General features: G+C 39.9%; 13 protein-coding genes across 20 annotated transcripts in view; 6 read left to right on the forward strand and 7 right to left on the reverse strand.

Annotated features, from left to right (window-relative positions):
• LOC124379865 (complement C3-like) overlaps nt 1-2,167 on the reverse strand; it is a 17,581-nt gene extending 15,414 nt beyond the window's left edge. The window contains exons 1-5 of one of the 2 annotated variants that reach the window (XR_006924541.1): nt 1,977-2,167; nt 1,722-1,769; nt 1,535-1,564; nt 1,188-1,380; nt 39-204 (exon numbers count right to left, since the gene is read on the reverse strand). Coding sequence is in view for 1 of the 2 variants with exons in the window: in XM_046840474.1 (XP_046696430.1) it covers nt 39-204; nt 1,188-1,380; nt 1,535-1,564; nt 1,722-1,769; nt 1,977-2,071 (532 nt within the window). In the remaining variant the exon portion in view is untranslated. The remainder of the gene's footprint in view (nt 1-38; nt 205-1,187; nt 1,381-1,534; nt 1,565-1,721; nt 1,770-1,976) is intronic. The other variant, XM_046840474.1, reaches the window with a different exon arrangement.
• Nucleotides 2,168-4,463: 2,296 nt separating this feature from the next.
• Nucleotides 4,464-9,165, reverse strand: yju2b (YJU2 splicing factor homolog B). 5 transcript variants are annotated; one of them, XM_046840007.1, is made up of 10 exons: nt 9,060-9,165; nt 6,519-6,561; nt 6,370-6,423; nt 6,138-6,220; nt 5,969-6,024; nt 5,812-5,872; nt 5,566-5,708; nt 5,301-5,473; nt 5,081-5,219; nt 4,464-4,976 (listed from the first exon to the last, which is right to left on the reverse strand). In XM_046840007.1, the coding sequence occupies exons 2-10, from the start codon at nt 6,519-6,521 to the stop codon at nt 4,750-4,752; spliced, it is 939 nt and encodes a 312-aa protein (XP_046695963.1). In that variant the 5' UTR covers nt 6,522-6,561; nt 9,060-9,165; the 3' UTR covers nt 4,464-4,749. The 5 variants fall into 5 exon arrangements, with proteins under 5 accessions (XP_046695963.1, XP_046695965.1, XP_046695962.1 ...); XM_046840009.1 differs by lacking the exon at nt 9,060-9,165 and adding an exon at nt 8,573-8,590; XM_046840006.1 differs by lacking the exon at nt 9,060-9,165 and adding an exon at nt 6,927-7,040.
• A 10,972-nt stretch (nt 9,166-20,137) lies between these two features.
• On the forward strand, nt 20,138-20,596 carry LOC124379813 (persephin-like; the record flags this gene model as incomplete). The annotated part of the gene is made up of 1 exon (XM_046840392.1): nt 20,138-20,596. A coding segment is annotated over one exon (459 nt), but the record flags the coding sequence as incomplete, so codon positions are not given.
• wdr83 (WD repeat domain containing 83) lies at nt 20,455-23,834 on the reverse strand. 2 transcript variants are annotated; one of them, XM_046839995.1, is made up of 10 exons: nt 23,517-23,832; nt 22,827-22,947; nt 22,620-22,725; nt 22,486-22,534; nt 22,285-22,411; nt 22,138-22,205; nt 21,921-22,029; nt 21,706-21,820; nt 21,392-21,544; nt 20,455-20,592 (listed from the first exon to the last, which is right to left on the reverse strand). In XM_046839995.1, the coding sequence occupies exons 1-9, from the start codon at nt 23,617-23,619 to the stop codon at nt 21,398-21,400; spliced, it is 945 nt and encodes a 314-aa protein (XP_046695951.1). In that variant the 5' UTR covers nt 23,620-23,832; the 3' UTR covers nt 20,455-20,592; nt 21,392-21,397. The 2 variants fall into 2 exon arrangements, with proteins under 2 accessions (XP_046695951.1, XP_046695949.1); XM_046839993.1 differs by lacking the exon at nt 20,455-20,592 and adding an exon at nt 21,018-21,183 and having other exon boundaries at nt 23,517-23,834.
• Nucleotides 23,835-24,624: 790 nt separating this feature from the next.
• sde2 (SDE2 telomere maintenance homolog (S. pombe)) lies at nt 24,625-27,226 on the reverse strand. 2 transcript variants are annotated; one of them, XM_046840498.1, is made up of 7 exons: nt 27,066-27,226; nt 26,555-26,672; nt 26,366-26,477; nt 26,096-26,265; nt 25,868-25,973; nt 25,095-25,725; nt 24,625-24,973 (listed from the first exon to the last, which is right to left on the reverse strand). In XM_046840498.1, the coding sequence occupies exons 1-7, from the start codon at nt 27,165-27,167 to the stop codon at nt 24,755-24,757; spliced, it is 1,458 nt and encodes a 485-aa protein (XP_046696454.1). In that variant the 5' UTR covers nt 27,168-27,226; the 3' UTR covers nt 24,625-24,754. The 2 variants fall into 2 exon arrangements, with proteins under 2 accessions (XP_046696454.1, XP_046696453.1); XM_046840497.1 differs by having other exon boundaries at nt 25,068-25,725.
• A 986-nt stretch (nt 27,227-28,212) lies between these two features.
• mrps28 (mitochondrial ribosomal protein S28) lies at nt 28,213-29,433 on the forward strand. The gene is made up of 2 exons (XM_046840501.1): nt 28,213-28,480; nt 28,960-29,433. Exons 1-2 carry the CDS (start codon nt 28,274-28,276, stop codon nt 29,320-29,322), a joined length of 570 nt encoding a protein of 189 aa, XP_046696457.1. The 5' UTR covers nt 28,213-28,273; the 3' UTR covers nt 29,323-29,433.
• A 1,212-nt stretch (nt 29,434-30,645) lies between these two features.
• capn1b (calpain 1, (mu/I) large subunit b) lies at nt 30,646-49,223 on the reverse strand. The gene is given in 24 exon segments (XM_046840496.1): nt 30,646-31,297; nt 31,407-31,465; nt 31,597-31,710; nt 32,051-32,129; nt 32,242-32,310; nt 32,421-32,485; nt 32,570-32,627; nt 32,726-32,791; nt 32,863-32,902; nt 33,057-33,083; nt 33,085-33,266; nt 33,718-33,729; nt 33,815-33,984; nt 34,070-34,230; nt 34,334-34,408; nt 34,603-34,688; nt 34,781-34,864; nt 35,182-35,350; nt 35,426-35,559; nt 36,126-36,244; nt 40,248-40,317; nt 44,215-44,461; nt 46,772-46,797; nt 49,061-49,223. Coding segments are annotated over 22 exon segments (2,112 nt in total). The 5' UTR covers nt 44,461; nt 46,772-46,797; nt 49,061-49,223; the 3' UTR covers nt 30,646-31,270.
• Nucleotides 49,224-49,692: 469 nt separating this feature from the next.
• On the reverse strand, nt 49,693-90,417 carry LOC124379814 (calpain-2 catalytic subunit-like). The gene is made up of 33 exons (XM_046840393.1): nt 90,247-90,417; nt 89,729-89,798; nt 89,316-89,434; nt 70,267-70,400; nt 69,973-70,141; nt 69,533-69,613; nt 68,664-68,749; nt 68,420-68,494; nt 67,903-68,063; nt 67,132-67,287; nt 66,974-66,987; nt 66,066-66,253; nt 62,182-62,548; nt 61,503-61,572; nt 58,970-59,088; nt 58,644-58,777; nt 57,652-57,820; nt 57,447-57,530; nt 57,248-57,333; nt 56,999-57,067; nt 56,684-56,844; nt 56,335-56,504; nt 55,903-55,914; nt 55,505-55,716; nt 54,604-54,640; nt 54,402-54,467; nt 54,135-54,192; nt 53,991-54,055; nt 53,738-53,806; nt 53,227-53,305; nt 52,995-53,111; nt 51,810-51,868; nt 49,693-50,878 (listed from the first exon to the last, which is right to left on the reverse strand). The coding sequence occupies exons 1-33, from the start codon at nt 90,415-90,417 to the stop codon at nt 50,855-50,857; spliced, it is 3,651 nt and encodes a 1,216-aa protein (XP_046696349.1). The 3' UTR covers nt 49,693-50,854.
• Nucleotides 81,286-88,583, reverse strand: LOC124379882 (calpain-1 catalytic subunit-like). The gene is made up of 9 exons (XM_046840499.1): nt 88,473-88,583; nt 88,177-88,344; nt 87,964-88,044; nt 87,115-87,200; nt 86,950-87,024; nt 84,951-85,111; nt 84,102-84,259; nt 82,338-82,349; nt 81,286-81,530 (listed from the first exon to the last, which is right to left on the reverse strand). The coding sequence occupies exons 2-9, from the start codon at nt 88,222-88,224 to the stop codon at nt 81,339-81,341; spliced, it is 813 nt and encodes a 270-aa protein (XP_046696455.1). The 5' UTR covers nt 88,225-88,344; nt 88,473-88,583; the 3' UTR covers nt 81,286-81,338.
• Nucleotides 90,418-95,167: 4,750 nt separating the features above from the next.
• On the forward strand, nt 95,168-107,492 carry capn8 (calpain 8). Its single transcript, XM_046840874.1, is given in 22 exon segments — nt 95,168-95,459; nt 95,462-95,487; nt 96,126-96,195; nt 97,065-97,183; nt 98,649-98,782; nt 101,017-101,185; nt 101,864-101,947; nt 102,663-102,748; nt 102,868-102,942; nt 103,136-103,296; nt 103,775-103,944; nt 104,143-104,154; nt 104,292-104,503; nt 104,815-104,851; nt 104,944-105,009; nt 105,092-105,149; nt 105,242-105,306; nt 105,476-105,544; nt 105,884-105,962; nt 106,088-106,204; nt 106,385-106,443; nt 107,272-107,492. Coding segments are annotated over 22 exon segments (2,100 nt in total). The 5' UTR covers nt 95,168-95,251; the 3' UTR covers nt 107,296-107,492.
• Nucleotides 107,493-121,358: 13,866 nt separating this feature from the next.
• Nucleotides 121,359-124,647, forward strand: LOC124379679 (B-cell receptor CD22-like). Its single transcript, XM_046840150.1, has 8 exons — nt 121,359-121,653; nt 121,738-121,962; nt 122,244-122,579; nt 122,666-122,884; nt 122,985-123,254; nt 123,991-124,033; nt 124,120-124,337; nt 124,490-124,647. Exons 1-6 carry the CDS (start codon nt 121,548-121,550, stop codon nt 124,008-124,010), a joined length of 1,176 nt encoding a protein of 391 aa, XP_046696106.1. The 5' UTR covers nt 121,359-121,547; the 3' UTR covers nt 124,011-124,033; nt 124,120-124,337; nt 124,490-124,647.
• A 3,336-nt stretch (nt 124,648-127,983) lies between these two features.
• LOC124379816 (sialoadhesin-like) overlaps nt 127,984-142,004 on the forward strand; it is a 26,647-nt gene continuing 12,626 nt past the window's right edge. The window contains exons 1-10 of the mRNA XM_046840394.1: nt 127,984-128,032; nt 128,507-128,836; nt 128,925-129,149; nt 129,399-129,740; nt 129,828-130,046; nt 130,147-130,416; nt 140,111-140,446; nt 140,538-140,762; nt 141,279-141,620; nt 141,708-141,926. Coding sequence (XP_046696350.1) covers nt 127,984-128,032; nt 128,507-128,836; nt 128,925-129,149; nt 129,399-129,740; nt 129,828-130,046; nt 130,147-130,416; nt 140,111-140,446; nt 140,538-140,762; nt 141,279-141,620; nt 141,708-141,926 — 2,557 coding nt within the window. The remainder of the gene's footprint in view (nt 128,033-128,506; nt 128,837-128,924; nt 129,150-129,398; nt 129,741-129,827; nt 130,047-130,146; nt 130,417-140,110; nt 140,447-140,537; nt 140,763-141,278; nt 141,621-141,707; nt 141,927-142,004) is intronic.
• LOC124379678 lies at nt 132,313-135,802 on the forward strand. The gene is made up of 5 exons (XM_046840149.1): nt 132,313-133,249; nt 133,785-134,114; nt 134,203-134,427; nt 134,624-134,965; nt 135,051-135,802. Exons 1-5 carry the CDS (start codon nt 133,201-133,203, stop codon nt 135,281-135,283), a joined length of 1,179 nt encoding a protein of 392 aa, XP_046696105.1. The 5' UTR covers nt 132,313-133,200; the 3' UTR covers nt 135,284-135,802.

Consider the following 142,004-nt stretch of genomic DNA (forward strand, 5'->3'; position numbering starts at 1 on the left):
TGAGAGACAGGCTTTCACTTATGTCTTACAGTACTTACCTGTGTCTCCTGGGTTGTAGATGGTCTTGTCGGTTTGGATGAAGATGTACCCAGACCGATAAGACACTTGACTGACGTACTCAAGCTCTTGGAATCTTCCAAACAAGGCACGCAGCACAACATATTTGCTGACTCTTGTTTCTTGCTGCAGGGCTCTTGGAGGTATCTGACAAGCATGTTCAAAACAAATGATCAACAAACATCTGCTTTTCTGGCTGTATTGAACTCATAAGGTCTTTTCTAGCCTAGGGCTAAACTCATTAAACCAGTCATTATTACACTTGTTCATTACTAGTTTGGGTATTCGATTTTATTACTCGGGTCCAGCACATCTCATTGATAACGTTGAATGGTGCAGTTCTTCTATATTCTCTTGTGAGCCTCAAAAAAAAAGCAGCAACAGGGTTTCATGAGCACCTACATGTGTAATGAAACATGGAGGTGAAAGATTGACTTTTTTCCAGAACCAGTTGGAAAGTTCACCCCGATTAATGGATTGTCCCATTTCTTCTGGAGAGGCATCTGTAACTTCAGCATGCAAGCAAGTTCTTCCTAGCTGAATGAGGAAGCATTAAGCTACTAGAACAGGAAGTTCATCACCCAAACACTTTAATGGCCATGAATGCCTTTATGGTGGAGTTTTGTGTGATTTTTTTTTCGATGGCAAGGAGACGTACCCCAGTTTGACCTGGTAGTCTTTAACAGGATCCTGACTCCTATGTAAGAGAACTCAGCATTTCAATTTTTTTGATTCCCTTCTAATGAGGGATTTGTCCAGGTCGAGTCCATGTACAGATTCTGCCAGATTTCCAGCAAAACACAATCTTCATTAAAAACTCTTCCTATTTTTTGGAAACTCTAGATACTTTCCATTACATATTTAGGTCTTGCCTATTTTGGATCTTGTCATTCATGTTTGTTAACAGTTTGTTGGTTTTGTATTTCTACTAGAAAAACAAATACAGAGCAACTGACGTGGGTAAAGACGATGCTTTCTGATCAGCACACCACCATCTTAACTATTAGGCTACCGCTTCCCCCTTAGATCATTTATACTGGCAGATTTAAACCAGGTTTTATTCTTGTGGCACGTTTCTCGTTTTGTTCACACCATTTGTTTCTCTGATCATAAAAAACATTCGAAATTACCTTTATGGTTTTGAGGACGCTGTAGTTATTATCAACGTTCAGGGTGACCGTTCCCTGCAACAGCATTACAGACCTCTGTGGATAATCGTACACCAAGAGAGTAACGACGACTGGCTCAGAAAGTCCAAACGCCTCCAGCAGGATATTTTCTTCATTTCCCACTTGTAGCTTAGATGGAGCAACAACAACAAACCTGTTTAAACCCAAAACGTGAGGATTGGATGGCAGATCTTCCTGCTTTTTGGAAATTTCCACAACTCTCGCTAAAGTTTGTTAATGCTAAAATGGGCCTTTTAATGAAATAACTAATTTGAATGATCGATAGTGTTGACAGGGCGATTACTTACTTTGGGTCGCGTTCAAAGTCCGACAACCGTCTGCAAACAGAGCACACAAATGTTCACTGATTCAAATATGAGCTGGGTATCAAGCAGTGTTTGCTGTACTGTGGATTCTTGCCAAAGCATTTAAGACTCACCATTTTACGGATTATAGAATACAAATTATTCAGAACATCAAGCTTTCAGGACTTACGGTACTTGAGGAACATATGGGTAAATATAGTCAGGAAAAGGAGGATGTCTATCATGTGGAAAAATCAAAACAACAACAATAATAATAATTAACACAAACACACAATGTCCTACAAAAAGATTCCTGTACCTGTGATGGAAAAATATAAGCAGCAAATTAAACACCATATTCAACACTCGAAGGACAAAGTCAAACTTGTAGGGATTTATTCATAAAAGTGTTGGGGTTTTTTGTTTTTTTTTAATAAATACTCACCCCTCAATACTGGTGCTGACCTGAGCAAAAACACACACAAACACAATCCAGAAGAACAGCATTAAAAAACACATCCTTACAGACAGGAGATGCATCCTGTACTACAGCAACATCGGACAACGCAAACGCAGGTGTAGGTGCGCTCTCCTCTTCGACCATCCTACATGGGTCTTGCACAATTCCCCTGCGTTTAAGGACAATCAACAAATACGAACATCTAAAGTCAGGTAACATCTGTATAAACAGGTTGATAAGGCGTCAACATTGTTCCCTGAACAAGTCATCCCACTTCCTTTCCAGTCTTTTTCGCACTGCCATTCTTAGAAAAAATGGTCAATTCAAATCCACACATTTATTTTTTTTTTTAACACTCCCAACTTAGCTAGTAAAAATAAGTTTTACTTACCAACATATCCTTTAATTTGAACAGTACACACAACACAACGAGATCCTGGTCAATGTCTGGATGCAAACAAAATTAAAAACAAATCTTTTTTTTTTCTTGTGGAAAACTTCCCAAGGATGTCCCCATTTCTCCTTCAACATTAAAGAAATAAAGGTCAATTAGAAATGTCTCCAAGTGCACTCACCAAACCCATCAACTCTCCTCTCAAGAGGACCGCTTCAGAAAAGGAAAATCAAGAGCTACCTCTGCTGCAGCGGATAAGTTTATAAAAATTTCCAGCCACAAAAAAAACACAGTTTTCCACAAATGCTTCAGAGTTCAAGTGGCCAACATATTTTAACAATCACTGTTCGGAGAAGACTGCGAGTCAGACCTTCATGTTTAAACTGCAGCAAATATGCCATTACTTCCTAAGAACAAGCAGAGGAGACTTGCTTGGGCTAAGAAACTAAGTAATGGGCATTAGATTGGTGGAAATCTCTCCTTTAATCTGATGAGCCCAAGAGTGTCTTTGTTTGAGATACAGAGGGTGTAGGGAAAGTACCTGGATGTGTAGTTCCCACTATGAAGCATGGAGGAGGTAGCATGATGTGGGGATGCTTTACCAGGGACACTGTTAGTCAAAATTAAAGGCTAGAACAGCATTTTGCAGCAACATGCTATTCCATCATTTTCATGTTTTTCATCAAAGCAAAATAAATCTAAAAATAAATAAATAAATAAAAACACAACACACATTCTGGGTTATTGAACAATGCTTAGTTTACTACACAATTCCAGGTGTTCTCTTACAGTTTGGACATCTTTAGCATTAAATGTACAATGTTCAAAATAATAATAATAAAAAAGAAATACAGAAAGAGAAGTCTTTAGTGTCCATCCACAGCAGGAAAGTGTAGAAGCTTGAAGGTTGAAGAGAATTTGGTTTAGAATAAATTTACAGACTCAATACTAGGATTGTAAGCCTATTCTGATTTGGTGTAAAAAAATCAACCATTTTGGATAATTGTCAAAAAGATTAATTGTTTAAACCTGGGCAAAAATCAGACTTTCACTTTGCTATGAAATATATTCAAAAGCACTCTAACTTCGGATGGAATTTTTTCTTTCAAAATCCGGTTTTCAGAAACCTCTGGCCTGGAATTTGCCACCGACAACAGCATTTACAATTGACACAGAATGGTGCGTAAAACAAAAAACATCCGGTAGGCCGCAGCCCGATAAGTTCGAAACGCCTCCATTGACCAAAACAGGTGCTTGTTCTAAATGTGGCGAGCAGAAAAGCATCTCGGAATGCATGAAAACTTCGAGGAAGATGTGCTATGACAGAGGAATGCCACCCCGTGTTTTACTTTCTCTATATGTGAACCCGAATGACCACATGTGGCACGAACGAACTTATCCTTAATGCTGCTGCTGTTGACCGCTCCAAAGTTCAGCATCTCTGTGCAAACAAAGAGAACACGTTTACCGGAAGATCTCGATAAACACTGGTGCCGGTTTATTATTACCCTCTAGAACAAATCGGGCAGGTTTCGATTAACTGCGTGAGGTTATGAATTATGAATTATTATGGATGATCGTGTGCACACCGACCAGGCATAACGTTATGAGCGGTGAAGTGAATAGCACTCTCACACTAAGTGGGATATATTAGGCAGCAAATTAGTCTAGACGTCTGGGTCAGAGCGTCTATAAAACTGCAGCTTTTGCGGGCTGTTTCCGGTCTGGAACAGTGGTGAACCGGCGACAGGGTCATTGCCGAGGCCGAGGTCATTGATGCACGTGTGGAACGAAGGCTTGCCCGTGTGGTCCGATCCAACAGACGAGCTCCTGTAGCTCAAACTGCTGAAGAAGTTCATGCTGTTGATGTTTGACGGGTCACAACTGTTTTGCCAGCAAAAGGGGACCGACACAATATTAGGCAGGTGGTCATCATGTAACGCCTGGTTGGTGCATACTGCAAGCAATGAAGGTTGCCAGTAATATAACTTGTACATAACTACACGTATAATAATTTATGCAATGGTGACGTGTCCATTTTCTGTCTCCACTTCACAAAAACATATGAAACTGATCAATGATTTCTTTATTAAATTTATTTCTTTATGTAGCGTCTGCACTTTTAGCGATTTCAGTCCGTTCCTGAATCCGAGTCACTGTAATCAGCCACTAGTGACTTTCTAGAGCAGGACTCGGTCCTACTGTGTCCTTCAAACCCACGATGCACATCTGGCTTCCCAGAATTCTCCTCTGTGCTTGGTCTGTCATCTGGCTTGACCGGTCTCTCCTCTAAGCCCCCTACGCGAGACGAATCGGCGGAATCTAATGCGGTGACATCAGGGCAGGAAACGGACATGTGGGACGTCAGGTTGTTGTTCTCCACGGCAGCACCGCCCCATCTGACCTCCGGCGGACCAGAGTTCTGTTCGGGGTGGCGTTCAGGGCTTTAGCAGCGGCGGCGTCTCGGCCCTTCTGGCCCAGTTTGTTCAGGAGGTTTCCCACAGCGTTCCCTGGAGGAGAGGATGAAGACAGAGAAAACCAGGAGCGAGAGAATATCTGCTGCCTCTTGGTAAGCTGCCTGTCCTCGTATGCTGAGGGAGAAAAAGAGAATGTCACAAAAAATTTGAGAATTGCAAAAGCTAATCAAAAAACAATACATAAATAAAAAGAAAAAGAAGGAAAATTTAGCAGTTACAGCCAGGGGTCTGGAAGGTGAGTAGCGAGGCGAGCCTTTTGTCCTCTTCCTTCTCCGGAACCAAAGGTATCGACAGACCCAAGCGCTTCCTCGTGGCGTTGTCCTTCTCCTCCTCCTCGCGCATGACCTTTTTCTCAACCTACATCGCAAACGCATTCATCGATCACATCGAAGCCTCTTTAAAAATACAAGAATCTTTGCGATCCTTTCCGTTCCATACCCTAAACTTCCTGCGGAGGGCACTGTTGATCTCAAAGTCGTCTTTCCAGCCGGCCTGGTGGTCCTGCAGCTCGGAGAGAGACGGAATGGCGGCGCGCAGCTTCTCTTTGTCTTTTCCGCCGTGATCCAGCTTGTACATGGCATCGGTCTCGAGCTTTTCCTTCTCCATCCGTTCTGAGAAATGAAGAAGGAACAGGACAGGGGTGTAAAATACAAGTAGCATGACCAGTAATCATACATCGTACACTGTGAACGGTGTGGTGTACCAGTGGTGAGTATTTGTTCGTTTTCCGCCATGTTCCATCGTTCCTCTTTGCGGCTCGCGCCGCTCACGATGACGTAATCGCACGTGGCCGGATCCGTCTGCATCTCGATGTAATTCACGCACAGGTGGCACTTCATTCTAAATCTACAGTTCAACAAACATTTATAGATAAGACCACGTGCATCACTAAATCAATGAACATGAATCAGCTTTCATCTCAGTACAACGGAAAAGGCGTTCAAAAGACCTGTATATCGGCGTGGTGTAGTAATTCCCCACTTTCTTCTTTTCTGCGTTGTATCGGACCCCTAAAAAGCGAAGCATACGGAGTTATTATAGAACCCGTTCAAGCACACTTGTGCAATATGAAGACGGTTATATTATGCAGGATTCAGCAGACGTACCCATGCCTATGTGATTCTTACAGCCATCGCACCAGATGTTGTAGGGCATTTCGAACCTGCACGTGATAAGAGGATCAGTTTCAGTGAGTGGAACAAATTCACAAGAAATGAGCGCAATCTCTGTGCGAGAGTGTGTGTGTGTGTGTGTGTGTGTGTGTGTGTGTGTTACCTGATGATAAGGATTCCCTGCGAGAGCTTGCGGGCTCTTTCGCGCAGAGGATGCGTGTTCCAGTAGCCATTGATGGAGCGATGCTGCGGACCGAAAGGGAGACAGTTTGCATGGTTGCCATTGCGACATCACAAATCCGCATTTATTCACACGATTTTAAACACTGCATTTCTCGATAGTTGCACAAATGTGTGTGTGTGTGTACACGATTCACTGTGACACCACTCCTTACCTTAGCTGGGTCAAAATCTGGAGGGTAATATTTGTTCACTCCTTTTCGTTCCCCCTAAAATAAAGGACACAAGTATTAAGTACGAGCGACTGTCATGTACAAAATCACATATTATACTTCTATATGCCACATAGTCCAAAGTCACTCACCATGATTGCAGCTCAGTCAACTCACATTCACTGCCAAGGAGACCTGAAAAGAGAGTAAAAGAAAAATATGCCACAATCAAATGCGTGCTATTTATTACACATTTTTCTGCAAGGCACTAAAACCAAAACACAAGAAATGCGTCAATAATACTTTCGCTTCCCCCGTTAAATCCCGCCTCCTCTGCTTTTATTGGCTCATCAGGAATCAGCTATCGAATCAGTGGCCTCTATCGCGCCACCGGCGTCCAATCAAAACGCATAGCAATAGCATAGCATAGCTAACAGCGCATTCACCGGAACCTTTTCGCCTACAGGTTCTACACTAACGGCTTCTTTGCGTCCGTGTGTATTTCAGCACAAGTCTCATAATGTACAAGCGCAAATAAACGTTGATTAAACGATATTTACCACCGTCTAGAGCCGTGAATCAGCTCAGTCTCGTCACGAAATTATGCTAAAAAGCAGCTGCGACTTCTTCTATGAATTGAGGAAGTGGCCATTAAATATTAAAACGCGTTTGCGCCAACTACTGGACTGGAGGGTTCAGTACAGGAGTAAAAGAAAAAAAAAGAAAAAAAGAAAAATGTTTATATTACTTCACCCTGTGCATCTTGTAGATCAGTACAAATTTACTGTCCTCTAAAAATAACTTCACATTAGAGGTAAATATTGTGTCAATATTTTGTGTGAGCACTATTGTTATGTAGCAAAGCCTTAATCCTCCTGGACATAGAATTCACCAGAGCTGCACAGGTTGTTGCTGGGATCCACTTCTACTCATCCATAATGACATCGTGAAAGCTGCCAGATGTTAGACACATGGCGCTTCTCCACCTTCCGCTTGAGGATCCTCACAGGTGCTCAATAAGGTTCGGGCCTGGAGACATATTTGGCCACTCCATCACTTTCACCTTTCTCAGCAAAGCAATTCTTATCTTGGCTGTGTGTTTTTAAGATCATTATTATGATGGAAATCTGCTGCTTCAGTTGAAGGGTGGGCATCATGCTTTGCTTCAGAATGTCACAGTACATGATGGAATCCCTCAATGAACAGCAGCTCCCCAGTACAGCAGCACTCACGCAGCCCCAGACCATGATGCTACCACCACCATGCTTGACAGTGGGGAAGACACAATTTTCTTGGTACTCCTCAAAAGTGTATAGACACACATGCTGAACACCACCTGAGCCAAACAAGTTTATCTTAGTCTCATCAGACCACAGGACATGGTTCCAGTAATCTATGATCTAGGACAGGTTGTTCTTCAGCAAACTGTTTGAGGGCTTTCCTGTGAGCCAGCTTCAAAAGAGGCTCATGCAAACCAACTTGTTGCAGTCCGGTGTATGGTCTGAGCACTGACAAGTGGAACCTCTGCAGCACACGTGTTTGTTTTTTAAAGCATCTTCTGCACCTGACGCACAGCACGAGGATTCGACTTCTTTGATGGACCCTTGCGAGGTCTGTTCCGAGTGGATACCAGCAAACTATTTGGAATAATAATAATGGCTGTATGTTGAGTTATTTTTCAGAGTACATTAAATCTGTACTGCAATAAAAGCTGCTAATTGACTACTTTAAAATAAATCCAGATTGTATTCCTATAGTATTACGTGTGTGTATATATATATATATATATATATATATATATATATATATATATATATATATACACACACACACATACACATACACATACACACACACACACACACACACACACACACACACACACACACACACACACACCCGTACTGAAATTCAAACAAACCCTGATTTTAAAAAACGAGGTACGTACTGAACCGTTCCATTACACCCCGAATTTATATACGTTTCATATTTTATATATGAGCCACATTAAGCGTTAGAGCCACTGAAATTAAAATAGCAAAAAAATACCAAGAAAACCGTGCGCAGTTTTCCTAACTTGCATGTACGCATTGAAAAGTGACCTTGCTTAAAACGATTTCATTATAGATCGCGATACAATGAAAATCTATGTAAAATTCCTCATACCTACGAAAAGAAATCAACGCGAACTCGGTATCGCACCTACCTTTATAGACTGTATAAGCTCCGCCCACTTCTGATCTGAAATTGCTGTGACGTACCTGTTTCGCGGGGGCGCTGCTGTAAAAATAATTATGGGTATAACTTCCACCGGAAGTAGCAGCTAGAGGTCTACTATAAAAACGTAATTTTTAAAAGTGCGATTTCACATTATCGATTATATCGCAAAACCGAAACAAAACACACCTCTTACAGAGTGCACGCACGCATTACGTAATGGTAAATAGGTTTAGACCAGTGCGCATGCGCATTTAGAGTGCGTGTTTTTCACTGCATGATTAAGTTTATTTAAATGCATTTAGAATGCATATGGGGGAAGAACATGTGTGCATTCATATCATTTTATATAGTTAATCAATATCACACGAAAAGTGCAGTTTATTCGACAAAAAAAAAACCCAGCATGATTAAAAATGTAATATTGATTTGATCCAAAAGTTCAATAAACAATACGTTAATATTAAGAGACTTACGTTTTAGACACTACATTGCCTGTTTTTGCTCTATTTCGCAAATATATATAATTCCGAACAAAACCAAAGCACTGTTTTGCGTCTCTTAAAAACATGATGGTGTTTCGTCCCTGAATGAATCACCCGTTTAAATGATTCGGTTCAATCGCAATGACTCACTTATTAACAGTGACTTGCTGCCACCTACTGGCGGTTTTAATTTCACATTTAAAGTCTTCTTTAAAAAAAAAAAAAAAAAAAGCTTAAATATCACTATTCAACGTTAATGTTGAAAATATCAAAACATTATTTATGCATTTGTAACTCCAGGTTAACACATTACATGTCCCTCTGAGCTGCATTAAACAGTGTAAATACATCTAAATGCCACATCAGATGCAGCTTCTGTTTCCTCTGAATTGCAGAGATGAATTTTGTTGATTCTGCTTTCATTTGCTTCGTGACAACCAAAATGTCTCATTATTCTAACTGACTGAATAAATGTAATAATTTGGCTCAAAATTCATTGCTCATTGCCTTACCGTCACAAGCAACTGAATCAACAAAGTCGCTAAAAATGGTACTTTATGCATATACCGTTTAAAAATAAAACACAGTAAAAAATTAAAAAAATTCAGTACCCATTTCCTACAAACTTCATTCGTATTCTCTTTCTCTCACAACTCACGCCACTATATTTCACATCGTATACACAGTTGCACCAAATTATATCCTGTATACTCTGGTGTATAATAAAATTCACCCGAGTTACTCTTTAACTGTAATGAAAACTACCTGCTGACCGATGGAAAGTCCAATCGAAGAGAGCTCATACACCCAAATCAAAACTGATTACCTCTGTATTATAGTATGATTTGTTCAACCACTTCAAACATCAATGGGACCTGATCACATGACCTAGGGAAAACACAAAAAAAGTCATTCTGGATGTCCAATGTTAACTGTCAATGTTGTTATTACCACTGGACAGATTTTGGGCCACCAGACTTTCAGCCATCTTGAAATCCACCTGGTCAATGTTTTGCCCAGATTTGGCAGTGCAACTAAAATGCTCCTTTGTTAACAGTGGACACGATTGATATTTTGATTTGATTTTTGATGATCACTTCCATGCCTATGGTGTGGTCTTTACACCCAGAGTTATAATCAAACATCTTCCACTGGTGCAACAATTGCATTCCCAGCAGGACTCCCTGTCCTGGAAATGTTAATACTTTTCCCTGCTGTAGCAGACCTGATTCAATATTAATCAACTAATTAACAGGACATGCTAGGGCTGGAAAATAGTGCAAAATGGGCGTGTCTCCAGCTACTGTTGTGTCTCAAGGGATCAAGCAGGCATGCTGGATATTCTCCATTATACTGCCAAGCATAGATACATGGCCCAGGACTCTTTAGGCAGTGTGGAATTTATTCCAGTAGCAGGACAGATGATTCTCATGATGTACACACACTGACCATAGGAATTCAATTAGCCAATCATGTGGTAGCAGCACAATGCATTAAATTGCAATTAATTTATTGGGGGCAAGCACAGCGTCAGCAAAGATTAATTGTCTATCTGTCTCTTCTGGGCATCCGTTGTCCTTAAATAAATACAATGCTACCGAATCGTCCTCCCATATCAAAGCTGTTGCAACAGTACAGGGAGTGCAGAATTATTAGGCAAATGAGTATTTTGACCACATCATCCTCGTTATGCATGTTGTCTTACTCCAAGCTGTATAGGCTGGAAAGCCTACTACCAATTAAGCATATTAGGTGATGTGCATCTCTGTAATGAGAAGGGGTGTGGTCTAATGACATCAACCCCCTATATCAGGTGTGCATAATTATTAGGCAACTTCCTTTCCTTTGGCAAAATGGGTCAAAAGAAGGACTTGACAGGCTCAGAAAAGTCAAAAATAGTGAGATATATTGCAGAGGGATGCAGCAGTCTTAAAATAGCCAAGCTTCTGAGCGTGATCATCGAACAATCAAGCGTTTCATTCAAAATAGTCGACAGGGTCGCAAGAAGCGTGTGGAAAAACCAAGGCGCAAAATAACTGCCCGTGAACTGAGAAAAGTCAAGCGTGCAGCTGCCAAGATGCCACTTGCCACCAGTTTGGCCATATTTCAGAGCTGCAACATCACTGAGTGCCCAAAAGCACAAGGTGTGCAATACTCAGAGACATGGCCAAGGTAAGAAAGGCAGAAAGTCGACCACCACTGAACAAGACACACAAGCTGAAACGTCAAGACTGGGCCAAGAAATATCTCAAGACTGATTTTTCTAAGGTTTTATGGACTGATGAAATGAGAGTGAGTCTTGATGGGCCAGATGGATGGGCCCGTGGCTGGATTGGTAAAGGGCAGAGAGCTCCAGTCCGACTCAGACGCCAGCAAGGTGGAGGTGGAGTACTGGTTTGGGCTGGTATCATCAAAGATGAGCTTGTGGGGCCTTTTCGGGTTGAGGATGGAGTCAAGCTGAACTCCCAGTCCTACTGCCAGTTTCTGGAAGACACCTTCTTCAAGCAGTGGTACAGGAAGAAGTCTGCATCCTTCAAGAAAAACATGATTTTCATGCAGGACAATGCTCCATCACACACGCCCAAGTACTCCACAGCGTGGCTGGCAAGAAAGGGTATAAAAGAAGAAAATCTAATGATATGGCCTCCTTGTTCACCTGATCTGAACCCCATTGAGAACCTGTGGTCCATCATCAAATGTGCGATTTACAAGGAGGAAAACAGTACACCTCTCTGAACAGTGTCTGGGAGGTTGTGGTTGCTGCTGCACGCAATGTTGATGGTGAACAGATCAAAACACTGACAGAATCCATGGATGGCAGGCTTTTGAGTGTCCTTGCAAAGAAAGGTGGCTATATTGGTCACTGATTTGTTTTGTTTGGTTTTGAATGTCAGAAATGTATATTTGTGAATGTTGAGATGTTATATTGGTTTCACTGGTAAAATAAATAATTGAAATGGGTATGAATTTGTTTTTGTTGTTGCCTAATAATTATGCACAGTAATAGTCACCTGCACACACAGATATCCCCCTAAAATAGCTAAAACTAAAAACTACTTCCAAAAATATTCAGCTTTGATATTAATGAGTTTTTTGTGTTCATTGAGAACATGGTTGTTGTTCAAATTAAATCCTCAAATAAAATTAATCCTCAAAAATACAACTTGCCTAATAATTCTGCACTCCCTGTATTCCAGGGGAAACCCTCCGGAAAGCAAGATTAGCATTTGGCTAGACGTCAGACATAAAATAGTAAAATTTGATTTCATCTAGTGCATATCCACGTACTGCAGATATGCTATGTCTACCAAGTGTGGAGAAAGATATTCACGTTTCGTTTTGCCCAGCAGTCTGATGGAATGCTTATGGAATTCGTCTCTTGAGACAACGCCAAAGGGTCAGACTGAGGTTTTTTGAGACTCTTCTATGGTGTAATTTCAGATATGGCACATTTTTTGTCTACTGCCTTAATGAAGAATTAAAAACACAATTTCTAGAGTGATTTTTCATCTGTAATCACATGCCAAAAAAAACAATCTGATAATATTGACGATAGAGATGAAAGACAAGGGATCAGAGGTGAAAAGTTACGAATTACATTTAGTAGTTCTTTGTGTACATCTACTTTTCAGAAATAGTAAAAAATCTGTAATTTTACTTTTACTTAAGTATATAAGTAAGATCTGGATCTTCCCACTTCTCCCAGGCCTGCCACTGGATAGTGTTCTCTTCGATTGGAGGCCACTGTGTGCAGCTGGGGACAGTTTCTCATCAATGCCCTGGGGTTCTATGAAATTCCGGAGAAAGAACGGGAGCTTTGAGGATGGATTGGACTGTAGTTAATGTCAACAGTCTCCTACACTGACTCAGGACTACGGTTTGCTTCTGATCACTATCACTGTACCCCGCAACATTTTTTATCTGTATCAAATGGACATTCGGTGCAACCCAGATGAGGATGGGGTTTCCCTCTTGAGTCTGGTTCCTCTCGAGGTTTCTTCTTTATGCCATCTCGGGGAGTTTTTCCATGCCACAGTCACCACCGTCTCGTTCATCAGGGACAAACTTACATATAAAGATCATCTTATTCATTCTTTATCACCACATTATCTGTGGAAAGCTGCTTTGAGACAATGTTCATTACAAATAAAAATAAATTGAATTATATTTCGTTTCAAGTATTGTACTTAACTACATTTTAAATCATATCTGTTACTGTTTGCACTGTAATTATTTCAAATGTGTTCCTTTCATTAAAAACAACACTTTTGAGATTCGAGAGTTGAAATTTATATCCCCTCATCCTTTTTGAACCACATTTGAATCCCCCACCCCATGCCTGAGTACATTTTATTCCGTCAATTACAAATGAGCTACTTTTACTTTATTTGAGTATTATTATTAACTTTACTTGCACTTAAGTAAAATTTCATTTCCCTTGGATAAAATATTTTATTACTCTCTCCACCTCTACAAAGGAGACAGTACTTAACTAGGTTATGTGGGTTAACAGATGTTTCCACAAGGTTGTAGGCTCAAACCCCATTCCGCAACATGGATCAAAGCTGAATAAATCACGTACACAATGCATGACTATTTAAAGACATTTCAGAACCAAAGTGCTAGAAGTTGAGCTCCTTTCTTGAGACTTGAACTGAAAACCATTCTTCCGAAAGTCCATTTGAACCACTGTAGAAGAAGAAGTGATGCTGGATGAAGTGATGGAAGGACGAGACGGAGGAGGGATAATGCGATCCGGTGGAGGAGGCCCGGCCGCTGTCCGCCGCTTCAGGTTTGCCGGGTCAAATTTACGGCGTAAACAGCAGCCGCGCGGCGAGCTTCGGATTCCGAACTAATTCCCACAAAATGCTTCCCATTTACGGCCCCTGCATTCCTGCCCAAGAGCAGACGAACCCTATATGGACCAGAAAGGAGACCTTCAACTTCCGGAATCAACCAGTCCCCACAAAAGCGTCTATAAACTTGCGCAATTTACAAATGGTACACAACGGAAATGGATGCTGATGTGCAAATTCTTTGGCTGTATTTTATTTAAAAAATCTGTCAAAATCGATCAAAGGTCTGGTTGGAATTTTTAAATTCCGCTAAGGCCAGTGTATCAAAGGGCATCCTGCATGAAAGCATTCACTTAAGGTCAACTTTGTGCGGTCAAACCACCTTCTTGCATGGTGTTGGAAGGTGGAAGGAAACTTGGGAACCTGTAGAAAACCCACACAGACACATGAACAATAACATGAGCACAGGATCAAACTTGTGGCCCCTGAGCCAAGATACCCTCCAGCACCAAACATTTGCAAAAGTAGTAAAAACAAATGCAATGTAGAACAGTGGTAGCTCAGTGATTAAAGCTCTGGGTTACTGATCAGTAGTTTGGGGGTTTAAGCAACAGTGCTGCCAAGCTGCCACTCTTGGGTCCTTGAACAAGGCCCTTAAACCTCTGTGCTTCCGGGGTGCTGGAACATGGCTGACCTCACGCTCTGACCGCGGCTTAATAATATCGCTGGGATATGCAGAGGAAGAATGTCGCTGTGCTGTAATGTACAAGTAAAAAGCCTCTTTACCCTTTAGGAAACAGTTTCAAACATATTATAGTTCCAAAAATTGCTCCCACCAGATGAATTAGGGGTTCTGCATGTTTGTCCTTGCACAGTTTGTTGTTTTTTTAACCTCACACGCTCTGGTCATTAACTGATGAGTAACACTGGATTGTTTTTTAATGTCATAAACTTCCAGACCAATTCCACCGTCCATAGTGAATAAAGGTACCTCTAGGAAGGTTCAGAGAACTATGGAACTTAGGCACCACAAAATCTGAAACTACTAAGCAATTGATGCTTGGTCAAATTTTTGGAAGGCCTCTCCAGTGTCAGTGACTTGCCACCAAATTTCAAAACCCATGGACTATGATGATGAATGATTAAAAATGAGGAAACATCTCTGTAAATATGTTCTCTCTTTTCAATGGTACACAGGCACTTGTGGCTTGCCGCATGCAGGACAGAAAAAGACGAAAGGCCAAACAGATGGACAGCTAACACAAGTGAAGAGAGGTGGAATAATCATTCATCTTTTCTTAATCCTTCCCTGGAGAGAGGGAGATAAAGGGGAAAAAAACATTCCTTCCGTGAGTTCCCGCAAGAAGAAAAGCCATGAGGAGGAGTACAGTCGAAGATACAGCAAGCCTTTTGGCATGGTCTTACACAGACACTGTGGAATTTTGGCCTGTCTGAGTGCAGAATGGCAAGAATCTCATATTAGTGTCATGCGGTGAAAAAATAGCTCACCATCACGCTATAAAACATGCAGTTAACAGAAGAGAAGCGGACTTAATATACAGCAGGTAGATTAAGAAACACTTGGCTAGATTCCTTTCTCTTTATGACTTTCACTTTGTTGACACGCACTCGAAAAGATTGTTGGCCCCCTTCGTTCTCCAAAAGTTAACTGATTGGTTTTTAATGTCTGGATTGAACTAAGCCAGATTTCATGATTTAACCAGATCCAGAAGCTAAAATCCAATTGGACAATTGGTGTCATAGTTTTCCACACACTGTCAGAGAAGAACATTCTCTCTTGCCTTGTTCTTCTGTGCTTTATTATTTCCATCAGGTCAAAGATAAGGTCTGTTGGAAGACATATGGCTTGAGTATACAGAAATAGACCTATGTGCAGTAGATATGGATTGAAACCCTATGTTTATTTCAATCCAAATAACTAAGTTAGACAAAAAGGGGGGGGTGCTGCAACCTGACTATGGGAAGTGCATTTCCGCTCCACCTGATAGACTAAAGGACCAAACATTTGTAAACATTTTGTGCTTTTTGAACAAATCGTTCCAAATTTAGTCTGCCTTTGCTGTAACTATGGCCTGATGTTGGGGAAGGATTCATAGGGTGCAGTCAGAATTCCAATTCAATAGTTGTTTGTTGGGAATTGTACATGGTACACAATCATTCCTTGCAATAATTCTCCTTGCATGGCTCAAGAAATGCTTAAACATGTGTGTGGAAACCCCAACACTGCTTATCACCAAGAGAACACAGTTCCATGCAATGAGGCACGGTGATGGTAGCATCACAGTGAGAGTAATATTTTGTGTAGATTAGACACTGCTTAAAGATGTGAATATCAAGATGGCCTAATTTATTTTGTAATCTTATTGTAATGGCACATGTCAAGGGGTGGGATATATTAGGCAGCAAGTGAATAGTCAGTTCTCGATGTTGGGCAGGGTTTGAGCAACTCTGACAAGAGATATTGTGTTGGTTTGATTATGTTCAGACAACAGCAGATCTTACAAGGTGTTCCGAGTATACGGTGGTTAGTACCTACTAAAACATGCCTGGTAAACCAGCAACAGGGTCATGGATGCACATGGGAAGCAAAGGCTAGCCAGTCTGGGTAATCTGGGAAAGAGAAGGAACTGGGATCCACTATGTGAAGAAGGAAAGCGATTCTCTGGTTAATGTTCTGATTGGAAGCTTTGGTCCTGGTTGCATGTGGATGTTATTTTGAAATACAGTTAACCCCCAATAATTTGCGGTTTGGAACTTGCGGGACCGAATGTTCAGAAACGTTAGGAATAACATTTTAAACTATGTATTATGTATATGGGTAAATACTGCAAACTATTATGTTTATAAAGTGACAATGTCTAGATGAATTCACTAAGGTACCTTTAGAAGCTGCGGGGGCGCATCCAAAATTTGCAGATTTTTGGAACTCTTAGAACGTAAGCCCCACGAGTTCTGGGGGGGACCACAGTATAGCACCTTCTTAAATAGTGTTGTAGACCAAGTATCCCCTTTTTCTGCAAAGGTATTTCCTAAAGTCAGTGGCCTCTTCCAGCAGGAAAATGTGCCCTGTCACACTGCATCAATTGTTCAGGAATGACTTGAGAAACAGCACAAAAAGTAAAAAATGTTGACTTGATCTCCAATCTTCCTAAATATCTATCTAATCGAGCATCTGTGGGATGTGCCTAGTCCATGAAGGCCCCAAACCTCAGGACAGGTCTGTTACGACATCTGGGTACCAGAAACTCCTGCACATTCATAGGACTTGACGGGTCAGAACTTTTTTGTTTTTGGAGACATAATGAGGACCTAGATTAGGTATTAGGTAGGCAGTTCTAAAGTTACGGCATATTAGTGTTTGCATTAAACAGTACACTACTTATTAAGGTTGTCTTTCAGAGATTGTAGATATTTTCTCTTCTACAACAAAACGTAATTTCTTCTAAACAAAAATTACCTGTTAGCTACTGCTCCAAGCCATAGTCCAGACAAGGAACAGCAAGCATGTGAACTGCAAACTAGCTCTGGGCTAACATCAGGACAACAGGAGTGGAAAGTAATTCTGACACTAATCCTGCAGGTGATGGATGGCTTTCCATTGTGTTGCATTATGTGTGGAAGTTTCCCTCGAAAGCTCAGGGTTTTTATTTATTTGTTATTTTTATAGCCTCCAGTCAAACTTTGGTTGAAGTCACCAAAAAAGCATTTTGCATTGTTCCAGTATATGTATGAATATCTGAGGCAAATTTTGAGGCCTACAAAGTGACATTATTATCGAAGCCCAGCTTTAGAACAGTAGTGGTTTATCAACACTATGGACTCCTTTTTTGGGTGGAAAGAAAAAAATTACTGATTTTATAGTTCCAGTAATGTAGTGAGAACGGGAACTTATTGCATATTTGCCGATCTGTTTGTCAAACATGTGGACGAAAGCTGAACTTTCGGGCATATTTGCTTCTCTGATTCTAGTCACTGAACTTTGTTGGTTGTGGCACATATTTTCCAAAGAGGAAAGAAGCAAGAAGTTGTTCGATGACTTAATAATTTTCCTTACTTGTGGAAACCTTTCCTGTCATCACCAAAGGATGCTTTAAAACCAGTCCAGATTAAATTCCAATTCTGATAGGAAGCTCATGAGTCACCATGTTTACTTGGTGGAAACTTAGTCCTACATCACTGCTGGCTACTTATACTTAAGTGTCTGCCACGAAAAGAAAATTGAAAAGAAAATACTGGAGAAAGATAATAAAGCTGTTTTGATGTAATGAAGTCGGAATGACCAACAGCCTTATCCAGAACTCCTTGCTCAAAACAAGTGTTGGATTTTCTTTTTCGGTGTCTGTACCATTGGTTGGATGGAAAGACCAAAAGGTCAACACTCTCGAGTTATCACAGAACTGAAAGGCAATAGGATAAGAGCACGAGAAATGTCCGCCATCCCCACGTTTTTTGGCGTCTTCCCCCTTGCGCATGACCTTATAAAGCGCAAGGAACATATGACCGTGCTGCAATCCTTCTGCCAGTCAGACACATTCCACGATTCCTTCGGCATTAGTCTCCTCAGAGCTACTTTAGGAATGTTGCAAAAAAGGGGGAAAAGGCACATTTCTGATAAAATCCCTAAATTTATGTTCGGATTTCAGAAGTCAGTCATCGTTCTCTGAATTTTTCCAGGAAGATATCTAGCCGTGGGTCTGCTGTGTTCTTTTTAATTATTATCCTTCAGTCTGTCTCGTCGCTGTGGATTTAACTTCCTCGTCCGCACCTCTTGATGCAACGGGTCACAAGCGCCGGTCAAGAACACCAACCGTCCTGTTGAGGTCAAGCCCTGGTGTGTGATTGGCCGACTGATTTAGATCCGCAGACGCCCGGCCCCGCTCTTCTGCAGCCTTGAGTGATTTAGCTGAAATGATTTATTTTCGCCTCCCATGCTTTCGGGGGCATCGGAAAACACCTGCGAATTGATATTTAAGCTATTTCGGTATATATATTATTTTTTCCGAGATCGGTTCGTCCAAGCACAGGTGAGAAGGGGTGGGGCCAAGCCGAGCCCCCATCTTCCAGAGACAAGCATATATGAAGCAGGCTCCGGTACGTTTCAGCATCATCCACTTTGTTCGCCTCAAACGCGACACAGAGATACAGAGGACGAGTGGAAAAGAGAGATGTGTTCTCTACTGAAGCTCACCATGCTACTGTTCTGCGTTCAAGTGGGAGAGGGACGGTGGCTGCACACACTACTGGGTAAGCCAAAAAAAACAAACAAACAAAAAGGTCATGACCTTACAACAAAAAAAAATAAGTTTTTTGTTTTTATTTGGTGGCAAAACTTTCTAGTGAGGCCAAATTTTAACATATCATTTACAAAACATCTTAGTTTTTTTCCGAATTGAATCATTTGAAAAAGTCTTCAAACTTACATATTTATTATGGGACATTTTCATACTTTTGAAAAATTATTTTATGCCTTTGCATAATGTTTTTAGACTGTATACATAGAAAATTTGTCAGGTTACATTTTTTCTTTGGAGTCATTTGACAGCAAAAGTTTTAATGGACCATTCAAATTCTTCCAGACTGAGAAATCAAATGTTTTAATGCCTTTATTGAAAGGATTCGGAATAGTAAAGGATTAGTGGTGCTCCCCAGCCCAATCTACAGGAACCGTACACATCCAGAGTGAGAAAGCCAGGCTCCAAAAATGACCCTGGATCTATTTTATTTATTTATTTTTTTACGTTTGCCTCATGAACACTTTTAAACGCTCTTCCTATTACCCAAAATAATCATGCAATACCACTTTTTTACTAATCTGAATCTGTACTTTTTTTGTGCAATACTACTCCATTTTCTTTATAAAGAAAATGTGCAATAACTTTTTATTTATTTATTTTTCACTTTTTAAAAATGTGCACCAAATACAATTTCCTTTCCGATTGTTTCAGCGTCGGAGATCCGAGAACAAGCCGCTTCCTCTGAATCGGGCCTCCCGGGAGAGACGGGGAGAGAAGAAGATAGAGAGGAGCAGGACGGAGCTGGGAGACGCTGGGGAGGAGGAGGAGGAGTGCTGAGGTCACGGCGCAGCGCAGAAGACCCATGTGGTCTACATACCATTCTGCTGCAGGTTCGAGATCATTTTATATCATGTCTGTTTAAAAAACGATGTACCAGAACACACATTTCGCATGATAAGGGCTGATGAGGTGTTAATACACACGACTCAGAAGATCTGTTGCACGTCAATGTTTATAAAACACACAATTCAAGTCTTTATTTCTTCGATTACAAGATGTTTTGGGGACTGGTTTTAAACTAAATCTGAAATTCAGGAAGCAGCATCCAAAAATCATTTTGTCCACCACTGTAACGGTTGTTCTCAGTGTTTTAGGAGTCAGGAGTGAGATATCTGTAGAGTCACAATTTCTTGAATCCACGCTCTTGTTGCAGGTGCGAGACCTCGGGCTCGGCTACGACTCGGACGAAATGGTTCTGTTTAAATACTGCGGTGGCACGTGCCCGCGTGTGCCGTCCAACCACGAGCTCACCCTCACTAATCTGCGCCTGAGCGGAGCTCTGCCCCACACCGAGACATGGCACCATGCGCCGTGCTGCCGCCCGACGCGCCACGAAGACATGGCCTTCCTGGACAACGCCCACCGCTGGCACAAGGTCGAGAAGCTCTCCGCCGCTGCCTGCTCCTGCATCGGCTGAGAAAAAAAACAAAAAAACTGAATCGCATGGGACATTTTATGTTTGAAGGTTTGGGGTGGGGAGAATCGCTCAGGCTGTAAACAGTGTTTAGGAACAGCAGGGACGCTGATCACGTATCCGAGCACGCTGCGTATCGAACGTGCGTCTTGCTTTCTCTTGATTTCGACATGGCTTCTTCCCGCTAGTGACGCTGAAATGTTCGGCTTCAGCTTGGACGGTGACACGCGGCTGAGGGATCGCGGGGGGTCCGAAACAAATGTCGGTTGAAAGCGAACTAATGATTATATTTATGTACTGTAAATTATTTATTTATTGTTGTTTTGGGGGATTTTTATATATATTTATTGTTAATCTTTGTTGTTCCTCTCCTCCCTGTGCTGTGTGTTCGTACAGTTCCAATAAAGATTTTATAATAGTTGCCTTCATGAAACCACATCATTCTTTTAATCATTTGACACATAATATATTTACAATATATACATTATATTGTGTAGTGTTTCATAATAATCCGTATTTCAGGCACTAGGTTGGTTCAGCGAGCTCATCTTCAGCTCTTCGTTCTTTAACATCTGGCAAACAGGAATGCGCTTTGGATGACATTAATAAAGAATAAGCGTCTTGTTTTTGCCAAGTGTTCGATGACATTTCTAGAACATTCCAGCTTTGTGAAACACCGAAATATTCTCTGGTTTATAAAATACTTCAAGGTGTAATTACATCACAGTCAAATACGAAAGGCACTGATCGTTTGAAAAGGCAGACGTTCTAGTGAAACCAGGTCACGTGAAGACTCACCGGCGTCTACTCGGCCGTGTCCGTTTCCTCCGGCTCCGCCCCCCAGATCTGGACACGTCCCTCCATGGCGGTCAGTAGGCGAGGCTCCGTGGGGTGAAAGGACAGCGACTGGACCACGGCCTTCCCGACGGGGAGCTTCAGCGCTAACGAGCCCTGATGAACAGACGCAAAAGAAATGAAAGAACCGCTTGATTAAATGCAGTGAGGAATTCGATAGGCTTTTGTTAAAACCGAAATCAATTAATACGGCAGCGTATGAGGAGTTCACCTCCCGTGGCGGTCTCAAAAGTTTGTGTTTGTGTGCCTTAACATACCTCTACCAGATCCCAGCAGTACACGTGGCCATCCTCGGAGCAGCTCAGCACGTGAGTGTCTTTCTCAGACAGGCAGCAGTCCAGCTTGTAGTCTTTATTCTTGTGTCCTGTGTATCTGTTGCACAAAATTTGAAAAAGTGAAATTGATACACACAACAGACATAATGACATAATAGTGTCCAGTGTGTCTAGATTTGTGTGTATATATGACTCACTCTCCCAGCAGCTCTCCTGTGCTTTTGTCCAGCAGACGCACACAGGCATCCAGACTGGAGCTCAGGGTGCACTGGCCATCCTGACTGAAACACACACATGTGATCGGACCTGCAACCACACACACACACACACACACACACACACACACACACACACACACACAATTAAAAAAGCTTCCCTAGAGTACATCCCAAGCCAAGTGATTCTAACACTCACTGTCCACGTAGTCGACGTGCAGCTGTCCCATCCGCAGATCGTAGCGTCTCACCCGGCCGTCCACGGACCTGACACACAGACGCGACCGTCAATCATTCGTGATTCGTACGAATGACCTGCCATTTCGAAAGACTGATCGGCTCTCACCCGGTCAGCAGCTCGTGCTCGATCACTTTCAGGCTGCTGATGCCGTCTCGCGCCTCGTCCAGAGTCTGAATCGGCTCCATCTTTCTGGACCGGGAATCCCAGCAGCGCACGGTGCCGTCGATGGAACCTGAAACACACCATTGAATATTAACTACAAAACGCAAGATACATTGACGGGATTGGCAGCAACGCCGGACTCACCCGAGAGCATCACAGTGGCCTCTTCGTTGAATCGCACGCAGTTCACCTTCTGCATGGAGAAAAACAGGAATATGATTTGAGTTGTGGATGTACCCACTCCAAAACGAACGTTGGCACTAAAAAGCAGCTCGTACCCCCGCGTGGCCACGGAGTTTGCGCGTGACTTGCCCGGTCGCTACGTCCCACAGGATCACCGTCTTATCCGCGCTGCACGAACACAGCTGGGCGTTATCATACGAGCTGTGAAGACAAAAAGAAAGAGAGGAAAGGACACAATGGTAACCCATAACGAACAATCCAGCGTTTTCGCAGACGCAAGAACGTCAGCGCGAGACTCTCACCCGTCGGCGTCCAGCACCTCGTAGCCGTGTCCGCTGTAGGTCTTCAGCAGGGTTCCTCGGGTCGCGCTCCACAGCTTCAGGCTCTTATCGCTGCCACACGACAGCACGTAGTTTCCATCAGCTGGAAAACACATTTCAGCTTTTATTACATGCCTCATTGCGTATGTCTGGTCTTTATTATACACTCAGGATTTTTTATATGGGTTTTTTAATATGGGTTTTATTGATTGATGCGATTTTATTCCGATCAAAGGCTTTTGTAATAATATTTTGATCCCCCACGTGTGAACATTTGTTCTATTATAATATAAATACTATCACTACTAATAATAAACAATAATTTATTATTTAAAATAACAACATTTCACCTTTAACAAATTGCTATTTTGTTTTAACAGCTAATTTATATATTAAATATTAGGGTTATTCAACAAAATTAATAATAAAATATTAAATAAATTCCTTAAAATAAATCAATACATTTGATTAATTCCTTACAGCCAGAATTATTATTATTATTAATTTTATTAGATATTTAATGGAATAAAAATCATTAGGTTTTTAATTTACATTTTTAATGGATATGTAAATAAAGCCGCTGATTATTATCATTCTCCTGACAATTCTGGCAATAAGTAGGTCTTTTGTTTTGTTATTTATTTCTCTTTTATTTATTTCTCTTTTATTTACCGTTAAATCGCACAGCTCGGACAGCGGCCTGTTGGCAGTCTACAGTCCGGAGGAGGTGCTGCGGGAGGCGGTCAGGCTGCGGCCGGGGCTCGGGGAACGCCATCACTCTCCCAGCTAAAGCTTTAGCCGCTCACACAACACTTTACTTTATTAAAAATTACTTTTATTCGCCTATATCGCTGCTTACAGGCGAAACTTAAAACAATAATAATAATTAAAAATAAACTAATATCCGCTTCGAAACTCAGCCCTGCACTTCACTCGCCGTCTACCGCCGGGTTTTAAAGCTTCTGGTTATGTCCCAAATCAATTATCATTATACCACAGAGTGTGCCTAACTACCACCGAACCGATTCTAGACTTTGTGCACTACTTAGTAGTAAAGCATTTAAATTCAGACCGAGCCTCTAATTCCGCTGCCGCTTTTCCCGAATTGGTGAACTGCCCGCGCTTCAGCGCCCCCTGTTGACTCGGAGGCTGCTGGTAGCTTGAATTTCAGAAACTAAAACGAATTAAAATAATACAAAATAAAATTAAATACGGATTTAATTGATGTGTAGACATGTTATAAAATAAATAAAGAATTTAGATAGATTTTCATCTAGAAAAATAGACATCTTCAATATTTAAGAGTTAAAACTTAATGAATTGAATGTGGCTGCTGCTAGTTTTATTCAGGGCCCAGAAAGAAACCCTTCATGTGAGAAAACTCGATTCATGATATTTTATTTTAAGCCTTTAAAATAATTGTTTGTGAAATTTACATGCTTTATTAAGTAAAAAAATAAATAATAATAAAATAAAAGTTAAAACTCATGAATCAAATAAACCGTGTCCAGGTTCAAAATGGCTGCCATTAGCACTTAGCATAATACTGACAAGAACAGATACAGAAAATGTGTCAAGTATACACTATAAAATCATGTTTTCATTTTTAAATACATTTTATGATCTAAAAACATAACAGGGGCAAAACAGAAATAGACCATTTGAGGGAAAAGAAAACTCTAGAAAGAGTGTAAGAGAAACAAAAGGAAGGAGGGAAAAAAAAGAAAAAAAAAAAAAAAAGGGGTGCGCATGTTGTTTAAAAGAAAACCAAAATCCAAAAAACTCTTCAAAACTTTTATTGGATGAAATTATAAAACGGCAAATTGAAACGAATTGTCAGCGAAATGACATTTGACAGCAACATTAAAAGAATTAAGAGAAAGAAAAGAAAAAAGTAGCTTTCGTCCTGGTTATTTCTTTTTGCCCTTGCTGGGTTTGGCTAAAAGCGCCGGGTCGATCTGATCGGCGCTGAGCCCTTTGACGGAGTAGAGTCGAGCAGCGCGCTCTTGCAGCGTTCCTCCGCATTTCATCCCTCGTTTCGTCAGCTGGACCTTCAGCCGCTCCAGACCGAGAGCTTCCAGCTCCTCCACGCCGCTCACAGACAGCAGGTCCAATAGAGCATCGGCTTCCTGAAAAAAAAAACACAATAAAGGGAAGGAGAGATGCGATGAGCACTGTAATGAAATGTGTTTTAAATATGAGATAATGAAGTTCTCTGCTCACCCCTGCCTGAGCTGGCTGTGCATCTACCTTCTCAATAATCTTGTCCTTCTCGACTTCGGGATTATCTCTGACATTCTGTTTCGTATCTGCTTTTACAACACGTTCCTCCTTCTCTCCTGCTCGCTCCTCCTTCTCTCCTGCTCGCTCCTCCATTTCTTCTGCTCGCTCCTCCTTCTCTCCTGCTCGCTCCTCCATTTCTTCTGCTCGCTCCTCCTTCTCTCCTGCTCGCTCCTCCATTTCTTCTGCTCGCTCCTCCTTCTCTCCTGCTCGCTCCTCCTTCTCTCCTGCTCGCTCCTCCTTCTCTCCTGCTCGCTCCTCCTTCTCTCCTGCTCGCTCCTCCATTTCTTCTGCTCGCTCCTCCTTCTCCCCTGCTCGCTCCTCCATTTCTTCTGCTCGCTCCTCCTTCTCTTCTGCAGGATGCGGAGAGCAGGATGCTGAGTTGGCGCTGGAACTGCTGCTGCTGCAGGGTCGGTCCTGAGACTCGTCTTTCTGCTGCTCCGTGGTTGCTGTTGGTGGAACTCTGGCTGGCTGAAAGCTGCACGAAGGACCAGCACCAGAGCAAGAGGACGAGGAGGATGAAGACGAAGAGGCTTTGGATTCACTCTCGTCGCTCTCTGCATCCGAACTGTCCATGTCCTCGAGGTCCTCAAGGCCGGTCCTGCGAGAAAATCGGGAACATTAAGATGTTAATTTCATGATTTTTTTATATACGAGATTAAAAAAAATATTTCAAGACCGGTTTTGTAACACGCCAACAGGTGGCAGCACAAGGCTGCAGGCACAGTGACACATTTTCTCACCAGAAGCATTTCTTCTTTGAAGAAGTGCATTCGATTTTCTTGGCCAGGCGTTTCCGGGGCACCTTATCGTCTGGCTGGACCATGCTGCTGGATGAAGCCTGCATGCCTAGGGAGAAGAAAAAAGGCTTTTTTTCTACAGAGATTTGGCCTAAATTATTTACACATTAATGAAGACTTAATTATCCCCCTTTTGACTAAATGTACAACATGGAGGAAGAAAAGAAAAACCTTTGAGAACAGAGTCCTCCAGCCGTTCGGAGAGATCGTGACACTGCCGCTCGTACTCGGCGTCTGTGAAGCGGTGCTTCGGCTCGGCCAGTTTTCTCTGAATCCTCTCCAAACGTCGCTGCTCCTTCTCCGCGTCGCGGTCGGCCTGCTTCTTTAACCACTCGGCCATTCTGTGCTCAAACACACACCGACCGTCAGTGAACAAATAACACACAGAGGTTTGAAGCAGAATTTGATTTGATTTAAATCGAATCTGCGGCCGAGCCTTACTCTTTTTCGTGATTGACATCCCGGAGTCTCCGCCCACTCAGATCCCTGCAAGCCTCTCGATTGGTGGTTTTCTCAATCTGAGCCCCGAGAGCTCGCAGCATGGAGCCGAAACCTAAAGATGCACACAGTCAATTTTTGAACGTTTAAACAAGGACTCCTACGTTCTACATGACCGACCGACCCACTGACCTCCTTTGCCCCCACGTAAACGAGGCTCGATGCGATAGACCGCTCCGGGTTGCAGTCTTTCATCACCTCCTGATATCCTGCCATTCTTCTTTATGTAGAAATCTACATCCGAGATGCCCTAAATACAAATGGGTTATATAAGAAAATTAATGCACAGAGCCCAGAAAGAAGAAAACACCACCACCATGAGATAAAAGTACTGCACTATTTCCTAATTACAGACATTTTTATTCTCTTCCAGCAATTTTGGGGTTTGTTTGGGTTTCTTCTCCTACGATATCAACCCCTTTAAATGGTATAACTCTTATTTTTAAGGTCGTGCCTATTCTTTTAGTGTATATGAAGAAGGAATCTTCGGTCATATCTATACATGTGTTAACTTCATTTCTCTAAAGAATCCCATAAGTTCTAATATGTAACTCGAACAGGCCCCACAGATACACAGCAGTCAGTCTCAGCGCTTAAAGATAAATAAAATGATATAAATTCACATTAACAATATAAAACTCACCTCTCCGGGCGTGAACAGTCTTATCAGGTCTCTGACAGTCGCATTGTCTTGGACAGGGAAGGGACTAAACCGCAAAGACGGAAAAACAACGAACACCTCCATGTTTACCGCGTCGTCCGTTTCGACTTCCTGAAGAAATCCGCCGTCGCGTTTGATGTCGTCACAAGCGCCAGGAGGAAAAAGGTGCGCATGCGCGCTACACTTTTTTTCCCATGTTTTTTTTTTTAAAGAACTATATAGAAATATAAATTAGAAATTAATTCAATTTCCACGCAGTGATTGTCTCCACAAACAACAACAAAAAACGTAAATTGTGCTTTTTAAATATTTATTTCTGCTTTTCTTATTGTTATTAAATTTTAGTTGTTTTCCGCAACACTTCTTTTTTTATATACTTTTTTCGATATTTTACTTGAATTTTTGCTGTGTAACTTAATTAATGTAAAATTCTATCTATCTATCTATCTATCTATCTATCTATCTATCTATCTATCTATCTTGACTCTATCATTTTTGCAGGATATTGTGTGTGTGTGTGTTATATATAAATAATAATAAAATAACCTTTTATATTTAACATGTTAAATAGTCACTACTTGATTCTCATACTGGCTTACATTCTTAAATGACTCAACTTGATGATAAACAAATAAATATATAAAAATGTATTTTTGAAACCATCCAGACTGATTAGTTTTATTTGTATTTGTTTGTTTAAAACATTTTGTAATGTAGTGCCCAGTTTGTAACTCGTCTAGTGTTGGCCATGACTGCACTAATAAGTTACATTGTTTTGTAAATTAGTTGTAAAATACTTAAATGTGAGTTGATTATTTGTAATAATTGAATAATACAGAAACAAATTAACAGAATAAAATAATGAAAAAGGTTTTCGGCGACGTAATTATACGTCACGACGGATACCCAGAGAGACCATTAACCTTCATATGAAATCGCGCTTTGTAAAATTTTTGTTAGTTGTAAAAGTATTATAAACCTGTTGTGTTACAGTTCTAAACATGTTTATATGATTATTAAATATTCATAAAGGAAAGTCTGTTGTCATATACGTTTCTTTTCCTCAGCGGAACTACACTGTTTCATTGCTCGTAATGACCAGATGCTAAGGCTGAAGCCTAAATCGCTGTGTATGCGCCCTATGAAGGGCACTACAGCTGTGAACGGATTGAGAGTGGTCCAGTGTGAACATGGCGTCTCTGTACAAGGTTGTGAGCGGCGCAGGGCGCAGAGGAGCGCGTTTCTTCCTGAAAGCTGAAGTTTCTCCGGGCGGTAGATTTTACAGCAGCGGTGATGGAGGAGCTTCAGCCGCCGGAGGAGCGGAGGAGAAACACAAAAGCGGATTTGCTGCTGCTTATGAACTTCATTCTGAACTGAAACAGCAGCAGGACACCAAGGTCTAATCTCAGGGGTCTGATCACATGTCTGTCTGTCTGTCTATCTGGTTTATTTCTTCTTGTCTATCTGTCTGTTTATTTATCTGTCTGTCTTTTTCATAAGTTTATTTCTTGTCTATCTATCTATCTATCTATCTATCTATCTATCTATCTATCTATCTATCTATCTATCCTTTTCTTCTCTTTTTTGGTCTTGTTTATCTATCCATCTCCTTCTTTTCTTGTCTCTCTTTTGTCTATCTTGTTTATCTATCTACATATCTATTTCTCTTTGTTCTTTTCTTCTGCCTGTCTTTTTTCTGTCTTGTTCATCCTTCTTTCTGATAGTTTGTATCTTTTCTGAAAAAGAAATGAAACAGAACGGTTGGTTGTGCTGAATGTACCGATCAGTCCGTAGCTAAAACAGGATAAAAGCGTACACAGCATCATTGACTGTTTTCCTGTAACAGCGCCCCCTCGTGTTTGGTTTTTCTTCACAGACTCACAGGGCACACAGAGACGGTAATCGCTCCCCTGATGACCCCCAGTCTTTTGCCTCGCTGCTGCGTCACTCTCCGTTGATCCAGATGGGTCCGGCCAAGGACAAAATCGTCCTCGGTAAAGTTTTCCACGTGGTCCAGGACGACCTGTACATCGATTTCGGAGGCAAGTTCCACTGCGTGTGCAAGCGGCCCCAGACGGACGGCGAGAAATACCGGCGTGGCAGCGTGGTCCGGCTCCGGCTGGAGGACCTCGAGCTCACCTCGCGCTTCCTGGGTGCAAACACGGACACCACGCTGCTCGAAGCCGACGCCACGCTACTCGGGCTGCTCGAGGGGAAAGAGGCCAAAGAGAAGGAGTAGCAGCTGTGGACGAGTAGCTACGGATCGTCGCTTTACGACCCTTCAATACTTTGCGTTTGTTCTGTGAACAGAAATGTGAATAAATTGTTCTTGAAATGTTGATCATGTAAACGATCGCATCGGGAATGTTTATTCATTTCGTTTTTATTAATGCCTCATCGTTTCTTTCTTCGATTCTTTCTTCACGTATCCCCCCTTGTTGGGAAGCTGGGGTCAGGGTTTAGGGTCAGCCATAGTACAGCATTCTGCAACAAAGAAGGATTGGGGCCTTGCTTGGGGCTCGAACCATGACCTTCCAATCAGTAACTTAAACTCTTAACCTCTAAAACTTTGCTTCTAAGATGTTTCTAAAACATTTAATGTAACCAAGGGGTTTTTAGTTCCTGCCTATGACTAATGATATCGTCATTAATGCAAACTATCACAACAAAAGCTAAACCGTAGATGGAACGTCGATCTTCTATAACAAACACTAAATTTAATTTCAGTAAATTCGTTTTGTAACACTTTGGTGGTCCAGACCAGAAGAGGAATGGAGAAAACCCATCAATGCTGCAGAATCATAAATGACCACTAGAGGCCACTATTTTCGATGAAAAAATCTCCTTTAAGAACAGCTTTACACTCTGTGCGTCCGTGCACTTCGTTTCTCCAGTCATTCAGCTGAAATACTTTTGTCGCGCCTCTTGGAAAAATAGTGAAGACGTTCTTCACTAGTTGGGCATTTACTTCTTGCGATCCAGTTCACCCCAGAGCAGTTCAAAAGGATTTAGGTGCGGTGACTGGGCAAGCCGTTCCATGATAGAGAACACTGCAGTTCAGATGGAATCGCATGGTGTTGAAGAATGGAATGGTTGCCATGTTAGTTGTGGATTTCTTTCACGTTCTAGAATAAGTCTCCAAATTTTCCTGCTCTAAAACAACCCTAAACTATTAAGATTCCACCTCCTGCTTGACTGTAGGGGTGAGGCAGTCTAACATCTCTTCTGTTCTGTTATCAAAGTTCTTAGGTGGGAGACAAAAATGTCGATTTGGACAATTTGTGTTCCTTTAGAAACAAAATGAACATGTGTGTCCCAAAGTCGATTCTAGATTTTCCACGCTTTTTTTTTTTTTACAGGAAACTATAAGATGTTAGAAAGTAAAAGTAAGGATTTTTAAACGATTTGAACAAATCACGACTTCGGAAAGAACTGAAACAAAACTAAAATTGGGAAAAAAAACCAAGACATTTTAAAAAGCAGTTATAGTTTATAATGGTCTAGGACACAGGCGGCCATTTTGGATTTGACTGACAGCATTAAAACAGCATGAAGAATAAAAAACCCTTTATCATCAGTTTATTGTTTAAGCAGCATTGTATGAGTAAATATCCTACAGTGAAATACTGTAACGTGATCTTTATTAAGGCTTCGTTTGGCTTGCACAAACACACCGATATCGTCTTGATAAACAGCCTATAGGATTATCATCCCTGGTTTTCTGATACATATTCAAAAGATTGTAACTGTAAAACTTCTGGCTATTTCTATCCAGCGACATAAATGCGTTTATACGTTACGATATACGATGTACTGGATCATCTCATGGATGTGTAGTGGTATGCGATTGTAATTTCAACCAAATGAAACATTTCCAAACAAGAGAAAAAAAATATTTATATATATATATTCTAGATTAAGAAAAGGCTACAAAATAAGGTTAGTGACATGCAAGATTCCTTTGCTTCTCTTCATTATACATGCAGCTGTTTGAGTGTGTGTGTGTGGAGTGCAACGTAAACCTAGGTAATGTAATTATAATTCGATTTTAGGTACTAAGCTGTTGCATAGTCAGGAACGTATTAAGGTGTCCGAGATGTATAGTTAGCGGTGAAGTGGTTAAGGCAGGATGGACCGTTTCTTCTGCGTCCCTGGGAACGGCCGACGGTCCAGAATTTTCCAGAGGCTCAGCCGCACATGGTCAGGTAAAGCCACTGCGAGCAACACAGACATGCGTTAATGTCTCAAAAGTGAGTTGAGTGACGAGACAACAGTGGTAAAAAGAAAGAATTTCTCTTCGGAAAATGTACACACGGAACCCACCTCAGGGAGATTAAGCTCCGCGACCCCGGAGCCCTCGTTATCCATCTGCATAAAGACTCCTGTTGAGGAGAGGAAATAACACACTCGTTGTTACGGTCAAGATTTGACTCTTTATTCTACGTTTTTGGAAGGACGTCTCTCACGTCAGCACTACTAAAACTACTTTAGAAATTAAAATTAAGTTACTCACTAAACATGGACTCGAGTTTGACCAGGCAGCAGATGAAGTTGTCGAAGTCGATCGTCTCTTGGTCTGCGTAACGCGCCACCAGAACCTGGTTCAGCTTGTTGTTCAGCTTAAAACCTGGAAATGGAGAAGTGGTAATAGATACCTGAGGAACCGAGGAACAACTCAGGAAGTTTGGGCAAAATACTCAGGTACAATTGAAACTCATTGTTCGTGCGATCTTTTATGTCCATCGCCAGTCCCCTACAAATGTCTACAATAGCTGTTTTCCTCGGTGTGGAATTGGAACTGTGTGCTATTCCGGTTAGCGTCCCTCCAGCCAATAAAAATGAGTTATTTAAATTTCAAGTATCAGTAAAACAAAATGCTGCCTGCTTGTTTTCAATCTCGCTGCTTTCAGACGTTTTTTTTTTGTTTTCTTTTTACAGAACCAAACACACGATCATCATCGCCTCACCCGCAGACTCCATAGCCAATCGCATCTCGTACGAGCTCATGGTTCCCGATTTGTCCAGGTCGAATTCCCGGAAGATTCCCTGCACAGAGAAGAGAAGTTCTGACGCTGCCATCGTATTGTTTTTTTTTCTTATCCGTTTACATGTACGATACACACAGGAATACATTCTTCTTTATCAAGCTGGGACTCACCAGCCACTTCCTGATCTTATTCCACAGGATCTGGAACTCCACGAGTCCCAGGCGTGCACTTCCGTCTTTCTGAGAAGCAGCTGAGTCAAGGTGTTCATTTTTTTAAACACAGAATCATGTATCAACACTTGACGAATACACTTAAGAATCTTTGGTAATAATAAGCGAAAGCCGGATACGTCCATGAGGGCCACCATACACCTGCATGATTCCATACTGAACCCGTCCGTCTTCAAATCGCGATCTGGGAAGAGGGGAAAAAAAAAACGTGTTACCAGTGATTCACAAACACAGAAATGCGTGAAAACAGGATTAAACCCAAGCTTACGTTTGGACACTACTCTGTTCAGGATGGTCCTCAGCTCATTCACCGATATCTCCATGTCCTACAGAGAGACGACGTGTCGCATTACCACGATCGAGCGCCACTCGTTTTTTTTTACGCTTTGCAGAATGAACAAAGACGGCAAAAAGGCGTTCTTACCTCGCCGGAAAGCTGAGCGAACATGTTCCGGAACGAGGAGTCGATATCGTCCTCGGTGATGTCCTCCTAAAACATGTCAAACGGACATAAACACAAGTCTTTGGCTTTAACAAGGACTCGGTGCGTCTTGTCCTTACCTCTTCACCCAGCGTGAACTCGACCTCGTCGTCCATCTCTCTGAAACGGAGAAAAGTACAAACTGTTACATTCTTATTTCAACGATCAATTAAATCATTGTTTCTGAGGTGAAACCTAATTCAAATGTTAATTGTTTAATGAATCCGTATGGTGAAAATACAAAAAAAAAACTAATATCTCAAAAGCCGCTCACTCGGTCTCGGATTGTTTCTCTGTGAACACGAAGAACGAAGTCGGCCTCTTTTCCCGGTTCGAATGTGGAAGGCACGACGAGGTACTCGCCGGGAGGCAGTCGGAGTCGCGTGCTCACCTCGCGCAGGTTGATGAAGGTCTCCGAACGAGCGCAGGACGAGTTGCGCAGGAAAAACTCCTTCTTTAGGTGAACGCTCTGGCAACCACGGTTCTGAGAAACGACAAACATTTGTTCGTGTGTCCATTAGCGACGTCGTAGCCCCGCCCACTTTTTTTTTTTTGGTATTAGTTAAGAGCAATAATATAATTTGACAACCAGTGCTCTATCCCAAAAAAAAGTCCAAAATCGTAAATAATGGCAACCGTATTATTCATATACAATTGACATAGAATGAAATAAAAAAAAAGAATAAAACAGACCAAAATAAGAAAAAATTGCAGAATAAAAAATTATGCAGTGGATTTGTTTTCAATTTACAAAAAAATAATTCAATCTTGATTATATACATATGAAATGGCAATAAAGTGCAAGAACACCAACAAGCTATGTATAAGTTGACGCATATTATATTACGTTAATGAGCTTGCTAGATTAAAGCACTCGTCAATTCAGTTTTGCCAAACCAAATGCAACTGGAATCCGAAACAGGCAAGTTGATTACCTCTTCTGGGACCTGCGAAAAAGAAAAAACAATCGCTTGTTAGCACGATGTCCTCATTTTTACAAATACTTCAACTTGTGTTCTTTCGACGACTGACCTCGTAGATGGCGAATCCGATCGTCTGCATGTCCTGGCCCTGTTTGCGGTAGCGCCGCCGGTCCTTTTGCATCAGTGCCACTAGGAAACTGCAAGCCACCTCGGGATCGTCAGGGTCATCGTCCTCCTCCAGGAGCGTGATCTTGTACTGTGGGTTTATCCAGAACGTGTCTGATGGACGGACAGGCAGAAATGACAACTTGTACACAGTCAGTAATATATAATGTTCACTAGATTATCAGTGTGTGCTGCGTACTGGGATGATTCCTGCAGCCCCCCGCCGTGCTGCCTCTTCTCCAGGTGCCCTCGAACTTGATAGTGTTCCAGAAGCTCAGGCTGTCGTCGCTCAGCGCGTCCGGCGTCAGGTTGCAGATCTCCAAGCGCGAGAACTGGCGCTTGAATTCCTGAAACGACATCCTGAGAGGACAGAAACAGAGATTCCGATTCAATTCTTCGTGTGGCTCATGCAAAAACTGACCGTAAACAGTCAAAACGACGCCCTGTCCCCTTTGGGACTCACCAGAACTCGCCGTCCTCTTTCTTGCAGTTCAGCTCCTCTCTATCAGACGGATCGATCTGGTCCCATTCGGATGAACTGCACCGAAAGAAGCATGGTGGTGTCAGCACGTTTCATTTTCACCATATAAAGACTTTGTGTGTTTGTTCCACATATCAGAAATCTGCTCATAAAATGTTTTTTATATACCAGAAATAATGTGTTCACTAATACAGAATAGCTACAGTTAGCAATCTCTACATCGCTAGACTGGTTCTGATTGGCCGACTCACTCGTCGCTCCACGCCCCTGTCCACTCGACCTGCCCCCATGGGTTCCGTATACGGATCAGCCTCTCTCTGTTACCACGGTAATCCACCTACAAACAAACACACACATATTTCTTCTCCTGCTTCTAGATCCTATGACTCCAGAGCTAGGTCAATACCACAGCGACGCATCCTGACTCACCTCTCGGAGTCCCGTCACGGAGTAGGCGTGACCTTTCACCAGCTTCTTGAAGGTCACCGCTTCCATGTCGAAAGCACTAGTGATCTATCGAACAAAAGACATTACTTCTTGTTAGGCAAAAAATGTACGAATTCTAATGTATGTGGTGAAATTATTGAAACCTCAGTGGGATATTTGAGGTGAAAGAAAACCACAGGCGGAAAAAAACAAAACATTTCATAATTACTAGGAACTCTGTTATTGCCTTTTGACCAACATCCCTTGGGTATTAAATAAAAGGTTATACACACAAAACCGCCCAAAACCATGTTTACCTCTGCCAGGAGGTTAAAACGTGACTCTAGACCAATGTTTTCCCCAAACATACATCCTGTAAATGGAGAAAGTAGAGACATACTCACGTCTATAGAGCAGCCGAGAAGCGACCCTCGCTCCAGGGCCTTGGTAATGATGCGGGGCAGATCTCTGGGCGCAGACTTCAGTTCATACATCTCGGACACGCCGCCTGTGAAATCCTCAAACCCTTCAGTGGTGGATCCTCCGGACAGAGCCTCGTACGAGCCGTTTAGCCTGAAATGCAAACAGAGTTGAGAAAGTGGCTGGCACACGGGTTTCTATACAATTAGGAGGTTTAGAGACGCTTACTTAGCATAGGCTTTCTCCAGGAGGGCGCTCCAAAACTCGGAGCCTTCCGCCGAGTGCACGAACAAGAGCTCGCCATCTTTGACGGGCAGCCGGTCATCAATGACGACGTCCACCCAGTCGCCGAACTGCCAGAACTGTGTGACACAGGCAGAAAATGTTGTAGCACTAATAATAATAATAAAAAATTATAACTCCTGACTCAGCACAATTCTTTTCAATTCAAATTTGAGAATTGTGATGATGTATGAGAACCCCTCCTGTGTTACATCAACATTAATACTAAGTGGTTTATTCGACATGTTTATGACAGTCATTCATGATTGTTTTGTGCCTGGAACAATTTCCTGGCAGATTGTTGCGTGTTATTTTCCACTTGGCCAATAAACAGGCTGTCAAAACAAGACCCACACCTTTTCTTCTGGCAGATGGCTGTGTAATTTACAAGGGTAATATACGGTTATTTGGACATAGCATGAATGTAACCGCTTTGATCTTATCGCTAATATTTTGGAAACGCCTCGCACTAGTCTTGGCCACCCTCAACCAGTGAGCCTCCAACAACCACCATGCAAAATATTGTGCCAAACTTTTATGCTTTTTAGTGTGTATTTTAGAAATTCAATTGTGACTCTGAGGTAAAAGTAAAGGTTTTTCATGATCTAAATAACAAACTAGAATCGTACTGTTGTACTGAATGTACCTGAAAGTGGAAAATCCCAACATAGTCATCCGTGAAGTTCTGGCCATGAGGAACCACCCGGAGTAAGAGCTTATCGTTGAGCGTGAGCGACGCAATCGCAGCCAAAAGCCAGCAGTCGCCTGAGGAAATGAAGTGAAAAGACAATTTGGTCATCAAAATCAATCAATCGAACCTAATTCCACAATTTCTATCGTCATTTTCTTGGGGAGGGGGCCATGGGAAAAACTGCCTTAAAAACACCTTCAACAAGCAGTAAAACAGAAGAAAACAAGCAAAGCTTTTACTTTATTTACATGTAACCTTTGAACCAACCAGATTCAGGCTGTTAACCCCAAAATTGTATTGCCACTCATATGGCACGGCATCTTTTGTACACGTTTCTGGCCGCAACCGTCAGAATGTTGACGCTTGTATCCTGGCTGGCTCACCATATTTACACGTGTACGCACTTTCAAGAGAGAAAAAAACAAACTAAATGTCTATTTCGTTCAATGATTTTAGTCAGTCTGTGTTTTCCTTTGTGGTGTCCTTCATTCAAAAAATTTTCTAGACTCTTCAGAACAGCGAGCAAAGCTGAAAGATGGCTTGGGTTACATGCATTTGTAGTGTTCCATACACTAGAGGGCAGCAATGGAACGCATACAAGGTGTTCGAAGGATGGCCACCAGTGTGGTTTTATTTTCTCAAAACATTCCTGCCTTTTTGGATTGCTCCAGCTTCACAAATACTGGCTAGCATTTTCAACTTACGTGGATGAATAACCAACAAGGAATTTCTGTGGGAATAACAATGGGGTAAAATGAAGCACTCTATAAAAAATGTCTGCGGGGGGCTGGAGTTAACTTTCAGTCTCAATGGTCTTTAAGATATTTGTTATACTTGGAGCCACAGGGATTTGACTAAAGTTCAGCAAGGTCCAACTCTGTAAAAAAAAAAAAAAAAGGCTAATTTTGACTAGCATCCATGAATAAAAACACTGACTGGCTGCAGTACAGGATCTGCAACAGAAGCTGTTCTTGTTCATGCTTTTTTTCGTTTGTTTGTTTTTTTAATACACACAAACGGCGATCTCTTCTGCTACAGTATTTTTCCATGCGCCCGGTCCGAGCGCATAAATTTCTTCGCCGGACTGTGATGCTCCAGTTGGCGACCCCCTCCCCCATTTCCCTGCTGGGACACGCGAAGGAAAAGTATAAGAATGCATGGGTGCTGTAAACTTGGCAGGCGCATCAAAGTGTTTACTAGATGTATGATCGCATTTACCCGAGAGTTTCGATCGGATCGTTACATCCCACTTATGCGATGGCTCCTGTCTGCTGGAAAGTTTCTCGGAATCGTTTGGATCGTTCACTAGACACAGAACGTTTCCAGTGAATCGCTGGTCTTTTCTGTTGTTTACAGTCAAATGCCCTAGTTCCAGTGCCTGACCATCAGGAGTGGGTACAGGTTCTCCTGAGATCCTATGATACGTATCTTTTAAAGAAATTTTATCTGCATGTATTTTGCTGTACATTGAATACGGTAGTACAGGAAATAAAATCAAGGAGGCGTGTCAAATAAATGTTAAGCTGGTCTGGGACATGGAAAAGAGATTCTAATTCAGAAACAACTGAAATGAAAATAATAATAATTAAACAATTGGAGAAAATCGGGGTAACGCTATGACATTAGTGAGAACAGGTCGTCCCATGAAAAATCTACTTAATCAAAGAGGCTGCAAAGAGGCCTTTGGCGATACTGGAGGAGCTGCGGGAACATCTGACAAGCTTTGGTGCATAGGACAACAATCACACGTCTTCGTCACATGTCTGGTCTACAGGGCATGGTGACTTAAAGGAAGCGTTTTCTCACAAAAAAAAAAAAACAAGCCAACTTATCACTTAAGGTCCAACCATACAGATGGAGAAACATGGTGGTGGTAGCATCATGCTTTGAATAGAAGGTTTATATATATATTTATATATAGATTTCTGTCACCAGTAGCTCAGTGACATGCGACACAAATAACGATATATATATATATATATATATATATATATATATATATATATATATATATATATATATATATATATATATATATCGTTATTTGTGTCGCATGTCACTGGAGCTACTGGTGACAGAAATCTGTTGCTGAACAGCCTGCAGTAACTCCGAGCACCAGTAGGGAGAGCAAATGAGAGGAGAATAAAATCGAGGAAGTGAGAGAGAGAGAGAGAGAGAGGACAATGCCTGGCACTAGCAATGAGTCCTAACCCATTTTCCGTACTGCCATCCTGTTTGCTCTCACATCACTCCCATCAAACACACACACACACACACACACACACACACACACACACACACACACAGTAATGTAATACACACACACACACTAATAAAACACATTCACATTCATGAAACACACTCCCACGAAATACAAACACGTAAAGACACACACAGGAATGAAACCCGTACTCTTTCACACACAGTAATGAAACACACACTCGCACAAACCTTCATGCAACACATATAAAAAATAAGCACGAATTTATGACAGCTTAACAAAATCATTCTCCGCCCTGTCCAAGCTCTCTGAAAACACACACACACACACACACACACACACACAAAATGGCACGCAGCCAAACCTCCAAGCGCTCTTTTCTGCAACCACTCTGTCTGTGACTCATCGCTCAGGCAGCGAGCTCAGCACACCACACGCCCAGGAAACACACACTCGTACTCTCTTACACTCTCACACACATACACACACCAAACACACTCGAGTTTACACTTTTCTTTTTTTTTTAACAACAGTCTGCAGGTCAAAATCTTTTTTTCTGACCATCATAAAGCCCCTCTGGCCTTTTACACACAGTTTACACAACTGGCACGACACACAGGGGCTTTTCCTGAGTTCCATGACCGTTGGCACACCACCCACATTCAATTTTGCCCTATGATATTCAGCCAAACCCTAAATTACGCAAGGGCGAAGCTGAGATTGCCCGGAAGGATCCCTTCATGCCGTTAACAAGGACAACGCACAAAGGATCGATCGTTTAGTAATCAGCATAAGCTGAAACTTGTGAGCCAATAAGAAAGGAGTAGGCAGGACTCGGACTACTCTCCTACAGGAGTCTCCTCGAGCTCCCGTCCGGTTGTGTGTTTTAAGGAGACGGATGGTTCGTGTCACAACAGGTCGAGTAAAAGACGAAGAAAAGGAAATATGGAAAGATGTGGAAAATCACAGAGGAAAACCCGTGAAGCAGGATAAATACGCCAAGGCCTTGTGTAAATGCCATCCTTCCGAAAAGGGCTTTATGTTTTATTACAGAAGAATTCAGATCACCTATTACATTTAGACTCACTGCACTGTCGTCTTGCTGCTGGTTTGTCTATCACACAAATAAAACAATTATAGCTACTTTGCCTAGCTGCAACTGACACTTTGACTTCTAGTTATAATACTAATACAACTACTACTACTGCTATTAACAATAAAACAACTACTACTATTTCTAATACCATCACCACCACTACTAATAATACTAATAATTAAACTACTGCTATTAATAACTACAAATACTACTTCTACTGTTTCTAGTAATAATATTAACACATCTACTAGCACTACTACTAATATAAACACTACTAGTTCTACTATTAACGCTACTCCTTCTGACCGGTGTCTTGCTGGTTTGTCACGATCACACAAATAAAAAGCTGAACTACCAACAGTGACAGGGTTTTTTATTTTGGAATAAAGTGCTGTTTTTTTCTCTCTGCCTGTCAGGACCGGGTCCACCCGAGATAGAATGTTTTTACCTTGTTCTTGGTCAGCAAACATCCGGCACGCACTAAATATAAATGTGGGACTATCAGTACACAGGCTGTCCGGGGTGTGTTTCATAGGAATTTTTTCAAACACTCAGTGCCAAAAAAGAAAACCCTAATTAACCTCTCGTCTTGCTGTGGATTTGATTCTTAAGGACCTTTGAGGACAGACGGCGAAATCCTGCCTTGTAGGATTAACCGTGTCGCCCAGAGCATGACAGACAGACAGACAGACAGATAGACATTTCACATTTTTCAATACATTTTCATTATATATCTCTAAATAAAAACTAAAAAACTCACCCAGAGCTCCTTGGCAGATATCAGTCCTAGTGGCTCCACCCACAATAAACTGAGGATCAGTAGTCAGCTCCTGAAATAAAACCAGAAACAAAACTGAACATATTTTGTTTTGTAAAGTTATATTTAGACACTCCAACCCATGTGAAGGACATCTTCATGGAGCTAGGCTTTGTGCACAGGGGTTTTGTCATGCTGGTTCTAGCGAAGGGAAAATTTCATTCTAGCACCCCCCCAAAGTCCTATACAATTGTGTGCCTCCAAATTTGTGCAAACAGTTTGGGAAAGAACCAAATATATATGGCTGGAAAAGCCGGGTGTCCCAATACTTTTGACAAACGATGTATCGTTTTAGGAGCGACCAGATTAACAGATTACAGATTAACATTTTAGCGAAAGCTACTAGTCACTGGAATCCTCTACCAGAAGACATAAGGATGTGTTCATTTATTGACGTTTAAATTCAAACTAAAATTGGATTTAAAATCAACTCAACGCTAATACGGTTGTGGTTGAATTATTTTTTAATTATTTATTTATTTATATTTTGGCTCTGATAGGATGTGTATAAGTATTATTGTTAAGTATTATTCTATTGTATATGTTTGTTGGTTTCTATGTTTATTATTTTCTGTCAAGGGATCGCAGATGAAAACTAGTCATTGGCTAAATTCGGTACAATGCAAATTTTATAAAAATAATTAAAAAAAAGAAAAAAAAAAGAAAAACTTCAGATAGACTGAATGACAAACATTTGTAGTTGACTTAAGATGACATGATGTTTTGATAAGAGACAAGACGAGTATATAAACTAAAAGCAAAAGTACAGGAGGTGATTCCACCAAAAAGCGAATTACATCATTAAAAAAAATAAATAAATAAACTCTATATAGTTACATTGTTGTTACAAGTAAGTTAAAGATACAGCACCTATATCTTTCGTTTCTATGCAATATAGAATTTAACGGTATGAAGATTTATTTTGACCAAACAAATATATAAATGTCCCGATATTTGAAAAAAAGGAACGTGTCAACCTGTTGCAATACAATAGTCTGGATGGTATTAGAAGTGCTGATTTACAACGTTTTTGCACAAAGAGCAAAACAAGATCATACTAGCTTAAAAAAAAAAACACCCCAGCTAATATAACTAACACATCATTTATTTATGTAGCCAAGCTTTTAAGTGCAGCCTGAAGCTTCACCTATTACACATGCAGACATAATGTGTGTCTCTAAGCAAAGGCTTAACACACACACACACAACCTCAATTTTCATATGCTGTTCCGTATTTGAATACAATGTGTGTGTGTGTGTGTGTGTGTGTGTGTGTGTGTGTGTGTGTGTGCACACCACTCAAGGGCAGAGGAACCTCTGAGTGTTCCATAACAGCTCATTTTCCCTTGCTTATTTCCCCTTATGAGTCACAAATGTGGGGGGAAAAAAAACAAAAAGAAAAGATTGGAAAAGCGAGCGTGGCCTATACCCGAACATCAATCCACAACACAAAGCGAAAATCAAGAGTATGTAGCTGTCTGTCCGTAATTTTGTTTAATAAGTAGAGAGTTAAAACAGATGTTCAGGAGGAATGCGTGGGGGGGGTGTTTAAAAAATATTTGGTCTGCTTTAGAGTTTTTCTCGAGTCTGACAGGTTTTTCTCACCCGCGTTTAGAAAAGTAATCCGACATTTGTGAATCTTCTTCTTCTTCTTCTTCGGCTTCTCCCATTAGGGGGCGCCACAGAAGATCATCCGTCTCCATACCCCCTGTCCTGTACATCTCTTTCAAACCAACTACCTGCATGTCTTCCCTCACCACATCCATAAACCTCCTCCTTGGCCTTCCTCTTTTCCTCCTTCTTGGCGGCTCCATCCTCAGCATTCTCCTACCAATATACCCCATGTCCCTCCTCTGCACTTATTACTATTCAAATTTGGTGACTCGGCTTGGTGCTGTTCTTTGCTGAAGATCGGCTGCCCCACGAAAGCGGTTTCTACCTTTGGATTAACGGCACACAGCGTCTGGGGGCGTCCGTGTGTGGAGGGAAATAGAAAACTCGGTTTCGCAGGATTGAAAGTAGCACTGCAAAGGTGAAACTACGTTTTGAAAAAGCTTGGACTGTTGACTCACATGAATTCCAAGGGGTGCCAATAATTACACTGCATGCATTTCAAACGTATTTGGAACCGGGTTGTGTTTGTTTGAAAAAACAAAAGTCAAAAGGTAATATTAGTGGACGGCCCTAGAGCTATTGGTTTTAAAAGAGAGGTGTTGGAGGATCTCAGGGTTTTCCGAGATCCTCCTGCACTGCTCGACTGGTACCACCTTCTCTCAGAATGAAAGGTAAGTCTACTTCAAGGCTCAACCTGTTCTGGCACCGAGGTGGTGAAATAAACTTCCCCTAGATGTCCGAACAGCGGAGTCCAAGCGACGGTTTAAGACCGTCCTCTTCCTGAAACACTTGAACACTTTCCAAGTTTGCTTTGTTTAAAAACAAACAAAAAAAAACTCTCAGAGATTATGGGACGTCTGGGAGACACACCAAGCAAAAGTATTTCTAAAACCTGCCACACCTGAGACTCCTAAATGTTACTACAGTATAAAAAACAACAACAACCAGGCGTCGTTGACTGAACCGTTGTTGGGGGAGCTGCTCATCAGCATGTTGACCACAAGAAAAAAACCCTACAGTGGGACTTTTGCACTCTGTGTGCTCGAGTAAAGCCTGAGAGGAAATGTTTAAGCCAAGTGATGCATGCACACTAGATAACGTTATAGAAAACTATTTAACAACTCAAATATTTGGGAGCTATGGCAAATATTGATCATATCCAACTAGAACTTTCAATTCTTGAAACTTTTCACAGAACCCAGAGTGGTTTGAAGGCGTTAAACCAAACTGAAAAACATTGTGTTGCTTTATAAAAGCATAACAAATGCATAGTCTCCCCGAGTGCTATATATAACCTCAGGCCACAACACAACCACAACCTGTTCTAATTTCCCCCCCATTAATTTAACCCACAGTGGTGGGGACAATTCTCACATTCATTGTCATGATCCAATTTCAAGCTCATATTGGACAGCTGTCAGATTTGGCCGGAATGTCAAAAACAGTCTTGGACTAAATGGAATTGTGTCAGCGACCACAAGTTTCTCCAGGCCCTGTGACTCCAAAACAAACCCGCAATCATCATCCTACCACCCCCATGCTTCACGTAAGGGACGAAGCGTTTGCGGTGTTTAGGTTTCGCCGAACAATGGGTGATGACCAAACATCTCCAAGGAGTTTTCATTTTGAAAAAAACATTTCTGGTTCCTTTCTTTTGCAAGTCATCCCGTCACAGGCCACACGTGATGTAGTTGGTATTTTTTTTATATCTCTAATGTTTTGACTATTTGCTGTGAGGGTCAGCATTCTCTGTTGAGAAGATTGGCAACTGTCTGGAGAGATCTCAACAACCCTTTTAACTGTAGAAGGGCGAATCTTTGATCATTTGGAGATGGCCTTATAAACCCTCTCAGAATGATGAACAGCAGCAATTGCTTTTATAGGGTCATGTCTAATGTTTGTTCTTCTTGGAAAGATGGAGACACATACCAGAGTGCTCCAAGACACCGAACAACCAAACTGTTTAGTTTTACATTTTGTGACTACAAAATACGTGTTGTGGTGTTAGTTTGTTTATAGTCACACCACTGTTATTTAGGCCCTGCTAAGTTAAAACTCCGAACAGAAGAATGGTGTATTTTCTTTTTTCACATGACTCTCCTTTTGTACTTATGTTACAACAGTTATAAACATTCATTCCTTCTTTAGAATTTCAACTGATGGGTATATGAGAAAAGGGGGCATGTCTTTGAGCCTATACATGAACATGCCTAGTTTTCCTGTTTCCTCATCGATGATGATGATTATCCAGAGTTTTTTTGAGCTAGCTAGATACATAGTAGATAACGTGACTCACTGTGGGCCGCTTCCACTCGACTCCACGTGTTTTAGACGAGTGAGGCGCAAGTTCCTTGAATCCCAATGATGGTGGACGCGCCGGAAAACATGGATCCTCGAAGAGAATGCCGTTTTCCAAGCACTCCTGCTTCAGTGCCTCGTAGTCCTGGTTGAGGAAGGGCAGTGCCCGATCGTTGCTGCCTGCGCCCTCTGCACGCAGGCGATCGTAATGAATTCTCGCCGACATCCCTCCAAACACGTACATGCTACAAGGGGGACACAAGAGACACGTCTGAGTGTGTTTGTGTGTGTGTGTGTGTGTGTGTGTGTGTGTGTGTGTGTGTGTGTGTAAGATCTGACAGTAAGTGTGTATGTCAAAGGCAGTCAGTGCCTAAAGGCCTGTTAAGACCAAATCAATAAAGACAAACAACAACAAAAAAAAAATTCTTTTCTAAACTATTGGAACATAAAGAAAAGAAAAAAAAAAAATAAAATAAAAAAAGCATGCAATAAGTCCTATTTTGAGCATAAATGTATCACGGTGGTGTATAATTATATTTGTACACTTTTTACATAATTATTACATTACATTGTATTTTTTTTCCCTTTTTTGTCTTGAACCCCATACTGAATTGGGACATAATTAATAATATTATTAAACAGCTCATTTGGAAACTTGACGAACCAGAGACCAACCAAATTGCAATTCTTAAACTCACCTCCAACATTTTCTACTTTCTGATTTAATTGTATGTATATTTTTCCTACTAGAAAAAAATAAACGCATCTTAAAAACATTGTCACGACTGAAAACCCCTGAAAAGTTATACAGTAATTCAATTATCTGAGCAGCCAATCACATGTTTATAGTTTCCTGTGGTTGTCGGTGTGAACCCGATGCTTAGATTTGTAAAGAATGCAGTTGTAAAGAGTGCTTATTTGGATTACCGCAACCTTCCTGTCCGCTTGTTCCAATCTCATCAGCAAATCCTGCTTGTGGTTTTTGTTTTTTGCACCACTTTGTATGGTAGTTGCCTGACCAGCAATATGATTGGCTGATTGGATTATTATAGAATAAGCAGAGGAACATGAGTGAATGTAAACTTATTTTTCCATAAAAGGTGCCAATAATTTTCTACACTGACTGTAAGCTTATACAGGACAGCTGTAGCTGTTGTTGAAGTGATGTGAATACACCCACGGTTTGTTTTGGAACCACGTCGAAACCCCTCCTTGCACAGACATGAGGAACTTCCCATGAGATTTTGTTATTTATTTTTTTATTCCAAATCCTTTATGGCCATAACAACATCACTTGTATATGATAAGTCTGAATTATTATGATCTGTGCTGCTTTCGGTGTGAACAGGCCTGAGGCTGAGTGTGTAAGAGAGAGAGAGAGAGAGAGAGAGAGAGAGAGAGAGAGAGAGAGAGAGAGAGAGAGAGAGAGAGAGAGAAAACAATATAATGTAACTGTAAGACACAGAAAGTAAAAGTGAAATAGAAAAAACAGATTCGGTGGGACTGTGAGAGCATGTGTGTGTGTGTGTGTGTGTGTGTGTGTGTGTGTGTGTGTTAGTCAGAGAGACATACACAAAGATGTGCACAGGAAAAGTATGCAGTGTTAAAAAAAAAATCAGAGTGCATTTGTGGAAAAAAAACAGACTGGGTGGCTGAGACAGACAGCTTTGAACAATGTGTGCATGTGTGTGTGTGTGTGTGTGTGTGTGTGTGTGTGTGTGTGTGTCAACTGCTATTACAGGCATTCAGCACATACACAGCTATAATCATGCAAGCACAGCGTTTACATTCCTACACACATATACACACTCTCTCTCTCTCTCTCTCTCTCTCTCTCTCTCTCTAAAATGGCAGATGACAGAAAGCTTTTAACACACGGCGCTCGATAAAACAAAGCAGTAGAAGTGGATCGTGCACTTAAAGGACAGAAAAGCCAGCAAGATAATGCGATCCTTGAGTACACAACAACAACCATCTCATAGCATGAAGATAACTGCATCGTATTATGCCGATTATTTTGCATATTATTTCAAATATTATCTATCTAAACAAATGCCCACATGTGCAAACCTACTGGGATAATAAAATGAAAGATTAATCGATTTCCAATCAAGTTCCAAGAGCACATATTGTAATTCTATTTCACAGGCAGTAGAGGGAGCTCAAAGAAGCTATTTTTCTGTTTAGCTTACTCTCTAAAAATTAACGCAGAATTGAATGATACTCCGCGATAGTGTTTGAAAGATTTACACTCATTCCACTTCCAGTTCGCTAGAAAAGCCACCTAAGAATTCCATTAAAGGTTAGCTGAGGTTATTAAAAAAACTTTGTTGCTGAACTCTATTATTTTATCAACTTTTATTAAAGTGTTTTTTGTTTGGAAACGATACAGACTGGAGTCTCTTTACACCAAAAAAAAATTATAATTTTACATTGTACCTGCCAAGCTTGCTTTGAAAAGAGACGTAATATTCGGAAAAGATATATATATATATATATATATATATATATATATATATATATATATATATATATATATATATATACACGTGTACCTGCAGTTCCTCCTCGCTGCGGCAGGCTTAGAAGAAACAGAAGTTTAATTCATCACAGAGCGAATTTAAACAATAAAAAAAAATGAATAAAAAAACAAAAAAACACCACACAAAACATGAATAACCATAAAGAAATGGAAGAAGAATCATTTCAGTGAAGCAGCTGAAACATATAAATGAATGATGTACATGATTCAGATTGTGACTTATAAGTACTTAGCGTTGTGTGTGTTTTGAGGCACTGAGAGAAACCTCATACATGACATATCTATTGTTATAATGTTATATAATGACACGACCATTTTGCATTGTATTTTGCAAATCAGAGTCTCAAAAGTCTCAATTCACACGTTCTAGGTGGAATATTTCTAGAACTTTCTTTCAATTGCCTAAATATTGTATCGCAATTAAACCAAAAAATAATAATCTTTTGAGAAATTTGAGAATAATTGTATTTATTTATTGTTTTCTCCACATAGAGAAACATTTCCACTCAAACCAACCACAACATGTCTGAAATCTGAGCCTTTGTACAGATGCTTATGTTGCTAACCATTAGTAATGGAAATTTCTTAAACAAAAGACTTTTTTCCCCTCAAAAAACACATTCGGTTCGTCGGTAAAATCACAGATTTTTTATACATCACCACACAGTGTGTCTGTAGTCACAAAAACTAAACCTTTCCACACAGAAATATGTACTGTTGTGAATGGCGGCCATCTTGGATAACAGGAATTTTGCCTCTTTTCTTTTAGAAACGTTTGTATGTCATAGTTTCGTTGGATTTTTGTGTTTTTTTTACAGAATATATGTCACCTGAGGAACACTTTTAAGGTATTTGTCCCACTATTTGAATTTTGTGGACTATTTTTTTTAAAACATAAGCAGACTGCAATATACCACAAAGCACTTCGGCCCTGATCGATTCGTCTCTGCTTGAGTGAGTGAGTGAATCAGCAACTTCCAGTGTACACACACACACACACACACACACACACACACACACTTTAATGATAAGAGTTGCCTTCCTAGCGAATTTCTCCCCTCCCAGATATCTTCCAACCTACAGAAGATTTATTGCAGCTGATAAATCCTGGACAACACACAACCCCTTACAAAGGAATGCAACTTTTTCTTTAGAAATGATTCTTTTTTTGGGGGGAATAATTAACAGTCCTCAGCTTCCAATAAACCGCCGTGTTAAACATGAATTAAAGAGGTTTGATCGAGTTCTGTACAAGTGTCCAAACAGCTCTTAAGGTATCAAACGTGGGAACCTGTTCAATTTAGGTTTATCGCCATTCGTGGAAACTTTGGTTATCGCTTAAAGTAACAAAGCCTGCTGTAATCCCTAGTTAGAGATTAAAACCATCCACCAACAGACTGTTATTGTAGTTTTTTAATTTGCGTTCAAGTGGCGCTTGGAGACGGGTTCGTTCTCGTTAACGCTTACGTCACAGCCACGTAAACACGCAGGCCTTATACCTGCCTCCCTATTTACATTATAGGGGGAAAACAAAAACACTTGCACTGGAGACTCCTTCCATTAACGTAAAACGGCGGGCCGCTTTAGGCTCCTTGCATTTATCAAAAACAAGTTTGGTTTATGATCTTATAATACACGCGTTATAGACTCGCTCCTAAACCTACAGATTCCAATATTCATTTAATTTATATCAGTCAATCCTCTCAACCGGATCTACTTGTAGAGTTGATGAATAGACCCACACTTACTGACCGAGATTCAACAAGGCCGCAGGGGGGGGTCTACTCGACATTAGAGCTAAATTAGCTATGATTTTATTATATTATTATTATATTATTATTATTATAATACATTATGTTTGTTGCCAAACAAATGTTTAACAAATAAGTGTTGTTTTTGTTTTAACTGACGTGCGCACTGTCTTGCCGTTATTCGACTCGGCTTTTATACGCGATGCAAATGCACGTATCCCTCCGCCAACATTCGCGTGCAGCTCTATTTAGCGATTACACATCCGGGGATTTAAACCAGGCATATTTGGTCAAAATATTCGGCAGCATTGAATCATCCGGGTCCGAAACTAAATATTATAAGATCTGGGGGGAAATATAATAACTTATATATGTGGCAAAAAATATATATAAAAAGAAATGATATACACAACGTACATACATATAAAAAATACCTATTATTCAGCTATTACAATGTAAAAAAAAAAAAAAAACACATCCGGTGCAGCCCCATGGTCATCACAAAGTTAATAATGATAATAAAAACAGAAACCGGAAGCATGCAAACTTACCACTATTGGGTGCTCGGATTTGCCTGTGGCGACCAGCAACCAGCTGGTTACACGAATTTAAGTTAAAAGGGGGTGCGATGAAGTCATTTCTCTCTCACACACACACCCACAAACACACTCACACTCGCGCACACACACACAAAGCAGAATCAGTGTACTGCACTGCGCAGCCCCACCCTTTGGGGGCGTGGCCTCAGTGACTAATATAAAAAAAATCCGGTCCCAAACCGATTCTGTTCCCTATTTAGTGGACCAAAGGGAGGCAGACGTGGACGTTCGTGTGTGTGTGTGTGTGTGTGTGTGTGTGTGTGAGAGAGTGAGAGAGAGAGAGAGAGAGAGAGAGAGAGAAATCTAGGTACTATGTGTGTGTATGTATATTGTGTGTGTGTGTGTATATATATATATATATATATATATATAAAGAAATCCAACTTTAAATAAATCATTCTGAATGCATGTCACACATTGTTCTTTATTTAATGCAGATTTGTATTTTTTTTTGCAAATTATTCTTGTATCAGGTTTGAAGTCAAATAGTAAACACCGCACACGAATCGCATAAGAATTCCCGTTTTACTCCGTACGAATTCACCTGGTGCTCGATTTGAGAAATGACTGCAGCCCTCGAGAGGTAAACTTTCACAAGATGTTTAATGGTGAAGAAAATAACAAGCTGAAAACACATTGCTTTGTCAGTACATTGTGAAATCGTTATGGATACCACCACTGAAGGGGGGAAAAAAAAAAACACAACAAAAAAACCCCACCACTCTTAAGTGAAAACACAATGTTCAAACTATATCATGGGTTTACAAAAAAAAATCCCCTTAAGGTGTCGCTCCAAATTGTAGATAAAATTGTTTCATATGAATTTCCCCCCCGAAGTATACACCAAGAATCTATATGCATAAATATGCAATTTGTCAGTAGATAAATCTCCATCCCTTCCTCAAGACGCGAAAATGCGTTCCCGTACGTGTCCCCTGACCTGCGTTCAATTACACTATAACCGTAATAAAATAATAGAATTAATCAGAAAAAATAACCCCACCGTAACAAGTGCAACTCATTCACCAAAATAACATCTTTCTTCTAGTTAATCATTTGCATAAATTAGCATACGAGCCTGTGATTGGTGCAAGTCACTCAGGTTTGTTTTGTGACTTCACACGAACCTCCATGAAAAGTTTTTTTTTTTTTTTTTGTGAATTAAAACTTGGGTTAAAAAAGGCAGACCATAAAAACATCACAATCATGATTGTCTTCATAAACAAATAGATTTTAGAGTACAATAGTGTTTTTCTTTGCTGAATTGTTAGGTAAATACAGGCTGATAAATATATTTATATATATATATATATTTATATGTATACATACACACAGTATATACTGTATATATGAGCATGTATTTATTCCAACTTTTTTTTCTAATGGGTCTATCAAAAAAGAGCATGTAGCCTGTAATATCAACAGATAATGTTGTATAAACATGGCTTGTTATACCCGTAGGTACGGTCATTTTGCTAATCGGGAGCATGTTTCAAACCGAAATCTTTAATTAGCAATGTTTTTTTGGTTTAATGCACAATTAGAAACCCTACAACAGCATGCTAATTGCATGTATACTGTATTACAGCACCCATTTTTAAATCCTTCGGATAAAATTTACCTCAGAAACCAAAAAAGTAAAAAAAAAAAAAGTTTTACACACTGTCTGCCTTAAGAATCGTGTTTATATAACAGAAAACGGGTAGCAACAGGAGTCTTAGCTTGTCTGCAGTGCCCAGGAGCCGTTTAGATCATAGTTAAAAGGATCCACTGTGGAGAAAACAAACAAGAGAGAAAAGATCAAACCGATATGTTAATCAGACCATGAATATGTATATCTATAGTATACGGTGCCTGTGAAAAGTGTGGAAACATCTAGTCTTGTATTGTTCATGAGACACATACATGTTCATAAAACCGTTTCTAAGGAACACACAAGATAAAAGGTCAAAAGCAGACAGGAACTAGACAGTGAAAGACTGGAAGAAAGTTCTGCTTCCAGATAAGTCCAAATTTGACACTCACTTTTTTGTCTCTAGCAGAAGAACTTGTGTAAGACGGAGAACAGGAGAGAAGATGGTAGCAGACTTTCTTATCCCCAAACATGGAGGTGAAAACTTAATGGTTTGGGGTTGTTTTAGAGCAGAAAAGGGTGGAAACTTATTCCGGGTGAAAGGAATACTGAACCAACATGGCTACCATTCCATACTTCAACACCATGCAATTCCGTCTGGACTGCTGCTCATGAAACTGACCACCATACAACAAGACAATGACCCGAAGCGTACATCCAAGCTCTGTAAGCGTTATTCAGAGAGCAAACAGTCGGCTGGAGTTTTATACATTATTAAATGGCCTGCTCAGTCACTGCACCTGAATCGTATTAAACTGCTCTGGGATGAAGGTCAGAAAGAAATCTCTATCAAAAGGCCTTTAAAACAGGCATGGCAAAGTATTTTACTGTCCAACTGCACAGATACCAAGAGTGTGTAAAGTTATTTATGCTAAGGAAGGATTTATTAATGAAAATAAAGTGGAGCGTCTGTACATTTATAGATTTGTTTGGTCAAAGTAAATCTTCATAGTGTTAAATGACCAAGGAACATGCATGTGTCAGTCAAAAAACATTAAAGATTAGGTGTTTCCGAACTTCTGACAAACTCTAATAAGTATATGATATAAAAACATGAGGTAAACCTACATTTTGAAAGTCCAACTCTAAGAAACCGGTTTTGTGTGGATCCATCCTTTGGAAAACGCCTACACAGCAAAAAAAAAGAAAGAAAACAAATTAGTTCAACAAGAAAGGTTCATCCGAGTCATACGTAATCTTCTGTGGTGGCGTAACGTACAAATCAACTTGATAGCATTCCAGCTAGTTAGCAGAAAAAGTGTGATAATCGCTCATTAATTTCAGTGGCCATTATCTGCTGATCGGTACGTAAACAAGCTAGTTCCCCAAGATAACGGCATCAGAGCAAACTCACCCGACTTTTTATTCCCATAAGGAAGGAAATTTTGCTAATCGGTAGCATCTTTTTTGTACAATTAGCATGATGTGCTAGGATTTAGCACCGGCTAGTTCAGCTATTCTGCAGTGTTTCTACCGTTTCTTAGGCTCACCGTTTTTTTCAACTCTGTAGTGTGTGGTATTTTTTGGCATGTTATTCGAGCAATTTCACATATAGTTGGTGTCACTCCAGCTTGACACGTCGGCTGTTTATTATTGTTTTTACACGTGGACATTCTTCAGACTGGTTATAGAATTGCGCTCATTCTGTTAAGCTTTATAACAATTTTACTATCTATTAACGCTTTAATGGTAGTGGCATATTACGGTAGTTTGACCCCTTTGCATCAATCTTATGGTTTTGGCAGTGTAGCGTTTCCTAATTTGTGTTTCTAGTGAAGTTGCGTTGCTCATGCAGTGGGCAGTTTGGCTTATTCTTTGCAGCATGACCACTTCCTGGTGTGTGTTGTTGGTGGTATTTTCTTAAAGTTGACACAGTATTTGTGGTTTGTTTGTATGTGTGTGTTTGTTTTGTTTTTAGTGTATTCTTGTTGCCCTTGTAGACACTGTATTTCAGTATTTTATTGGTTGTACAGTTTTAAAAAATAAGGTCCTAAACGACAAAAAAACAGGGGAAATGGCCGACAATACTGTGTCTACAAGGGAAAAACACACACACACACCAAAAAAAGTTCAAAATACAATCTATATGTAATCAGTCGTGTCAGGACATGCTTAGGCTACTTAATTCCATTATATAGAATGCTACAGCATACGAAGGCTTTTGAACAAGGCCCCGCATAAGTGTGTGTTGGTGACGTGTCCGCATACATACAGCCAAACAGTGTGCATTGATTGATTTAGGACTACACTTACGGAACATCAGCTCCAGTCGCATGATGCAGCCGACAAAGTCATCGAAGTCAATGTTGAGGGTAGGGTCGGCGAAGCGGGCCACCAAGAGCTGGTAAATTGCATCGTTCAGAGTAAAGCCTAGCGAAAAAAACAAAAGAAATATAGTCAAAAACCATGTGATGGTGTATACTGGGAGGCGGTGGGCTGTCAAAGTTATGAGTGTGTATCAGATCAGGTGTTGTGACCGACTCACCAGCTTTTGCCAGCGCCCCACGAAACTCTGTTGTGCTTATATTCCCAGAGCCATCAAGGTCATTTTCCTTATAGATGTTCTACAACAACCACACAAACATACTAATAAGCGAATTGTCTTCAGGGTGCTGATATGTTTTCTGATCCTCTTTGGTATTTTAGGTGTTATTTATTAGTTTTCCCAAATTCATGGTATGTTTTCCATTCAGTCATAAGACTCACAAAAAAAGTGTCTTTCCAGTGGTTACAGATGTTTTACCATTTGTTACTGTTTTTTTCCGAAGATGTCTTACTGTAGCAGATATGTCCAGCTAGTTATATATTATATAAGTAGACAAGCTATTAAAGAATTAAATATTCTTTATGGAAAATAGAGCACTTTTTTTTTTTTAAATGTAATGAAATAACAGTATTGTTAAGAGAGGGCAGTCTGTTTACAACATATTGCCATAATACATTGACTATTAAGCCTAGATTTGTAGACTATACAAAAACTTATTCCGTGTTCCTACCATGTATCTTTGCACTTTCTTCCACAAAGTGGCAAACTCTCCCAGCCCGAGCTTCCCATTCCCAGTGTCCTGAATATCGAGGTCAAGGGCAAGAAATATCAGAAAATAGCCACCAACATACCAAAAGCTACATTTTGCTCAAATGTAACCTGGAGAACTTATTTTCCTACAAACATCCTCATTCACCACTTGGTTGGTCACAACATTACATTGGATATTAGCACAATACTGGGCGTGTTAAAGTAAAGGATACGTCCATGAGGTTGACAATGGTGCGACAGGTGTCCAGGGAAAAGCCGTCCGTCTTGATGTCGGTTCCTTGAAAATCAAAACACAGTCTTGTAAAGCGAAGTCAGTCTATATTATGATAATTAGGGGATAATAAAAGCATACGTACGTTTCGAGACAACTCTGTTCAGTATAGTTCGAAGCTCTGAAGCAGAGATCTCCATGTCCTGAGAAGACATGAGTGAATTTAGCAGCTAGCTATGACTAAACCATGGTGCAGCCGTTTATTATTAATATCTGAGCTACAAGAACTGAGAAAAAATAAATAACAATAAATATATATATATATATATATATATATATATATATATATATATATATATATATATATATATATATATATATATTGGAGAAACAGCTGAATCTCTGTACATACGGTTCCTGCCAGTTTCATGAACATGGCCCTGAAGGTTCCTTCCACTTCAGTGTCGGACACGGTTTCCTAAAAAGCAAGCAAGCACACATATTAGCTTTCAGTTATAAACCTAAAAAAAAATGCTGTAAATTGAGAAAAAAAAAAAATGATTCCATAATATTCCATAATATAAAATAAAAATGTATTCTAAAACACAACTCACGTCAATTAATTTCGCTTCGACGGGATCGTCACAACGCCTGCAAAAGAAAAAAAGAAATGCTGAGAGACCAAAAGATACAGTATAACTGAATAATTACTGAATAATAATGATTCTTCCATTTGTTTTCTTGTTCGTTCATTCATTCAATTCCATTTAGTCACCAATTCGTTGTTTCTTCTATTCAGAATTTCATTTCACTTTCATGCCTTTGTTTTTTTTTCTACTTTTTCAGTCCTTCAATCATGCTTCCTTTTTTTGTGACTTTCGTTTCCCCCTTTTTATTTCCAATTCCTTCTGTATTTCTTCTGTTTTCTTTTTGTTCTATTTCATCATTAATTACTTCTTTTCATGAATCCACCGTTTCTTTCATTAGTTTTTCATCGATTCTTTCTTTGTTTAGTCATTCACCCTCCCCTTTTTTAATCCAGTCTTTAATTCTTTTCCCCAAAGCATTTTAGTTCCCAGTCAATCATTCATCCCTTCATTTATTCATTCAATAATCTTAATGAACTCTTTCACCCGTTTGTTTTAGTCGTTAAAGTTCTTTCTTTCTTTCATTCTCTTGATTTTTATTCTTTTTTCAATCCATTTCATTGTTTTATTCCTCAATTCTATTAATAAAGTCTTTTATTCATTTCACGCGTTCTTTTGCTACCAATCATTCATTTGTTCATACTTCCTTTATCCGTCCGTCTGTCCATTTTTAAAATTTGGTAGGCGTGGCCAAATCACGCATACTGAAATTGCCTGGCCATTTAGAAAACTTCTTCAAATCGGAATTTAAATGAATAAAATACATAAAAATGGCAATAAAGTTCTAAATCAAAGCCAATGCTCTGACCTTCACTTTTCATAATATAAGACGGCGATGTGCGAAAGAAAAATTGAAACGTGTTTTTACTGTGTTTCCGTCTGCTTTTCAGAGAAGACGCGTAGACAGAAGTCGCCGTCCTTGTTGGGCTCGAAGGTGGAGGGCACGACGAGGTATTCGCCGGGGGGCAGCTTGAACCGCGTGCAGACCTCGCGCAGGTTGATGAAGGTCTCGGACCGAGCTTTCTGCGCGTGTGTCAGGAAAAAGTTCTTGTCCAGGTGCAGGTTAGTCTGGCCATAGAACTGGTAGAAGAACGGAGCAAACCATAAGGGGCGGGGAATGCACATTATGCAAAAAAAATAAAATAAAAAAATATTCTACTAGTAGTTATTTTTATAGATTTATAAGTAATTACATAGTAATGAGTTATATAATATTATAGTTATATAGTAATTATTATCTAATTATTAAGTAATTAGTGCTGTTACCTGAGGAGGAACCTGTGGAGAAGCAGAACATAAACAGCGTGTCAATAAAATATTTTGTGTATCTCTTTTTTTTTTAACCATTCAATCATGTTTTGCTTTCAGATATTCATATTCGCTTGTATTCAATTATTTACAAATACACAAATGATCCTTATCACAATGCACACCAACACACAGCGGGGGTCTTCCCAAACAACAGAAACGTGCCTGTTGAGCAATCATATGATGAATCATTTCTATTCTCCAAGAATACTGTGGAGCAGTTTTCAAAATAAACTAAACCCACAATGTCAGTGTTCTACAATCAATGCTGATTGGGCCTGAGGCAACACCATGCCTGATTCAGTGCTCACAATGAAATTCTATAGTATTATACCAAATAATCTAGGGTGTTAACCAAAATATAATCAGAAACGTAAATCCCCTTTTGACCTCGTAGATGGCGTAGCCGATGGTGTGCATGTCCTCTCCCTGCTTTCTCAGGCGGCGCCGGTTCTTCTGGATCAGCCCCACCACCAGGCTGCAGCCCTTCTCGTTGTCAGTCGGATCGTCATCCTCTTCGTTCACCTTGATGACGAACTGCGGGTTCATCCAGAACGTATCTGCAGAAGTGGGCGTGGAATAACAAGCAGCTCAGGGTTGGCGTGAATGTATTAATCTCTGTGTCCTATTCTTCTGTATGTTCTTTCACAACCAAGACACGCCTCAAATCCTGTCCAGCATACAACAGCAGACAAGAGAGTCCACGTGAGCTCTTCGAATTTGCTGAAATTGCACTTACGGGCATTGTTCCTGCATCCTCCGGCTGTGGAGCCACTCCTCCACATGCCACTGTAGTTTTTCACGCTCCACGGCTTAACGTTGCTGCTAGTGACGGCGTCCGGGGTCAGGGTGCAGATCTCTATACGCGAGTACTGCCGCTGGAACTCGGAAAATGACATCCTATTCGCCGAACGCCCAAAAGTACACGATTGGTTATTTGATATTATTATATTATTATATAATGATCAATATGTATCATAATACCATATTTGTATTATTTATTTATTTACAAATGGATTTTTCCCCCCAAACACAACAGTTCAACATGACGTACCAAAACTCTCCGTCTTCTGCGTTGGCATTCGGACGCTCCGATGAGTCCACAGAGTTCCACTCGGACGAGCTGTGAGAATCGAAAATAAAACATTATTGTATAACGCATTTATTTATTTATTTATTTTTATTGTAAAAAAGAATTTGGACATTCATGTTCAATGCTGTGTATGCATAGCAGGTCGACGTTACACCCGCTTTATTGAAGCAGAGAAATGTGTGTGTGTGTGTGTGTGTGTGTGTGTGTTACCCATCACTCCAGGCTCCAGTCCACTCCACCTGACCCCATGGGTTCCTCATGCGCACCAGCTTCTCTCTACCACCACGGTAATTTACCTTAACACAAAATACAAAACGCAGGGTAATGTTACACACACACACACACACACACACACACACACACACACACATGCATTATATAAATATATAAATAATTCTTTTGTTTGTACCTCGACAGCCCCTGTCAACGAGTAGGCATGTCCCTTCACCAGTTTCTGCCGAGTGATGGCCTCTGAATCAGCAGCACTTGTGATCTAGACACACACACACACACACACACACACACACACACGCACACAGACACACTCCACATGAATGGCTCGTTTCAGCCAGGCGTTGAAATCTAAAACGAGTGCATTTATGTAGAGCTCTCACGTCTATGGAACAGCCGAGCAGCGCTCCAGACGCCAATGCGCTCTGGATGATCTGGAACATGTTGGCAGGCGCTTTCCTGAGCTCGTACTGCTCGGCAATCCCGCCGGTGAAATCCTCGAAGCCCTCAGTGGTCGAGCCTCCGGACAGAGCCTCATACGAGCCGTTCACCCTGCAGGCGGTTAAAAAAAACAACAAAACATGCTTTCACATGTGGGATCCTATTCCATAACTCAGTCATTAAGTATAGGTTTATTTTCTCCACAAGAAGTTGGAAAAGCATCACTCTCTTCTCTTGTGGCTTCGCGGTTTACTCATTTTAATTTTTTCTTTCTAAATTGGCACAAAATCACCTGCATGAGAGTATATTTCATTTATTATACATATAAATGAAAACCATTTTACTACATACATAGCAAAATCAGATTTTTTTTTTTTATATTCTCGTAAAGTACCCACAATCCACTGTACTCACATCTACACCCTGTATGCATCGTATCATCAAAGCACTCACAATCTGTCTGTGGGCTTCCCATTTTGGAAAAAAGTCACCCCGACTCCAACCCAAAATCTACACCATGTGTGGATCACTTCCTGGAACTGGTTTACAAGCATGCTCGCAGTGCAGTCAACAAAATCCACCTTTAACATTATTTTGCTAACTGCTAACCAATGTAGCTTGATCACATGGTGGGGTTTTATAGAGGTGGTGGACGTTCTAAAGTTGAAACAAAAAAAAACTTAGCAGGCAGAAAGTAAAATTAGATGTTTATAATAGCTAGTTATAGCATTATTAGCTAGCTAGATATACCAGCCTGTGTCAGTGGTTGAGAGACAGAAGAACAACAACAACAACAAAAAGAGCAAGCATATGCCACACGACTAGTTTTGACCAAAGAACCCCTAACCCCTAAGTTCCTCTGACTGGTTTGGGGGAATTTCTGTAATGCAGACTGTTTTAGACTAGCATTGCTCAGAATCAAAAACACACTTACTTAGCGTAGGCCTTTTCCAGTAGAGCGCTCCAGAACTCATTGCCGTCTTCTGAGTGGACAAACAGCAACTTTCCGTCCTTCACGGGGAGCCGATCGTCAATGACGACGTCCACCCACTCACCAAACTGCCAGAACTAGAAGACCGCAATTGTGGACGGAAAACACATAAAAATCCAAACCCTACAAGATCTTCCATTAAAAGTGTAAAGTCCATTTTCTCTTTGAGGACAGGAACACAAAGAGTAAATAAAATAACACATTTATGCAGTATCAAACATGTCACGTCGACTTGTCATCAGCAAAATATGACTCATATACATGGTCACCTGAAAGTGAAAGATTCCAGCGTAGCCGGATCCAAAGTCCTGGCCACTGGGGACCACTCTGGCCATCACATCTTCGTTCAGTGTGAGAGAGGCGATAGCCGCCAAGAGCCAGCAGTCCCCTGAGATCCCAAAACAGAAATCCTCAATTCATAAAACATCACCATTTAGACAACATATTTAGCACCTGGAAGCAAAACGAGTATTTGGAAATATAGCTGCGAGAGCTAACTCTGCGATCCAAGCACCCTTTGCAAATACACACCTCCAGGTGTTGCCAAGTGTCGCAGAAATCAAACACAACGTTGGATGCTTTGTAACGATGGCTCAGTGCTAAACTTGTGAAATGTCTGGGCAAAGCGGCTTGGCTGACAGCGATCAACAACTCAGCCATCAGTGGGGATCTGATTACAGGTTTGTATTTAATCCAGCGCACCAGATTTCAGAGACTGCTGAGCTATTTATTTCATTAAACTCTGACCCCTAGGAAATGATTTTGAACATATTTTTTAATCAAGTTTTGAGTAAAATAAGCTTTTTAAACAAGGACTGATTGGTGCTTGGTGGCCATATTGCTTTTTGGGTTGGGGTTACGGTCAAGGTTATTATAATAAAAACTTTGGATTGAAATATTTTGACAAAGATCAAAATGTGCTGTAGTTTTCGCAGCTGAAGCAAGTTAGTTCAAGTCAAAGACCACAGCATGCTACATCAACATTTCCATACAGAAAATGGATAATATTGACAAAGACACTTTTATGTAGCGAATAACTTAATGATGATCTCAAATCCTTATATTAATCTCAGTTTTAGAGAAGAAATTATGAAGAAACTTTTACCTCAGAAATGCTGACACAAACGCTGACATGATCCAAATACATTACAATTACTACAAAACATAGGATCTAAATGACCGCTTCTGACCAATAAGAACGAAGAAATTCAGCCGTGCAATAATTGTTTTTCATGAACAGGCTTGAAACCCCCTTAGGGTGATTCTTGTTCTGGCTGGGTCATGTGAGCAATCCTGGAATGCGGACGTGACAGAGCGGGACTTCAGGAGCTAATCTGCTTCACACTCTCTTTTCCATATCTCTCTATACGCTCCATTTAAACGTTCACGCTTTGACAACAAAACCCCCACCCACCACGTCGAGCAGGCTGGAGGTTCAATTCAATCCGATTTCAGCACTAAATAAGTTCATCTGAAACCGATTAATTAGTCCCAATAAATTTATCCATAATGGGTGGCAAATCCAGTGGCAAAAGTGGCAAAGGATAGAATGAGGAGGAAACCATGAGAGGAACCAGACTCCAAAAGGGAACCAGTCCTAATATAGAGTGACACTGAAGATCTATTCAGCATAAATCCATCATTGTTTAAGTTATAAATTGTTTAGTGGAAACTCGAGTGCCAACCTGTTTGTAGAAATTGTAATCTTAAACAATTGTACCAAGCTGTTCATATAAATCAGTGTAATAAAGGTGCATCCTGGGACTTTGAGTACAGGATTTATTGTCTTTCCTCTTCTTGAGATTTCGATACATAAGATTTCTTATGGGTACGTCCATTAGTGCGAACAATATCGAGGCACGAGGAAGTGCTAGTCCTATTCCTGCTGCTTCAAGCTATATGACCATGGATTTGCATTAGTTTGCCAAGAGGATCGTATTTCATTAGCTTTTTTTTTTGCCATCGTTTAATAGTCCCCGTTGCAAAGACAAAGAAGAAAACCTGTTGGACGTGTTCGTTCCCAGGCTTTTATGCTGCATTTAATTACAGCCTCAAACGGATCCATGTGTCGCAACACTAATAGGAGGTTTACATGTTTTTTTATTTAGGTAGCAAGTCGTCTATACAAATCTCGTCTCATCAATCACACTCGTTTGTACAGCCGACGACTTTCTATCTAAATGCAATGTTCCAAAATAACCCCAAAAAAGCATTCATTGCAGAATGGATTCCATTCGATTTTTAAATCAGATCAGGGCTCGAGATGCAAAACTCGAACATTTTGTTATGATACAACGTCCTGGTCACCAGGAAGACGATCCCAAAACGTTTTTACCATGACTCATGAAAACTGATGTGTGTGCTTTCAGGGATACGCCCAAGATCTCCAGGTGACCTTTTGTTGTCATTGTTTATGCCTCTGAAAGATCGATCGTATTTACTTTTCTATGCAAAATGTCTCATTTTGCACACACTTCGATAGGTACGTGAGCAACTCCAAAGAAAAAAAGGAAATCCTCCAAGTCGTTAATGAATCAAATGACGACGCTGCTTTATTTGAATATATAGATCTATCAAGCTGCTGAACTCGTTCAGGGAGTTAACCACAAGGAAGCCGGGGTGGGTTGCTAACTACCGGCTTATTTGGTTATGTTTGCGTGTGTGTGCGTGTGTGTGTGTGCGTGTATAAGAGAAAGAGACGGAATCATCACTTCCTGTTTCATGCAGACATGTCGCAAACCAAAACACCATAGGCAACATACTTTTTTTTTGTACTTTTTTTTTATCCATTGCATAGCTTACCCAGAGCTCCTTGGCAGATGTCGGTCCGTGTAGCTCCTCCGATGATGAACTGAGGTCTGGAGGACAGATCCTGTTCAAAATAAATAAGTAAATAAATATCACACACAATTGTGGACACACCTGGAAAGATTATTCTGCCCTAGAAAGGCTGTGCCCCAGGAAGCTGACACCAAATCTAACATTTGTAAAGGGTCTGTGAGAAAAAAAATGCTGAAATCATCATAATATAATGAAAAACAAACAAACAAACAAACACAAACAACCAAACAAACAATGTAGTTAGGAAAGAAAAATCCATCCTATATGATTTTACTTTCTTTCAAAGGCTCAAAAACAGAGTGTATGATTTATTTTTTTCTGAGAAATAAACTCGTTCAAAACTTTGTGCCCCCTCCCCCAGGCAGAAAATAAATAAATAAAAAAAGTTGACAAATTGTAGTTTATAGGACCAAAGGAATCCCTGATTTCTTGGATAGGAATCAAATGTTGTGCTCAAGCCTCTTTTTCCCAGCAAGTTGATTTTCCAAAACATCTAAAACAGGGTGTAGTCTGTGTATTCTGTGCATTCTTTTCTGTTCATGTCTCCACTTCCTAACACATCTGCAAAGCCCCCCAAGCAATTTCACGAGCTCATCGAACAATTCAAAAGAAACAGAGACAAATTCAGTTTAATACTCACTTTAGGTCTTTTCCATTGTACCCCCCTGGTCTTGGAGGAATTAGGTCCGAGCTCATTAAAGCCCAGGGACTCTGGCGCAGCTGGAAAGTAAGGGTCGGAGAAAAGCTGCCCCTGACTGGCGCACTGGCTCCGGAGCGCCTCATAGTCCTGGTTCAGGTACTTGTTGGCGTTCGCGTTGGTGCCGAAACCCGCAGACCGGGCTCGCTTCTTGGCCAAAGTGGACGCCACTCCCGACATGTTCGAACCTGGTGCTCTGGAGGATCTGGATCGAGTGCGTTTGCAGAAAAGATGTTTGAGGAAGTTTTCGGGTTTTTCTCCTCCTTCGGGCGTGGTTTCATCTCTCACGCAACCAAAGGGGTGCGTCAAAAGTTAATCCACTCCAGCAAACATACATTTGCCATACTATCTTCTTTTTCTTCTTCTTCTTCTTCTTATTATTATAAGTAATAAGTTGATATCATGGTGTAGGTTTTGTGGTTTTGCGCACCGTATACGCACAAGAAGCAGAAGGAGGCTGAATACCAATTTGCTTTCATTTCACTAAGAAGTTCCCTAAGTAGGAAGTTAAAGCTGTTATGACATCCTCCTTGGTAGGGCGCCTATGTAGGGGGGCAAAGGGGTAGTTTTATTTTCTAATGCGCATTAAAAGTGTTCTTTCTTAAATGTTTTTGATTTTAAATTCAAACCACGTTCATACGTCACAACTCTTTGAGTCGGTGTTTTGAGTCGTAACAAACACTCAATATGATCAAAGTGATTTCGGGGTCCAAGCACCATCAAAGACCTGATGCGTTTACACAGGAGTATATTAAATATATATACATATTTTTTCTTGCTTTTGGAAAAAACAATGATAGGATTCATGTGATTTATTTCACGATGCAAATACAAAAAGGTTTAAAGAACCACTGGAATACACTGGATTTGGATACTGGTATTGAACATCCCTATAATTGAAAATAAAGTTTCTAGTAGAAAATGTTTTTTTTCTTTCTTTTTCAAAAGAGTGATGGTAAGGTCAGGTACTAATGGTAGGCAAGGAGGTCTGTGGTGTGGTCAAGTTTTTCAGGTTTGAGGACAGGGGATTTGCAGGACACTTGAGTTCTTCTCCAACCTTTAACAAACCATGTATGCTTTGGACAAAAGAAACATTGTCATGCTGGGGGAGAGATTTTGATATATAGATAAGTACACTACAACAGCAACCAGTGCATTCTCTATTTTAAATACACTCATGGCTACACTTGGTTGAAAACCCTTTTTTTCTTCACTTTTGGTTTGGTATTCAAAGCTAAAATGCTATCTAATCTGAATGTTACTCAGAAAACGTTTAGTTTGTTATCTGATCTGGCAGTGTTAAGCGCTGAACTACGACACACAAACCTGTTCCACCATAACAAAGCCCCTGTGCACAAAGCCATCTCCATGACGGCACTCCAGGCCTCCTCACTTCACTTACATCAGTACCTGACTTTACTAACACTCTTGTGTTTGAAGGAGCACAAATCTTCACAAGCACACTCCAAAATCTAGAGGAACATCTAGAAGAACGGCGGTCATAATAACAGCAACTGCCTCAGTTTTTCTGAAGGCGATTTGCATATATTCCAGGATGTTATGAAGAATGATCAGACGTTGTCTACTAAAGTCGAATCAGCTGCGGGATCGATGCACCACCAGTGCAGAGCTTTGTTCAGGAATGGCAGCCAGCAGGTGTGAGTGCATCTGCACACATACAGTAAGGGAAATACTTTTGGAGGATGGCCTGGTGTCAAGAAGGGCAGCAATGAAGCCACTTTTCTCCAGGAAAAACATCAGGGACAGATTGATATTCTGCAAAAGTTACAGGGATTGAAATGCTGAGGACGGAGTCGAAAAAGCTTGTCTGGAGAAGATGAGGCGAATGCTAAAATCAGTCCTGTGTCATGCCAAGGGAGTGGGCTCACTCACAATTTTGCCTAAGAAGCCATGATAAAAAATGGTACAAAAACATCCTTCGAAAGCAACTCCTCCCAACCATCCAAGAACAGTTTGGTGACGAGCAATGCCTTTTCCAGCTTTATGGAGCACCTTGCTCGGGGAACAAAACATCCAAATTTTGTCTCAGAAAAACTCCCCAGACCTTAATGCCAGTGAAAACTTGTTCTCAATCCTCAAGATGCGGGTGGACAAACAAAACCAACCAATGCATGCATGCATGACTTTAATAAAAATCTGAAATCAATGATAAATGAGCTAAGAAGAAAAAAACAAAACAGTAATTACTTCAGCCTCACACTTACCTCATAGCTAATATAAAAAAAAGACCAAAAAAACCCAACTGGTCTCTTGCTCCCTCTGGTGCACATATCTAGTACTACACTTAAACATTCAATTAAAGAATTTCATTTACAATAATTTCTTTTTCTTTGCTCACATTTATTTGTACAATTCTAATTCCAAAACAGTTGGTACACTGTGTAAACGGTGTAGAATGTACAGAAAAACAATGGAGTCATTTTAAAATCTCACAAACCCGTATTTTATTCACAATAGAACATAGAAATATCCCTATCAAATGTTTAAACTAAGGAAATGTACCATTTAAAGAAAAATATACAGTCTTTTTAAATTGATGGGCGCAACAGGTCTCAAAAAAGTTGGGACAGGCCCATGTCTACCACGGTGTAGCATCCCCTCTTCTTTTAACAACTGTCTGTGAACAACTGGAAACTGAGGAAACCAGTTGCTGGAGTTTAGTGAGAGGAATGCTGTCCCATTCTCGCCTGATATAAGATTTTAACTGCCCAACATTTCTGGATCATATGCATATTTGGCTTTAACTTTAGCATATTTGCCATTTTTGGATGGCATGGCAAACTGTGTTCACAGACAGTGATTTTTGGAAGTATTCCTCAGCCTATGCAGTGATGTCCATCATAGAATCATGCCTGTATTGAATGCAGGGAGGGCCTGAAGATCACAGGCATCCAATATTGCTTTTTGGTCTTGTCCCTTGTGCACAGATTACATTATTATGTACTGTAGTGGATGATATATTTAAAGTATTTGCTCTTTTACGTTGAGAAACATTATGTTTGTTGGTAAACCTGTGCCTATCATTACTTCTGAGAGACTCTGCCATGTTGACATTTAAACCTACAGTAATTGGTTGTTATTTCAGCTGTTCTTGATTAGTAACACTTAATTTTTCAGCCTTTTGTTTCCTCTGTCCCAACTTTAAGAATTTCATCATAATTTTCTTTTATTAAAATAATACATTTTAATGACCTGAACTAACCAAAAGATATCTTTAGTGCAAATAAAAGTGAAGCATGGTGGTGGCAGTATCTTTCAATTATCTTACTTCTCTTAAGATAGAAGTGGCACTCTAGTCATGATGGAGCCCAAATAAATTGCTGAACATCAAAAACAGTTTGATAAAGCACCCCCCCACACACACAGAAAAAGTGCAAAACCAAGGCAGCACAGAAAAGGCTTCAGGAAAAGAAGAAGCTAGTCTTTCAAATACAAATCTTTTGTTGCTACAATTCCCAACAAAGTAGCATCCAAAACAACAATGGGAGGTACCTGGAGATAAAATATAAAGGTACTAATCCCCACAAAGCTATTTTAAAAATGTTTTTTTTCCTCAATAAAATAGTTTTAAAGGTTACACAAAGCACCAATCACCATCCCCGGTTGCCAGATATTATCAGTATGTGAAGGTCACATCTGATTTAATGTCTGTGGACTCTGGAGCTGTGTGGAAATAAAATATCATTACACAATAGTTATTGACATATTCATAGATTTATTTGTTACTTTGCATAAATGTACTTATGCATTTGTTTGTTAATAAATATATATATTTACATTGATTAAGCATCTGTGAGGAAGCCTACTTCTCCGAAAACACACGCAACAGAAAGCTGGCCTCTTGATTCGTTTGGTAGTTAGCAGGAATGATGACGTATTCAGCAAGCGGAAGGTCGAGGCGCTGATACACCTCACGCATGTTTGTGAAGTCGCTTTTAGCCACCGGTTTTTGCAGATCTTCAAATTCTAGGCGGACATTTTGCTTTCCCTTATACTGCAACACACAATAGATGCAACATAATGTGAAAAATTTAGAGTTTTTTTCACTATAAAACAATAGATGCCCCAATGCCCAGGTCATTTGTAGCAGTACATTTGTGAAAGCGATTTCTAATTTACTGAAGCACAATCAAATATTTATTTTATATTTTATTTTTATTAAAATCGGAACACTTTAACAACACCCTGTCTTTATTTCAATTTTCATTGCCTGCAAATTCATTTTGCATTTCTTTATTGAATAAAAGTCTATACACTGATTGATGGGTAAATTTTTTGTCAGTAATGCTACATATCTAAAAAAAAGTACGTGCAACCCTGAGCATCACACCCTTATGTGGCTCTATTCCAAACTTTTGCCATAAAATGATGGAAGCACCCAATTTTATAGTAAATCTTTTTTATGCTGTAGCTGTTTTTACTGGCGATAAAGAGACCCAGAAAATTTCTGAATGCACAAAACGAGCCCTGTTTGAAGTTTGAAGTAAAGACCGCCAGTGGGATGAACTAGACTGCTTCCTTGTCTGACACCGATAGCAGAAATAAGATGTTCACCAAGCAAATGGTTGTGATACTCAACTCATCTATCCATGTTTTAGTCAAAGGTGAAAGGAATATCAGCAAGATTTGTAGCATGTACATGTGAGGTTCTGGAATGTCACAGTTTTCCGAGTACTTCAGATCAGACTATACCACTTCTAGATGCAATACACACCTTATCTGGAACCTGAAAGGCAATAAAACAGCAAGAATACTGCAATTACAATACAGAAGAGCTGGAAATGTTTATTTAGTTACTTAATATGTAAATATTACTAAAAGATATGCATAAAACACAGTTATATAATAATCTTACCCAATAGAAATCTTACCTCAAGATGAAGAAACCAATGGCGCAGGGTTTTAAACCAGTTTGTTTTGCTTTGCGTACACCTTTCTGCATCAGTGCCACAAGTACTGAACATTTTCCATCACCCTCACTGTCGATGTCCAGTTTGACCCAAAACTGTGGGTTTGTGGCGAATGAAGCTGGAAAAGGCACAAAAAACAATATTTATACCATGGTCACTCTAAATACTGTATTCTGATTGGCTGGAAGGTGTGTCTAGGTGTGGTCATCTTAATTGTGGTTCTTGATGAATGTGCAGCCTTATAAACAATTATAACCCTATATCAGGATCTGAGGGATCCTTCTAGATCCTTGGTTCCCTAGTTTATTCTTTTTTTGAGTCTCAGTTTTGCCCACTAGATGTCACCATTTTGTCCCTGTGCCCCAAATTAGCTCCCATTGTTTCCATCTGTATCCTATTAGCCCTATGTGGACTTAAGTTCCTTTTTTTGTGTCAGTCATTTAAGCTCGATTGATAAGTTGTTTCACAAAACAATCGTATAATGTATAACAAAATGTATAACAAAAACTGCACAAGGAGTTAACACTAACATCTTTATAATTAGTAAAGACATGATACATCAATCTTCATCTCTCTCTCCTATGGGGGGAGGGTGTTTAGTGTCACAGGTTCACAAGCTAGTGAGTTGCAAGGCAGTTGCAAGTTGCAAGGCAACACCGATCCTGACCTCAGCTTTCAAATGAATATATATCCTCTTAACACCATCAAGCATTAGGCACAGTTAGGCAGTCACCTAGGAAGTTAAAGCAGCCCCCAGCTGTAGCACCGACTTTCCATGTGCCCTCAAATTGGCAAAAGTTCCAGGATCGCAAATTGTCAACACTTGGCACATCTGGGGTCAAATTGCAAATATCGAGCTTGGAATATCTCTTAATGTAGTCTGCATATGTCATCCTGAGAGACAGAGAGAACAACAGAGAGGGAAAGAAGAAAGAAAGAAGGAGACATTAAACAAAAATCTTGCTCATGTGGTGCTTATATGTTGGCCAACAGGTCATGTCTAGCCGCTTGCAAAATAATAATACTGATATAGGCTTATAAAAATATGCTCTTCTTTTGTTATATCTTACATACAACCCTGTGCTTTTCCATCAACAAGATGTTTTTGCAGTTTGGTGTGAAACTAAGTGAAGCTCTTGTCCTGTAGCTGACCCATGATCGAAAGTGGACTGCCGATGTAGTACTGCAACTCAGGTGGACTAACTGTGGTAAATAAAACCCAAACTAAGAAAAAGGCGCCACATCCTTACCAGAATTCTCCATCATCAGCCGAGCAATCAAGCATGGCCTTATCCTCAGGTGAAACTTGACTCCACTCTTTGGAGCTGAGGATGAGGATAAGATTGATTATGTCCATTAATTATTAAACTTTGATTATTTAAATAATGTGCTGGTGAACTTTTGACATTTTAAAAACACATTTTTTTAAATAAATAAATATTTTGCTAATTGCTAATTTATTTTGCTAATTGCTCTGAATAATTGACAGCCTACCAGTCACTCCAGGCACCAGTCCACTCTATGTGACCCCAGGGATTTCTCAGACGAACCAGTTCGACCCGACCCTCACTCGTCTGCACCTACAACAGCAAGACGGACCCGTTACTATGTCTCTTGTACCATTTCAATTGAGAAAAATGCATTTTTCAGTACAGATTTCAAAGACATTCCTCCCCTAGTTTTCTTAGAATGAATGTCAAAATAATGTATACCTCTTTATAACACCACAGCTTTCTAACATTGTAGTGAACAATAAGTTCTTTCAATTCATTTTAAAATTATACATACCTTTTTTTTTCCAGGTACAAAAAACATACTAGGTCTTGTTAGGTTTTTACTTATGCTACTGCAGCTATAAATTAGTCACTCCTCTACCGGCATCTCTTTTTTACTCATTTTGTCATACATTAATAAACCAAATGCAGAAAATAGAACACTTGGGGAATGTGATAATATCAGAAAATGATTAAAGTTGAAAGTGGACTACTATTATCACTACATGCTGTATGTTTCTCCTACTATGTTTCTCCAACCTTTTGTTTGCTGCAGGGAAATCTTAAAAACGCTCATGTCAGGACATGGAAAGCTTGCAAGCTGTTACAAGCAAACAGCCTACACTTATAGATTAGCCAAGGAAATGCAGTAAAATTATGGGAAAAACAGAAAGCGAAAAAAAGAATAACAGTTACACAATACATGAGCTGTTTTGTAGCTACATGCATGTAAAGGCATTTTGAAAACATCCTACATTATAGACATGGAATATCTGGATATGTGAGTGTGAGTATTTACCAGAGTGCGCAGATGCACATGGATTCCTATTAAAATGTCTAGCAAACATGTACTTTGCAGATGCGTCTCACCTCCTTTGCATCAGTGATGGAGTAGGCATGCTTTTCCATCAGTTGCTCTTGGGTCAGTTTTTCTTTTTCCCCACCATTCACCTGCAAAATAAATAAATAGATCATTTACAAGGTAAACAAAAATGAAGCCCTGTAAAAACATTTTTTCCTATTATTAACAAATATGTGCAGAGAAGGGACATGGGGTATATCAGTAGGAGAATACTGAGGATGGAGCCACTAGGAAGGAGAAAAAGAGGAAGGCCAAGAAGGAGGTTTATGGATGTGGTAAGGGAAGACATGCAGGTAGTTGGGATGAAAGAGGCAGATGTGAAGGACAGGGGAGTATGGAGATGGATGATTCGCTGTGGCGACCCCTAATAGGAGAAGCCGTAAGAAGAAGATTCATAATTTTATATTTCATAATCTTCATTTGCCAATAAAGCAGCTATGTAACATACAATAATGGACGTGCTCAGAAGAGAGCCCCGACTCAGAGCTTTCTTCATGATATCAAACAGGTTCGATGGAGCTTTGTTTAGTAAGAAGCACTCGGCAATCCCTCCAGTGAAATCCTCCTGTGCTTCGCCTGGAAAACCTCCACAGAGGTTCTCGTAGCAGCCGTTCACCCTTTAATTGAAACAAATAGGAGTTTTCTAAATGTTTACCTACTACTGAATACTCAGTAAATAGTATCCTAGAGTAGATAAAAAAAACCTGACATATTTTGTGATAGCAGACATGCACACACTCACTTAGCATAAGCCTTCTCCAGGAGCGCGCTCCAGAATTCTTTTTGTTCTGCCGATTTAACAAACAGCAGCTTTCCGTTTTTGGTGGGAAGTCGGTCATCGACAACAACTTCTTCCCATTTGCCGTACTGCCAAATCTAGAAAGGTGTTAAAACACAAGCCATGTACAATCACTCCAATGTGAACCAAACTACAAACTCAGACATTTTTAACAACAACCAAGTTCAAACTAAAACAAAGTTGTATCAGAGAGTGCCTGCTCTCTCAAATATTAGTTTTAGTTACATTTTTTTCACTTTGATCACACTTTGACTCATGTCCATTGATTGTACGAATTGATTCATGTTTCCTCATTAACAAGTAAACAAATTACTTCCAAACTAAAATGGCTTCTCACAAAAGTTAGTCTGTATGTCCATGGGCATGAGGTTGGGGTGCTTTGATTTTTTCATTATGTAAGACCAAGGCGCAATGACAAAACAAAACACTAGCGACGGGCTGACGCAGAACAACATCGTTAACAGGGCAGGGTTGTGTAGTGACGTCCTTAACAATCTTGGATACATATCGAAACTTCCTTGGAACACTATAAAAACCACCAAAGACCCCAAAGGCAAATACCAAACAACACCCAAGCAAGAATTGGAGGGTAATTCACAACTAGCCTCAAACTTGGAATCATAATGAAACTTTCCAAGAACACCATAAAAAGCACCTAAGACCACAAACCAGCTACCAAACACAGTAGCAACTAGCTTAGGGTCCTTAGCTACTGGCTACTAGTCAACAATTTGGATCAGATTTAAACTTCCCAGGAACACCATCGAAACAATTAAGATGCCAAAACTACCACCAAAACAACCACCAAACAACACTGTAGCAACCTGCTAAGATTCCTTAGCAACTAGCCTATTAATGTATAGTCGATCTTTCTGAAAATAAACTTTTATTTTGGCACATTTGAATAGAATGGTATAAACTTTGGCGTTGTTTTTTTTAATCGTATTTCGTAGTACCTCAAGTTATTGCCAATTTCTTGTTAATTGTATTAGTGTTCGTTCCTCTAAAGGTCTTCTTATTTTGTACATCTGTAATGACTGTTATATTTATGCTTTAAGGCAAATTTTGTGTGATGAGGAAAATCCTACAACATCATAGAGAGGAAAAAAAAGATAATTTACCTGAAAGTGAAAGATCCCAGCATACTTATCTGTGAAGTTCTGTTTAGGATAAATCACACGTGTCAGAATGTCTTTGTCCAGAGTGAGAGAGGCAATAGATGCCATCAGCCAGCAGTTGCCTAGAAGGGTCAAAGGTTAGTTGAGCCACTAGCCATCGCCACTATTTATGTAACAATTTTAGCTTCCGCATTGGATATTCATTACTGTTCAGTAAATTACTGAACAGATCAACCATATTAGGTCTGAGTGCTCTTTCCAAGAAAAGGTTCAACCTTATTAATTCAAACTAAAAGTTTGGTTAAATTTGTTCAGGGGTTTCAAAAGGAGGGTGTGTCTTTTGTCTCAGGTATTGCAAAGTACAAGAATGTGATGGTTTTTCACATTAATCATGCACTTACACTACACTTACCCAGTGCTCCTTGGCAGACGTCAGTACGTGTGGCGCCGCTGATGATGAACTGGGGTCTTAGACACAAATCCTGCAAAGCACACATGGCTCAATTATACTTTCTTTATATCTGTGTGTAAAGCAATGACTGGAAAAAATGTACAACCACATTTCCAAACCAGTTAGGACTGGTACTAAAAATTTACATAAAAACAAAATGCAATGATTTACAAATCCTATAAACCCACATTTTATTCACAAGAGCACATGACATATCAAATGTTAAAACTTTAACAATAATAACAAAAAAAAACGAATTTTGTGTGCCACGGTGTAGCATCAGTAGTACAGTAGTATATACAGTAGTATATATATGTAGACATATTTGTTGGTACCTTCTAAAAAAAAGCATTTAATTATTGGGTTATATTGATGTTTTCCTTCATTTGTTTAGTTTTTGTCATGCAGCATATTTAAATGGAGTTTTAAAGTTGCGACAAAACTGGAGATTTTTGGTCACAGATGCAAAAATGAACCCACACATTTGTCTATGTCATTATTGCTATATTGCTATACCTCGCTATACCTCAAATACTATTTACATTACAGTAATCTGAATGTAATAACACATTTCCATTATTCATTAAAGCTACCAAAACTTGTTTCAAAAACTGTTGAGCTTTTTTTCAAAAAATTACCAAAAAAGTTGTTAGTTCAATATTACTTACTCCTGGTCTTTTCCATTCCACCCCCTTGGCTTTGACAGAATTGGGTCCAAATTCATTATAGCCCAAAGACTTGGATGTAGCAGGGAACAAAGGATCACAAAAAAGCCTCCTCTGCATCAGGCACTGACTCCGGAGGGCCTCATAGTCCTGATTCAGGCATTTGTTAGCCATGGTATCGGCCTGGAGTCGATTTCCTGCCAAATTATTCTGGGACATGTTTCTCGACAAGATGTGTGTGAATAGATGCTTGAAGAAATGTCTTTTAAATAGTTTTGGGTTGTCCTCCTTCATGTGGGAGTGGTTTTGTGGGCGGTGCGGTTTGTTGAGATAATAGAGATATTGAAACAGAGTAAAATAATAATAATAATAATAATAATAATAATAATAATAAGGTAGATAAATAAAAAGTATAAATCATATATTTCTATAGTTTATACTTTTTATTTATCTACTTTATTTTTTTATCCTTAATTCTATTCCTTTTTATGCTTAAATGTTGAACAGTCGTACAAAGCCTTTCTCTGCATGTCGTACTGGGTATGTATGTGACAAATGAAATTTGATTTGATTTAATTTTGTTAAAAACAATACTTTTGTAGGTAATTGTATAAAAATGTACTTCATTAAAAGCAATATGCTTTGAGATGGTTCTAGGGGGTTCAAGTTTGTTGAAAGCGCACTTTATCTCTTGTTTTTGCTTGCCTTAAAAAAAACGCCCCTCCATTACCTTCAGGCTAAAAACACTATAAACCGGTTAACCTTGTTGTAGATATTGTTCTTAAAGTTTCTGGTATTTGTTTGTACCATACGTGAACTCTCACTTGTTTTTATCTATAAGAGCCAAGCATTATTCAATAAATGTTTTCATAAGGTTGACCGGGTACCATTTGAAAATGATGTGTATGTGTAATTATTTAGCAACTCTCCTAAAATCTCAAAGGATAAAGTCTTAAGCAAGGACGCCACCACCTCTGTTTATCATCTGCTCTGTCTTTGTTGACCTAAGCTTGGCTATGTGGATCTTATCCTAATTTTTCCTCTTAATTTTTATATTGGTATATCTGGTGATCTTACAGTTCATTGCAACTGTTTCTCACTGTGTTTTGAATGGATAATTGCTACACCGCACAAATAAATATTTGATCCATCAAGAATGTATTATTCATCATTTCAAAAACATTCCACACAGTGTAGTTTGTAAACTTTAGTTTCTAAGCAACAGAGACAAACATTAGAGCAATTCATTAACAGAACAATGACCTAATTACCTAACGATTTAAAACCAGCAGGATTGATGCAGAATACAATTAAGAGGCAGTTACACATCATTTTCCCCCCCTCATTAATCTTCACTCAGTATCACATAAGAAATAGGTCTGCAAAATTAAAAAAAAACTTGTATTGTATATAAGTATTCAGACCTTTTGGAGCAACCCTTAAAAATTAGTTCATGTTTTTCAAGTTTATTGACTGGACACAACCTCTTTATAGAGGGCTTCCCAGCTGGCAATGCATATCAGTGCAAAAACCAAGCCATGAGGTAAATGAACTCAGATTCCCAAAAGCACAGTGGCCTCCATAATTCTCAAATGGAAGAAGTGTGGCATGAACCCATGACCATGGTGACCAAGAACCCAATGACATGGAGATCCTGTGTGGGGATGGACAGCCAGAAGGACAACCATCACTGCAGCCCTCCACCAATCTGGGTTTTATGGCAGAGTGGCTAGACGGAAGCCTCTCTTTGGCGCAAAACCCATGGAAGCCAGCTTTGAGTTTGCCAACAGGCACCTGAAGACTCTGTGGAACAAGATTCTCTGGTATGGTGAAATCAAGATTGAACTGTTGGCAAATGGAATGTCTAGAGGAAATCAAGCACAGCTCATCAACTTCCCAAAAACCATCCCAAAAGTGAAGCATGATGATGGAAGCGTCATACTGTGTGGGTGTTTCTCTGCAGCAGGGACGTGGCAATTTATCAGGGTTAAGGAAAAGCTGAATGGAGCAAAGTACAGGAAGGTCACAAGTTCAAATCCCAGCACCAGCAAGCTGCCACTGTGTAAACCTTGTTGCGTCACATACCCAAAAACACTAGAGGCTGTAAAAAAAAATGTAAGGCGGTCTAAATGTACGTTATGTGTGTATTTCCACAAAACACCTGAACTTATAAGCTTATAAGGTGCCAAAATGGATGTTTCATTTTGATAATATCAAATATATAAAGGCCACAAACTATCTTTGCCTATGATTTATAATGTCATGGCCACATATTGTGTCTGCTTGAACCGTTAATTATGAACATTTACTTAATACAACTTAAGTATTTGCCATGTGTACCCTATTCCAGGATTTAGGTTTTCAGTGTGTGATTATATCAGTAAACTTATGGCCACGCTGATTTGATTAAAACGAATTCTCTTTATCACTCAATAAAAATTTAAAAGTGACTTTGGCGCCCCCTGGCCACACTCGATTTTTGTTATGCTCAGGACATCCACAGTGAAATTCATGTTGATCTCTTAGGTTGAAAAAATACTTTGTTACTGTACTTAAGTAGATTTTTCTGGTAGTAGTACTTTACTTCACCATTTATTTTTTAATAAATTAAATTCATTACATTTTTACACAAATATCTTGTACTTTCTTACATTTTCAATCCAGGCTCATTACTTTAGTTTTCATCTATTTGGTGACATGTACAAGATTTTTTCTTTTAATTGCACCGTTTTCAGCCCATCAAACTATTTCTTGTCACAGATGTAGGCTAGCATACGCAGCTAACAACAAGCATGGCAGAAGGCAACAAGAAATATGGGGGTAACTGATTGAGACAGAGGGAGTCAGCGATGTAAACATGACCGAGAACAAAGACATTCCTGATCACCAGATCATCATCATGATGAAAAGAAATTTACATAATAACTCCAATTTACTCCAAGATATGTTTTTAGACTCCAGTAAATAAGAACCCAGAACTGAAAGTTTGTGTGCTTTTCCCTATGACAGCACTGTTAATTTTGTGTGGGCTATTGTTATTTTCGTCTTGACCTTATTTGAGATTTGAAAAGATTGCCTCAGTCATGAATCTGGTTTGTGTATTTACTTTAAAAAAATTTAAACCAATGTTAGATATATTATAGAAAAATTAATGCTGTGAACAAAGAAAAAGGAATGCTTGTTAATCAAATGGTTGAATTAAAAGTGTAGTACTGCACATGTACACCTGAGGGAGCAAGAGATCCGTTTTTGGTTTTCTTTGTAATTAGATAGCAATGAGATGAGATGAGTTTGAGTCTTAGTTTATCATTAACTCATATGTCAAAATTGTTAATAATAATAATCATTATTATTAAAATAAAATATAATAAAATGAATACTTATTATTATAATATTATTATTATAATAACTAGGGCTGCAACTAACGATTATTTTTTATTATTTGATTAATGAAATAAAAATGTATTTGATATTTTGCTTATTATATCTATATAAAACCCTCATTCACAGTATTTATGTATAAAAGTGTACTTAAAAATGCTTAAAACCATGCTTAAAAAAATATATAAAATATAATAATACATTTATATAATACATATATATATATATATATATATATATATATATATATATATATATATATATATATATATATATATATATATATATATAAAACCAGATATTGGCTTAAGTTAAAGATATAAGCATCTAGAATATATAATGAATTTAATTTTGTATAATTTTGAATTGATGTATGCATAAATTTTATAGACAAACATTAAAAACAAGCATTTGAACGAAAGCTGCAGTAAATCACCTTTAAAAACAAGTTACTCTTGTAGTAGACAAATGCTGTAAAAAGAGAATAGAAGAGAGACACACACAGTGAGCAAACAGGCTTGATTAAATAAAGGAAAAACAATATGCATTGGTGTACAAATGCATGATCATTCACTGAAAACCACAACAGTGACTAAAAATGTGATCGTTTACTGCTGCTGTTATTTGCTGCTTTGAGATTTAGATCACTTTGTCACGAGTCACGACAGAACAGAACCAGTGCGACGGTCCTGAAGTTAGCAAACAAACAGTTTATACTTCATTAAAATGTACCATTTTCACATGATTACGATTGTACGGTTTTTGCTTACCGTGCTGATATTTCACCAGTGTAGTTTCTTTTCATGTGCTCGTGCATCACTGTGATACTTCCATGCCAAAAACGCTTTGCAATAAATTACAGGTTTTACAGTCTTACAGCATTTAAACCAGTGGCAGTTTTCTCTTCCTCTGTCAGCCATTGTGGGCATAAAAAAGTCTAACTCAGATGTAATAATGTGTGCAGCGCTACAGATGTGTTTTGCTAGAAAAATCTTGGCTGTAACAGTTTCCCTCTGACCAACCAATCAGAGATCAGAAAAATGCTGATGCTATTCTGTGAAGCAAATTTGAAATCTAATTGGTTAAAGAAACAGACCCGTTGCTAATATAGTCTAAGGTATGTCAGTCAGCACTACTGATTCTGAAGGCTCTGGGCAGATTAGATTGGCATGGCAGCACATAGAGGCTGAAATCTAATTGAACAAAAAAGTCTAACATCCACATACACATGGAAGCAGTGCAGCCGAGAGAAACACTACGAAATGAAGAGAATAAACTGTTGGGAATAAATTAATACAATTTCATGGAACAAATATATGAATTTAGGTTGTAAATGTAGGTCAGTGCTTCTGATAGTGCACTTATGATTGAGGTGAGAACATTATGGCAGGAACTCTTCACGTCCATGTAAAGCATATCTTCATGGAGCTGGCTTTGTGTACAGAGGCATTATCATGCTGGAACAGGTTTGAGTCTCCTCGGTCTTATTGAGTCTTTGAATAGCAAACTGAAGGAGAAGATAAAGTCTAAAGATCTGGCAGTGTGAAGATCTTAGCTTGAACTAGGAATCTCAAACCTGTTCCAGCAAGATGGTGCCCCTGAACATAAAGGTGGTAAAGATTCACTGGTACCACACTTTACACTGGTAAAGAAATTGTAGAGCAAAGTAAACAACAAAGACTTGTAGCTCAAGGGAGGGAGCATAGTTTTAAGTAAAGAATTATGAACTATATCGGCAGGTCCGGGGTTCAAACCCTTGTATTGACAAGCTGCCATTCTTGGGGCCCTTGAGCAAGGCCCTAAACCCTCTGTGTTTCAGGGGCACTGTATCACTGCTGACCCCAGATATGTGTAGAAATATATGTGACAAGTACAAAGCACTTCTCAGTTTTTAAATACTAAACAGTATTGTACATCAGGCTAAAGCTTTATAGATATTGAGGTTTGATACTATGTGAACTGGAAACAAAGTGCTGAATTACACTATATTTACAAAAATTGGTTTGAGTTTTTATTGTACTGAATATATCACCGCTAGTTGCCAGATATTTCAGTTCAGACTTGTTTTTCACCATCACAAATGCTTTAAAGTCTGGGGAATTGTGAGCGGTGGGGAAATAAAATCTCAACACCAAATGATTTATTGGTTATATTTTCACGTATTTATTGTTGACTATGCATAAATTCACTGATTAAATATCAGGTATTTGTTGGTTAATGGATATATTTACAGATTAAGTATCAGGCAGCCTAATGCTCCAAAAACAAAAACGTGTTTAGTGATAACATTAAAAGAACATTAGGGAATTATGTTCTAACAAAGTTTTCAGCAGGTAGTTTTATTTTTATTCGCAGAATGTTCTCTTAAACGATAGATTAACAAAAGCACGGTAAAAATGTATAGTGAAAATACTGTTAGAACATTGTTTCTTAACCTTCTAGTAAAGTTTTTACAGGAAGTTTATTTTTTGTTCTTAGAATGTTCGTCTGATTGTTAAGATAACGTTCTCTAAAAACATTGTAAAAATGTTTTGTGATGATTTTCTATAAAAGCTTAATTTTAATATTGTTAGAACATTATACCTTAACATTCTTATAAAGTTTTCAACTGGTAATTTCAAGTTTCAAGAATGTTTTCCTAAAATATTTCAGTTATAAAATCGATAGAACATGATGGACTAACAATCCGATAAAGCCCCTAAAACAGTTTTTAAAAGTAGTATTAGTGTCCCTGCTTTAATAAAAGGGAAAATGTTATTAGCCTGCTCAAAAAACACAACAAATTGTAGAATTATTTTATTTGAACATTTGTACAAATATTGTAATACAATATCATTAAAAAGTACCCAAATAAAAAAACTTCTTAAGAAGCAACTATGAATAAACAACATTCTGAAAAAATCTAAAATCTCTGCATTTTAATGTTTAATCAGACCCAGAAGATTCAAGAAGGTCTTCAACATTCAAACTGATCCATCATTTCTAAAAGGATTGAGCTCTATAGCAGGAGATCTTCCACTCTCATTTAAACTATACCATCATGGAGCTGGTTTTGTGCACAGGGCATCATCATGCTGGAACAGGTTTGAGTCTACTGAAGCTCTGAATACTAAACTGAAAGTGAAGGTGGTATGTTAACATACTTTATTTAAATTAAACCTTTTTTTCTAACTAAATTTCCATCTAAATGGCATTCAAAACAACAACCGGAGTTGCCTCAGGATAAGGAATTACACACTAACCCCCACTCAGAGATTTATTTTCAATTTAGACTTGTTTTTGAGTACAGACTTGTTTCTCAAGGTCGCAAATGCCTTGAAGTCTGGGGAAGCTTTGTGGCAATAAAATCTCAACATTGAATTATTTATTTGTTATATTATCCCACATGATTACTTTGCATAAATACACAATAATTTATCATGTATTTATTGTTTAATGGATCTATTTACTGATTAAGTATTTATCAGGCAGCATACTTCTCCAACAATGGACACAACATGAAGTTGGCCTCTTGAGTCTTGTTAAAGGTAGCAGGAATGATGAAGTAATAGAATTTCCTCGCACAGCTTTACAGAAGTCAACAGTGAAGGTGAACGGTGTGTATTTGTCTCTGATGAGCAGCCATGGCGACTGTGGCAAGGAAAAACTCCCTTAGATGTAATGAGGAAGAAACCTTGAGAGGAACCAGACTCAAAAGGGGAACCCATCCTTATATGGGTCAAATCAGGGTCAAGTCAAATAGGTTAATCTAAGAAATTGCTGGAATTGCAGAGTGGACTGTTGCCTGGAGTGACTGGTAGGCTGTCAATTAATCAGAGCTAATTGCAAAATTTGAAACAATGAATTAATACAAAAATGTATAATTGTGTAACGTGTTTTATACAATCAAATGGTGAAAGTTCACCAGAACGTTATTTAAATAATGGATCAATAAATTATCGGAAACAGGTGCTTCACTGTCAAGTTAATAATAAGGGCTTTCATTAAGCCAAGTTGGTCTTTAAATGTCACTTGGCCAGGTGCTGGACCACCATCCTGCAGGCTAATATCAGTCCCTGGCACCATGATGTTGTGCATTTGCATACATTGTAATGGTGTGGTGGGTACACATATAGTCAAAGGTTAAGAGAAAGTACAGAAAATGGGCTCAGCCCTGTGGCACACCAGACCACAGCCTCTGCAGAACAGTTAGTCAGAAATGTACATTCAGATCAGATAGCAATCTAGTTTTGTATACCAAATTAAAGAAGACAAAAGCTGAAGATATATACACGTGTGGACAAAATTGTTGGTACCCTTACAATAAAGAAAGAAAAACCCACAATGGTCACTTAAATAATTTGAAACTGACAAACGTAATAATCCTGTACAGGAATGAATGAAAATACAAGATTAAAAAAACACTGAAAATGATTTAATTATAGGGACATGTTAAACTAAAGTGTGTCCTGTAATTAGCATCACAGCTGTCTTCAATCTTGTAATCAGTCATTCTGCCTATTTAAAGGTGAAAAGTCGTTACTGTGCTGTTTGGTATCATGTTGTGCACCACACTGAACACGGACCACAGAAAGCTAAGGAAAGCGATGTCTCAGAAGATCTGAAAGAAAATTATAGATAAGCATGCTAAAGGTAAAGACTATAAGACCATCTCTAAGCAGCTTGATGTTCCTGTGACTACAGTTGCACATATTATTAAAAAGTTTAAGGTCCATATATATATATATATATATATATATATATATATATATATATATATATATATATATATATATATATATCTAGAATGCTATCTGATCTGGGTTAAGAACTTCACTGGAACTTGAAGTCCTAAAACGTGTTCCAGCATGACAACGTCCCTCTGCATAAAATTGGTAAAGATAAACTGCTACAACACTTTACACTAAAAGAAAATGCAGGATAAACTAAACAAAGACCTGCTTTGATTGTGTGATAGGTGGCCACTTGTAGCTCATGAGAAAGAGTGTAGCGATAATGAAAGTATTATGAACTATAGTGGTATATAAACATTTTATCAAGTATAAACATATATTAATCTAACAATCTTTTCTTGCTAAAATTCCCAACCAGTGGTATCCAAAACAACAACTGGAGTTACCTGGAGATATAAAAAAATGACATTCACACCCACATAAATTTAGTCAAAGATTTATTTTTCCTTATAAACACACACTGAAGTAGTCAAGATTATTAAGTGCACCCATCACCACCACCACCAGTTGCCAAATGTCATAAAGCCTGGGACCTTAAAGCTTTGTCTCAATATCATTATTTTTTGGTTACATTTTCAAATATTTATTGGTTAATTTGCATAAATTGCATAAAATGTATTTGTTGGTTAAAGGTTATTATGTATTGATTAAGTATCCGTCAGACAGTCTACTTCTCTGAAAACACACGCAGCAGGAAGCTGGCCTCTTGATTCGGCTCGGAGGTAGCAGGAATGATGACGTATTCCGCAAGTGGAAGGTCGAAACGCAGATACACCTCACGCTTCAATGTGATGTCACTTTTAGCCACAGATCTTTGCAGATCTTCACATCCAAGGAGAACATTCTGCTTTCCCTTGTACTGCAAAACACACACACAGTGGAGGAATAAAAACTTTCAGGAATAAAAATAAACATTTTTCTAAAAAGAAAATCAGTGAAATCTAAACCAATTTAGTGCATTTAATTGCCAAATTACATCAAAATACAAATACATTTCCATTTTACTTTCCAGGTGCTTAAGTTATGGGAACTATTTGTGTAACGCAACTCATAATTCTCACTCGTATTTATTTAAATTCGCACAGTATCCTGATGTGGTTTTCTTGTCTACGGGAAAAGCTGCTTGAAATTTTCCATCCACTAAATCTGTGTATTTATCGCCTGCTTTAAAAACGTGCTCCACTCCCTACTCTACGTGGTTGCTGTATCTAAATGAAAATATAAAAATCAATTTCAAATTACTTTGAAAAAAATAAACGCACTGCACATTTTTTTCATTGTATTAGATTCAAATGATCCCAATCTTTGAAAACTTTCTGGCATTTTTTTTGGCCTATATCTTCTCCTCGCTCCTTGCTGTTTTCTCCCTGTCCCTCCATTTTTAATTCTTTGTTACCTGTTCAGAGCCCTCCACAGTTTAGTGGGTGGTGCATCAGTAATAATGGTCCGTGGGAAACACAGTGCGCTGTGTTTAGTTACAATGGCATGAATACGATTTTCAACAAGCACATGGTTGTGATGGTTAGTTATTCACATTTTGGTCAGAGGTAGAGGGGAATATGGTCTGGTGTCATATCCATAGGATGTAGAATTAAGATTCTGGAGCATGTCATAGTATTCTAAGTAGTTCAGACCAGACAACATCGCTGCTATATACAATACACACCTTGTCTGGAACCTGAAAGGTAAACACAGCAAAGAATACTGCAATTAAAATACACAAGAGCTGGAAATGTTTAGTTTTACCTAAAAAGTAAATATTACTAAAAGACATGTACAGTGAGGAAAATAAGTATTTGAACACCCTGCTATTTTGCAAGTTCTCCCACATAGAAATCATGGAGGGGTCTGAAATTGTCATCGTAGGTGCATGTCCACTGTGAGAGACATAATTTAAAAAAAAAATCCAGAAATCACAATATATGATTTTTAAACTATTTATTTGTATGATACAGCTGCAAATAAGGATTTGAACACCTGAGAAAGTCAATGTTATTATTCGGTACAGTAGCCTTTGTTTGCAATTACAGAGGTCAAATGTTTCCTGTAGTTTTTCACCAGGTTTGCACACACTGCAGGAGGAATTTTGGCCCACTTCTCCACCCAGATCTTCTCTAGATCAGTCAGGTTTCTGTCTTGTTGCTGAAAAACACGGAGTTTAAGCTCCCTCCAAAGATTCTCTATTGGGTTTAGGTCTGGAGACTGGCTAGGCCACGCCAGAACCTTGATATGCTTCTTACAGAGCCACTCCTTGGTTATCCTGGCTGTGTGCTTCGGGTCATTGTCATGTTGGAAGACCCAGCCTCGACCCATCTTCAATGCTCTAACTGAGGGAAGGTGGTTGTTTCCCAAAATCTCGCAATACATGGCCCCGGTCATCCTCTCCTTAATACAGTGCAGTCGCCCTGTCCCATGTGCAGAAAACACCCCCAAAGCATGATGCTACCACCCCCATGCTTCACAGTAGGGATGGTGTTCTTTTGATGGTACTCATCATTCTTCTTTCTTTAAACAAGTTTAGTGGAATTATGACCCAAAAGTTCTATTTTGGTCTCATCTGACCACATGACTTTCTCCCATGACTCCTCTGGATCACCCAAATGGTCATTGGCAAACTTAAGACGTGCCTGGACATGTGCTGGTTTAAGCAGGGGAACCTTCCGTGCCATGCATGATTTCAAACCATGACGTCTTAGTGTATTACCAACAGTAACCTTGGAAACGGTGGTCCCAGCTCTTTTCAGGTCATTGACCAGCTCCTCCCATGTAGTTCTGGGCTGCTTTCTCACCTTCCTTATGATCACTGAGACCCCACGAGGTGAGATCTTGCATGGAGCCCCAGTCTGAGGGAGATTGACAGTCATGTTTAGCTTCTTCCATTTTCTAATGATTGCTCCAACAGTGGACCTTTTTTCACCAAGCTGCTTGGAAATTTCCCTGTAGCCCTTTCCAACCTTGTGGAGGTGTACAATTTTGTCTCTAGTGTCTTTGGACAGCTCTTTGGTCTTGGCCATGTTAGTAGTTGGATTCTTACTGATTGTATGGGGTGGACAGGTGTCTTTATGCAGCTAACGACCTCAAACAGGTGCATCTAATTTAGGATAATAAATGTAGTGGAGGTGGACATTTTAAAGGCAGACTAACAGGTCTTTGAGGGTCAGAATTCTAGCTGATAGACAGGTGTTCAAATACTTATTTGCAGCTGTATCATACAAATAAATAGTTTAAAAATCATATATTGTGATTTCTGGATTATTTTTTTTAGATTATGTCTCTCACAGTGGACATGCACCTACGATGACAATTTCAGACCCCTCCATGATTTCTAAGTGGGAGAACTTGCAAAATAGCAGGGTGTTCAAATACTTATTTTCCTCACTGTATGTATGTATAGTTATATAAAAAAATACTTATATGATTAGAATCTTACCTTGTAGATGTAGAAGCCAATCTTCCAGCCATTAAATCCAGTCTGTTTTGCTTTGCGTGCACCTTTCTGCATCAGTGCGATAAGTACTGAACATTTATCATCACCCTGACTGTCAATGTCCAGTTTTACCCGGAACTGTGGGTTTGTGCTGAATGTAGCTGAAGAATGCACAAACAACAATATTAATACCATAATCAGGAATACTGGAATCTGATTGGCTGCACTGTTTATAAATAACTGTAACCATATGTCAGGATCTGGGGATCCTGCTAGGTTTCCAGATTTTTGTTGTAGTTGTTTGTTTTTTCTTTCCTAGAATTTTTTATGGTTTCCCCACCAGATGTCATTATTTTGTCCCTGTGTCCCTAATTAGCTCCCATTGTTTCCACCTGTGTCCTATAAGCCCTGTGTGTATTTCTATCTACTTTGTGTCAGTCTTTTGGGCTTGATTGTTAAAGTTGGTCCATTTCCAGTATTTGTTTTACTTCTTGAGATGTGGACTGATTTTATTTTTTGGGGAGGGGACCTGATTTTGTGGATTAGATTTTTTGCTGTTGTCTAATTTTTGGTAGTAACAATAACTGCACAAGAAGATAACAACAACAGCTTAATTATTAGTAGAGACACATTACAAAAGTACACAATTCTTACACACAATCTTTCTCTTTTTCTTATGGGGTTTCTTTGTGAAAAATGTTGCTTTGAAGTTGGAAGGTAAAAATGGTAAAAAACAAAGAACAAAACAATATCTATATAACAGAGATCCGAACTTCATCTTTCAAATGAAAATATATCCTCTTAACACCAACATGCTCTAAAGTATAGCATTAGGCACATTTAGATAGTCACCTGGAAAGTTTAAGCAGCCCCCAGCTGTAGCACCCACTTTCCATGTGCCTTCAAATTGGCAAAAGTTCCAGCATCCCAGATTACCATCGATGGTCATGTTTGGGGTCAAGTTGCAAATCTCCAGCTTGGAATACCTCTGAATATAGTCTGAATATGACATCCTTAGAGATAGAGAGAATAAAAGAGAGGGGGGGAAGAGAGAAAGAGGAAGACATGTAACATAGAAATGTCCTTTATCTTGATCTTGCTCATGTGGTCTTTATGTTGGCCAAGAGTCCATGTTTAGAATCTTGCATAATAATACTGATATAGGGTTATAATAATATGCAAATGTTTGTTATAACACCTTACACTGGGATTATATGTACAACCTCAATAACAAAAAATTTTGGACAATGTAAAATGTAAATTAAAACAGAATGCAATGATTTTAAAACCTCATATGTTCATATTCACAGAAGAAAATATTAAATGTTTAAACTGAGGAAATTTACCATTTAAGTAAAAAAAAAGAAGAATTAGAATTTGATAGCTGCAAACGTCTCAAAAACGTTAGGTGAGTGGTATTAAAATGTAACAGTTGGAGAAATATTTTGCAACCTGTAATTAGGTTAATTGGCAACAGCTAAGTAAGATGGTGCTATAAATAGAGTATCTTAGAGAGGCAGAGTTTCTCAGAAGTAAAGATGGGCAGAGCTTCACCAATCTGTGATTACAAATTGTGGAACAATTTTAGAACAATGTTTCTGAACATAAAATTGCTAAACTGTTGAATATCTTATCATTTACAGTACACAATGTCATCAAAAATGTAAAAAAATCTGGAGAAATCATAATGCACAAGGGACAAGGGCCAAAATCAATATTGAATAAACTTGATCTTCGGGCCCTCAGGTGGCACTGCATTTAAATGATGATTCTATAATGGATATCACTGCATGGGCTCATTAACACCACCAGAAATTATTGTCTGTGGACACCAGGTCATCCACAAATGCAGATTAAATCTGTATCATACAAAGAAGATGGCATGCGTTAACATGATCCAGAAATGACGCCATCCTCTTTGGGCCAAAGCTCATTTAAAATGTACTAAGACAAAGTGTAAAACTGTTTTGTGGTCAGACGAATTACAATTTTAATTTCTTTCTAGAAACAATGGACACTAAGTCCTCCGTGCTAAAGAGAAGAGGGACTATCTGGCTTGTTATCAGCGCTCAGTTCAAAAAGTCGCATTTCTTATAGTATTGGAATGCATTAGTGCCTGTGGAATGGGCAACTTGCACAACTTGGCTTCATGAACGGTTTATACAGGTTTTAGAGCAACAGAGGCTTCTATCCAGAAAATGTATTTTTCAGGGAAGGCCTAGCATATTTGAGCAAGACAATCCTAACTGCATACTGCATCTATTACAATAGCATGACCTTGTAGTAAAAGAGTCCGGGTGCTGAACTGGACTGCAAGCAGTCAAGACCTTTCACCATATGCAAACATTTGTAGTATTATGGAATGAAATACAAAGAGTACAAAAACACTGTTGAGCAACTAGAATTCTGTATCAGAGAAAATTGGGACAGAATCCAGAATCAACGCATTGCATTCAGTATTTAAAAGGACAGTTGAACACTTTCCGCTGGTGAAAGGCTGGAAAAGAATAAGGCAACGTTTCATTACACTCTGCCCCACTTATACAGTAGCTTCAGATTTTTCTTCTTGGCAAAAGTGGAACCCAATGTAACACATCCCCTCAAGGCCAAGTATGTACTAAGATGCTTTTTCTGCTCACCACAGTTGTACAGTGCTTATTTGAGCTAAGCTAGCCTTCCAAACCACTGAACTGAGGTTTCACAGTGTAGCAGGTTGTTTCTGGTGTTTGGTGTGAAACTGTTGCCCTGTTGCTGACTCATGACTGGTTGTTCCTAGAAATATGGGCTCAAATTGTCTAACGGAGATAAATAAAATAAAAAACATACTAAGAAAAAGCTGGCACATCCTTACCAGAACTCTCCATCATCGGCTGAGTAACAAAGCTTGGCCTTATCTTCGGGTGAAACTTGACTCCACTCTTTGGAGCTAAAGATGAAGACAAATTTGTCCACCAGTTATTAAACACTGATTATTTTAATAATATTAAAACTTAACTTTGATTAATTGACAGCCTACCAGTCACTCCAGGCACCAGTCCACTCTTTGTGACCCCAGGGATTTCTCAGACGAACCAATTTGAACCGTCCATGTTTTGCTTGCACCTACCGCAGAAAGACGAAACCGTCAGTATGTCTCTTGTGCCATTTAAGTTGAGAAAAGAGTATATTCCCATTGTATTTTTTTCAGAAAAGGAATAAGTTCACCGTGTACGGTTAAAGGAAAATTATGATTGTCAAGGTGATTTATACCTCTTTATAACAACACAGCTTTCCAACACGAACAGTTCTTTCTATATTAGTGAACAATATGTTCTTTCAATTAATTTTTGAATTACACATACCTTTTTTCAGGTACAGTACATCCATAAAACATGCTAGGTCCTGTTTTCACTTATGCTACAGCAGCCTTAAATAAGTCGCTCCCCTTACCAGCCTCTTTTTTTTTTGTCATTTTGAAATACATTAATAAACCGAAAATATAGGAAAAGAACACTTGGAGGTGTGATAGTATCAGAAAATGTTCAAAGATAGACTGGACTGCTATTATCACTGTATATGGGTTTTCTAGAACAGCATTTGCTAGCAACTTTTTGTTTGCAGCAGGGAAATCCTAAAGATGGTATACACATAGATTAGCCAAGAAAATCCAATGAAATTATGGGACAAACAGAAAGCAAAAAAAGAATAACAGTTACACAATACATTAATATTGTAGCTACATGCATGTAAAGGCATTTTGAAAACCTCTTACATTATAGACATGGAATATCTGGATATGTGAGTGTGAGTATTTGCACAATAAGCAGATGCACAGGGATTCCTATTAAAATATCTAGCAAACATGTACTTTGCATATTCGTCTCACCTCCTTTGTATCTGTGATGGAGTAGGCATGCTTTCCAAACAGATGCTCTTTGGTCAATCTTTCTTTTACCTCATCAATGACCTGCAAAATAAATAAATAAATAGATAATTTAAAGAGTGAAAAACTGAAACCCTGTAAAAATTACATTTTCCCTAATATTAACAAATATTTTTACTCTTATATTCGATATTCTTAATGAGCTATAAAACATACAGAAATGGACGTGCTCAGAAGAGAGCCCCGACTCAGCGCTTTCTTCATGATATCAAACAGGTTAGATGGAGCATTGTTTAGTGAGAACCACTCAGCAATCCCTCCAGTGAAATCCTCTTGTGCTTCCTGGCATGACCTCCGCAAAGGTTCTCATAGCAGCCGTTCACCCTTTTAAACAAATAGGAGTTTTTAGAGATGTCTACCTATTGATGCATTACTCAATAAACTGTATCCTTAATTACATAAAAAACACCAACTAACCATAAATTTATGATAGCAGAAATGTGCACACTTACTTAGCATAAGCCTTCTCCAGGAGCGCGCTCCAGAATTCTTTTTGTTCTGCCGATTTCACAAACAACAGCTTTCCCTTTTTGGTGGGAAGTCGGTCATCGACAACAACTTCTTCCCACTTGCCGTACTGCCAAATCTAGAAAGGTGTTAAAACACAAGCCATGTATGCACTGTGATGCACCGAAACCGCAAACATAGAATTTAAAATTTTGTGCACAGCAAGAACTAACTAAAGCAATCAAAGATGTGTCAGACAGTGCTTGCTTTCCCAACCAAACAAAAATTTGCATCTTTCACTTCAATCACATTTTGACTGTTATCCATTGTCTAAAATGCTCATAAGTAAGTGTGAGAAACAAATGACTTCCAAATTAAAATGGTTTCTCTTAGCATTTAGTCTTTTCGTCCATGGGGATGAAGTCAGGGTGCATTAATTTTTGGTTATTAGGTCATTCCCTGACTACCTCAGACCACAAAGCAATAAAAATAAGGCCATAGCAAACTGAGAGGTTATGGCAGGGAGGTGTAGTGACATCCTTAACAAACACCGAACACCCCAAAGCAACCACCAACAACATCTTGCCAACAACAGGGATCATAATGAAACTTTCCAAGAACACAATAAAAATCCCAAAACAACCACCAAACCCAACAATAGTGTTTTCCACTAATAACTTATTATTATTATTTTTGTAAATGTATAATAATACTGAAACCCTAAATGCTTGAATCCTAAAATTGTATCAAAATGACCTGTTATTTTTCGGATTTAATGCTAAATGTGTATGACAACAGCCTAAAAAATTTAAAAATGAAAAACAAAACAAAACAACTGTATGTTTTACCTGAAAGTGAAAGATCCCAGCATACTTATCTGTGAAGTTCTGTTCAGGATAAATCACACGTGCCAGAATGTCTTTGTTCAGAGTGAGAGAGGCAATAGCTGCCATCAGCCAACAGTCGCCTAGAAGGGTCAAAGGTTAGTTGAGCCACTGGCCATCCCCATTATTTATGTTACAATTTTAGCTTTCATATTGGATTTTCATGACGTATCTGTACTTACCTGAACAGAGCAACCATATTTGGTTTTAAATCTGAATGCTCTTTCTAACAAAATGTAAAACCTTATTTATTCAAACTTAAATGGCCGTTAAACTTGTTTAGGGAGTTTTAAAACATGGCAGAGTTTTGCTTCAGGTATTGTAAAGTAAAAAAATTTGTGTTTTTCACATAAATCATGCACGTACACTACACTTACCCAGTGCTCCTTGGCAGACGTCGGCACGTGTGGCACCGCTGATGATGAACTGGGGTTTTGAACACAACTCCTGCAAAGCACACATGGCTCAATTATACTTCCATTCCATCTGTGTGTGTGTGTGTGTGAAAGGCAACAGTTTAGGATTACATTTAGGACACTGGATTATTCTGATATGTTTGAGTCTTAAATCCTATCTAACATCCAAGTAAAGAGACATGCAGTCTGGAGAAGGAACCCTTTAGAGCGGTGACCATCCATTCTGTTCACCATTTCTGTAGCAATTACTTTTGTCTGTTTGAAGTTGTTTCATAACAGGTCTAATTCAGATATATTGTCTATGTCTGTATCTCCTCAAATTCTATTTACATTACTGTAATCTAAATGCAATAACTTATTTATCAAAGCTAAAATAACTGGTTTCAACAACCTTTGACCTTTTTTGAACAGAAAAAACAACAAAAAACAACCAAAGAATTATCTAAATAGTTGTTACGTGTTAATTTGACACTACTTACTCCAGGCCTTTTCCATTCCACCCCCTTGGTGTTGTTGGAATTGGGTCCGAATTGATCAAAGCCCAGAGACCCGAATGTAGCAGAGAAAGAAGGATCACAGAAAAGCTCATTCTGCATCAGGCACTGACTCCGGAGGGCCTCATAGTCCTGATTCAGGCACTTGTTAGACATGGTATTGACCTGGGGTAAATTTCCTGCCAAACTGTTCTTCAAAATGTTTCAGGCACTTGCCAAGAAGTGCGTGAATAATAGATGCTTGAAAACGTCTCTGCTGCAGTCAGTTAAATAGTTTTGGGTTGTCCTCCTTTACGGAGGAGGGTTTGTGTGGGTGGTGTGATTTGCTGTCATAAAAGAGATCGGGAAACTGATTACATTAAAAAGAATTGTTTTGTTTTACGCTTGTTTGTGTTTGCTTTCAAGTTTGTCAGTTAAAGGTCAAATTGTTGCTCTTATTCCGTACCATACATGAACTTTCCCTTGTTTTATCAGTACTAATCTTTCCCAACTAAACCTCTTTCACAATTTTTTTATAATGTTGACCAGGTTGGTAGCATCTGCATAACAAGCATAACATTGATATTATAACATTATGAGCGTTTAAATGAGTAACACTGATTATCTCTACATCATGTCCCTGCTAGTAGGTGGGATTTATTAAGCAGTAAGTGAACATTTTCTCCTCAAAGTTGATGTGTTAGAAGCTGGAAAAATGGGCGAGCGTAATTTAAACGAGTTTGACGAGGGCCAAATAGTGATGTCTAGACGACTGAGTCAGAACATCTTCAAAATCTGCAGCTCTTGTGGGCTGTTCGCGGCCTGCAGTGGTCAGTGATCTATCAAAAGTGGTCCAAGGAAGGAACAATGGTGAAACGGCGACAGGGTTGTGGGCGGCCGAGGCTCAATGATGCAGGTGGGGAGTGAAGGCTGGTCCGTGTGGTCTAAACCAACAGACGAGCTCCTGTAGCTTAAATTACTGAAGAAATTAATGCTGTTAATGTTTGATGGATCAGGAATATCCAACTAATTATGTATATTCTGGTTACACAAGATATTTTCTTGTGGTTTCAGGAGTGGCTCTGAGAAAACAATGAAATTTAATTGAAACCATTGTGGTGCATGGAGATGATGGTAAATAATATGCTTTATTTATACATAATGGAGACACTGATGTTGAGACATGAATATACTCTCAAACTGTCACTTTAAGTGGATTCTTTAATTAAACTGACTTTTTAGGGATCTTCTAAGGTGGATTTGGCCTTGGTCATGGCCACAAATTGTGCCATTGTGAGCAGTTGATTATGAACATTACAATTAATACCAGTATAGGTATTTGTGATATATAGGACTGAGGTATTGAGTATATGATCACATCAGTAACTTATCAGTAACATTAGAGATATGATTCAAATGATTTCTTTTTGTCTCACTTTTAAAATGAGTTGTAAATTTATATTCTGCACTTTGGCGTCCCCTGGTGTTCATAGTGAATTACAGTAAGCACCTAAGCCACAAATTGTGCCTTTTCTGAGCAGCTGATTACAAACATTATAATTAATTCAAATATAAGTATTTGTAATATGTACCCCATTTCAGGACTGAGGTCTTGAGTATTTGATTACATCAGTAACTCATCAGTAACATTAGTGATATGATTGAAATTATTCTCTTTGTCTCACCTATAAAATGAGTTGTAAAATTATATTCTGCACTTTGGCGTCCCCTGGTGTTCATAGTGAGTTACAGTAAGTCCCCAATTTCGAAGGTTTAAATTCAAATTTTCCGATCTTATGATGATGATAGTTATACAAAAAAAAGTACAAGTACAAGTATTTTGTGCACTTTTTTAAGAGTTTTGCGCAGCAGGCAAACGTAGCAGCGTATATGGTAGGATACATTGGGACGCTGCCAGGATGTACGCATCTCGCCAGCTTACAACTCTTATGAATCAACGTATTATTTAGTTCTCACTCTAACTTAATTTAATTACTTAGTTCCAGTTCACAGTTCAGTTCAATCTGTATCAGTGAAGAGTTCGTATGGGTGTGTGTGTGTGTGTGTGTGTGTGTGTGTGTGTGTGTGTGTGTGTGTGCAATGCAGATTTGTACCAGTTTGTAGCAACAATGAGATTAATGGGATGACTTGTGATGATGAAATAAACAGTTGGGGCAGGGAAGTGAGGAGACACATTTTTCTAAATCTTTCAAATTTCAACAAGTTTATACATATTTCTCACCACAATCTTAGGTAATTTCCTTTTATGATCTTATTTCACATGATGATCAACCCTATACCTCACAGGTACTTTTCCACATTTTTTTACTGTGTTACCGCAAAGAGCCACATCATACACATGGGCACACATGAACATTACCCATCCCTTCCTCTCACACACACACACACACACACACACACACACACACACACACACACACACACACACACACACACCTCTGCTCAGCCAGATTTATTGTAAATGTCACACACCAACATAATGACAGAAATTGACTCCTACAGTTCTAAGACCACAGGCCAGTCATTTTCAACAATGAACATTGTGTGCAATGTCTCACACACAAACTCTTAGTTTAACCAAATCCACAAACAAAAATATAATAATTTACAGTAGAATTTTTCTTTTACTATGCATGTTACTTAGTGGGACTTTTGCCATTCCTTGCCTTGAACAATCCTCTTCAAATTCCGTTGTTGCCACTCAAAGCAATTCTTTCACATGGGTGTCAGTCAGAACAGATTGATGCTCTGATTCCACGTGTTTTAGGGTAGAAAACACAGACTTTGTGTTTTTTTTTTTTATGTGCATGTTCACTTCGCTTGAGTTCAATACGGTATTTTTGTCAAATGCGCATGCGCGTGAAATGAAACCGCAAAGTTTCCCAGTAGGGGCAAGATCATTTAAGTCTTGCAAATACCATATTGAACTCAAGCGAGGCGAACACGCACATTAAAAAAAACACAAACACAAACTTCGATATGAACATAAGAGCCGCATGAAACCAGCCAAAAAGCCGCATGCGGCTCGCGAGCCACGGGTTGGCCACCCCTGGTCTAAGCTCTGAAGCACTTTCACTTTAAATGTCTGAAATCACATTCAGCATCATTTGAATCTTCTTGTATTTCCAATACGCTTTCTGGAATTGCATCTTGTGCTACTTCCCTCTGTTCTTGCACTAGGTGTGGTAGCAGGACTGCACACAACATCTGGGAATTATTTTAGAATTTGACTGGTTTTCAGCTCTGTATCTGATTTTATGTGGTGTAGGAGAATTTGGCGGCGAGGGAAATGTGCAGTAATGGATTTGGTCTTTTGTACTACCCTAGATGGACCCCCCTTTTCAGGCTTGACAGTAAATACAGCTATGTCTGAATGATTCTGCTTAAGTACAATGCAGGTGTGTGCTCCCACTTGTCCTGGATTATGTTTCTGCCCCTATGTTTGTAACTGCGCAATAGCACACGGTCACCAGGCCTGACAAGCTCTCCATAGGACTACCGGTTATACGTTCTCTGACGTCTTTTAGAGGCTTCTTTGGCAACTGTGTTCGCAACTTCTACAGCAGTCTTCAGTCGGCTATGGTGACTCTTCACTCAATCATCCGTTCTCTGCGTCCACCCTCCTCCAAATCCTTCCCACCTGAGACTGAGACCATACAGTTTACAGAGTTCCTTGATCACTTGTTCCTCGAAACATCTTCCCTGATCTGCATGCAGACGAGCTGGACACCCATAGTAGACAAACCAATGTTTGATGAGGGCCTTTGCAGTGGTATGTGCTGTTTGGTTCTTGGTTAGGACAGCAACTGTATACCGAGTAAACATGTCTGTCAGAACAAGTTCATTTTCATACACATCAAAGGACATTTCCAGCTGGGTATAGTCCATGGCCAGAACTTCTAGTGGAGCATGTCATTGGGGATCGGATCCTTGGAAAGACATCTTTTGCAAGAGTACATCTTTTACACTGTTCTATTCACTCTTGCACATCTTTACACATGCTGGGCCAATAGTAGTTCCGTCTCATCAATGTCAAAGTACTTTTTAATTACTGTCAAATTCAATTACTTAGTTACAGTTCAGTTCAATCAGTGAAGAGTTCGTATGGGTGTTTGTGTGTGTGCAATTAATGTTTGTACCATTCTGTAGCAACGATGAGATTAATGGGATGACTTGTGATGATGAAATGAACAGTTGTTGAGATGTTGTTCAGATGGCAGGGTAAATGGAAAAATATTGAAAACAAGGAACCCACCAAAGTAAAAGTCCTCTTAGAACACCTCATTTACATACTTTAACTGATGGGGCCATCGGAACACATCTCCATCATAAGTCGGGGACTACCTCTTCAGTAGAAACATGGACAGTCACAATGGAATTCATGTTTGTCATCGAGCATCCAACATTGCTGTGGTACAGTAACAATCTTCTAAGCCAGAATCAAGAGTCCTTAGAGCAGTGTGCAGTGGACAGCTTGCAGGAATTTCACAAGAGTTTCTTGGAAATACTTGTCTTAGACATCCTTTAATTCTTGGATTACCTTCATTTCATAAATGGATTTAAAAATGCTTGAAATCAGTCTGGTGCAACATCTTGGGCACTGCCCTAAATTCATCTTACAGAGATCCAATACCTGGCCTCAAGCCTAAAGGACTAGCAGCTTTTGCCTGAAATACGACACCTGCTAAAGACTGCCTTTGAGCACTTATGCACTGACAAAAAAATCTATAACAAGCTCTTAATCTCATCCCAGACTTGTGTGCCAGCAGACCCTCAGGTGTGTCCTTTGTGTTATCAAATCTATTCATCCACCAGATGGCAGATGACCTGCAGACAGGTAAACAATTACCTGCCACACCCCTTGCCCCACCGCCCACCTTCTATTCTTCAGCACCTTATAAGTTCAGCACACAAGCTGCACAGTGAAACAGACGCTTTTCATCACACTCTCAAAAGACTAGCCAAAGCTTGAGACTAGGCTTGTGTCAAGATGTCTAACATCGCCAATGTGCTGGCCAAGAGGAAGGACAAAGAGGAAGGACTGGGAGGCAATGATAATGCCGTTTCTTTCAAAAAACAGGATTTTGAGACACTCCGGAGTGAGTGCTTGGCAAGTGGCAAACTCTTCTGTGACCCCACTTTCCCTGCAGAAGTCAGCTCTTTAGGATTTAACCAGCTGGGGAAACATTCCTCCAAGACCATGGAGTGGAATGGAAAAGACCATCGGTGAGCATTCTGCCAGTGTGTGATGGATAACCAGTACATTTAGGGTGTTTTTGCCTATGAAAATTTGAATGTTGGTTTTTCTTTCTAGTGTAGAATAAAAAAACTATTTGATGTTTATACCAATTTAAGGCTGATATATAAAATGGTTGTTTTGTTCTTCTTTGATCTCTGAAAGGTGTCTCTACAGTTACAGCACTTCCTCTATTTGCTTTCTCTTTTAACGTGCATTGTTATGTTGTCTGTGGTGACCAGAATGAATAGAGTACACATACAACTAAAACATCAAAGCTCTACCTTGTATGGTTTTACATTGAATATTGGGGAAAAATCCATCAATTACTGATCAATAACAAGCAATGAAAAGCTAATTCAAATGTATAATTTCAAAAATTAACAACCAAGCAACAAAATGGTTGTTTTAATGTAATTATGTGGAGTATTCACCATACAAATGCCTGTGAATATGTTGTAATATGGAAACTATAACATTACTATAACAACGCATTAATACAAACCTGCAATTTGCCTGGAGATGCCTTATAGAAAATGTATATTACAAGATTTGAGAATTTCACCAAAATTTACTAATGATAAATTTTTATTCCAATCATGTTTTCTGTCCCTCTGTTGTTGTTAAGGATCTTTGCCCGAATCCTCAGTTCATTTGTGATGGCGCTACGAGGACTGACATCCGCCAGGGAGCTCTAGGTGAGCCGAAAACCTTTAAAGCTGACCTTGAGTTAATAAATGTTTCAGGACCGTCTGTGTGCCGGTGACACGCCTCATTGTAATATACACTGTAATCAAGCAAAAAGTCTCATGCATAATTTATTTTTTACTCTATGGGTGTCAAACGGAGCAATTGTGCAGGGTTAAATTTCTGACCCTGGTGATCATCAGCATGAAAAAAAAGTTAAGACATGGCAAGACATGCTTACATGCTATATGGCTGGTAATGTGGTGTAAGCTGAATGTTGTATTCATTCACATTGTACCAAAACAAAGGGATTTGATCTCCACACAACCATTAACCTCTGATCCTTATAGGATATGTCATGTGACCACCTTATGTAGCAATTCTCTGGAACAGTATTGGAGCCAAGAACACAATTCCTCCAAAAGATATGGATTTTGATGATAATAGTGGTTTTGAAAATGGTGATCTAAAACCCCCAAATCTCTCAGTGATATTCAAAGCCATAGTGTATGAGTTGCAACAATTTCATTCTTATTAAACCATTCATGGGTGGCGGTGAAATTTTCCCACTGTGGGACGAATAATGGTATATCTTAAACCACGCCCTGGCCGACTTGATATAGTTTGTCGTTGAATCAGTCAGGAAAAACTTAGTATTGATTCACAGTGACACCTCCATCAAAGAAAATTGGTGGTCTTAGCCATTCCAGGTAAACCCCCCCTATTTTTTTGGCAATGTGTTAAAATGTTAAATAAATGTTAAACAGATTTTAATTGTTTTCTGAAATGTGCCCTGTACATAGCCCAAATCAACATGATCTGTTGTGCTGTTGTTGAGTTTTATTTCCTTTATCCTGCAAATGACCTTCGACTCATTCAGGTGACTGCTGGCTCCTGGCGGCTATTGCCTCTTTGACTCTGGATGCTGAAATTCTCGGGCGTGTTGTTCCCGCTGATCAGAGTTTCACTGAAAAGTATGCTGGCATCTTTCACTTCCAGGTGGGTTTAAGACATAATTTTGTTGCCGTAAAAATAAAAAAACTTTATTTATAAGCTTGGCAAAACAACTTATAAGCAAAACAAAGCAACTTACTATAGTCCTTGTTCAAGTATCCAATAGTGCATCATTGGCAGATTTGAACTCATACCCTTCTAATCACCAGTGGCAGGCGGTCAGGGCCAGCAAAGCCTTCTCTTCTGGCCTAAACACTATCAGAAGCACTGAACTACATTTACAACCTAATTTCTAATATTTGTTCCATGAATTTGTATTAATTTATTCCCAACAGTTTATTCTCATTATTTTGTAGTGTTTCTCTTGGCTGCACTGCTTCCGGTACGTGTATGTGGATGTTCGATTTTTTGTCCAATCAGATTTCAGCCTCTATGTGCTGCCATGTCAATCTAATCTGCCCAGAGCCTTTGAAGTCAGTACTGCTGGCTCTCTGACCATAGAAAATATTAGCAATGGGTCTGTTTCTTTAATCAATCAGATTTTATATTCGCCTCAAAGGGCTAGCTAACTGGCCCAGAATAGCGTCAGCATTTTTTCGTCCTTTGATTTGTTGGTCAGAGGAAAACTGATACAGCCAAGTTCGACTGGCAAAACATGTCTGTAGTGCTGCACACATGAATACATCGGAGTTCAACTTTTTTATGCCTACAGAGGAAGAGAAATTTATTTAGTCTCGGACATACTTAAAAATACATTTTGAAGAAAAGTTAGACATTGTGAGGAAAGGTCGCCCAACCCAGAAGCTAAATAGCTTGTCTCAGCCCGGGAAAGGGTTTGTTTACCACTTCCAGACCAGAAAATACGAGCAGTACCACTGGATTTTAGCCTCTGAGGAGCGGTGCAAATTATGAGTCTGCATCTCTGGTGAGTAGGTTGTATTTTATAAAAATGTTTGTTTTTGTCATGTTATTAGACAAATATTGATTCTGAACTGCTCCAGATGATGTAGGTGCACAGTTGTGGTTGTAGTGTAGCGGTTTGGAGTTGTCCTCACTGGTTTTCTTGCTTCAGTAAAATGGTATTCACCCTCCATATGTGAAATGCCTCTCTCTCTGTAATGCCAGGTGTTGTTATATTGCGTTTTTGTATTGTATTGATGGTTTTCATAATTGTGACGTGATAGTAGTGGTATTAAGAGGTGGATTAAGTCGGGTAAGTCCTCACTGAAGGCCCACGTACCAAATGAACGGCCCGCCACTGCTAATCACTGACAATTAGTCCTTATCCATTAATCTTACTCATTTAGCCTTTGTTGGCTTTAAACCAGCACACACCACATAATCTGTTTGATGGCTGAGAGATTGGTTTATAATTTCTAATTTTTCATAAAATCTAATGAACGCCAGGCATGTTAATGTTTAACCTCTTAAACATAATCCTTGGCACATTTAAGGAGGCTAGGTTATAGGATAGTCCTACAGATTTACTGCCACCTCCTTCTATCCACAGATTTGGCATTATGGTGAGTGGGTGGACGTTGTCATTGATGACCGACTACCTACAAAAAATGGTCAGTTGGTGTTTGTTCACTCAGAAGAAGGGAACGAGTTTTGGAGTGCCCTGCTGGAGAAAGCCTACGCAAAGTAAGTGTGATTGCATATGTAAATAACACTGATGCTTTTTCTTGTTGTCTCAGTAGCTGGGCAAGATTACAGGCATTGTCTAACATGAGTTTGTCATAGTCAAACATTGATTACCAAATCCAGCCACAGCCCAAAATATATACATTATCCACCTAGTTGTAAAATAAATACGCAATAGCAGAGCCAGCAATGGCATTCTGAATTTTGGAAGTGTTAATGCATATGATAAACCGAGTTACCTGACTCAAACACCACTGCCAGACAACTTCCTGTCAGTTTTTTGCCTGGGAGCTTAATGTGTGCTTCTTTTAGTTTAAAACAGAAAGCTGATCATTTTAATGTAGTAAGCTCTACCAAGAGATAAGATGAGATCACTAGACAAGATGAGAGCAGAGCAGTTCTAAGCTTCAAGGCAAGCACCACCAAACCAAGGCCACCAAACACATTGATCTGTTAAACATGCACAAGACTTGCACCAACTGGCTAAACAGTAATTACCACAGAAACAGGATAAAAAATATTGGCTAGAACACCTGTCTGGGTTCTCTTCTTAATCATTTCTGATTTAAAAAATGGACAATCCCTCATCACCACAGATCTGAAAGATACAGTCAATATCTGTGTGTACACATTGGCTGCTGGGTGGACAGTCCCAACAGCAAGGTGAGCCACACTACAACAAATATTCTTATATAATATGAATTTGCATGTGGTCGTGGTGCTCAGATTGAATTGCAAATGAGGAGTCGCAAATTCAAACAGACTCTTGGAATTTAGCTCATACTCATGTATACCATATTGTTTGCAACTCTAGTAGAGAACAACACTGTTTTTAGCTGAATGCTTACTAGCTGAAAGTAATATAACAAAGGCAGGTGTCAGCAGTAGTGTGCACACATCCTGAGATGTTAAACTGATAAAGAAGTTGAAATTCTCCATGCAAAAAGGTAATCTGAGATGGCAGATGCCAAAGCTGGAGAAAGCCTGGAAGTTAAAATGTATAGCTTCTCAATACAAGCTCAGCTAATATACAGTAGAAGAGTGGAAGTTGTCCAGTATGGTTACTTATGGAATGGAGGTATACAAATATTCTGGGACATAATGCAATCGCACACAACTGGCCAATCCTACAGCTGCAAGATTTTCCTTCCCCCAAGCCTGCTCTATCATTAAACCACACCTGTAGAACCTGATGAACAAGTTACTGTCACACAGCAGAGCACACACTTGGAAAATCTGGGTCTGGAATTATTCATTGGAAATGATGTACACATCCTTGTGTGTATATGGTGCAAACACACTTGTGATAGGGAGCAGAGTTTGCTCACATCACACTGTGGCCAAAGAGTACCTGCCAACAATACTATTGCTATATGAGGTAACCATAAAAGCTCTGTCCAGTGAGGGCTCTCAAAACTCTCTCCATGTTCTAGGCTACTAACCAACTGTTTGTGTGATTCGAAAAACAGAATTTGGGGATGTCCACTATCTAAAGTCGGGTTATTTCACTGGGTATAGAGAACTCGGAATTTGAGTTTAAGATATTTAGTTCTTGATTAAAGAGCAATATCAGCACTTGGCTGATTCTAATTCGGAATCATGTATATAATGTATGGTATTGGCACAAGGTCTATCAATCAGGATGCGTCACAAGCCCACTTGATGACTTGCACCATCCGTGTTTGGACAAAACCGCCGGTGTTTCAGAATGAAAACAAGTAGAATGAAAGGTTGGATATTTTAGCAATAGTCTAATAGTTCTGTAGGAAACCCTCCCTGACACACCTTTACTCATGTGTAACCATTCATTCTAATGGCATAATTATAATATTTACAGAATTACATTCAGTATTGCTCAAAGAGTTGCAAAGTTTTACAGGTTCATTTCAAGAATCAAATGAAATCTGTATATGTCATCATTGTGCATCATTTTTGTCTTTTTATTCCTGTTTCAGTCTGTTCTGGATTTTAAAACACAGGATGATTGCAAAGGCAGGCTCAAAAAAGGATAATTCTCCTAGATGAACCCCTTCTCATTGTTTTCTCTAATGTTTGCTCTGGCAACCCATTTCAAAATTTTCTTTAAAGCAAAACAATAGGTATACCAGGAAAGGACTTCAGGCTGAAAGAGTATTTGCTATATTATGTGCTCAAACAAACTGCATGTTTATCCAGCTTATAAAAGGCTTTAAAAGCAATATGACCAGTTAGTTCTGTTGTGCTTTTCTTTCCAGGGTAAACAGCTCATATGAAGCTCTTTCAGGAGGCTCCACCACAGAGGGCTTTGAGGATTTTACCGGTGGAATTGCCGAGACCTACGAACTGCTGAGGCCCCCCCCAACTCTGTTCAATATCATCAGGAAGGCATTGGATCGGGGATCTCTGCTCGGCAGCTCTATAGATGTGAGCATTTTATATAAGGCACCGTGTGCTTTATTAGACTGGACATGGCCATTCATGGCAAATGTGCCATCGCGCATCTAATCGGCTTCATCTGCTCTAATGAAGTTTAAACCCCATTAGTTCTGGCAAGCTTTTCGAACTACCATTAGACATCCAATTAAGTACCATTTTGACCACAATAAGTTCATTGCAAACTACATTTTGTTTACTAGTTGCACCAAACCAGTTGTGTAGTTCTTATTATTTTAACAAGCCTTAAGACCTTAAGACCTTAAGACCCAAGACGCTTTAGTCATCATTCTGGGGGTGGCAATTAGCCTAGTTTGTTTACTAATGCCTTGTGCAAGATTCATCAGCTGGAACCGCGTGCATTGCATCAAACCGTATATCAGGCAACAGTTTACCGTGTAAACAAACGCAATTAAGCAAACACTGAAATCATGTCATATTTTGATTGACTGCAGCTATAGCTAATTTTTATACATATTTAAACAAGTGGAGTTTAAAAAAAACATTTATAAATAATAAATATCAAAGCAAGGAAAACACTTTTTTTGCTTAATTATTCATTTAGTAATTTTTGGACATGGATTTTGCTAGTTTTATTGTTTGTGTGAATAGAGATGGAGATAATAGAAAAATGTGTAATAAATGTGTAAATATTGTGCTCCTGAACAGATTAGCAGTGCATATGAAACTGAAGCAGTGACCAGACAGAAGCTGGTGAAGGGACACGCCTACTCCATCACGGGAGCAGAAGTGGTGAGGCCCTTGCGTTTACTATGAATTGCGTTGTGCAAATATTTAAAGAAGAACTCGTCTTTATGTCGCAAAGACAGTTGCATGAAAATAAGATATGCATAGTGAGATTAAAAAAAAGTAAATCAGCAAAACATTTTTATTTTGGGTTGCAATTACACAAATTATATTGTAATGCTTTTTGGAGCATTCAAAAAAGTTGGTGGACCCCCGACCATAAGCTTGGTATGCCCTTTCAGAAATATCCTATTCCAAAATTAGTCCCCATTTGCAATTGTAATAACCTACCTATATATACTTCCACTCCAACCAATGTAAAGCAGATCTTCATGAAGCTGACTTTGTGCATAGGGGCATTGTCATGCTGGAACAGGTTTGGGTTTCTTAGTTCAAGTGAAGGGAAAATGTAATGCTGCCACATCTAAGGATGTCCTATACAATTGTGTGCCTCCAACTTTGTGGTAACAGTTTGGGGAAGAACCACATGCAGCTGGAAAAATCAGGTGCCCCAATACCTTTGTCCCCATAGTGTATATATGAAATATAACTCATTATTGGTGTTGCTTATATAAAGTTTAGAAGAGAGCACAAACTTGCTAATTGAGGATTGAAATGTTTGGATACAAACAATGGGTTTAAATTCTCAAGAAAAGTAAGTTAGTAGGTAAAGTTTCTTGAATCATACTTTAGTTCCTGAGCTCTGGTATGATGCTCCTAGGTTCATGTCTCTGGGAGCCCGGTTCAACTTGTGCGCCTGAGAAATCCATGGGGACAAGTGGAGTGGACCGGAGCTTGGAGTGACAAGTATGTTTTGTTACAATCGGTTCATCCTTTTTATTAAATAGATCGGATCTTCCGTTTTACTCAAATTTTATAAATTTGGTATGAAAACGAACAAAAATCTCATTACTTGCCATCCTCAGTTCTGGAGAGTGGGACCAAGTGCTGCCAGAGGAGAAGAGCAAACTCGATTACTCGGCAGAAGATGGAGAATTCTGGTATAGATTTTTTCTTTGTATTTCTTCTTTCTTTCCTATCTTCCTCCTTCCAATTTGTCTATCACTTTCTTCTTACTTTGTTTCTCACTTCACAGAACTTTTGCATCTTCATTTGATCAACTGATTTTTTGCTCAATCAAATGCTTCCCATGGTTCTCTTTTTTATATATATATAAATATGCTTTTCTTTCAGGATGGCTTATTCGGATTTTGTGCAGCAGTACTCTAAGTTGGAGATCTGTAACTTGACTCCGGATACTCTGACAAATGAAGGCATCGCTCGCTGGAGCTTTCATCAGTTTGAGGGCACTTGGAAGATTGGCTCTACCGCTGGTGGCTGCAGAAACAACGCAGGTCCTTATTTTTTCTTATTTGGCCTGAGCTAGGAGTAAGGAGACATTTTAACATACTGTACCACAGGATATTATTTAATAGGCAACTTGTTTTTGTATGGGATTTGAGGTGGGGTAAGAGTAATGTAATCCATGAGATAATCTTAAATAATCATAGTCAAACTTAACAAAGGCAACAAACCCACACAAACACTAGATATTGCAAGACTTTACAGTAACAAAACATTGCATGAGCTGCTTAAGTACTGTTTAACTAGGACATAACTTATGAGTGTGAGTGGTGCAATATCATTCTGGTAATTGCAGCCTCTACTAGTGGTGAAGGGAAATGCCTTGAATTAATATATACGGAATAGGAATAATGTTTTTATCCATTTCACATAATATTAAGGACTGAAATTTGATAATGAATTATGTGATGGGATTGGTTACTTGGTTGGAGACACTATTCTAATTGTCTGAAATTGTGTTCTGTCCAGCAACCTTTTGCTCAAACCCCCAGTATGTGATAAAGCTGGAGGAGACAGACGATGATCCCCACGACGGTGTAGACGGCTGCTCGTTTTTGGTCGGCCTAATGCAGAAAGATATGCGCCAGGAGAAGCAGTTTGGACGAGACCTCAACACAATCGGCTTTGCAATCTATAAGGTACTGACCTAGCACACAGTCCATTGTGTTTCCAAAGTATTCTAGTATTACTGCAGTGTAACCAAAAGGATATCTCCAGTTTTCATTTGTATGTCAACTAAAAAAATATATAGTTTTTCTTTTGGTATATTTAAATATAAATATATATGTTTATATATGTTGTGTTTATATTTATGTATATTCTTTCGTGTTTTTCAGGTTCCTGATCAGGTGCGTCTGGTGTGATGCTATTTTTCTTTTTTACAATTGTATTTGTGAATATTTAAATTAGAAGACTTGTCCTTGATAACCATATGATAGCAGCCAACCATAAGTTTACGTTCGTCGTGCATATATCTGTCCTACAGTATAAAGGTCAAAATAACATTCACCTCGGCCCAGACGTCTTGCTGCGCCAGAGAGCCGTGGCCATGAGCGACACCTTCATAAATATGCGGGAGGTTTGCTGCCGTTTCAAACTGCCACCCGGTGAATACGTCATCATTCCTTCTACATTCGAGCCACACCGCAAGGGATCCTTCATACTTCGTGTGTTTGCTGAGAAGCAGGCCAGTGCCAGGTATGACTTGCTGTATGCTTAGATTTGAGTGAGAACAACTCATTGGGATAACATTTATCCTACATCATAGCAGCAAATTTGGCATTCAGGTTCTGCAAAAAAGTCAGACAATGTTTACAATTTGAAAGTTCCTTGTATTCAGAGTTGTTTTACTCAGATGGATTTGGGGCTTTCTGTTCCTGTGCCATAAGTATCTTGAGTACAAGCATCTGAGAAGTTTTTTTCACTAGTGTCTTGCAGCATTGTTCCTATTGGGTAATGCGTTTCATTTCCTACTACTTTCTCTGACTAATCCCATCCTGTACTTACAGCCCAATGGAGACTGATATCAGCGCCAATATTAAAAAGGTAAACATGCTAAAACAGTCCAAGTGGTATTTAAATCATATTTTTTTTGGTTACCTGGAAAAACTTGGCCAACACTAAATTCTCTCTGACAGGAAAAGATCTCACAGAAAGATGTGGACCCTCATTTCCAAACCCTCTTTAAGCAGATTGCTGGAAATGTACGTCAAAACATCAATCTATTACATGGCTTTACTAATCTACTTCCTGGGCAAGCTCTAAATTGTGTTCTCTCCTGTACAGGATTCTGAAATCTCTGCAGTAGAGCTGCAGAAGATTCTGGACAAAATTGTGTCTCAACGTAAGAGCTTCATTTCATTTCACGCGTCTTGAGCTGTTTTCTTGATTTTCCTTATTGTTGATTGTGCTAATGATTCCTTTTTTATGATATAGGAACTGACCTGAAGACGGATGGCTTCACCATTGATACTTGCCGCCATATTGTCAGCCTATTGGACGTATCCTTTGTATTATAGACACCCCTTTTGAAAAATTGGACAACTCAATAAATAATTTAGACTTATTATACTAAAAAAGCTTAAACATTTTTAACCTATCAGGCAATCTGTATCTGTCTTATATCGTATATACAACATCAAGTTTTTTTTTAGCCTTGACAGGATGCAGAAAGACGGCAACGGGACCCTCGGGCTGATGGAGTTTCACGCATTCTGGTTAAAGCTACAGAATTATGTGGTACATGACACACACTTGCATACACACACACACACACACACACACACACACACACACACACACACACACACACACACACACATTTATCAAACTATCCCTAACCATAACCTCTGTCAGTAAAAACAAAGATTGGGATCTTGTTTGAAGGTGGATTATTTAAGATTAGGTATTAGATCATTGACATTTTGAATAATTTCATGAACTTGCACCCCCTAGAATCGATAGTCTTTGTGTGTTCAGGTTCTTCATACCTCCCAGATTATATCAAAACTGTTTAATCTTTCAAACAAGGACAGCCAAGTGTCCCAAGCTTGATCAACTTTCTCATTACTCTAACAGGAGATCTTCAAGCGCCATGACACCGATAACTCTGGCACCATTAGCTCCCATGAGCTGAGAGATGCTCTCAACAAAGCAGGTAAGGCTTTGCACCAACAGGTATCATACACGAGTGTAACCACTGGCCATGGCAAATATTTACGGCACCTTATATCCTTGATCAGTGTTATCACAAGAACGTAAAAATAGTCTGATTTCTCCTAGGATTCCAGCTGAACACACACGTTCTGGAGGTGATCGTCCTTCGCTACTCAGATCCGCAAAGCGCCGTTGACTTCGATTCCTTCGTAGGCTGCGCAATCCGTCTGGAGCTGCTTTTCGGTGAGTGGATCAGATCTAAATTTAGGATTGCAGTACAATTCGGAGTTAATTCTTGGTTGTCAGCTCCAATTATTGCAACAATAACAACCAATATCAATAAGACCAAAGCTATCTATGGTAAGGTCTACTAATAAATAAAGCCTTATTATAAAACTGATTTTGTCTCCCCCTTGTGTTCAGTTATGTTCAACAAGTTTGATAAGAACAAAACTGGCAAGATTGAGCTGGATATTATGCAGGTAAATATCTTTGTCTAACATTTTTATTGATCTGTATATTGGTTTTAAACCTGAAGTGGGTGTGGACAAAGCAAAATATTATTCAATACAATGTAAAACTCGCCACTGACAGCTTCTCAACCTCAGCTACATCACTCCAGTTCATAAGAGATAGCATTGGACACAGGGTTTCTAGTGACCCTCTATAAATATTCTCTCATTTCATTTGATTCGTTTTTAATGAAAAGTATTTTATTTTGTTCTATTTCCCAAAATATCATCCAAATGTTTGCCTAAATGAAACCACAAAGACCCTCACCCAACAAGTTACCAAGTATTCTGTTAAACTTCCCATTTGCACAATATATTTTTTTCTGGATCCTGGGACTTCCGCAAACTTTCTTTATAAATAAAATCCAAATCGTATTACTATTTATTTCATTAATGTAACTATATCCAGTTACATATTTACATAGCATACCAGCTTACTCGATAATATTGATTTATTGTCTCCATTACAGTATTTCGTTATTGTTTCTATAGCATCATCTCACACAGGGGCTAATTAGTGTCTAATCTAGTTGTTAATCCATGCAAATTTATGCCTTCTATATGTTTTCTTAGTGATGCATTTTTTGGGGGGTAAGGAGTCTCCAGTGTCAACTATAAATTCAGATTTTCTGACCCGTAAAAGTACATGTTTTGACAACTGGCAAATGAATTAGCAAATGTATGTGATATAAATAGAGTAAACATGAAATTAGTTGAAGGAAAAAGCAGCATACTTGATCTGTTTTATTTCTTACGTCATGTTTGAACATTTTACGATCATACATGTTTGTTTTTCAGTGGTTATGCTTGGCACTAAGCTGAATTCCCTCAGACCTGTACAATCCACGGTGTACTGAGAAGGCAACAACACGATTTATTCCACGCCCATTAGGCCTTTTAACCAAACAGGATGAAAATTATTGTTTGATTTACTATATTTTGTTATCGAATCCGGTTTTAGGTATTTGTTTGGACAGATCATAACATGAAACACAATAATAAATGCTAATTGAACCCTGTATTCTGGTACAGTTCTGATCTTTTGGTGCTTTCTTATGGTTATTTGTTTTTTCTTCGATGCATAATGCACTCATAGCTCAGTGCGGTAAAAACAGTATATTCTTATATAACACTCAAAAAAATTAAGCTGAAATAATGCAACACAATCACACCCTGCTTTATTAATGGGTTAATTATTTTCTATTATTTTGATATTAAAGATTGAAGCATGATATGATGTGTTTTTAAAGATTAGGCGTTTTCCATCAGGGAGGATTAAAGATAAAGGCCGAGAATAAAATTGTGGAGTCATGCATTAAAGTGGGCCAATGTGCCAAAGTTGTTGCACAGTGTAACATTTAAAACACAGTGGCTTTAAATCCAACAAACTACTTCCCTTTGCTTGTTGAGTGTATATCTAGCAGTAATTTAATATACAATGCCTGTCAAAAGTCTTTTCAAAAGAGTCGTGTTTTATTCATTTTTAAAAACACATGGACCTTCCATTTGTTTGTTAAATTAGGCAATGTATTGGTATTAAGAGTTCCTTTGATAAATAGATCAACGTATGTATACAGTATGTGCTTTACATTATTTTCATTGAAAAATCCTCCCTTAGCAAGAATTACACATTCCAGGCATTTGGACAATTTGTTTCTCCAGCTGAAATACTTTGCCATGTCTCTTGTAAATCTCCCCAAATTGTTCTTCACTTGTTGGATATTTCTGTTTGACCGTCTTGTGATCCAGTTTATCCCAAATCAGTTCAATAGGATTGAGGTGAAGTGACTGTTCAGGTTTTTTCATGATAAATAACACTCTAACGCTTATCGAGCTCGGACCTATGCTTCGGGTCGTTGTATTGTGAAGTCAGTTTCAGTTAGTCGCAGTCTGGGTGAAATTGCATGGGGTTGAATTATAAAATTGTAGCCATGTTGGTTCAGTATTCTTTTCACCATTTAACCTACATGTATAAGTTAGCATCTTTTCCAAATATAAACCTGGTGAAGTGGAACATAGCTACATGCATTTCATCCAAAAGGTTTGGTGTTTCCATCTTCTGACAGGCACTGTATTAGGCAGAATAATGTATATTAATGCTCCTTTACTATAAACCTTACTATATGGCCAAGTTATGTCAATATGTATTTTATGTCAATATGTATTTTAATTATAACGTCCTGAGACTCAGTTTACACAGGCCTTTAACTGCTACCTACAATTTTTCTTTTGCCCAATATTTTACCTTAAGGAGAAAGCTTGAAGTAATATTATTACTACATTATATACTATATCAAATTATTTGCATCATAGTAGAAAACTGTATGCCCGATTTAAAAACACAAAATGTGATAGGTGTGGCTTTATAGTTTAAAACATTTATAATGTTCATACCCTGATACCCTGAAGTGTGTGGTTGAACTCCTTAGCACGTATACTTAATGCAGCACTGATCTACCACTATCTACTCAAACAGGCAAAGTAATTAATACATCCCATAAAGAAGCAACAAGGATTCGCTTGGGGAAATCCGTGTTGAGCATTGGAATTTTCCATGATCAAGGTTTGGTTGCTAATACACCAAGACTGCAATGTAAACAAAACACCTTTCTCAAAGCTTATTAAGAAAGCACACACCCTTGCATGCACACAAACACTCACACGCTTTTATTAATGTTATTGGAAGGCTTTCTCTATAATCCTGCATGGATGCAGAACTGCAAACATTTTTGTCCTTTAGGAGCTAAAAAAGTTTGATTCAGATATATTCATATGTAGGTTTGAATAGAAGCATCTGGAAATACCTGACAAAGTCATCTCTATGGAGACAGGATCTTGTTCCCTTTTGTTAATATTTTCTGGTTAGGCTTTGATTCAAAGATCTTGGAATCAACAGGGACAAACAGGAGCAGGAAAATCAGAGTTATTCAGAAAGATCAGGGTTAGAAAATGTAGGTTGGAAAATGTGACAAATGCATAAATCAGTGTTTCACAGCTGGAATAAGAAGTTGTGCACAGATCTCTAGCTAGGATTAATTATGTAGTTGAGTAATTTAGCTGAGGTTGAGGAGCCAGAACTCACACACAGTTGGCATTTCTTGTTGTGATTTTGTGAATTTTATGAGATAGGAATGGTACTTGTATAGCTTATGTATCCTGCTGTATAATTTTATCTTCAATCCCGATTCGATCTCAAAGAGCTCTGTTTTTTGCTAATGGTGCCATCTTATGGCTGAGTACGCAAACATCTTGCAGATGAAGGATGTGTTTTCTTACATTGAGGTAGAGACCTGCATGGGGCGGATTGTATAGTCCTGCTCCTGCAAAGTTCTGTCCCGCTCCCGCAAATATATGTGATTTTTTTCAGGCTCCCACCCGGAAAAGCCTGCAGGTAAATTATATAAGTGGTTTTATTTTCAATGCAATGACTGCTTCTTTCTGTTACTCTGATTTATTTTTTTTTGTTTGTTCTTGCTTGCCTTTTAAATATGACTTTTGAATATGAATTTTTGACATTTTGTGTAAATGATGGACATGAACAAGGAACTTTTCAGAACATAGAACATCAACTGAAACCATATCTTATTTAAAAATATAAACAAATAAATAAAATCAGGCTAAGATTTTGTTGTGTTGTAGGTTCCTTTTTGTAATAATGAAGTAATATCTGTATCATTCAGTGATTCTCCGCTTCCGCAGTATATCCACAAATATCCACTAGTAGCCATCACTATACAATTCGGCGAGAAAATCATAGCATCGAGGCAGTGGTTAGTCCCTGCCTAACCCATCCACTAGTTCTGAAAACTGTTGGCCCGAATTTCTGCTTCTGTTGTTTTTAGTTTTGTTAGTTTTCAGTATGTAGGGTGATACCCAGAAGCAGTGCTTCTCCATAACATCTCTGCATGTAGTGTTGCGGAAGTACTCTTCTGTGTTGTCTCCCGGGTCGAAATCTTAAAATAGAGCCTGACTGTCATGAACACTCTGTGAACCTTACGGATTATTATTACGGAGGGATTTTATCAATCCCTCAAAAATATTAATCGGAAGTTTGTGCACTGAGATGAAGACCTTCGGAATAAACTCAAAGCTAGGCTTGACATGGGGTAATTGAGGAGTCCTACAGTGATTGGAGCAGTCTGGTGGTCTTGGCCTGGTTGTGTGTGTATAAAAAAGTCAATGCGGTGTCTAAATTCGACACGTATCCAAAGCTTTACATCGATAAACTGCTTGATTAGCCAGGCATGGCACGCTTATATTCGACACTGGATTTAACCAAGTGATATTTGCAGATCCTCTTGACATCAATGGCTAGTGAATAAATTGCTTTTTCCACTCAGTTTCAGTTTGTTACATTTCTGTTCGGCTTGTTTAGGGCCCCAGCACGATTCGACGCCTCATGGACCGAATTGTCTGCCCCATAATGAGCATTTGCAACACCTTAGAGCGGTCCTGAGAACCTTAAGGTGGGCACTACTCACAGTAAAGCCAAATAAGTGTGCAATTATGCAGGTGAAAGTACAGTATATGGATTTACACTTGGGTCAGCTGTGTCCCCTAATTCATAAGACTGCAGTTTATGCAGCCTGCCCGGGATCCAAGACTAAAAAGGAGGTGAGACAGTTCCTGGGGCTGGCTGGCAATTATCGGAGGTTTGTCCCTAATTATTTGGATGTCACTAACCCACTGACTAATCTCACCAAAAAGGGAGCACCAGATCTGGTCCCATGGAAGTTGCACTCTGTGGTGGACCGCTTTTACATTCTCCTGACTTCTCACTCTCCATTATCTTGTTAGGGCTGGGGGCTGGGGGGCGTGTTGTCCCAGGTGGTGGAAGGGGGGAGGGCCCAGTGCTGTACATCAGCCGTACGTTATCGGTTTGGAGAAATTGTTACAGCACCATTATAGAGGACCCTTCTATTCATCTGTTGGGAAATTAGACTATATTATAACAGTAGACTAATTATGTTAACTGAAAGATTTTCCAATTCTTCATATACCTCATTATTTATTGTTAAATCTTGATAATGTTTGTGACATTTGTACTGCCCATTTTCTTTTCATGTGCAGCAATAGTTATATGCAGTTTAAAGAATAATATAAACAATATAATCAATTTGTGGTTGGTTACTATGATATTCAATTGGTTTACTAACATGTTTCCCATTACCTGTAGAGGGTGCAAACTACACACTAAGAAATCCGCACAACTCACATCTGAGTACTAAGATTATACTGTCACTTCAGCATCCCCCCTGTTGGGGATAGTACAAGAGCACATGGCAGTGACATGAGACAGCAAAACCTCACACATCTGGCTTTTACTGATTGTGGTAAAATCTCCTCCTCACACCTGTGTTGATCCATTTCGCTCATTCACATGGTCATGCAGTCTCCATTAGCAATGAGATCTTCCTCTTTTCCATTGTTTTGCTGAGATACGTTGGCCCAACAGTCAAGGGAATCCTGCCTGAAACCTGAAAAGGTTTGAAACCTCTGCTCACTGCACCATGAGACAGGACAACTGCAAATCTTTACTGACCACTCTCATATTGTACCTACCGCACTTTCAATATAAACAAAAAACCAAAAAGAATCAGCCTTTTTTCCCTGCCGTCATAAAAAATCAGCAATCACTCACATATGCTGGTGCTGGGTACCCACACAGCCACTAAGCAGTTAGAAGATGCAGGGTGTTGTGAGTGCAGATTTTGGTTCAAGTTAGCTGGTACCTGGAGGTCAGAGTGATCTAAATGTTTGACATTATAGGCAAACCGGTGACATCCTTACAGCTGGTCAATTTGTCTGCACTTGGGGTCCTAACAGGGTTTTACCTTGTGTGTTTTCCCCTTCGCCACCAGGTGTCCTCAATGTTCCCTTTACTGTTTCATAATTTTCCTTTTCATAGTAAAGGTTTTTTGCATTAAATTTTTTTAACCTGTGGTTTTCTGTTTTTACGTTCTGCTCTCTTCCGGTCTGTTTCTCAAGCCATTAACCTTGTTTAAATATTGGCCTCTGACGGATTTATTTAAATTTGAAATCTTCAGAAATTGCAGTGGCCACTGGAAGGTATCACAATATTTTGATCATGGTAATCTTTTTGTTTTGGCTAGTTTTATTAAAAGAAATATACATTTTACAAAACACATTTTATTATCAGAAATTATCAAAAAAATTATCGAAATATAGAAAATAAGTAATGAAACAAAGTTAAGTACATATGTACACCCCACCCCAACTACATATTTAGCTAGTTCTAGAAAAAAGAAATAATATAAAGCACTTTTTTTTTAGCTTAATGGAAATTTGAATTTTTTTTTTTTACAGAGGTTGAAACAAAGAGGTAGCCAAAACAGCCTGGTGTGGTAACCACAATGCTGTGGTAAATGCACCAGTCATCTTCCGTGTCTTTACTGCAAGTGTCATAAAGAAGCTCATGACAGTCCCACAAGTGCAGTAAAAGTAAAGGAGGAACAGGCTGATTAGGGTTCTTAATACTTCTAAGTTAATTATAAGTATTCTAAGATTTATTTTGTATTTAAAAGGATATTTTTGATTTAAGTTTCCCCACATGGCGGATCTTCAATTGTCGATGGTCAAAAGGCCAATGTCATCATGTTTAACAGAATATTGAGAAATATTACAGTAGCAGCAATCTTCATGTTACTGACAGGTAAACTTTTCACACATTTCAGCTCTTAATACTTTCTTTCTGTGCTTTTTTCTCACTATTGCATCTGTTCAGAAAAGCTCTCAAATATATATATATGTTGAAGTCACTAATATCCTGCACCCTTCTTTATCTTTATAAGTTTATTCGTACTGTAAAATCTATAAGACTTCATGAAGTGCCTGAAGAGTTTCGAAATGAGTTCTACATTTTGATTTTCACACATTCTTTGCTCAAACACAATGTGTGGCTGTTAACAGCAGCATTATGCCTAAAGCTGTGGTTACACTCTTTCTGGTCATTGCTTTATGTGTTTAACTCACTTTTATTTGTTTTTCTTGTGTTTATGTGTGTGCGCAAATAATTAACCTCTGGACAAAGATCACTGAAATGAGATCCAATGTTTGTACTGATTTAATGTCTTCCTGGATGTAAAAACAAACCTTTATGTATAGACAGAAAGACCTTGTACATAATGATTTAAAGTAGAACAAAAGATCACGCGTGCCTGTGAAAGTGGTCTGTGTGCAGCATTAGGGGTGTGTGAAGTACCGGAAATACCATTTCTTATGCCTGACTTGAGTGATGTGGTCAAGCTTATCTTGCAAAGGGGTGAAGGGTTTGTAGAATTGTGAAGGTGCTTAAATGTTTATTTTTTTATTTTGTTAATTATTATATTCAATTGACTTTGTCAACAACTAACGGCATGAGATGCTGGTTTGTTCAGACTCTACAGATAGCAAAGGTACAAAATTGACAATCAGACCCAAAAACAGGCAAAAGGTTCAGGTGGTCAACAAACAGAATATCACAAAACGGGCAATCAAGAACAAACAACAAAAACAGGTCAAGATCAAAGTAGTAAACAGTCATGCAAGACTTTGGTAATGACAAAGAGACTAGAGCGAATGTGAGGGCTCAAGGATCAGATTTTCATAATGTGGTTTGCTGTGTGTGTATAAGAAACATTTGTGCCTAATCAGTAGACCCCCACACACACATTTTCTGACTCTGAAACCCATAATACAGACTGACATACAGCATTTCAGAGACTTTCATTTATAAAAACACTGCAACGACTATCAAACAGTAATGCTTTTTTAAATACTTTCTTGCCGAACTCTTTTGCCTCTGGCCTTATTTTGCTCTGCTGTTGTCTGTTTGTACATTATCTCCGTTATCAATGCGAGAACCACTGCATTATGTGTTTCACCCCCCCTTATTTTGTGTTTCTTGACTGTGAATAAATAGATTTTCTCTAAATTGCCTGTTTTTACCTGACAAAGATCACTGACAGGAAATTACTGGTTGCTGTGATTAGATTCCAAAAGCCAGTGGAAAATACTTGTGTGTTAGAAACTAGGTTGCGTGCAGCATGATCATCAGAGGTACCTGAAATCCCGGAAGTGCCGTTTCTTACAACTTGACAGATGTGGCTTGGTGATAATTGTGGAAGTCTGAATGCTGGTGCTTTACTATTATTTCTTATTTGGTTTATTGTGACATTCATCTGACATTCATTTAAACAACTAATGGCTTAATTGTGATCATGAGAATAGAAAGTATGGCAATTATATAGCACAGGTGGAACAGTTGTTTGGACAATTTGTAAAGAACTGTGTCATGTAAGTGGCACTGGACAGGTTCAGGTAAAATTTAGTGAACCTTTTGGTACAGGTACAAAATCCCACTGATCATAAGTCAGTTAATGCTTGAAAAACAGAAAGAGGTCTAATTATTGTACCATAAAAGATTACATGAACGCTTGGTGAGTAATGATAAGTACATTACAGAATGTTTTAGGTTTGGAGATTCTGCTTGTGGAGAAATTCCTATTGCCTTGGTTTAGCAAGAATCTCCTGCACTGGGAAACACTTTAGAATTAACAAAGACATCAGCATGGGTCAGTTAGAAGCCATTGTTAGTGTTCCAGTTTTGGTGCTGGAAGAAGGACCTGAAGTCTCCCCAAAGGACTCACTTTGGAAACCCTTATTCCTCTACAGTAGGTCTCTGCTTGGGCTCAGGACCTGGGCACTGTGGATGTCTCTGCACTTTGGATGGCAGGTGTGACAGTTTGTGGGTCACCGATGTCATTTTTGACCTGACAGAACAACAAGCTTTTTTTTGGACAGAAAACCAGTCTTAGTTTATTGTTAAAAGAAAGTTGTTCTCTAGCAAGAAGAGGTACTCAAGTGTCAGCCCGCTTGAGCACTTCAGGTATTACCGCCTCAACCACAGAGGAAACGCCCACTCCCAACCAGCTGCACGGATTTGGTGTATGATTTTCTGGCACTTATAAGGACGCCTGAATCCTTCAGTCAGTGCCAGATTGTCTTTAGGCTTGCCCTGAGCACTCTCCAGCGTATTCTGTTTTGTTTGTTTGTTCTTTTGTTTGTTTCGTTGTCTCTGACCTGAACATTCTGTCCTTCGGTTTCCGGCTCGCGCTGAACGCGCTCTGGTTTCCGGCTCGGCTCGGCTCTGCTCTGCTCTGCTCGCGCTGAACGCGCTTCGGTTCCCGGCTCGGCTCGGCTCGGCTCGGCTCTGCTCTGCTCTGCTCGCGCTGGACGTGTTCCGGTTTCCGGCTCGGCTCTGCTCTGCTCTGCTCTGCTCGCGCTGGGCGTGTTCCGGTTTCCGGCTCGGCTCTGCTCTGCTCGCGCTGAACGCGCTCTGGTTTCCGCTCGAATCCTCACCCTTCGCGCACATCGGCTCTCTGAATCGGCTCTCTGAATCGGCTCTCTGAATCGGCTCTCTGAATCGGCTCCCGGAATCGGCTCCCGGAATCGACTCCCTGAATCGACTCCCTGAATCGGCTTCCCGATTCAGCTCTGCACAGCCTTTCTCCCCTGCTCCTTTTGCATCTGCCTTGGATCCTATAACCCTAACTTTCTGACAGAACAATCTGGCCAACATGGATCCCGTGGATGTACCTGCCTCTAGCGCCGCTTTAACGGCCTTGGCTCGCCAACAAGCGGCGCAGGAGCAACAAATCCAGAACCTCTCTACTGGCGTGCAGGAAATCATGGGATTTTTGCGCTGCGTTTTGGCGACCGGCTCACCACAGGTGCTTTGCCGCCATCATCATCTGCTGCTCCGGCCCGGCAGGCCCCTGCTCCTCCTATCGCCCCTTCAGCCATGCGTGAGCCTCAGCTCGCGCAGCCAGCCCGGTTTTCGGGCGACCCTGACTCCTGCCGTTCATTTATTATGCAGTGCGACCTGATTTTTAGCATGCAACCCTCTCAATTCGGTACAGAGCGCTCCAAGGTGGCCTACGTCATTTCCCTCCTGTCAGGCCGAGCCCTAAGGTGGGCCACTGCGGAGTGGGAAAGCCGATCACCCAACCGCGGATCGCTCGCCGGCTTTTCTGCGGAACTCCGGAAGGTCTTCGCACGCCCACGCCACGCCAAGATGCCGCCCGCTCCTGGTCTCGGCCGCACAGGGCAACGCCTGTTGCGGAGTACGCGCTGAGTTCCGGACCCAGGCCACTGACAGCGGATGGGATCGCATCGCGCTTTATGACACTTTCCTCCAGGGCCTCTCCTCTGCTGTTGGGGCGAACTTGCCGCTCGTGATCCACCCCGGGATCTGGATTCGCTGATCTCCTGGCTACACGCATCGATCGGGCGCATAAGGGAACGCCGCCGGGGCGTGGTTACCCAACTCAGAGCCTAGGTCCTCACAGTCCTTTAACTGCGAGCGGTTCCTCCTCGTGTTTCGGGTTCTGGCACCCGTTCTTTCTCTCCGCCACAGGCCATGGAGATAGGACGCCACCACCTGACCCCGCTGAGAAGGAAAACGCCGGTCTCTAGGTCTTTGCCTCTACTGCGGAGGTAAAGGGCACATGGCCGCATCCTGCCCAGTAAAAGGCAAGGCTCGTCGGTAATGGAGGAGCACCCACGAGCCGCGCTTCCCCGCTCCTCCAAACCCACTATCTTGGTCCACCTCCAGGTTGGCCCCGATGGCACGGAGTTGGCTGCCTTCGTCGACTCCGGGGCTGATGCCGAGTTCATCGACCTCAAGCTTGCCCAGCAGCTGCTGGTTCCCATGGAGCCCCTGCCTGAAGCTCTGCTGATCAGAGCCCTGGACGGCAGCCTTTTGGGCCGGGCCACGCACCGCACTAGGCCTCTGCTCATGTCAGTGGGGGAACAACATCGGGAGTGGCTTTCCTTCCTGGTCATCTCCTCTCCCAAGCCCCCATTATGCTCGGGTTCCCTTGGCTTCGGAAACACAACCCACGTGTTGATTGGATGACAGGCGTATTCTTGATTGGGGTGTGCATTGCTTCGGCCACTGTCTTGCTCTTCCTCCACCCAAGCCACTGCCGGCTGTCACTCCCGAGCACTCCGATATGGCGTCGGTTCCTGAGGTCTATCATGGCCTTGCGCGCGTGTTCAGTAAGGCCTTGGCTACCTCCCTGCCTCCCCACCGCACTTCGACTGTGCCATCGACCTGCATCCCGGAGCCAGTCCCCCTAGGGGGCGCCTGTATCAGTTATCGGCCCCGGAGAGGACTAGCATGAACCAGTATATCCAGGAGTCTCTGGCAGCAGGGATCATCCGACCATCCTCCTCCCCGGCTGGTGCGGGTTTCTTCTTTGTCGAAAAGAAGGATAAGTCCCTACGCCCATGTATTGACTACCGGGTCTTAATGCGATCACTATCCGGAACCGTTACCCCTTGCCGCTTATGGCCTCGGCGTTCGAACTCCTGCATGGTGCCACGATCTTCACTAAGCTGGATCTACGCAACGCATACCACCTGGTGCGTATCAGGGAGGGGGATGAATGGAAGACCGCCTTCAATACCCCAGCTGGTCATTACGAGTACCTCGTCATGCCGTTCGGCCTAACCAACGCTCCGGCCGTCTTTCAGGCTCTGGTCAACGAGGTCCTCCGTGACATGCTTAATACGTTTGTGTTTGTCTACCTGGATGATATCCTGATCTTCTCCTGCTCCATGGACGAACACATCCGGCAGGTGCGTCAGGTCTTGGAGAGACTTCTCAAGAACGGGCTTTATGTTAAACCTGAGAAATGTGAGTTCCACACCTCACAAACCTCGTTCCTGGGATACCTGCTTTCCGCCGGTAATATCCGGATGGACCCTGCCAGGGTCCAGGCTATCCGGGACTGGCCGACCCCCACCTCCCGCCGCCATTTACAAAGGTTCTTGGGCTTCGCCAATTTTTATCGCCGCTTCGTAAAGGGCTATAGTTCGGTGGCGGCGCCTCCACCTCCTGACGCCTTCCTCCGCTCGTTCTTCTGGGGCCCTGAGGCTGAGGAGGCTTTTCTGGAGCTTAGCGGCGATTCACGGAGGCGCCCATCCTCATCTTTCCTGACCCGGCTCGGCAGTTCGTGGTTGAAGTTGACGCCCGTGTGGGGGTGGGGCAGTGCTCTCCCAGGTCTGCCCTGAGGATAACCGCCTGCATCCTTGCGCTTTTTTTTCCAGGCGCCTTAGCTCCTCTGAACGTAACTACCCGGTGGGTGAGAGGGAGCTCCTGGCTGTCAAACTGGCCTTGGAGGAATGGCGCCATTGGTTGGAGGGTGCGGAGGTCCCCTTTCTGGTCTGGACGGATCATCGCAACCTTGAGTACCTCCAATCGGCTAAACGACTCAACCCCCGACAGGCTAGATGGGGCCTTTTCTTTGGCCGCTTCCGGTTCTCTCTTTCGTACCGGCCTGGGAGCCGGAATGTCAAGCCTGATGCGCTCTCTAGGGTTCATGCCCTGGAGGAGGAGGAGCCATGCCCAGAGACCATCCTTGCCAAGTCTGTGTCGGTCCACACCCTTAGTCTCGCTTTGGAGGAGCGGGTCAAGAATGCCCAAGACAGGGGCCCTGTCCCTGAGGGTTGCCCTACTGGTCTCCTGTTCGTCCCCGAGGGTCTCCGCCCTGGAGTTCTTCAGTGGTGTCACAACTCCCTGTTCTTCTGTCACCCCGGTCAGCCTCGCACCTTGTCTCTGGTCAAGGCACGCTTCTGGTGGCCTTCTGTAGTAAAGGACACCCGGGACTTTGTCGCGGCCTGCCCCGACTGTGCCCAACACAAGAACCCTCGTGGCCGCCCCCATGGTCTTCTTCGGCCCCTTCCTATCCCGAAACGCCCGTGGTCGCACATCGCCATGGACTTCGCTACCGGGCTGCCCATTTCCAGTGGCAACACGGTTGTCATGACGGTCATTGATCGATTTTCTAAGATGGGCCACTTCATCGCTCTGCCCAAGCTGCCGTCTGCCAAGGAAACCGCCAAGCTGGCCCTCCAGCACATATTCCGCCTCCATGGTTTCCCCAGAGATATCGTCTCGGACCGCGGACCCCAATTCTCGGCGCAGTTTTGGAGGGAGTTCTGCCGCCTCCTGGGCATCTCGACCAGCCTCTCATCTGGGTTTCACCCCCAGACGAACGGACAGACCGAGAGGCTCAACCAGGATCTTGAGACCGGTCTCCGTCTCCTTTGCAGTCGGGAACCCTCCTCCTGGTCGGACAAACTTTTATGGATTGAGTATGCCCATAACACTCTTCCCACTGCTGCCACAGGACTTGCGCCTTCCAGGTGGTCCACGGTTTTCTGCCGCCGATTTTCTCCAACCAGGAACCCCGGTCCGCCGCTCCTTCTGCCGCCCTTTTCTTTCGTCGCTGCCGTCGAGGCTGGAGGACGGCCCGAGCAGCCCTGCTCAAGAATGGCATAAGGCTTTGCCAGGGGGCCAACCGTAGGCGGTGCCTAGCCCCCCGCTACCGTGCCGGGCAACGTGTGTGGCTCTCACTGGGACCTTCCCTTAAGGCCACCTGTCGGAAGCTCGCCCGCGCTTTATCGGCCCCTTCCCCATTTCCAAGGTTATTAATCCGTGGCCCTCCGGCTCAGGCTCCCAGGGCGCCCGGGTCCACCCTACGCTTCATGTGTCTAGGGTTCGACCCGTTCAGGCCTGCTCCCTGGTGCCCTCCGCCAGGCCCCCTCCGCCCGCCCGGGTCATTGCTGGGGGTCCTGCCTACACCGTCGCCGCCTGCTCCGCTCCCGTCGTCGTGGCGGGGCCTTCAGTACCTTGTGGATTGGGAGGGCTATGGTCCTGAGGCGCTCCTGGGTCCCCTCCCGCTTATCCTGGACCCTGACCTGATTGCTGGCTTTCATCAGGCCCACCGGGCAGCCTGTTGGGCGTCGGGGCCGCCCTGGGCGGGGGTACTGTCAGCCCGCTTGAGCACTTCAGGTATTACCGCCTCAACCACAGAGGAAACGCCCACTCCCAACCAGCTGCACGGATTTGGTGTATGATTTTCTGGCACTTATAAGGACGCCTGAATCCTCCAGTCAGTGCCAGATTGTCTTTAGGCTTGCCCTGAGCACTCTCCAGCGTATTCTGTTTTGTTTGTTTGTTCTTTTGTTTGTTTCGTTGTCTCTGACCTGAACATTCTGTCCTTCGGTTTCCGGCTCGGCTCGGCTCGGCTCGGCTCGGCTCGGCTCGGCTCGGCTCGGCTCGGCTCGGCTCGGCTCGGCTCGGCTCGGCTCGGCTCGGCTCGGCTCGGCTCGGCTCGGCTCGGCTCGGCTCGGCTCGGCTCTGCTCTGCTCTGCTCTGCTCGCGCTGGACGTGTTCCGGTTTCCGGCTCGGCTCTGCTCTGCTCGCGCTGAACGCGCTCTGGTTTCCGGCTCGCGCTGAACGCGCTCTGGTTTCCGGCTCGGAATCCTCACCCTTCGCGCACATCGGCTCTCTGAATCGGCTCTCTGAATCGGCTCTGAATCGGCTCTCTGAATCGGCTCCCGGAATCGACTCCTGAATCGACTCCTGAATCGGCTTCCGATTCAGCTCTGCACAGCCTTTCTCCCTGCTCCTTTTGCATCTGCCTTGGATCCTATAACCCTAACTTTCTGACACTCAAGCATTTTTCTTACGTTGACCTTCTCAGTCTTCGCACCTTAAAAAGACTTAAAGACTTAAATCAACAAGAAAATGTATGCAAATTCCACAGAAATATACAGTACACATCAATTATTATTTTAAAAAATGGGTTTTAAACTGAGTCTATTATTATTGTTATTTTGACATGTCTTTGGCAGACTCAATATGTGTGGATGGGGACAGCAGCAGCAGCAGTCGTTAAAAGTTTGGTTACACTCGACCTGTTCAGTGCACAAGTCATTCCTTTTTTTTGTTTAACTCATTAAAATTGTTCTTCTGGTGTGTGTGTGTTCCAGGACTTCAAGCTCAGCACAGTGTAACTTTCTCCACTCAGAGTTTTTGTGCTGTTGCTGGATCTACAGTAAGAATCCCCTGTACATTTACAAAACCTGATCATTCCAGTGTCACACAGAGAGAGTGGTATCGAGTCCAGAGCTCTGAAGGAAAACCACAAGACCTGAGTAAAGATCCACAATATTCAGGACGAGTGTCTGTAAACAGCTGGAACTCTGACTGTGAGCTGACAATGAGCAATGTGAGTGTGAGTGACTCTGGAGTTTTTAACTTTAGATTTAAAACACAGAGTAGTGACTGGATATCAGCGCCATCTGGAGTTCATCTGACTGTCACAGGTAACACACATACACCTTGTTCTATAATATGATGTATGCCCGGTATGTAGTATTTACAGAATTTGGGTACATCATTGTGTATAGATTTGCAGGTGAAAGTGGATCCTAACACTGTAGGACAGAGGGAAGTAAAAGTGACCTGTAGCTCCACCTGTGTTCTTGATACGCACCATTTCTATTGGTACTGGAATGGCCATCGTATCAAACATACCAAAGGAGCCTCCATTGTGCTCACCTCAACCAATATATATAACAAGGGCAGCTACTCCTGTCAGGCTGATAACAGTGAACACCTCTCTCCTCCAGTGTGTAAGTGTAAATCTGTTCTTCAGTATCAAAGTTTTGACAGATTAGCAACCAAAGGACGTCTGTTTTTATTTTATCTGAAACACATGACAGAAAAAATTGACATAGAGTTTTAGATCACATATTAGAATTATAATAGTCCTGATTTGCTTTCGTTTAATAACTTTGCAGGTATAAAGTCAATTTTACATTTCAATGAATTTGAGCTTCGGACATCTATGTACATGCAGCCCTGACCATTTGAATTCTTCCATCCTGTTTGTTCCTCTCTCTGTGTTTACAAGGTATACTGGGTACAGGGTGTTGGGGTGTGACTTACACTCCTGATCATGTGTGTGCTCTGAAAGACACATCCATTGATCTCTTCTGCTTTTATAAACACCCTGCAGGCCACACAGTGGTAAAATTGGCGTGGTTCATTCAAGCTGATGGTGAGCCTGTGGATATGAGAGAAGATGAGAAGTATCAGGGCAGAGTGCAGTACACACAGAGCTCCCAGAATAACTGTAGTCTGAGAATCACTAACCTGAGAGAGACTGACGCTCAAACATACACATTCAGATTCTACACTGATCGGGATGATTACACTGGAGAACCTGGAGTCTCTCTGTCTGTTACAGGTAATAAACAATTATACAATTATACATTTATTAACTAAGTTAATAGAGATTAAAGTAATTCCTAACATACTTTCTATAATTTGCAGATCTGAAGGTTACAGTATCAGACTGGACTGATCAGTACATGGAGCTGAGCTGTAACACCACCTGCACTCTGTCTAACAATCCCACTTACATCTGGTACAAGAACGGACAGCGGGTGAATGAGTGTAAATCTGCCTCCTGCTCTGTAGCTGCAGTCAGTGGTGAGGTCAGTTACAGCTGTGCTGTTGAAGGCCATGAGAGTCTCCGATCTCCTCCAGTGTGTGAGTGTTGATTTAACTTTCCTCAAACACAGTATTTTTATATAACAAATGCTGATCCTGAACCAACACCAGCTGATTCAGTTGTTGTATTTCTATACAGATTCCCCTAAAAACACCAGAGCAGTGGTTTATTCCTCTGGAAACATAGTGGAGGGGGATTTAGTGACTCTGAGCTGTAGCAGTGATGCAAACCCTCCTGTTCACACCTACACCTGGTTTAAGCAGAGAGCAGCTGCAGACACACTGCTGACAACAAGCCAGAATTACAGCATCAGCAACATCAACACCAATCACAATGAAACGTACTACTGCCCTGCTCACAACCAGCTGGGACGGCAAAAATCTACACCCATACACCTGCATGTGTTAGGTAAAGTTCATGCTTTAAAATAAGTCTTACATTTTCTACAGTCAGTAAACACTTTTATCAGTGGCGGGCTGTGCCCTAACCCTAACCCTAAACCCTCAGTCTTCTGTGGTGTTGTGCCTAAATCCTGTCAATACTGTTAATACTCTCAATATTGCACCACGTCTATATCAATAAAATACAGAAACATCACAGACAGGTCTCTCATGCAGTGTGAATGAATGCCATTACAAAAGCAAGAAGCCCAATGAAAACAATTTAACAAATCTCCTTTCACTGCAGCCACAGCTGTGCCGAATAAATAAGCTCTAGCAGAAGCAGCATCAATAACCTCATAAAAATGACCCCGGGTTTTCCGTACATTTTTGTGCATTTTTTCTGGGCACTTTTCTGAGCATTTTCCTGGGGGATTTGAAATTAAGGGAAATGTGTGTTTTAATGTAAATGTTGCAGGAAAGAAAACGAAAAATGGCTTAACAACTGTTTTGAACTGTTTTGGCTAGCCTTTTCTAGCTTTTCTTGAAATGTCATGAGACACACGATGTGATTGATATGTGAATCAATTTATTTTGGATATCTCAGAGAAGAACATGGTGTTCAAGTTAAGCATGGTGGGTCTGGTTGTCTTCCTAGCAGTAGCACTTCTTTCAGCAGCTCTGTGGATGTGGTATGTAAAATTAAGTTTAAAACAATTATAATAATTTTCAATTAACCTGAACATGTGCTTGGTGTTCCTCAGGAACAAGAAGTCGAGATTAACTAATTACCACAGCAGCACTCCTGTGAGTAAACAGGCGAGTGTGATTGAATGGAGCGATTGTTTGATCATGTTCAAGTAGAAACTTTATTCTGTGCTCCTTTTTTTCAGCTTCAATCATCTCCAGTTTATGTCAATGTCCCGGCCCCGAACCACGGAAAGAGAGTCACCTCAGATGATCGGAAGAACATTAACTATGCCAGTGTTGTTTTTAAACACTCCCACACACAGGAAGGGTCTCTGTCACCCAGACTTCCTTCAGACACCACAGATCAAGAGAATGTTCATTACCCTGCTGTACGCATTCACAGGAGCAGTGCTGCCACCCAGTGAGCAAATCATGATCATTTCTCCAACACTAACTGTGCTGCTCGGCTACTTTATAAACTGAATTTAGCCTGTTATTGTTTCTTGCAGATAGGCTTAGTAATGTAAGACAGTGCATTAAGCTAGTCAATAGATCATCTTTTTTGTTCCGCAGGTTTGTGGCTGATGATGATTCATCTGTGATCTACAGCTTGATCCAAAATATCCCCAGAAAAAGCAAGTGCTGAGACAGATGTGATTGTTCCATCCTGTATCCAAAATGAACAAGAAAACAAATACAGCTTTGGCATTTCATTAAAGTAGCAATATTGACGCTTCAGTAGTCTATTGTAGTGCTCATATAGTTTTTTAATATAGACTTTTTTTAAGGTTTAACGATTTATTTTTTTTCTGATTATTAATACAATTAGATTTTTAGTTTCATTACAATCTTTATGAATATTTTATTATTTTATTTTAATGCTATTAAATTTGCAATGCTCCTTTTTCTGTGTTCTATTTACTGTATGCTTTTTAGGCCTTCTGTTATATATCAACACGTTTCTGTCAGTTTGCATCTCATAGATATAACTAATGCTATGTAGTTTTCTACTGAATTAATCAGAAGTAAAATGTCCTTAAAATAACCTATATAGATCCTACATTCTACCTATATATTAGCTAGACTATAACTATTATTATTTAGAAAGTGTTGATAGATTTTCTATAAAAGCAGGAGTTTCCCCTGTATTCAGATGACTGGTTTATATTCATGTTTTTACTCCAATGTGTTGTAGTTTCTATAGTAACCACCTAATAAATCAGAAGTAAAATCTTAAAAAAAAAATGTATTGGTGATGAAGCTGGGGATGATACAATAGAGTAATTCTAGCTCGTTCTGCAACTTGTTGGGCATCAATTTTAGTCTGACGTATGGATTCCACCCCCAAGTCGATGGTCAAGTCGAATAATTAAACTGAGAATTGGGGTGATTCTTGTGGACCTGTGAAGAAAGGATCAACACCACTGGAGAGAATATGCCCAAAACACAATCACTAATTCCTCTACAATCCTCAATCCTTTCCAGTGTGTGTTGGGGTACCAACCACCCCTTTTCCATTGGCAGGGGAACCATCCGATGTCCCAGCAGTCAATGACTTGTTTGAGCACAGCAGGGAGGTATGGGAAAGGGGCCCATGTATGCCTCAAAAGGGCCGTTTGACACTAAGAATTGGAGATGCCCTCACCCACAATATTAACTGGGAAAAATGGTTCAGCTCTCAACACAAAACATAACACTCAAATTTACCAAGGAAAAAGCTAAGCCCTGTTTTATCGTACTATTCAAGTAATAAATTTCACCTTTGTTCCACCCCATTGGAAGAAAACAAAGTTGACCCGGACCCCCCTCCACCATTAGAGATTGATGAAGCACCAGCCTATAAAGTGCAAATAATGTGTGGCGAGCAGTGTGAAAAAAATCCTACGTTTAGGATTGTCAGGGCTGAGATTAAAACTGAATTTGCCTAAAACAGCCACTAGGGGTCGCTGAAAAAGGAACAAACTGAGTAAGGCAGTTAATGTTCTTTCATTTGTATTTCTTTTGATATTTTTGGACTGAATTCAACACATGGTGGATCTTTAAGTATTAGCTGTCCGACGGCTGATGTCATCATGTTTTGCAGAAAGATAAGTAACATTACAGCAACAGTCATTATGTTTCATCATCATGTGGTAAACCTTTTATACAATTCAGCTCGTCTACTGTTTTTCTGTGCTGCTGTGTCACTACTGCATCTGTTCAGAAAAGTGAGAGTAGATCATTTTAAGGGTGTCATATAGTACACTATAATGTATCATGCACTGTGATTCATCCTGCACCACTATCCTGCACCTTTTTTTTTATCTTTGTGAGTTTATTTGTACTGTATTTGTTTGGATTCTATAAACAAAGAAAGTTGGTGAACTGTTTTAAACTTAGTTCTATTTATATTGTCATTTTTGCTCATTCTAGTTTCACTTGTTATGTGTGACTGAGAATAGCAGCTGCAGTGAAATCTGTGGTCACGCCCTTTCTAGTGTGTGTGGGTGTGTGTGTGTGTGTGTTTCTAGAAGTCAAAAAAAGGTGAGGATGTGTTTAAAAATAGAAGTGTTCATTTATTTTGTTCCTTAACAAAGAAAAAAGTAAATGAACAGAAGCTAAATCCAATATCAAATAAATATTTGGTGTGACCCCCAAAACAGCCTCAAGTCTTCTAGGTAAACTTGGGCAGAGTTTTTGAAGGAACTCTGCTGGTAGGTTGTTTCATACATGTGAAAATCTATCCACAGATCTTCTGTAGATATAGACTGCCTCAGATCCTCCTGTCTCCTCATGTGATACCAGAACAACAAGCCATAATTTTTAGGCTTTTCTTTGCACTGAAAATACTTTTTACCGGCATTGTCTGTATGTTGGAGGTCATTGTCCTACTACAGAAGGGGGCCCATCATCTGCGGTTTTGCACGATGGATAAATATCTGCTTGTATATCTCAGCATTGAGGATGCTATTAACCTTTTCACTCGTCAGTCCATTTTTTCTGCAGCACTGCATCTACTGGTCCTACTTGTTGGCTGCTACTCCTTCATTCTCCTTTAAAACTCATCCCAAACCATCACACTTGGAGTTAGGTCAGGTGATTGTAAAGGCTGGATCATCTGGTGCAGCACTCTTAATCACACTCCTTCATGGACAAATAGCTCTGATGTAAATGATAGTTGTGATTGGGCTCAATGTCCTTTCCAGTTGGACTCATCAGAAAAAGGACAGTTTTCCACTCCCAAGCAAGTCTCTTCTGTTGCTCTTCTAAAGTAATTGTTTTTTTTTCACAATTCGACCATGAAGGTCTGACTGATGATGTTTCCTCTCAACAGTGGATGATGGAATTAGTCTGCCAACTGACCTCTGGGAAGCATTTATGTAAATCAATGGTATCTGAGGATCGTAATTCGAATCATTTTATTTAGCAGCAGAGGTAGCTCTTAGTCTTGGGACTTACTTGGAATGTTCTTCATGAGAGCCTGTTTTGGATAATTAAGGGATACATTGAAAAATCTAGACACTTTTCAGATTGACTGTATCTCGTTGGTTGCCATGATATTAATGTGGTTGTTAGTAGGTTGCCAGGTGGTTGCTGTGCGAACCAGGTCAGATATTTCTAGGTGTTCTCTAAGGAATATCATTGGTTTGTTAGAATGCTGCTTTTTTTGTTGTAATGATATTCCAGGTGATTTCAATAGTGCTGTTAGCTGGTTGCTGTGCTAATCAATCTGCTTAACTAGGCATTCCAGGTTGTGATAATTTTATCGGTGGTTGATATGATGTTATTAGATGAATGGTTGCTAATGTATCACTAAATGTTTCTCATGATATTTCAAACATTCCAACCATAATTCTGAAAAGGGGTGTTAACCCTATGTATTTCTGTTTTAATGCATCAAAAGGGGAAGAGGCTGAGCTGAAATAGACTGATAACCACAATGCTGTGGTAACGTCACTACTCATCTTCGGGGTCTTTACTGCTGGTGCTCACAAATACAGTACGGGTGAAGGATTTTGCATTTCTAAAGACATTTTTGCATTAAATTTAACACCTGGTGGATCTTTAAGTGACGTCTGTCTGACAGAATGATGAGAAACATTACAGCAGCAGCTGCAATCCTCGTGTTACTGACTGGTAAACTTCTCATATATTTCAGCTCTTTTTACTGTTTTTCTGTGTGATTATGTCGTTGCTGTATCCTTTCAGTCTGTGTGCAGAATTGATCCTTTGTATGGTGCTGTAGAGTAAACATCAGGAGTTACAGAGCAAGAAAATAAACGAATTATTGTATTTTTTTTCCCGAAAACATGTGAATGTAAAATCATGATGTATATTAGTTAATATTCTACAAACCAAAAGGAAGTTTGTGAACTGTTTCAAACTGAGATCTATTTTTACATGTCATTTTCACACTATCTTGGTTGAATCGCTCTGTGTGACTAAAAACAGCAGCATCAGTGGTGAAATCTGATGTAACGCCCTTCCTGGTCAGTGTACAAGAATCACTTTAATTTCTGCTTCTGAGGTGTGTGTGTGTGTGTGTGTGTGTGTGTGTGTGTGTGTGTGTGTGTGTGTGTGTGTGTGTGTGTGTGTGTGTGTATGTTCCAGGACTTCATGCTCAGCCCAGTGTAACTTTCTCCACTCAGAGTTTCTGTGCTGTTGCTGATTCTTCAGTAAAAATCCCCTGTACAATTACAAAACCTGCTCACTCCAATGTCACACAGAGAGAGTGGTATCGAGTCCAGAGCTCTGAAGGAGAAGCACAAGACCTGAGTAAAGATCCACAATATTCAGGACGACTTGAATTCTGGCCATCTGACTGTGCGCTGTCAGTGAAAAATGTGAGTGTGAGTGACTCTGGAGTTTATAACTTTAGATTTAAAACACAGAGCAGTGACTGGATATCAGCGCCATCTGGAGTTCATCTGACTGTTACAGGTAATAATGCACACATAGACTTTGCAGTATAATATGATATATAACAGGTCTGTAGTATTTACAGAGTTTTGTACATTATTGTGTGTAGATTTGCAGGTGAAGGTGGATCCTAACACTGAAGGACAGAGAGAAGTAAAACTGACCTGTAGTTTCACCTGCAGTCTCAGTCCATACAATTTCCACTGGTACAAGAATGGCCAAGAGTTAAAAAAGAAAAATGACAAATTCATTGTCCTCGACTCGACTAGTCTACATGATGAAGGCAGCTACTCCTGTAGGGCGTATGAGAGTGAACGTCGCTCTCCTCCAGTGTGTAAGTGTCAGAGTAAATCTGTCCAGATTCTTCCCCTCAAGTTTCCAATAAAATTGACAAGACACTTAATTTTCGAAATAAAACTCAGTATCATGTTTCCAAGAAAATTTAGGAGACAATTAATTTTGTAATCTGAACTCAATATTAACAGTTTTTACCACATTTATAAACAGGACAGGATGATAATTATGGGATGCCAGGCTTCAAAAGAAGATCCTCCCACAGTTATTACCTCTCTATATGTTTCAGGTGTAATAAGTAAGGCGTGTTGGCGTGTGACTTACACTCCTGATCATGTGTGTGCTCTGAAAGGCACATCGGTTGATCTCTCCTGCTCTTATACGCACCCTGCAGAACACACAGTGAGAACATCAGTGTGGTTCATTAAACAGAAGGCTGATGGTGAGCCTGTGGATGTGAGAGAGGATGAGGAGTATCAGGGCCGAGTGCAGGACACACAGAACTCTCAGAATAACTGTAGTCTGAGAATCACTAACCTGAGAGAGACAGATGCTCAAACATACAGATTCAGATTCTACACTGATGGATGTGATTACACTGGAGAACCTGGAGTCACTCTGTCTGTTACAGGTGATGTACAGTTATACAAGTATATATTTACTAAATAAAGTGAATAGAGAGCAAAGTAATTACTCACATACTTTCTATAATTTGCAGATTTGAAGGTTACAGTATCAAACTGGACTGATCAGGACATGGAGCTGAGCTGTAACACCACCTGCACTCTGTCTAACAATCCCACTTACATCTGGTACAAGAACGGACAGCAGGTGAATGAGAGTAAATCTGCCTCCTGCTCTGTAGCTGCAGTCAGTGGTGAAGTCAGTTACAGCTGTGCTGTTGAAGGCCATGAGAGTCTCCGATCTCCTCCAGTGTGTGAGTGTGGATTTAACTTTTCTCAAACACAGTATTTTTATATAACAAATGCTGATCCTGAACCAACACCAGCTGATTCACTTGTTGTATTTCTGATCAGATTCCCCTAAAAACACCAGAGCAGTGGTTCATCCATCTGGAGACCTAATGGAGGGGGATTTAGTGACTCTGAGCTGTAGCAGTGATGCAAACCCTCCTGTTCACAACTACTCCTGGTTTAAGCAGAGAGAATCTACAGACACACTGCTGACAACAAGCCAGAATTACAGCATCAGCGACATCAACACCAATCACAATGGATTCTACTACTGCACTGCTCACAACCAGCTGGGACGTCACAACTCTACACCCGTACACCTGAATGTGTTAGGTAAATGCATTGTAACACTGTCACATAGCTATATGAAGCAGATGAAAAAATATCAATGAAATGGTGTCTCATCTTTTTTATGATTTATTTCTGAAGGTTCAGAGAACAACACAGTGTTAAAGTTCAGCATGGTGGGTCTGGTTGTCTTCCTTGCAGTAACCCTCCTCTCAGGAGCTCTGTGGATGTGGTAAGTAAAATGCAAACATACTAATTATGTTGAAAAAACGATTTATAATTAGCATGAACATGTGCTTGGCGTTCTACAGGAAGCGGAAGTCTAGCTCAGCTAATAAACACAGCAGCACTGCCGAGGGTGAACAGGTGAGTGTGACTGAATGGAGCGACTGTTTGATCGTGTTCAAGTAGAAACTTAATTCTGTGCTCCTTTTTCCAACGTCAGCCTGCTCCAGTGTATGACAATGTTCAAGCCTCTAACCACAGACAGAGAGTTACCTCAGATGATCAGGAGAATGTTGCCTACGCTAGTGTTGTTTTTAAACAATCCCACAGCCAGGGACGGTCTCGCTCACCCAGACTTCCTCCAGATACCACAGATGAGGAGAATGTTCAGTACGCTGCTGTGAATATTCGTAGGAGCACTGCTGCCACCCAGTGAGCAAATCATTATCATTACACCAACACTAACTGTGCTGCTCAGGCTACTTCATTAACTGACTGATTAGATGTGCATTATTCTTGTCATTAAGTCACCTCTTTTTGTTCCATAGGCTTATGACAGATGATTCATCTCTGATCTACAGCAAAATCCAGCACGTCCCCAGAAAAAGCAAGCGCTGAGACAGATGTGAACGCTCTGTTCTGTACTCAAACTGAACAGGAGAAGAAGAACGTCTTTGGCATTTCATCAGAACAGCAGTATTTTTGCTCCAGTAGTGTGTTGTAGTGCTTTTAAAGTATACCTTTACCTTAAGAAATCTATTTTCAGGTAAAAAAAATTTTTTAAGAGAATTTAGATTCATAATATATATTTATTTTACATTTATGTTTTAGTTCCATTATAACTTTTATAAATGTAATTTTGTTTTTTTATTATTTTTTTGTTACAAACTACATTTCCTATCAGCCACTGCACATTAAGGGGTCCTGTCACATGTCTCTCTGTGCACCTGAATCCTGTTGGGGATAATTAAGACTTGTATTTAGACTCAGTGTTTGTTGCAACTTTTTTCTTCTCCATGGTTTTGTACCCTTGATCCATGTTTCATGTTGCTTATTGTTTCTTTGTTATTCATTGTGTTTTTTCTTCAGAGTTTGTATTTATTTTGAATAAATAGAAAGCATAGTCTGGGTTATTTAACACGTTTATATTGACCAGATAATTCCACATTTGGCATAAATTCAATGTCTTCAATATTAATACACAAAGTGGAAAACATTACAAATAAAGAAAAACCTTTGAATAACAAGGTGTGTCCAAACCTTTGACTGGTAAAGTGTATATACTGTACTGTTTATTCTCTTCATTTCGTAGCATTTCTCTCGGCTGCACTGCTCCAGTACGTGTATGTGGAGGTTAGACTTTTTGTCCAATCAGATTTCAGCCTCTATGTTCTGCCATATCAATCTAATCTGCACAGAGCCTTCAGAATCAGTACTGCTGACCTTTTACCTTAGAGAATATTAGAAATTGGTCTGTTTCTTTAACCAATCAGATTTCATATTTGCCTCACAGGGCAGCTCGCTGGCCCAGAATAGCGCCAACATTTTTCCATCCTCTGATTGGTTGGTCAGAGAGAAACTGTTACAGCCAAGTTCGACTGGAAAAACACGTGTGTAACTCTGCACACATTAATACATCTGAGTTAGACTTTTTTACACCTACGGAGGAAGAGAAATTTATTTGATCTCACACATACTTAATCTTGCAAAGGTGTATGACGTGCAGCATGAAACTGTCTTCCACAACCTCACCTTTGTAGCGGAGTTTAGCTGTTCCTTACCCAGTTTTAAGCCTTTTAGACAACTGTTTCTGCTTTAGTTAATGACTGTGTTTCAAACTGTGTAAGTGTTAGAATTGAGAGCCAAAGGGTAGTTTTACTTTCTTAGTCACAAGTTTGTACTTATTCAGTCTTTATTAAATTATAATCATTGTTATTAATATTATGTCTGATGATGAGGCTGTGTAAGCTATGGTGTTGCCAGGTGGTTGCTGTGCTAAACAGGTTTGGTTATTGCTAGGTGTTTTCTAAAGGATATCAGTGGTTTGTTAGCATTTTGCTTGTTGGTTGCCATGATATTCCAGGTGCTTTCCATGGTGTTGTTAGCTGGTTGCTATGCTAACCAATTTGGCTACCTCTGTATTCCAGGGGTTGCTGGCATCTTTCTCATTGGATGCCATAATATTATTGGTGGTTGTTATGATGTTATTAGATACATGGTTGCTAATGTATCATTAAATCGTTCTCATGATATTTGAAATATTCCAACCTTAATTCTGAAAATCAAATCAGTTATAGAGACGCTATTTTATAGCACAACAGAAAGAAAGACAGAGTAATAAAGGGGTGTTAACCATATGTATTTCTGTTTTAATGCATCAAAAGGGGAAGAGATTGAGCTAAAACAGACTGATAATCACAGTCTTTTACTGCTGGTGCTCACAAATACAGTACGGGTGAAGGAGGAACAAACTGAGTGAGAAAGTTATTGTTTATTAAAAGTGTAAGATTTCTTGAAAGCATTTCTTGAAAGCGTTTCCAAGGAAATCTTTGCATTAAATTCAACACCTGGTGGATCTTTAAGTGACGTCTGTCTGAAGGCAGAATGATGAGAAACATTACAGCAGCAGCTGCAATCCTCGTGTTACTGACTGGTAAACTTCTCATATATTTCAGCTCTTTTTACTGTTTTTCTGTGTGATTATGTCGTTGCTGTATCCTTTCAGTCTGAGTGCAAGATTGATCCTTTGTATGGTGCTGTAGAGTAAACATCAGGAGTTACAGAGCAAGAAAATAAACGATTTATTGAGACTTTTACTGAAAACATGCGAATGTAAAAAAAATCATGATGTATATTAGGCATGTATTTTACACAACAATATATTAATATCCTCCACCGTTCTTCATCTGTGTGAGTTTATTTGTACTGTTTATATTCTTCAAACCAAGAGGAAGTTTGTAAACTGTTTCAAACTGAGATCTATTTTTACATGTCATTTTCACATGATTTTGGTTCAATCGCTCTGTGTGACTAAAAACAGCAGCATCAGTGGTGAAGTCTAAAGTAACACCCTTCCTGATCAGTGTATGTGTCATTGTTTTAATTTCTGCTTCTGATGTATGTGTGTGTGTGTGTGTGTGTGTGTGTGTGTGTGTGTGTGTGTGTGTGTGTGTGTGTGTGTGTTCCAGGAGTTCAGGCTCAGCACAGTGTAACTTTCTCCACTCAGAGTTTCTGTGCTGTTGCTGAATCTACAGTAAAAATCCCCTGTACAATTACAAAACCTGATCACTCCAGTGTCACACAGAGAGAGTGGTATCGAGTCCAGAGCTCTGAAGGAGAACCACAAGTCCTGAGTAAAGATCCACAATATTCAGGACGAGTTCAGTTCTGGCCATCTGACTGTGCGCTGTCAGTGATAAATGTGAGTGTGAGTGACTCTGGAGTTTATAACTTTAGATTTAAAACACAGAGCAGTGACTGGATATCAGCGCCATCTGGAGTTCATCTGACTGTTACAGGTAATAATGCACACATAGACTTTGCAGTATAACATGATGTATAACAGGTCTGTAGTATTTACAGAGTTTTGTACATTATTGTGTGTAGATTTGCAGGTGAAGGTGGATCCTAACACTGAAGGACAGAGAGAAGTAAAACTGACCTGTAGTTTCACCTGCAGTCTCAATACATTAAATTTCCACTGGTACAAGAATGGCCAAAAGTTAAAAACTACAAATGACAACTTATTTGTCCTCGACTCGACTAGTCTACATGATGAAGGCAGCTACTCCTGTAGGGCGTATGAGAGTGAACGTCGCTCTCCTCCAGTGTGTAAGTGTCAGAGTAAATCTGTCCAGATTCCTCCCTCTCAAGTTTCCAGTAAAATTTACAAGACACTTAATTTTTTAAATAAAACTCAATATCTTCTGATTGAACTACAATTATAAACAAGACAGGATGATAATTGTGGAAGGCCAGGCTTCAGAAGAAGATCCTCCCACAGTTATTACCTCTCTATATGTTTCAGGTGTAATGAGTAAGGCGTGTTGGCGTGTGACTTACACTCCTGATCATGTGTGTGCTCTGAAAGGCACATCGGTTGATCTCTCCTGCTCTTATACGCACCCTGCAGAACACACAGTGAGAACATCAGTGTGGTTCATTAAACAGAAGGCTGATGATGATCCTGTGGATGTGAGAGAGGATGAGGAGTATCAGGGCCGAGTGCAGGACACACAGAACTCTCAGAATAACTGTAGTCTGAGAATCACTAACCTGAGAGAGACAGATGCTCAAACATACAGATTCAGATTCTACACTGATGGAGGTGATTACACTGGAGAACCTGGAGTCGCTCTGTCTGTTACAGGTGATGTCACATAATGTTATATAATTTATTTAAGTAATCTAACAATAAACAGCTGAAAATGATTAAGCAGGTTATTAATGTGCAGATCTGAAGGTTACAGTATCAGACCGGGGAAATGGGTATAAAAAGCTGAGCTGCATCACCACCTGCACTCTGTCTAACAATCCCACTTACATCTGGTACAAGAACGGACAGCGTGTTCCTGACCAGAACAGAAATGAACTGGATCTGGAAGTCAGCAGTGATGGCAGCTACTCCTGTGCTGTAACAGGACATGAGAAACCTCACACTCCTGCAGTCTGTAAGACCCCATTTTGATCTTCACCCACTTCATCACCACACTGCCAGCTTCTGTTTATTGGGTGTTAAATGTTAAGTACTCTGACATTTTTATTTTAAACCATCAACCCACACCAACCTGCCCAATTTTTACAAACAAATTTTTTGGCAAAGAATAAAATATATACATTTAAATGCAGAGAGTGTAGACCAACCAAGAACGTACAGAACAACGTTTTAGATAGACAGATTACAAATTATATGATCTTATTCATCAGGTGTTTTATTTTCAATCAGATTCCCCTTAAAAACACCATAGCAGTGGTTCATTCCTCTGAAAGTCCAGTCAAGGGGGATGCAGTGACTTTAAGCTGTAGCAGTGATGCAAACCCTCCTTCTTTTCATATATCAGCATATCTCTAAGTGGTTTATACACATGTAAAGTTTTACTAGTTGTGTTTACTGAGTAATAAAGTCCATATACTGGGTGAAATGTATTTATTAAGATTTGATGATTTCATTGCTGCAGTAAATTATATTTGTCTCTGTACCTGTAATAAAAGCTTTTCTTTCCCTCAGGTGATGAGGTGTGGAAGCTCCATGCTGTATGGGGAGCTGCTGTACTCGTTCTTACTCTGCTTCTCTTTCTTCTTATTGCTGTTCTGGTCATTATGTGAGTAACTGAACTATTTTATTATATAAATATCTGAATGAAACAAGAACAGATTGAAGAGCCGTGTTTTATGTTATTTGTGTGAATAGGAGGAAGAGAAGAGCAAACAGAGACACTGACATTCAGGTACTGAGAGACCCTTGTACTTTATGTCTTTATTTTCATCAAACTCTAGATCCTATAAAGTAAATAAAAAAAGATTGGAAAATTGTGTTTATTTTTCTCAGAGGGCTCTGGCACCTGAAGGTGACACATACACAACACTGCATCTCATGACGATGTCCCCAGATTATGATACTCTGCAAGTATGTACACAGTCTTTGTTTGTGTGTGTGTGTGTGTGTGTGTGTGTGTGTGTGTGTGTGTGTGTGTGTGTGTGTGTGTGTGTTAGCAACACATTCCATCCAAATTCTTCATTCTTTAATCTTTTCCATTTAGAATATTAAAAGCTCTGCCAAGAGTCAACAATGAACCCTGCAGCCACGTCCTTATTTATGACACACTGATGGTAAGTGTACCTGCTTCACCAGACTGAAGTGAATAAAATGTAGTTCCTGAGACTGACACTAGATGGTGCAACTTCTTGAAACTAGTTACTGGTGTTTCAAAAAAGCTAAAGGTATTAAATCAGCCCAGACCATTGTCACCATGACATCTCCATTACCTGAACAGTACAGATGTTTTATTTTATCTTTCTTTACATTTGTTCTGTATTTTTTTTTGCTTCTAGTTACTATACACTATACACATTTTACAGAACATAACACAAATATTTTTTAAACCTGCAACCTTGTCCTATGTGAGCAAATTCTGAAATTGTATGCAAAAGATTAATTTATTGCAGTGTCTAATGTGATAACATGTGGTGGTTTTTTTTCAGTGTGTGGCTACTCTGCTCAGTCAGGAGAATATTATTCAAAAATTGACTTTTAGTTCACATTGAGGATCATGAACACCACAGGAAGGATGCAAGAGGTTAAGAATATGAGTTACACAGCATCAAGACATCATATTGTTATTGAAGCATCTCCTTTTTTTAATTGTCTTTTCACATTTTTATATATCAAATACAAGCACATACATATATAATGTGTTAAAGTGGCCTTCCTTTTTGCTCTATATTCTACCACTTCAGCTTTTTCTCCTCCTTGTTCATTCACATGCTTGATTTCAGTTCATGTGCACATTGTTTCAGGCAGTTCTGTTCTGTTGATCTCATTTTTATTACTCTATTTTTATCTTTATTTTCCATAAACATTTTATAGCTTTGCTGTTGTCTGATCCTGTTTGTTGTTTTCATGTGCTGTAAAACTGCACTGAAAAACTGGTTAATAATGATAACTGATAAGTAAGCAGTTTCAACCTCCTTTAAATAAAAAACTTACAAAAAGAATATCATAAAATGTATGAGTTTATATATCAAGTGCCAGGATTCAGGGGGTTTTGTATTTGTAGTTATTTCCTTTTACCACCAGATGTCGCCTTTGCTCCTTCCAAATGCTCAATTGGCTCACCTGTTCCCAATCTCCCACAGTCTATATAAGGTCCTTCTTTGTGGCAGCTTTTCACTTGCTTCCTAATGTTGTATGGTTTACTGATAGTGGTTTTTTTCCCGTGTCCCCAGCATTGTTTCAATTTGCCTCTTTTAAAGTTTTCAATATATTTTGCTTTTCTCTGCTTTTTTCTAGAAAAAGTAATTGAGACAACTCTTTTTGAGTTCTTTAAGAAGATTTTCAGTTTAATATTTTATTTCTTGTCTTCTTTGTTTATACTTGTTTTTTACTTTATAATCAATACATTATGAAACCTTCCACCTTTTCATTGAGTCTATCTCTGATTAGGTTCATATGCCGCTCTGTGCCACATCTTTTAGTGGGTTTGACTATGAAGCCATTGACCCTGGTTTAAGTCCTAACTGTTTCATAAAGAAAATTAAATCATATAAAAGAGTATATGTTTCTTATTTTAATTTTAATACAAGCATGAATTTAAAGTATATAAATTACACAGTAGATGCAAAAACACATTGTTTAGAAATTATTTTAGTCAGGTGCAGGAATAGTTAAATGCAGTTCAAAGAATATGTAATATAAACTCTATATTTTTTAAATTCAATGTCACAAATCATTATAAATGACAATTTCCTCTGCATATTAGTAGCGTAAACATGTTAGCATTTGTGACTGAAATTATATCATTGTGTTTGAGGCTCATAGGCTGTTGCTATGTGGTTGCTATACTAAATCTGTTGGCTGCTCGATATTAAAATGGGTTACAAACATATTTCTCAATACTTGTGGACTGTGCAACCTCCAGACTAAAAATTCTGCACACTCGTGGCACAACTCTCATCTGAGTTGTAAAATAATAGTCACTTCAGCATCCTCGTTGTTGTGAAGAGCACAAGAGCAGTGAAGTGTGGCAGCAAAAGCCCACACAGTGAACATCTTCTATGGTCCTCATACTTGTGTTGATCTTTTTCTCTCATTCTCATGCTCATGCAGTGTCCAGTGACAGACTGAGGTCATTCTCTTTACCATTGTTGTGCAGAGAGACTATGAAGCCTCTGACCTTCAGGGTAGGACATGTGGAAATCTTCACTAACCACTCTCATCCTATACCAACACACTTGCAATTAAAAAAACAACAAAATATAAGGCTTTTTCCACTGACCCTGCCTTCAGCAGCAAGCAACCACCCAAGAGCTAAAACTTCCCTGAACTTCCTCATAAAAACAGGGATGAAACCCACTCCCTAATAAATATTTGCATTATATTTGAATATATATAATATTTTTTAACATTCATGTTAACATCTTAACATGTGGAAAAAAATATATACATTTTTAAATCAATTGTCTCTATTAGACGCTATAGGACTGACTGTTGACTGATAAACGTATAATACCTCTGTATGTGAAACTGGTGTGTGTCGAACACCACAAGGAGAGTTTGAAATACCAGAATCTTAACTGATTATAAAACAGACTTGATTTGGTGGAAGCTTCTTCTCAAATAGTTTGCAATGAGCAGTGTGATGTAAAAAAAAAAAAATCCTACAATTTATTTTCGCCAGGACTTAAACAGCCACAAGAGGGTGCTAGAAATAGCCTAGCAATAACTGATTATGGTCAAATCGCGTGGACTTCACGTGGACTTCCTAATTTCTGTACTTGTAGTTTGATTAAGACAAATATTCATTACTAAACATTATAACAAAATGAACATTTACATCACAACATTAACATCGTTACATTTAGACATTATCAAAGAATTAAAAGTAACAGTGTTGTTTTTTCCTCAGAGGTAAGAAAAATCGAGTAGGAATGTGGTATTAATGAAACTTGAATTACTTTTTTTAAAGGGTTAAAAGTAAAGAGGAGGCTAAAACACATTGGTGTGGTTCACACAATGCTGGTGTGAACACATCATTCATATTCTGAGTCTTTACTGGAAGTGTCATACAGAGACGAGTGCAGCATGAGTGAAAGAGTAACAGGCTGATTTAGGCAGTTAATGTTTATTAAAAGAGTAGGAAAGTTTTATATTGTAATTCTAAGGATATTTTTGGACTAAATGTAACACCTGGTGGATCTCAGTGTCAGCTGTTTAAAGGCTGATGTCAGCGTTTTTCACAGAATGACGAGAAAATTTACAGCAGCAGCAACAGCAGCAATGCTCATGTTACTGATAGGTGAACTTTTCATATATTTCAGTTCTTTCTACTGATTTTCTGTGCTTCTGTGTGACTACTGCATCCTTTCAGAAACGTCTGTGTGTAGAAAAGATCATTTGTAGGGTGCTGTAGAGTAAACATCAGGAGGTACAGTATAGAGCAAGAAATAAAAAGATCACATACGTATGTCAAATCATATGTGTATTAGTCACGTATTACTGTACAAACTATAATGTGTTAGTATCCTACACCGTTCTTTATCTGCATGAGTTTATTTTGTTGCAGTTCTAGAGTCTACAAACCCAGAGGAAGTTTCAAAACGAGTTCTATTTTTATTGTCATTTTCACAACTTCTTGTTTCACTCACTATGTGTGACTGAGAGCAGCAGCAGCACTTAAGACTCTGGTTATACTTCCTGGTCAGTGCACAAGTCATTACTTTAATTTCTGCTTCTGTTTTTGTGTGTGTGTGTGTGTGTGTGTGTGTGTGTGTGTGTGTGTGTGTGTGTGTGTTCCAGGAGTTCAGGCTCAGCCCAGTGTAACTTTCTCCTCCCAGAGTCTCTGTGCTGTTACTGGATCTACAGTAAAAATCCCCTGTACATTTACAAAACCTGATCGCTCCAGTGTCACACAGAGAGAGTGGTATCGAGTCCAGAGCTCTGAAGGAGAACCACAAGACCTGAGTAAAGATCCACAATATTCAGGACGAGTGTATGTAAGCACATGGGGGTATGGCAGTGAGCTGACAGTGAGCAAAGTGAGACTGAGTGACTCTGGATTTTATAACTTTAGATTTAAAACACAGAGCAGTGACTGGATATCAGCGCCATCTGGAGTTAATCTGACTGTTACAGGTAATAATGCACACATATATTCTTTGTTGTATAATATGATGTGTAACAGGTCTGTAGTATTTACAGAGTTTTTGTACATTATTGTGTGTAGATTTGCAGGTGAAGGTGGATCCTAAACCTGAAGGACAGAGAGAAGTAAAACTGACCTGTAGCTCCACCTGCAGTCTCAGTCCATACAATTTCTACTGGTACAGGAATGGCCAGTACCCTAAATATACATATGATAACTTCATTGTCCTTGACCCAACTAATGAACATGATGAAGGCAGCTACACCTGTAAGGTGTATGAGAGTGAACACCGCTCTCCTCCAGTGTGTAAGTGTCAGAATAAATCTGTTAGGTTTGTCTCTAAGCCAGCTGTGACTCCAAAAGACTCATTACACTTGTACATTCCAGTACAGATTTGGGAATATCAGTAACACAGACATCAGGACGTGTATAAAAGATATCCAACGTTTAATGGTGAACAAAAACATTGTTGAAGGTCATACAGTCCTTGGTACAAACATAGGCATCTATCATTAATAGATATAACAGTTGCAGCATGACAATTTAAAGGAAATATAAGAAGTCATACAAACTAGATAAATTACTACTGGAAGAATAACTGAATAAGCAAGCTGGAATATGACCAAACAAAATCTGTCCCACAGCATCAAACTGAAAAGAGTAATCATGTATTAGTAATGTGTTTTTCCAGATTGAAATTCCTCCCTGTCATGTTTCCAAGAAAATTTAAGAGACAATTCATTTTGTAATCAAAACTCAATTGTGGAAGGCAGGCATCAAAAGAAGATCCTCCCACAGTTATTACCTCTCTATATGTTTCAGGTGTAATGAGTAAGGCGTGTTGGCGTGTGACTTACACTCCTGATCATGTGTGTGCTCTGAAAGGCACATCGGTTGATCTCTCCTGCTCTTATACGCACCCTGCAGAACACACAGTGAGAACATCAGTGTGGTTCATTAAACAGAAGGCTGATGGTGATCCTGTGGATGTGAGAGAAGATGAGGAGTATCAGGGCCGAGTGCAGGACACACAGAACTCTCAGAATAACTGTAGTCTGAGAATCACTAACCTGAGAAAGACAGATGCTCAAACATACAGATTCAGATTCTACACTGATGGATGTGATTACACTGGAGAACCTGGAGTCGCTCTGTCTGTTAATGGTGATGTACAGTTTTACAAGTATATATTTACTAAATAAAGTGAATAGAGAGCAATGTAATTACTTACATACTTTCTATAATTTGCAGATCTGAAGGTTACAGTATCAGACTGGACTAATCAGTACATGGAGCTGAGCTGTAACACCACCTGCACTCTGTCTAACAATCCCACTTACATCTGGTACAAGAACGGACAGCAGGTGATTGAGTGTAAATCTGCCTCCTGCTCTGTAGCTGCAGTCAGTGGTGAGGTCAGTTACAGCTGTGCTGTTGAAGGCCATGAGAGTCTCCGATCTCCTCCAGTGTGTGAGTGTGGATTTAACTTTCCTCAAACACTTTCCTTCAAACACTTTCCTTCTGATTCGGTTGTTGTATTTCTATACA

Source organism: Silurus meridionalis, chromosome 26 (genome assembly GCF_014805685.1).
Source record: "Silurus meridionalis isolate SWU-2019-XX chromosome 26, ASM1480568v1, whole genome shotgun sequence".
Lineage (NCBI taxonomy): Eukaryota > Metazoa > Chordata > Actinopteri > Siluriformes > Siluridae > Silurus > Silurus meridionalis.

Bases quoted from the DNA above. Each gene is read 5' to 3' on its own strand.
- wdr83 (XM_046839995.1), bottom strand. From the start codon at position 23,619: ATGGCGTTCCCCGAGCCCCGGCCGCAGCCTGACCGCCTCCCGCAGCAC. The intron at 22,726-22,826 runs GTGAGAGTCTCG...TTGTCTTCACAG, and splicing joins GAGGTGCTGGACGCCGACGG to CTCGTATGATAACGCCCAGC. The intron at 22,412-22,485 runs GTGAGTCCGGCG...GGTGTGTTTCAG, and splicing joins GGCCACTGTGATGCTCTCGG to GTTCCATCGACGGCACCGTG.
- mrps28 (XM_046840501.1), top strand. From the start codon at position 28,274: ATGGCGTCTCTGTACAAGGTTGTGAGCGGCGCAGGGCGCAGAGGAGCG. The intron at 28,481-28,959 runs GTCTAATCTCAG...TTTTCTTCACAG, and splicing joins AACAGCAGCAGGACACCAAG to ACTCACAGGGCACACAGAGA.
- yju2b (XM_046840007.1), bottom strand. The intron at 5,873-5,968 runs GTACGTCTGCTG...TTCGCTTTTTAG, and splicing joins TAAGAATCACATAGGCATGG to GGGTCCGATACAACGCAGAA. The intron at 5,220-5,300 runs GTATGGAACGGA...TTTGCGATGTAG, and splicing joins CCCTCCGCAGGAAGTTTAGG to GTTGAGAAAAAGGTCATGCG.
- LOC124379679 (XM_046840150.1), top strand. From the start codon at position 121,548: ATGAGCAATGTGAGTGTGAGTGACTCTGGAGTTTTTAACTTTAGATTT. The intron at 122,580-122,665 runs GTAATAAACAAT...TATAATTTGCAG, and splicing joins AGTCTCTCTGTCTGTTACAG to ATCTGAAGGTTACAGTATCA. The intron at 123,255-123,990 runs GTAAAGTTCATG...GGTGTTCCTCAG, and splicing joins CATACACCTGCATGTGTTAG to GAACAAGAAGTCGAGATTAA.
- LOC124379882 (XM_046840499.1), bottom strand. From the start codon at position 88,224: ATGAAGAAAGCGCTGAGTCGGGGCTCTCTTCTGAGCACGTCCATTTCT. The intron at 87,201-87,963 runs GTGAGACGAATA...TTTCTGCGGTAG, and splicing joins CCATCACAGATACAAAGGAG to GTGCAAGCAAAACATGGACG. The intron at 85,112-86,949 runs GTAAGGATGTGC...TCTATCTCTAAG, and splicing joins GCCGATGATGGAGAGTTCTG to GATGTCATATTCAGACTATA.
- LOC124379814 (XM_046840393.1), bottom strand. From the start codon at position 90,417: ATGTCTAACAAGTGCCTGAATCAGGACTATGAGGCCCTCCGGAGTCAG. The intron at 61,573-62,181 runs GTGAGTATTAAA...TATTTTGAACAG, and splicing joins TACAATGGAAAAGACCTAAA to GATCTGTCCTCCAGACCTCA. The intron at 54,468-54,603 runs GTGAGTTGTGTT...CTTGCTTTTTAG, and splicing joins TCGAAGCGAAATTAATTGAC to GAAACCGTGTCCGACACTGA.
- LOC124379678 (XM_046840149.1), top strand. From the start codon at position 133,201: ATGATGAGAAACATTACAGCAGCAGCTGCAATCCTCGTGTTACTGACT. The intron at 134,115-134,202 runs GTAATAATGCAC...TATTGTGTGTAG, and splicing joins AGTTCATCTGACTGTTACAG to ATTTGCAGGTGAAGGTGGAT. The intron at 134,966-135,050 runs GTGATGTCACAT...ATTAATGTGCAG, and splicing joins AGTCGCTCTGTCTGTTACAG to ATCTGAAGGTTACAGTATCA.
- sde2 (XM_046840497.1), bottom strand. From the start codon at position 27,167: ATGGAGGTGTTCGTTGTTTTTCCGTCTTTGCGGTTTAGTCCCTTCCCT. The intron at 26,673-27,065 runs GTGAGTTTTATA...ATTTGTATTTAG, and splicing joins GACTGTTCACGCCCGGAGAG to GGCATCTCGGATGTAGATTT. The intron at 26,478-26,554 runs GTCAGTGGGTCG...GTGCATCTTTAG, and splicing joins TTTACGTGGGGGCAAAGGAG to GTTTCGGCTCCATGCTGCGA.